General features: G+C 38.4%; 12 protein-coding genes across 18 annotated transcripts in view; 8 read left to right on the top strand and 4 right to left on the bottom strand.

Moving 5' to 3' along the window:
* LOC131352521 (hyaluronidase-3-like) overlaps positions 1 to 4,350 on the top strand; it is an 8,164-nt gene extending 3,814 nt beyond the window's left edge. For 2 of the 3 annotated variants that reach the window (XM_058388672.1, XM_058388671.1), the window contains exons 2-4: positions 1,860 to 2,770; positions 3,205 to 3,294; positions 4,001 to 4,350. In XM_058388672.1, coding sequence (XP_058244655.1) covers positions 1,871 to 2,770; positions 3,205 to 3,294; positions 4,001 to 4,258 — 1,248 coding nt within the window. In that variant the 5' untranslated portion in view covers positions 1,860 to 1,870 and the 3' untranslated portion in view covers positions 4,259 to 4,350. The other variant, XM_058388674.1, reaches the window with a different exon arrangement.
* A 66-nt stretch (positions 4,351 to 4,416) lies between these two features.
* Positions 4,417 to 7,737, bottom strand: si:dkey-20d21.12 (uncharacterized protein LOC556245 homolog). Its single transcript, XM_058388677.1, has 4 exons — positions 7,343 to 7,737; positions 6,313 to 6,450; positions 5,966 to 6,178; positions 4,417 to 5,513 (listed from the first exon to the last, which is right to left on the bottom strand). Exons 1-4 carry the CDS (start codon positions 7,353 to 7,355, stop codon positions 5,377 to 5,379), a joined length of 501 nt encoding a protein of 166 aa, XP_058244660.1. The 5' UTR covers positions 7,356 to 7,737; the 3' UTR covers positions 4,417 to 5,376.
* A 2,002-nt stretch (positions 7,738 to 9,739) lies between these two features.
* On the top strand, positions 9,740 to 15,765 carry amt (aminomethyltransferase). Its single transcript, XM_058388675.1, has 9 exons — positions 9,740 to 9,970; positions 11,210 to 11,377; positions 11,775 to 11,855; positions 12,019 to 12,150; positions 13,235 to 13,313; positions 13,431 to 13,576; positions 13,777 to 13,957; positions 14,283 to 14,438; positions 14,820 to 15,765. The coding sequence occupies exons 1-9, from the start codon at positions 9,848 to 9,850 to the stop codon at positions 14,996 to 14,998; spliced, it is 1,245 nt and encodes a 414-aa protein (XP_058244658.1). The 5' UTR covers positions 9,740 to 9,847; the 3' UTR covers positions 14,999 to 15,765.
* Positions 15,766 to 19,342: 3,577 nt separating this feature from the next.
* Positions 19,343 to 31,886, top strand: ifrd2 (interferon-related developmental regulator 2). 2 transcript variants are annotated; one of them, XM_058389174.1, is made up of 13 exons: positions 19,343 to 19,860; positions 21,987 to 22,049; positions 25,683 to 25,796; positions 26,065 to 26,146; positions 26,776 to 26,900; positions 27,041 to 27,198; positions 27,839 to 27,892; positions 27,994 to 28,172; positions 29,029 to 29,137; positions 29,294 to 29,428; positions 29,954 to 30,082; positions 30,177 to 30,269; positions 30,436 to 31,886. In XM_058389174.1, the coding sequence occupies exons 1-13, from the start codon at positions 19,815 to 19,817 to the stop codon at positions 30,514 to 30,516; spliced, it is 1,368 nt and encodes a 455-aa protein (XP_058245157.1). In that variant the 5' UTR covers positions 19,343 to 19,814; the 3' UTR covers positions 30,517 to 31,886. The 2 variants fall into 2 exon arrangements, with proteins under 2 accessions (XP_058245157.1, XP_058245158.1); XM_058389175.1 differs by lacking the exon at positions 21,987 to 22,049 and having other exon boundaries at positions 30,436 to 31,885.
* A 1,419-nt stretch (positions 31,887 to 33,305) lies between these two features.
* On the top strand, positions 33,306 to 39,159 carry dffb (DNA fragmentation factor, beta polypeptide (caspase-activated DNase)). Its single transcript, XM_058389176.1, has 7 exons — positions 33,306 to 33,486; positions 33,568 to 33,694; positions 34,078 to 34,263; positions 35,057 to 35,136; positions 35,640 to 35,813; positions 35,999 to 36,099; positions 38,305 to 39,159. Exons 1-7 carry the CDS (start codon positions 33,364 to 33,366, stop codon positions 38,495 to 38,497), a joined length of 984 nt encoding a protein of 327 aa, XP_058245159.1. The 5' UTR covers positions 33,306 to 33,363; the 3' UTR covers positions 38,498 to 39,159.
* Positions 39,160 to 39,299: 140 nt separating this feature from the next.
* On the bottom strand, positions 39,300 to 43,154 carry lg05h1orf174 (linkage group 05 C1orf174 homolog). The gene is made up of 2 exons (XM_058389177.1): positions 42,399 to 43,154; positions 39,300 to 41,324 (listed from the first exon to the last, which is right to left on the bottom strand). Exons 1-2 carry the CDS (start codon positions 42,726 to 42,728, stop codon positions 41,223 to 41,225), a joined length of 432 nt encoding a protein of 143 aa, XP_058245160.1. The 5' UTR covers positions 42,729 to 43,154; the 3' UTR covers positions 39,300 to 41,222.
* Positions 43,155 to 50,901: 7,747 nt separating this feature from the next.
* b3gnt7l (UDP-GlcNAc:betaGal beta-1,3-N-acetylglucosaminyltransferase 7, like) lies at positions 50,902 to 54,374 on the top strand. Its single transcript, XM_058390613.1, has one exon. The coding sequence runs from the start codon at positions 51,133 to 51,135 to the stop codon at positions 52,363 to 52,365; it is 1,233 nt and encodes a 410-aa protein (XP_058246596.1). The 5' UTR covers positions 50,902 to 51,132; the 3' UTR covers positions 52,366 to 54,374.
* Positions 54,136 to 86,025, bottom strand: cep104 (centrosomal protein 104). 2 transcript variants are annotated; one of them, XM_058390609.1, is made up of 22 exons: positions 85,924 to 86,025; positions 82,743 to 82,869; positions 80,392 to 80,559; positions 80,075 to 80,213; positions 79,436 to 79,498; positions 78,420 to 78,496; positions 78,093 to 78,264; positions 74,698 to 74,853; positions 73,693 to 73,908; positions 72,546 to 72,752; positions 72,028 to 72,195; positions 69,653 to 69,826; positions 68,395 to 68,571; positions 64,447 to 64,647; positions 64,052 to 64,144; positions 63,447 to 63,507; positions 63,299 to 63,371; positions 62,947 to 63,055; positions 59,700 to 59,838; positions 59,264 to 59,340; positions 56,190 to 56,283; positions 54,136 to 55,061 (listed from the first exon to the last, which is right to left on the bottom strand). In XM_058390609.1, the coding sequence occupies exons 2-22, from the start codon at positions 82,853 to 82,855 to the stop codon at positions 54,925 to 54,927; spliced, it is 2,814 nt and encodes a 937-aa protein (XP_058246592.1). In that variant the 5' UTR covers positions 82,856 to 82,869; positions 85,924 to 86,025; the 3' UTR covers positions 54,136 to 54,924. The 2 variants fall into 2 exon arrangements, with proteins under 2 accessions (XP_058246592.1, XP_058246593.1); XM_058390610.1 differs by having other exon boundaries at positions 82,743 to 82,911; positions 85,924 to 86,006.
* A 160-nt stretch (positions 86,026 to 86,185) lies between these two features.
* lrrc47 (leucine rich repeat containing 47) lies at positions 86,186 to 94,442 on the top strand. Its single transcript, XM_058390611.1, has 7 exons — positions 86,186 to 86,806; positions 87,885 to 88,355; positions 88,501 to 88,617; positions 89,490 to 89,605; positions 90,599 to 90,701; positions 91,127 to 91,216; positions 93,212 to 94,442. Exons 1-7 carry the CDS (start codon positions 86,231 to 86,233, stop codon positions 93,431 to 93,433), a joined length of 1,695 nt encoding a protein of 564 aa, XP_058246594.1. The 5' UTR covers positions 86,186 to 86,230; the 3' UTR covers positions 93,434 to 94,442.
* Positions 94,443 to 97,426: 2,984 nt separating this feature from the next.
* smim1 (small integral membrane protein 1) lies at positions 97,427 to 101,724 on the bottom strand. Of its 3 annotated transcripts, none has more exons than XM_058390615.1 (3): positions 101,559 to 101,724; positions 100,945 to 101,070; positions 97,427 to 97,600 (listed from the first exon to the last, which is right to left on the bottom strand). In XM_058390615.1, the coding sequence occupies exons 2-3, from the start codon at positions 101,034 to 101,036 to the stop codon at positions 97,477 to 97,479; spliced, it is 216 nt and encodes a 71-aa protein (XP_058246598.1). In that variant the 5' UTR covers positions 101,037 to 101,070; positions 101,559 to 101,724; the 3' UTR covers positions 97,427 to 97,476. The 3 variants fall into 3 exon arrangements, with proteins under 3 accessions (XP_058246598.1, XP_058246599.1, XP_058246597.1); XM_058390616.1 differs by lacking the exon at positions 101,559 to 101,724 and adding an exon at positions 101,182 to 101,253; XM_058390614.1 differs by lacking the exon at positions 101,559 to 101,724 and having other exon boundaries at positions 100,945 to 101,175.
* Positions 101,725 to 103,114: 1,390 nt separating this feature from the next.
* mad2l2 (mitotic arrest deficient 2 like 2) lies at positions 103,115 to 107,214 on the top strand. Its single transcript, XM_058389969.1, has 9 exons — positions 103,115 to 103,587; positions 103,668 to 103,786; positions 105,045 to 105,116; positions 105,362 to 105,462; positions 105,607 to 105,701; positions 105,928 to 106,001; positions 106,449 to 106,541; positions 106,649 to 106,723; positions 106,835 to 107,214. The coding sequence occupies exons 1-8, from the start codon at positions 103,548 to 103,550 to the stop codon at positions 106,700 to 106,702; spliced, it is 648 nt and encodes a 215-aa protein (XP_058245952.1). The 5' UTR covers positions 103,115 to 103,547; the 3' UTR covers positions 106,703 to 106,723; positions 106,835 to 107,214.
* LOC131353170 (tumor necrosis factor receptor superfamily member 14-like) lies at positions 106,879 to 114,596 on the top strand. Its single transcript, XM_058389968.1, has 6 exons — positions 106,879 to 107,017; positions 112,886 to 113,045; positions 113,550 to 113,675; positions 113,789 to 113,944; positions 114,145 to 114,232; positions 114,329 to 114,596. Exons 1-6 carry the CDS (start codon positions 106,955 to 106,957, stop codon positions 114,495 to 114,497), a joined length of 762 nt encoding a protein of 253 aa, XP_058245951.1. The 5' UTR covers positions 106,879 to 106,954; the 3' UTR covers positions 114,498 to 114,596.
* The last annotated feature ends 907 nt before the right edge of the window (positions 114,597 to 115,503 follow it).

Raw genomic sequence — 115,503 nt, forward strand, 5'->3', positions numbered from 1 at the left:
GAACAGACTCTGGAACAGACACCGTATACAGATTATCGAGGACTGCCTGTCTTCTGGATGCACAAGAACATCTGATGTAGAGACACATCACTCAGTCGCACATACACACACACACACACACACACACACACCTCAGAACCTGTACATCTTTACCTCACAGGCAAGGAATTTGGTTTAAGGACTCTTTTGTCTCAGGGTATTTCAACATAGATGGATCAGGATTGAAATTATCTCTGTGAAATGTGACTGAATGTGCCTTAATATATCATTTTGGGTTTTAAAAGATTTTATATAAACATGCCTAGTCATGTTGACTGACTACCAAATATCACTGACAAGACATTTAAAAGTGATAAATTATTGATATTGTAAAGTGTATGGAATAAAAGTGCAATACGTTATTTTTTTCTTCTGGTGTCCTTTTCTGAAGTAGTTTATTTATCACTAAGTACATTTGGCTGTTTTGTAGGCCACAGGAAATGCTGTCTGCTGAGGGTTGGATACATGTTCTTACTAGTTGCAGAGTCATCTTCAGAGTCTTATCATTATTTAATAGACCAGTGTTTCCCAAACCAGGCTTGTTGACAGCTTGCAGAGAGCAAACAGGTGGACTGTCTGGGATCCCTGAGAACCAGGCCTAAATTTACCGTGTCACTGTATCTTCTGTGTAAGTGTCATACAATTAATGACTCACTGGTTCCTGTCATTGCGGTATAGAATGTGTGAAGTCGTGTGGTCATAGCTTGTGTTAGCAATACAGCACTCACTCACGTTTAATGTCTGGTTGGTGCATAATTTTTCAATTCAAATTTCCAACTTCACTTTTCATTCTGGCTGATTACCCATTATTCCTTTTTCTACACTGAGATACACTCGGAGTACAGTAAAGGATTCCTCTCGCATATTTTTTTTTTTTTACGTGTGTGGTTTGGTCTTCTTCATCCGTGCAACATCTTCCGAGTTCTCTCTTCAACTTCTCACATATTTCCCCGAGTTGGATAACATTCTTTTGGTGACTTGACAAAGTTTTCCACAAGCAATTCAGAAAATGTGATTCATCAGACCAGACCACCTTCTTCCATTGCTCCATGATCCAGTTCTGATGCTCACAGATCCATTGTAGGTGGAGGACAAGGGTCAGCGTGGGCACACTGTGCGATCGGCAGCTACACAGCCCCATAAGCAGCAAACTGCAATGCACCATCTGTCCTGACACCTTTCTCTCATAGCCAGCACAAACTCTTTCAATAATGCAACAGTAGCTCTTCTGTAGGTTTGGACCAGACAGGCTAGTCTTCACACCTTATGCACATCAATGAACCTTGATGACCATGACACTGTCACCGGGACACCAGTTTTCTTTTGTTGTACCATTTTAGGTAGGTACTAAACACTGAGTTCAGGAAACACATCATAAGACCCTGACACATTCATCTAGCCATCATAATATCACAGTTGGTAAGATCCTTCCCTGCTCATCAGCTTTGAGATCTGACTGTTCACTTGCTATGTAATATACCCCACCCCACCCCTGGGCAGCTCTTATTGTAATGAGATAATCAGTGATATTCACATCCCCTAACTCTATTAGACTATGAGAGCACATGCTGAGAAATCCAAGCTAATTCGGATTAAACCAGGGACCCTGAAGCTGTGAGGCAGTAATACAACTTGCTGCACCAGTGTAACTGCATAGCTTTTTGTATTTATAATTAAAGATTTTGATTTTTGTCAGAATTGCTTTCCTTTGGGTTTCTAAACAGCTAAAATGATTGAAATGAATTTTCCTAAGCCAGGTTAGGTACTTGTGTTGAATGTTGTTAAATGAGATGTGTGATTGAGCTGTGTCTGTTCTACAGGAGGAGCCATCATGTTTTGTGGGTCCTCACTGCTGACCTTCACCCTGTTTTTCACTGGCATTGTTTCAGACAGTGGCTCCGTCGTCAGAAAACAGGGCTTTTCGGTGGTGTGGAACATGCCCACCGCAAAATGCCAGAATGCGTTTGGAGTTTCTCTGCCCCTGCACCAGTATGGTATCATACACAATGCCGAACAGATATTTAGAGGTGAAAGCATAAGTCTGTTTTACGAATCCCGACTTGGTTTGTATCCTTATATCAATCGCGAGGGCTTGAGTGTGAATGGTGGCATTCCTCAGAAGGGCAATCTTGACAGTCACCTTGCACTGTCAGACGGACAGATCCGTGCACTTCTGCAGAAGACTTTCAGCGGGTTGGCTGTGGTGGACTGGGAGAAGTGGCAACCTCAGTGGGTCCGCAACTACGGAACCCGAAAGGCCTACATTGATATGTCTAAGCACCTGGTAAGAGAGAAACACCCAGACATGTCTGAGAAGGAAGTAACATCACTGGCAAAGACTGAGTTTCAGAAAGCAGCACGGTCGTTTATGGAAGAAACTCTGAAACTCGGAATCAAGACTCGTCCAAAGGGATTGTGGGGGTTTTATGGATACCCTGGCTGCTATAATGACCAGAGGGCAAGAGAGAGTGGGTACACCGGGGAGTGCAAACCTAGAGCAGTGGCCCTGAATGACAAGCTGGCATTTTTATGGCAGCAGTCCACAGCACTCTATCCGAGTGTGTATGTGCACCGCAAACTAGCGGGACACCCGAACACACGGCTTATGGTAAGACACCGCGTACTCGAGGCATTTCGAGTGGCATCGCAACATAGACGTGGCTCTTCACAACTTCCTGTTCTACCGTATGCTAGAGTGGCTTTTACAAGAACTCTACAGTTCTTAAACCAGGTATACTCAAAAACACACACCATTTTTTACTAATTGATGCATTGCGGTCATTTCATTACATTTCAGACCTTAAAATGTACTTCCACTTGTGGTGAAAATTATTTAAAGTGAAAGTAGCTGTTTCGAAATGTAAAAATCTACACTTATAGCCCCTCACTTTAGTGTTGCCTTCAAATCGACCCGTGAAAACAAGCACAGAAAAGACAGGTTCAACAGTGTAGCTGAGTAGTAGTTGTATAACATATATCTCAGGAGGTGCTGGTAATGGATCATTCGTAATTTCATCACTAGCAGAAGTCATTTTTATCAGGAGCTAAGATTAGATTCATGTACCCAATGATGTTGCTCTGGATTGATTTTTAGCACCAAACTGCTGGCACTGTTTTTGTCCTGCTGCTGCAGATTATACTGTGTCTGTCTCTGTTTTATTATAGACTGATCTGGAGAACACACTTGGTGAGGTTGCATCTCTAGGTGCTGCTGGTGTAGTGCTATGGGGTGAAATGACGTTTGCCAAGTCCAAGGTCAGCATTTGGATGTGTTCTGTCATTGATAATAGATATTACAAATACACCGATCAGACATAACATTCTGACCACCTGCCTAATATTCTGTTGGTCCCCCTTTTGCTACCAAAACAGCCCTGACTTGGCATGCACTGTGTATTCTGACAGCTTTCTATAAGAACCAGCATTAACTTCTTCAGCAATTTGAGCAACAGTAGGACCACACGGGTCAGCTTTCGCTCCCCATGTGCATCAATGAGCCTTGGCCGCCCATGACCCTGTCGCCGGTTCACCACTGTTCCTTCCTTGGACCACTTTTGATAGATACTGACCACTACAGACCAAGAACACCCCACAAAATAGCTGCAGATTTGGAGATGCTTAGATCTAGTCGTCTAGCCATCACAATTTTGCCCTTTTCAAACTCGCTTAAATCCTTACTCTTGCCCATTTTCTAACACATCAACTTTGAGGACAAAATGTTGACTTGCTGCCTAATATATCCCACCCACTAACAGGTGCCATGATGAGGAGATAATCAGTGTTATTCACTTCACCTCTCACTGTTCATAATGTTATGCCTGATCGTTGTGTGTTCTTGTTTATAAAGTGTGTGTTTACATTTTACAGAAACTCAAACTAGGTGAATGTGTGGTATATTATACACTGCTACACAGATTTGATTTTGGTGTGATCATAACATCTTATTACTCTCACCCACTAGCAACAGTGTGTTCTACTCCGGGACTACATCCTCTCCGTCTTGGGTGTGTACGTGGACGCTCTGCGTCGGGGTGTAGCACATTGCAGCAAGATTGTGTGCAGTGCAAATGGTCGCTGCGTGAGACGCAATCCTCATTCCGGTCACATGATTACTCAGCTCGATACTATTGACCATGACCTTAGGTCTAACTTCAAATGTGTGTGCTTTAAAGGATGGATTGGAGAGCGGTGTGAGGAGAACATCATGGATGTGAAGTGAAGCCAGGGTTTACACCACTTCCTTTTTTAAAAGTTTTAATTTCTGAACTCGTTTCTGTATTCGTTTTTTACATATTGTAATAAACCAGTTACAGCACAGTCTTTTATCATTTTTTTTTATTATTATTATTGTTTATGCAAAAAACAATTTCTGACACAATTTTCAACACATGGTCCTTATGTCACTGTTTAAAAAATATGTACAGCTATTTAATAAGCAGTAATATTCATCAAATCTCTAAGATAGCATGTTGCTCAGGAGTCCAGTTTTATCTGTGCTTATTTTACTTGATCTTAAACAGTATTCATTCAGGAGAAGCTCCATCAGTTTGGTTGGTCTCATGATAACACACTGCTTTTGCCACTGGTACAGCTGATAAATATACTGACAACAAAGTCAGACATGTATCAGAATGGAAAGGTCAGTTGCAGAACTATTATAATTGATCTGGTCCTTTACCTCAGATGTCTTGTGAAACCCATCTGCTCAGTGTTTTATGCTGTATCTGCTCTTTTATAGACAATCAACGCTCATCAGAACAGAACTATACTGAGATTTTAAGGTATAGATTTGTATACATGATGGGTCAGTGTTTGGTTAGAGGAACATAAAGAACCACTGTTGTGCATCTTGTATCTTTAGGAACTAAATGTATCTATACAGTTCCTTTAACTGTGGAGAAATCATTTGATGTAATTTCCTGAACACATACTGAACTTTGTCCGTAACTCGTTCTGCGGACTCTGCTGTCACTCATCATTTATATACTAAAAACAGATCAGCAAATCCAGCATACATGATAAGAAGCTGTTCAAAAAACCCAATGAGTTCAAATCTAGCTTTAGTCTGTTTTACTGAATCTCACTTTGCAAGGTACCTGCTCCAACTAGTGCTTAGAAGATCTATCAAACTAGATTCTGACTGGTGATCTGTAACACACACATACACTCTGTTACCACTGTGTCCTTAAGATAGTCTTATAGTCAGTCACATCCTGTGAGGTGAGGCTGCTATTTTACACAACACACATTTGATATCCGATATTGATAGAAGGTTGATTGCGACATGCTTTTGGACTGATCTTTTTTTTAAGATATGTGTGTGATGTTAGTGCGTGGTCAGTGTCTGATCTTCAGTGCCGTCAGGTTTTTGCGCAGAGCCTGGAGCTCCTGAAAGATGATGGACATTTCTTCTGTTGTTTCTCGCCTTTGCGTCAGTGCCTCTGCTAGCCTGTGTAGAGTCCTGCTCTGCTGGACTAGAGGAGTAACACACACACACACAGATCAAGAAAGTAAAACAAGAATTATACAAGGAAACTTCAGAGGTAAAAATTTTAAAATCTATATCAGGCACATCGTTTGATTAAACCCTTACTTTTATTGCAGTTTTTTCAGTGTTTAGTCTAAACAGGTTATTTTGTGTAGCCTTTATTAACTGTTAATTAATCATAGATTAGTACACAATAACCGATACTGACTAAAAAAAAATACAATAAAAATGAAATATGACAAAGCAACGATGGACTAGAATATTATATGGGCACATTGTACATATATGTGAATATTTTGGGGGCAAATTGTGAATTTGTTTTATCCAAAATAGCACATTTTAACTGTTTGTTAGATAACAGAGTATGGTGAAATGGTATAAGTTGCAGTGTTGTCTGTAAGGGACTTTATATATCGTTATAAAATAAGATTCTCTCACCTAAGGAGCTAAAGATGAGAATGACGGTGAGGAGGATCACTATTAGAGCCACACATGTCAAAGAGTTGCGGCACTTTGAGGAAGTCCACATATCGATAAGTTGACTCAGATGGGATCCCCTCGTTTGATACCCTTTTTGATAGACAACTGGCCTGTCAATCATCTGAAGAGTCCCATTAATAGATGGAGGTTGTGGACGTGGAGGTCGGACACCTGACAGAGACAAAGTGCTTTTGATGGTTAAGGAAATAAACGAAACACAGCCAATAGCTAGTATTAGACTATGCGTGATATTCAGCTCAATCAGATTTGTTGTTCCTTATTCACATTTTGATGTCATCTGGTACCTTTGCTGTGTTGTTCAGGGTGTGTCCGGTGCAGGTCACTGATGGAGTCCACTGTGTGCAGTTCAATCTCGGTCATGTCTTTATCACTGATTTGTACAAATGCTGAAGGAGGAGTTGGAGGAGATCTGGCCAACACTCCTGCTCACAGAACAAACGTTTGTGTTGGCACATGGTTTGAAATGGAAAGATTGCTTTTAGACAGTCAGTGAGGGTCTTCAGTGGAACTTTAAATGCAATTTTCTTCATTTTCTTTATTTTTTTATATTTCATTTAAGGAAAGTCTGCAGTTTATAGAACTATATATAGTAGACAATGTCAGTAGGTCACTGTGTGAGGGGTTTTCCCAGACTATGACACACACACATATTAAACATTAGAACATTTCACCCTCATAACAGAGCACTATGCAGGGGTTGTCTTTCATATAAAAATATTTACATCATACATACTTTATATTCTTAGAAAGGAATGCTTTCTCAAGGGTTCCTTGCTTCATAACTCTGAACCACCAGAAAACATTTTTCCTTGGAGGAACATCCCTTGAGATTCTATTGATTTAATTTCTTCTTTCTAAAGCTATAATATTGTAGCATGTGATGACATGCCAAACTACTGTTATGACAAACTACTTCGGACACAATCGAAATCTAGACAGAGAGACAGATAAAAGAGGATATATTTCAGATCATGTAACCCACTTTAACAGTTTGAATATTATTAATTATACAAGAGCGTACAAAGTGATATTTGCGCTGTAACACATCTTGGAAATCAAAAACAGAAGAATTAGACCTTTAAGCTATAGTTTTTCATTACAATGTTAACGTCGGCGCACATTCAGTCTTAATAATCTGACATTTTAGGTGATTCTTTCAGCACAGATACTCTAGAGTCATCATCTTACCCAAGTAACAAACTTAGAGAGCCTCTTAAATTGTTATACTTGTAGAAGTAATTATTTCATAGACCTTTTTAGCTTTCCTCTGAACAACTTCTATGTTATTAAAAAATATTTCAAGTCAGATCTTACCTTCAGAGTGCATCCTTATCAAACACTGTAAAGAAAGATCCAGACCAGTTTCTTATCCCAAATCGAGCGTCTCATAAACCCACCAGTAAAATAAAAAATCTCACAACAAACTAAAATTCAGTTCCGGTATAGCTCTATTAAAACTTGTACCCAATGGTACAATTTTTTGACTTCTCAACAACAGGGAAACAGTATAGGTATATAGTGTCCAGTATGAAACAGCTTGCCTTGTTTGATGTCTTCCCCATATCACCAAAAAGAGTAGCCAGTGTGGGACAGTCCAGCATTCCTGCACCCGAAATAGCAGCAGTAAAGCAGCAGGGCATGTGGCATATATTAATAGATTTCTGAGCCAAAAGATAATACAGTCATAATAAACAAAATTAAACGACACTTAAAATGAAAAACCGTAAGGATCAAGGATACCTGATGTGTTTTGTAATGTAAGACTGAGTCTTGTGCATACAAACACAAATAAAAATCCAACTCACTTGTTTAATATCCATCAACTAAGAAAAATGATTATTTTGTATTTGGCTTGACCTAGTGCTGATTTAATTAAAAAATCTTCCACAATTTCTGTCGAATCTTAAGCTGATGTGGTTTGTTATAGATAGATATCTGACGTTATGTACATGTCACTGAGTGTATGTGAGAGGTTTTTTATGTCTATCTAGCATCTCATATTACAGGATTTCACTTTGCATGTGCGTAAATGTGAAGCAATGGAGGGCTGATAAACTAAAATTAAAAAAGGAAAACCTGAATAAATTGTGAGCATTGGCAATAAAAAGCCTCATTGGTTTAGTGACTCAAACCTTCACAAGAAACATTTAAGCTTCAGTTGAATTTGTTTGGCATTGATTGTTAAATATTAGTGCATTTATTCAACCTTCAGTCCCGAAACATAATTTGCACATCGCATTAGCTACTCTGCATAAAAACATAAAACCTTAAAACAACTTTTGGTGAACTTTACTATACGAATGTTATGGTAACATTAGCTTGTGATGACATAAATAACATGAACTGAAAGCAACTGTTGGCAAATATTTCCTGTCAGTTACCATATAACAACAACAACAACAACAAGAGAACCTTGTGTTTCTCAGAAAGTTTCTGGAACACTGCTGACTTTGTAGAACATAAAATATAATGTTCCCAGAATTTTCTGAGATGATTCCCAACATAAATGTTTTTACAGGCGGTGGTGGCTCAAGTAGTTAAGGCGCTGGATCGTTGACTGCAAGATCAGAGGTTCAAGCCCCTGCACTGGCAAGTTGCCACTGTTGGGCCCTTGAGCAAGGCCCTTAACCCTCTCTGCTCCAGGGGTGCTGTATCATTTCTGACCCCAACCTCCAAGGATGGGATATGTGAAGAAAGAATTTCACTGTAATGTATATGTGACAAATAAAAGCTATTTATTTTAGAGGAGCTGAATCTTAATGTTAGAGAAATGTGTTTGTAGTTTTCAATACTATTACAGCAAAAATAAAATGTAAAAATCTCTTAATTTCTCTGTCTTCTTGTTTATAGCCCACAGTAAACCTCTAAAACTCTAAAATGGCACATTTTGTGAGACCTTATTTACTATTTGCTGTCTCACTAGTGACTAGTTGATGAGTTTGTTTGTTTTTGAGCCAGTGATGAAGGTGTGCAACTCAGAGTGCAGCTAATAATTAATAAGTTATATGATAAACTGTAGTGCGACTCGGATGAACTCGGTTGACACAAGGTGATGTAAAAATGTTTATTGTCCAGCAGAGGACAGCATAGAGTTGAGTGTCAAATGCTTTGAATCATCTTATGCTTCACGTATTACTGTACTAAAAGCTACACTGTGTACGTCACTAGAATAAACACTATTTTGCTCATTTCATATGTAAATATTGCCAAAATTACAGCACAGCCGTTGTCTTTAACTTATCTCTCTCTCTCTCTCTCTCTGTATATATATATATGTATATATATATATGTATATATATATACAGAGAGAGAGAAAGATATATATATATATATATATATATATATATATATATATATATATATATATATATATATATATATATTGTTGGGAACTAAGCTGTATTAAAATACATTATGAGAGCTCAAGGAACAGAAGAGAAGCAAACAAACAAAAGGCAGAATGCAAATACGACGTGCTGACGTCATTAATAATATGCTAATCACTACATGGCGTCATTCAATTATTATTCAAGCAGATTTAAGTTTATTTCCAACCCTGGCCTTTAATGACTTTCTGGGACCACTATCTAATTGGTTAGTTTTTATTTTTTCCTGTTGGGCGACACCGTAAGAGGGCGATAAATTCATAGTGTGAGACTCGAGAAGGTTAATGAATAGAAGTGTGAGGTAAATTAGGAAAACTACACATCCCAGGATTCCCCACATTGAACGCTCCCTGTTTTTCTCTCTCCAGCAGCCTGAGTTCACAGGAGCGCGTGCTGGGACGTCGTCTGCATTTGTCAGTTCTCAGGACACGCAATGCTGGCTCGAGGGCTCGTGAGCGGCCGGGCTGGGCTCCGGGGTCGAGTTTCGGTTGGATTCCTTCAAACTACGGTACTCGGTGTGAGGACAGGACAACAGGAGAGACACGGGGCAACTGATGTAAGTTATGGGATTGAGGTTAAGGGAATCCGCAAAGTTTTCTGAAAGCGTGCAAGAAACAAGATCATCACTACTCAGTTTGTCTCGCGACTAACGCAGTTAGAAGAAAGCCAATAAATAATTAGTGCAATACCCAAGTTAATAGCAAAACTATTAATTACGTTCGTGCCTTGATGACAACAACCGAGACATTCCCATAGCGACTCCGTTTCGCATTAGCACTGTCCATAGGAAAAGCTATTCAGTGTGGTTGCTGTGCATTGACCGTTCATGCGCGAGGAACGCGGCATCTGTGTCTCGGTCTGCGCGAGCTACTGCACCGTGAAGAGCACGAGAGAAAAAAACAGACATGAGAATATTTCTGACAGAAGGATCATTAACATTAGCTCATTAACAAAGAGCTGAAAAAATATTTTAAGACATGTTAATCACCTGTTATCTATTCACATTGTGTTGCTTCATGTGAATTAGTGCAAAAAGCATCCATTGCTCCAAACCTTATTTGCTGAACCAGTTTTTCTTAAACTTCCAGTGTAAACACACAAGGCAGTTATGTACACTCAGATACCTGCATGATAATAAAATACATGCATTGTCTCTGATGCAGATATGTGCTTATTATTCATAATCAGGGTGAGACAGAGATATATAGGACGGATTTCATTTGCAGTTTTTTAATGTTAAAACGTCTAAAGGTCTGATTCGTATCATGCAGAGTGGTGTTTGGGTAAAAGTTGTTAACATTATACTAAATTCCCACTTTTCGAGTCAAAAAGATCTGCAATGCATCCTGTAAAGAGTTTCAAAGGGCTTGTGAGATTGAGGTGACTGTATGCGGGCTGATAAATCAGTTTCAGGGCCCAAAGGTCAGTTTTCAGTTCTTAGAGTACACATTCTGTGTTACAACAGCTGTGTGTGTGTGTGTGTGTGTTGCATTAGTGATGAACTTAATGAATTACTTATTGCTCCATAAACACTAAGTGGAAAACCACCAATAAAATGGTTCAAGGGATAAAAAAAAAACGTCCTTTTACATTTTCCTTGTTTCCGTTCTTTAGTTACTTTCGAATAATAATACATAGATTGCATATAAACTGCAAAGAAATAGATAGGAAGGAATATACACATACACACATGTTCAGTACGTGAGATTTTGCTATACCTCTGCAATATTTAAACCATGCATGTATAAAGAACTGCTAGAAAATGGCTGTCCTCTCTCTGGTCCTGTCTGTACAGGTGGCTCTGAAGCAAACCCCTCTCTATGAATTCCACAAAGCTCATGGGGGAAAAATGGTGGAGTTTGCGGGATGGAGCATGCCTGTCCAGTACACAGACAGCCACATCAACTCGCACCTCCACACACGCCAACACTGCTCCATCTTCGATGTCAGCCACATGCTACAGGTCTGTGTAGATTGTGTTCATGCTAACATATATAGTTTGCCTACATTTTCAGTCAGTGTCCCAAAAGATGCACAGTGACAATAGAACAGTGGAAATTGGCCGTCAGCAGGCATGTACGCATTAGTTGTCTGACCTATGACCTTTCCAGTTTTTTGTTTATTCTAGTGTTTCCGTCTGTGCAGCTGTGACAATGTCGGCATGTCTTCATCTTCATGTATCATTAATCCACACTGATCCACAAAGATCTGTTTTCAAATTTTCACTTAGTTAGTGTGGACAAGTGTATGGATCAGCCACACAAATTTTAACAATGTGAAAATGTCTAACTCTGTATTTGCATTCATTATAATTAGCTTTAAAGCATTCTTTAAGTTTGCTTGTGTCTTATTGCCTCTAGACCAAAGTCCATGGGAAAGATCGAATAAAGTTCATGGAGTCGTTGATTGTTGGAGACGTCGTAGAGCTGAAGGACAACCAGGTGATCACACAACTGCATACCTACACACCATTTCATTTCATTTAATTATTCCCTATCCTGAGGTAGGTATAATTATAATTACACAACCTGTTAGTTCAGTTTATGTGAATAAGAAGAAACTGTGCAATTGCTTCAGGCACCGGTGTCTGATCTGTGTTTCTAGGGCACGCTGTCTCTCTTCACCAACGATAAAGGGGGCATCATGGATGACCTGATAGTGACTAAGACAGATCAGGGTTATCTGTATGTGGTGTCCAATGCTGGCTGTGCAGACAAAGACTCTGCTCATATGGAGGTAAGTGGCAGGGAGAAAGACAAGAAGTGAAAAGGACACCGTTGGGTAAAACGTCCTCTAGACATGAGTTACTTTCAAGTGGATATAGTTTTATTGTTGATTGTTTGTTACCTGATTTTACCTCAGAGGAAAAACTGTATAAAATGTATTATGTTACAAAAAAAAGTATATTTAATCATATGCTTGCAGTTAAAGACTTTTTTCCCAGTAATTGTTTGTTTTGGGGTGGCATGTACAAATTGCATTTACTTTTTATATTATAGGTTGTACATCTTGGTAGAATTCTGTTTTTCTACTTTGTACATGTACAGAGGATATAGTTGTACACTGATCAGGCATAACATTATGACCACCATCCTAATCTTGTGTTGGTCCCCATTTTTGCTGCCAAACCAGCTCTGACCCAATGAGGCATGGACTCCCTGAATGTGTGCTGTGGTATCTGGCACCAAGATGTTAGCAGCAGATCTTTTAAGTCTTGCAAGTTGCGTGGTGGGGCCTCCATGGGCCTTTCAACTTACAGGATTTAAAGGACTTACTGGACTTAAAGGATACTTTTAATAGATACTGACCACTGCAGACTGGGAACACCCCACAAGAGCTGCAGTTTTGGAGATCCTCTGATCCAGTCGTCTAGCCATTACAGTTTGGCCCTGGCTCAAACCTTTACGCTTGCCCATTTTTCCTGCTTCTAACACATCAACTTTGAGGACAAAATGTTCACTTGCTGCCTAATATATCCCACCCACTAACAGGTGCCATGATGAGGAGATAATCAGTGTGTCATTTACTGTGGTTACTCATAATGTTATGCCTCATTGGTGTATAGTGTATATTTTTCCATGCATATATTGTGTTAATCATCCTCTGGCTCCAATCACAGGACCTGTACTGACAGGAAGTCTTTGAAAGTGTACTGTCATGTTGAATTGTACTTCATGTTGATGAAGTTATTAAAAAACACAAAAATGCTGCTGTATATACTTGTTATACCAGCACTAGAGCTGGAGGGCTCATGGTTAGCTTTACTGATTTTTAATACTTTTTCCTGCTCATTTCCTTTTTGCTGCTGTTTTTATTTTAGGCCAAACTGAAGGAGTTTAAAGCTGCAGGACATGCTGTCGATTTAGAGTATATGGAAGAGAGTTTGATTGCTGTACAGGGTAAGACAGCAGTCACAAGGAATATATTTTGCATGTGTATTGCTGTGTACACCTCACATGAGCAAGCATTTATATGCATTTTTGGTCGTCTTTCTCTACATGTATTTGTGTTTGTAGGTCCGTCGACAGCACGGGTGCTGCAGGATGGTGTGTGTGATGACCTCAAGAAGCTGACCTTTATGACCAGTGTTTTGACCCCAGTGTTTGGCATTCAGGGCTGTAGGATCACTCGCTGTGGATACACTGGGGAGGATGGGGTTGAGGTGTGTTATGAAAAAATAAGAATAAAAACTGCAAGGAACAATGTAGCCTGATATGAAACCACCCTTAATGTTGTAGGATTTTGAAAAGTGGACATGTCACACATTTTAATAATTAACATTAGTGTTGTTCTGAAGACAGAATTATATATACATTTTTCTTATGTATACATTTTATTTCATTAAAAGTGTGTCTCTTTCAGATATCCGTTCCATGTCGGAGTGTCGTAGAGTTGGTGGAGAGACTGCTGGTTAATAGTGAGGTGAAACTGGCTGGCCTTGGTGCAAGAGACAGCCTTAGACTGGAAGCAGGACTCTGTCTCTATGGCAACGACATTGATGAGACTACGACACCTGTGGAAGCAAGTCTCGTATGGACTATAGGTGTGTCTTCATATCGCATACTGTCTTTCTGAATGCAGTGAGTGACAGCGAGTGTGTGGATATTTGCACTCTTTCTAATTTATAAATATACTGATTAAAGCTTAATGTTTTAAGTGTAATAAATGTAACCAAGGCGGTCAGAATCAGGTGTGTATACGCACTGAGTGGTGTTTTCAAAGCACATACAAGGGAAAGGATATTATGTCCTATTATGTGATATTTTTGTCCTTGACCATGGAAACCATAATTTAAAAGGGATCATTTCTTTCATGGATTAAATTGACACGTACTGGGAGACTTATCACTCTGCTGCATACGGTTGTAGGTAAGCGTCGTCGGCAGGCGAGGGATTTCCCTGGAGCTGATGTCATTGTTCCACAGATCAAAGCGAAGACCCAGAGGAAAAGAGTGGGACTTATGTCCAGCGGCCCACCGGTCAGACAGCACACTCCCATCCTCAGCCCTGATGGCAAAGTTATAGGTAATGCGAACACATAGATGTCTGATAATTATGGGAGCTATTTATTTCAATACAGTTCTGGATCTATAACATCTATTGTTTTGGTTTTGAGGTTGCTGTTTAAATGCTTTTAATCACAGGAAACGGACTAATCAATATTTTTCAGTTGATGGAAGTACATAGCTGGTGCTAATCATATTATTTGCTAGAGTTCTGTATGAACTATTTCTAATTATTTTAGCTGATGAATATAACCATGATGTATAAGAATACATTAATATAGGCACCTTCACTTAGTCAAGTTATAGTTTGAGGAATTATTCATTCTCTTCAAAGACATATCTCTAAATCTTTTTTTTTTTTCTTCAATAATTTGTCTCATCACACTGTCTTTTTCTTAAGGTGAGGTCACCAGTGGATGCCCGTCTCCGTGCCTGAAGCAAAATGTTGCGATGGGTTATGTGGAGACAAGCTTCAGTAAAATAGGAACGCCTATTCAGGTGGAGGTGAGGAAGAAGATGATACCAGCAGTGATCAGCAAGATGCCATTTGTCCCTACAAGCTATTACACTGGACAGTAAAGTAACCACAGACTGATCAAATCATTTATTTTTCAAAATAAATCTTCTTGAAAAGAAAAGTCTGTCAGTGAAATATTTCTGACAGTTTATAGCACTTGGATTGACTGCTGCTAGATTAAAAGAGTGAAATTAATTTACTAATGAAGAGTGAGATTTATCTTTTCTATATTTTTTATTTTAATAGCAAATACAGTATTGTGTCTGGAATATGGCACGTATGTATATTCTAAAGCTAACAAACCCAAATGTCCTTTTTTTTTTTTTTTTTTTACTATGCTATAAATTGTTTCTATACTATAATCAGCGGTTATCTAGAGATCAAACACCTAATATTTTTTGCTTGTTGAATAATACTGACCAAACTGTAGGCTACTCCTTTTGCAAGAATATGAATCCTGTAGCTGTGTGCCTTTATTTGTGTAATTGTAACACATGCCTGCCCTCCGTGGTGGTAATTATTATGGATTATAATTTTAACCCTGCCAACTGGCAAGTTTTGAGTATTAGTATTGAATTGCATTGTGTTTATTTCTGTATATTTGACCTTTTCACATTTCCTTTACACTCTGTTATTCCAAACTATGAAACCAAACAAGGAGGCCAACATTCCAATGAAAAATGTTTGTACCTTTTTTTTTTTCATTCTTTAAAATGTGTAATAGTTCTTAGAGAACATAAGATTGAAATGTAAAAATATCTAAGTCTAAAAAGATTTGTAAAAAGATTTTGTATTTCACATTATTAATAAACTGACAAAGTGATGTTTATATGGTGCTTATGTTATATGAAATGATCCTGCTTGGACACAGGCCAGGAATTGGTCACTCCTGGTCGGGTCACCAGGATGAGGGGGTCTGAACTTGAAAGACCCGAAACCCCTAATGACCCCTGGTACTGTCAGTGATGATGTTTCCAAGTGCATCAGTAGATGTACCTGAACTGAATCATGGTTTAAATACTCCATTGCTAATTTCACTTACCAAGACAAGGATTCAAATATATCTAATTGTGGTTGTGGCATTTAAATTTTAGAAGACGTATCAGATATCATAAATCAGGTTCTGATGGTTTGTCATCTTAAAATGTGCTGATAACAAAAAATTTCAGATTTGCTGCCAAATCTCAGGGCACCCAGAGATTCCAGTCAGTGAAGCAGTCTTAGTTGATTGGCTACGCTGATGCCAGACAAACTGTTTCGATTCAGAAGATTATTCTATAAGAGCAGGAAAGAAGATTGATGGCAGAGAAGACAGCACATGGGTTAAATGAGGCCAATTGTGAGCTTAAAGTCTCCTTCAGGGGTTATGAGTTCAGGGGACAGGTGGTGGAAGATCATAAATTTAGTGTTGTGTAGGAGGAGCTTGTATAAGAGCTTGTGGCAAGAAGAGCTGCCTGCTAATAAGTGCCACCTAATCTTTAACAAAAAAAAAAAAAAACTGGCAAAGGCTCTGGCAGCCTGAAACGTGGGTGGTGGAGATGGAGGAGGGTGTTGCTTCTGAAGAAACATTTGTGTACCTGCCGCTTTAACTACTTTAAGCAATAAGAACTGCACAGGAGGATCGGAAGAATCAGTATAAAGGTACACTTTTGGGGAAAAGGGTTCTCTTTAAAGATTCATTTCTCAGGGTTCATTGGATATTTAAGGGCCATTAGCTTCCAGAGGTCTATCATCTCAAATGAGAAATGGACTTATAAGTAGGTTATGTGTAAGGAAAAAAGTTCATCTGAAGGGATTTTTTTTATGAGTGACAGGGATTCAGAGCTTAAGGATAAAGCCCAGTGCCTTTAGGATAAGTGGATTGTCAAGTCATGTAGATTTTTATTATCTATTGCAAATCCTGTATACCTACATAGATAGAGTAACAGGAAGAGAGCATGAAGGACTACATAAGGGGTTAGGGTGTATAATGAATCCAGAGGATAAGACAATAAGAAAAATATATATCACTCTAATGAATCTACTGGGCAGTTATCTCTACACAGGACACAGTAACAGCAACAAAGTGATGATTATTCAGTTGGTTGAATATTACATAAATAGCTGAAAAAGTGTGCAAAATTTTGAGCCTGTACCAAAAAAAAGCAGATTGTAAAGTGTCATAACAGCAATGATTAAATGTCGCTAATGAATACAGTCTCCTCTTTGTTCGACCCTGAGCTTGGGCCTACTTTCTGTATGGAGTTTCATGTTCTTCCAGTGTTTGTATATACACTATATTGCCAAAAGTATTCGCTCACCCATCCAAATAATCAGAATCAGGTGTTCCAATCACTTCCATGGTCACAGGTGTATAAAATCAAGCACCTAGGCATGCAGACTGTTTTTACAAACATTTGTGAAAGAATGGGTCGCTCTCAGGAGCTCAGTGAATTCCAGCGTGGAACTGTGATAGGATGCCACCTGTGCAACAAATCCAGTCATGAAATTTCCTCGCTCCTAAATATTCCACAGTCAACTGTCAGCTGTATTATAAGAACGTGGAAGTGTTTGGGAACGACAGCAACTCAGCCACGAAGTGGTAGGCCACGTAAACTGACGGAGGGGGGTTAGCGGATGCTGAGGCGCATAGTGCGAAGAGGTCACCAACTTTCTGCAGAGTCAATCGCTACAGACCTCCAAACTTCATGTGGCCTTCAGATTAGCTCAAGAACAGTGCGCAGAGAGCTTCATGGAATGGGTTTCCATGACCGAGCAGCTGCATCCAAGCCATACATCACCAAGTGCAATGCAAAGCATCGGATGCAGTGGTGTAAAGCACGCTGCCACTGGATTCTAGAGCAGTGGAGATGCGTTCTCTGGAGTGACGAATCGCGCTTCTCCATCTGGCAATCTGATGGACGAGTCTGGGTTTGGCGGTTGCCAGGAGAACGGTACTTGTCTGACTGCATTGTGCCAAGTGTAAAGTTTGGTGGAGGGGGGATTATGGTGTGGGGTTGTTTTTCAGGAGCTGGGCTTGGCCCTGAATGCTTCAGCATACCAAGACATTTAGGACAATTCCATGCTCCCAACTTTGTGGGAACAGTTTGGAGCTGGCCCCTTCCTCTTCCAACATGACTGTGCACCAGTGCACAAAGCAAGGTCCATAAAGACATGGATGACAGAGTCTGGTGTGGATGAACTTGACTGGCCTGACCTCAACCCAATAGAACACCTTTGGGATGAATTAGAGCAGAGACTGAGAGCCAGGCCTTCTCGTCCAACATCAGTGTGTGACCTCACAAATGCACTTCTGGAAGAATGGTCAAAAATTCCCATAAACAGACTCCACAAGACTAAACCTTGTGGACAGCCTTCCCAGAAGAGTTGAAGCTGTTATAGCTGCAAAGGGTGGACCGACGTCATATTGAACCCTATGGATTAGGAATGGGATGTCACTTAAGTTCATATGCGAGTCAAGGCAGGTGAGTGAATACTTTTTGGAATTTTTTATTTTTTTTTCCCATGTTATCTGATCTGCGACAGGCTCTGGATCCACCATAAACCGAATCAGGATAAAGAGTTTACACTCTGAATGAATGAAACTGCTTTAGTTGGATTGAAACACAGCAGTATGTGAGGTTCCTCAGCAAACTGTCCAAGCTGACCTGGTGGGCAATTAACAAGGAGCACGTGGGCTTTCATAGGATCAGTGACATGCATGCTATTCAGAAAGAATGCTATTGCTTAAAAAACAACAATTTGTTTTTCTTTTAAACCTGTCCTCCCACTTCATCCGGTTTAGCAGGGTATGTGTATACACATATACAATGAGACATTATTTTGAGCCTGTAGGGGGAGTACACCCTATGATTTCACAGGCAGAAACACGTTTAGGGACATAAAACCTGTATTGGAAAAATCAGTTGTTTCAGCAGACTTTAAATGGGCTTGTGTGTGAATGTGATTTAAGATATAAATTACTCTAATGTGTTGTTAATTCCCATTTAGAATACCCTTATAGTGACTTTCTAGCAGTTACACTATATTCCATAATGACAGTAAAGCCCCTCTTGTGCTTGTGTGTTTTACTTAGTACTGCGTCTATTTTAATGTATTAAGAGTTTTTGTTGGTTGAAATAAAGTATATATCTGCTTTCCTAAGAACCATTTATGAAATCCTGGCGTAAATACTCTTATTTGCTTAACTGACACTTGTTATAATCCATCTGGAGTTTTTCTCCGAAGTACTTTGCAGGCTACGTCATTACCCAAACATTTCTGAACAGCTGGTAGCCGCACAGGATTCTGGGAAATGTATTGCCTTGTAGCGTCAGGGTGTTATTTCTAGCACACGTAAAGAATGGGGCTTAAACACTACACTACCCATAAGCCATCGCGCGGTGTATTGTGAAGAGGCGGCGCGTGCCGGGTCTCTGGGCCGTTACCGGGGAAAAGATGGTGGAAGCTGTGGCGGCAACGTGCACAAAACTCCGTCCAAAACATTTCGGAAAATATTTACCATCTCAGCCTGGCATAGGATATCGGTTACCGGGGGACAAACACAGATAATACACGCTAAAGAAAAGATAAATCCGGCGTTTGTGTGACGGGGAATGCTACACACACGCATATACACACAGATTAGTGGTGTGAAAACGTGGGTGATGAAGTCACGACCAAGTTGTGAAATTAACCAGAACTAGTTCTAGTGAATCTATTCGCTAGTATTCGACTGTTCTGTGGTGGAAGTGTCGACAGGCAGGTCAAGATAGATTTTATTGGAGCTGACTCGCGCTGTGTGTGTGTGTGTGTGAGCGCCGTATGGTTGTAGTTGTGTGTGTGTGTGTGTGAGGAACAGCTAAAGCAGAATTAGCTTGTGTTGGATCAGCTGACAGCATGCCACGGAGCAGAAAAGGGAAACGTGGGGCCGCTTCAAGTAAAGGTGAGTTTTCCTACTGCAAATAAAGGGTACACTTACAGATAGAGCTATAGGCATTAAGGACTTGGGGTGTTTGTTTGTAAAATAAATTAATTCGCTAATAAATTAAAAGTCGCGCCAAACCATCTAGCTAGGTAGAGTTCACAGTAAGTTCAAATAGTTAGCTGTCATCTTTGCCTTCGTAAAATGTTAGTATTAGTAGGTGTAGTAGTAGTATAATCCTACTGTTTAGTTTATTACTACAATAGTAAATAAAAAAATAATATTCATAATAATTACTAGTAGTAGTTCTAGTAGTATAGAAGTGAAAGGCATGTCTTTCAGTTGCACCTAAATGTTTATGTTCATCTAATTGATCCGTCTAGCTATTTAAACAGTTATTGAAATCGTCAATGGTTCAAGTTGTCCTTAATGTTTGGCTTTTTCCAAAAATAATCATGATAATATACTATTGTACTATTATTAATAATTGTTGTTGGTGGTCTTATTAAATAAGATCAGTGCTAGCAACGACTTTATGGAATATTAATTAGTACTAATATTAATAAGAAGACACATCTCTCTCTCTCTCTCTCTCTCTCTCTCTCTCTCTCTCTATCTATCTATCTATCTATCTATCTATCTATCTATCTATCTATCTATCTATCTATCTATCTATATATATATATATATATATATATATATATATATATATATATATAGCACTTGCCATTTGAAGTTCAAAATGGAGACAGTTTTAATAGTAACTTTTCATTCATTTGCAGCAGCTGATCATTAACAGTTATGTTTATTAGTTTATTCCGTTATTCAAATGTACACAAATGAATCTCTTCACGTTGACTCTCTGTTAATATAAACGAATTATGCATATAATGAATCGTACACATCTTTGTAGAATAAGTGTATCAAAATGAACTTGTCTGCTTTGTACATTGTAAGAAGAAATGACTGTTCATGTGTTACACCGGATACAGTTATGCACGTGCGCGTTGTGTTTATGCACTTCTTGATGAATCATACACCGATCAGGCATAACATTATGAGCACTGACAGGTGAAGTGAATAACACTGATTATCTCCTCATCATGACACCTGTTAGTGGGTGGGATATATTAGGCCGCAAGTGAACATTTTGTCCTCAAAGTTGATGTGTTAGAAGCAGGAAAAATGGGCAAGCGTAAGGATTTGAGCGAGTTTGATGAAGGGCCAAATTGTGATGGCTAGATGACTGGATCAGAGCATCTCCAAAACTGCAGCTCTTGTGGAGTGTTCCCGGTCTGCAGTGGTCAGTATCTATCAAAATTGGTCCAAGGAAGGAACAGTGGTGAACCGGCGACAGGGTCATAGACGGACAAGGCTCATTGATGCACGTTGGGAGCAAATGCTGGCCCGTGTGATCCGATCCACTACGAGCTACTGTTGCTCAAATTGCTGAAGTTAATGCTGGTTCTGATAGAAAGGTGTCAGAATACACAGTGCATCACAGTTTGTTGTGTTTTGGCAGCAAAAGGGGGGACCAACGCAATATTAGGCAGGTGGTCATAATGTTATGCCTGATCGGTGTATCTTATCATAATCTTATGATAAGATGTGAAGTTATGTTCACTTTCTTGTGATATTGTTTCCTCTATTAAGACATGTGGAAATAATTCTAGGTGATCAGGACAGCATGTCAAGCAAAAGAAAAGTCTAAGTGTTTAAATCATGGGTGCACACTCGAACTCCTCAAAGTTTCAAGTTTCAGGTTTATTTTTTGTATGTACAGATGTCAGTGACAGTTTGTACAATGAAATGCTTAGTACAATGATGGTCTTAGGCAAATGACAGCAATAAGTTAAAAAAAAATAAAACACTTATAAATAGTAATATTATATACAGTATATGGATGTGTGCTTATCTATTTACATATGATATATTGAGGTGGTTAATGAAAGGTGTGCAAGTATCAACTGTGCAGTCCCAGATTGTTAACTGATAGTGTACAAGTAGGTGCTAAAGTATTGATGATCGTGTGGTCTCAGTATAGTATGTTAAGTATAGAGACTTTGAGGCATTTGGTTATAAAATAGAACCTTCATCATGTAGCTTTGCCATATGAATGTTTCCTTTTTCTCATTGCCTTGAAATAGGCTCGCTTCGACAGGAAGTACTTCTCTTGCAACTTTCAGCCAAGACAGCAGTGTCACGTCCAGGTAGCGTCCATGTGACCTCCAGGGTTTTGCTTTAATCAAGAATGTGCCCTTGCATTTCATTCATTGTTACTGTCTGTAATGCTGTGAGGAATGGCAGACATTAATGCACTCTAATATTTCACATTTCTCATTCAACCCATCTACATCTGTCTTCCTATGTCCAGGCAGAAATATTAGCCTATTAGTCCTGTAGCAAAGGATCTATTTATTATCTAATCACATCTAGAAGTTATTGTGTTTTCAGCAGCGCAGATATGAGTGAGTTTCCCTCAACTGTCTGTCTTACGAAAAGAAACCTTCAGAACAGAGCAGTTCAGGATGGACTGAATAGAGGACTTTGAATCTCATGATTAAATTACATTCTTTTCTATAATTTGTTGCCAGCTGTCATTACGGAGAAGTCTTAAAAGTCTTTAGATGAGTTAAATGAACTGACTCAGGTGTGCTAGATGAGACAGTTGTCCTGGACATACTCTGTGCATGGCCTGTGCCATTATGTCACTTTTCCAGTCATGTTCCTGTCATCCCATTTGCATGACACTAACCTCACTGGAGCTTTCTACCTCAGTACGTAAACCTATGATGTGACTCAGACTTCATAGCTCTGTACGTCCAATCTGCTTTATCTGTTTGTACTGCAATTTGTGCACTGAGTGCTATTTAATCCTGTCTAAAGATGATTGATTCTTTTCAGTCTGTCTAAATGACCTCCTGTCAGTACTGCTGAATACTTAAATATGATTGATCAGCTTTCTATAACAATACAGCAGTTCTCTCTCAGATGGTAATTCAGGCTACAGCGCAGATCACAGGTCAATTCGTGTTTAAGTACGTTTTCTTTACTATAGTAACAAAATAAACAGTGGCATTTTTCTTGAGAAGGGGGTAATTAACATTTTATGGAAGGAGTTCCTAGTATCAGAGCTGTGTAATGGTCAGATGTAAAGGTGAAATGTTTTCCAACACAGGGAAGTCTTCAAGATGGACGGTTTCATGGTTTCTCAGTAATATAAGTGGTTGGTTGTTGTATAAGAAAAATAAAACACTCCAGGACGTGATGTAACACTAATAGGACGACGTCACAGCACCGCATCACTGATTATTTTCCAACAACTGCAAACGGTCACGTTTTAGGCAATACTTATAGGACAATTAAAATTTTGCCGGTGTTTTTAAGATTTGACTCGTCTGTTGAGTTAAATCAAAGATTAACACACATTTTTCTTTTGTACAATCACAGTCCAAAGTGCAGTGACATTATTAAACAGTTTTGTGTGGTGTTTCAGTCAGGGAACTGAACTTTGCCCCGTATCGGATTTCTGCTGAGGGCTGAAGAGGAATCTGCATTTGTCCCGTCACATACACGTGCTGGACATCGTGCAATCACTGGTTAATATTCATGCCAAATACAGCCAGTGGTGTTAGCTAATGCAGTGCAGACCAAGAAAAAAACCCCTCACATACTTTTGTACTGTTTCAGAATATTTTTAAGTAACTCCTGTGTTTATAATGTGCTTTCCTCCCAGATGAACCTCTCGTATACAGTCACGCACAAGGTTTTTTTTAACATGTTAATCTTCTGAAACATTTAGACAATAAATACAAGGTTGTGCGTGATTTGAAACGCTCATTCTGATGACAGGCAGTTTTAAAGAGAAGCTAACAGCTGGTCTGCATATGTGTGACTCCAAGCTGCTTCACATATGCGTCCGCAGGATAGTTGGCCGTAAATCACTACTGTTGTGAATGGCCGACATGGAAACCGTCCAGCCATACTTCAGTCCTGACCGTTGCTGTAATGCCTTTAACTTTTAATTCTCAAGATGAACAAAAGTTATGTGGAATAGGGGTTTGAGATCTCACATATATCACAGATCACAAAATATAGACTTACTACAAACCTCCAGCATGACCATCATATTAGACTTAACAGTGAGTTTGATTCTATGTTTATTTAATATCTACAAATGCATTATTTAAGATTGAAAAGGTGCTAAAAATATGAAAATCTGTTTTTAAATAGTTTGTAATCGTTATTTAAAACGAAAACAAAAATGCTGATGATATCCAGTGTATCAGGGCAATTTATCACAACATCGACAATGAAATATTGTATCGCTCGACCCTACAGCCAAGTACAGAACAGTTGATGTATATAAGCTGATTCAGTGCAGCAGTTCCAGGAAGGGGTTAAGCGACGGTGTGTTGATGAGGTAGTGATGAATGAATGAATGAATGAATGAATGGAGTGGATGGATTGTTAGACGGAGAGGTTGTGTGAATGTTTCTGCTTGTTCAGGACTTTCTGATGTTTACAGGATTAAAAAGAGGACTCATTGTGCCAGTGTCTGTTATTGGCTGCTGTGCCAAAGGTCAGCAGGTTCGCACAAGGTCATGACTGAATTACAAACCTAGAAATGCAAACATAGTCCCATATTTATTGGGTCTATGAACACAGATTTGCCCTCAGAGTCATATGACCGAATTTGTGAAGAAGCAGAGGAGATTTGATCTTGCACGATGACTCGGATTACGCGGCGTAGAAACAAGCTCCCACATACTCCCTTATTTACATGTCATGTGCATACACTACTAGTCAAAAGTTTGGACACACCTTTTAATTCAGTGTTTTTTGTTTAGGGATTTATTTTCTACATTCTAGAACAATACTGGAGATTATAAAACTATGAAATAACACACATGGACTTAAGTAATCCATATGTAACAACAACAAAAAAGTCAGTTGTTATTTTAAGACACGAAGGTCAGGTGTTCTGGAATAGTTCTTGCAAGAACAGTATTGTCAAGTGCATTTGCAAAACCCATCAAGCACCATGATGAAACTGGCTCACATGAAGACCATCCCAGTAAAGCAAGACCAAAACTGACCTCTGCTGCAGAGGAGAAGATCATTTAGAGTTACCAGCCTCAGAAATCACCAATTAACAGCACCTCAGATTAGAGCCGTTATGACGGCTTTACAGAACATCAGTAGCAGACATATCTCAATATCAACTGTTCAAAGGACATTATTGTGTATTTCAGCCGCCTTCAGCATTGTTTTACAATGTAGAAAGAAATAAACATCAAGAAAGACCATGGAATTAGAAGATGTGTCCAAACTTTTGACTGGTAGTGTACAACACACCCCGATGTACATAAAACTCACTAATTAATGCAGGTTTGGTGAACAACAGAAAAAAAGTCGTATTGAGTTCAGTCATATAGATACAGCAAAGGTGATGATCATGACTCAGGAAATTATTGCTGGAATTTTTCTGCACTCATTTTATAAGGAAATTTGACTGTACACATGAGCCACGAGTGGATTTCTTAAATTCACTGTAACATTTTGTTGGTTTGAATTATAGTTAAGATTAAATAGGACAGAAAGCAATAGGTTGAGCTGATTACCTGCAGTGCACATGTTGTGTACATTGTGTGTGGCTGTGCATGTGGACACAACAAATCCATGCTCATGTTTGTCATGCATACGCTCTGTCTGCTTCTCCCTCGTCTCTTGTTCCTCGTCTCTTATGTCATCTCTTGTTCATTTTTCCCTTTGTACCCCATTTAACCCCACTTTTATTCTTGGAAGTCTATTAGTCATGTTTTTCGTCTTCATTCACTCAGGAAAGAATGGAGGAAAAGGAGGATCCGGTGCCAGTGATGATGAGTTGGCATCTGAGGTGCTCAGTCATTACAGCAGTGCCAGTGAGAGTGCCTCAGTGTTGGATGAAGGAGCAGGTGCACACACACACACACACATGCTTCTCTGCTCCAACACGACTGTTTCATTTTAGAAAGGTTGATGACAAGCTAAGCTTTTGAGCCGGGTGTATTAGAGCAGAGAAACTGTGCAGTATTGCAGGATCACAGCTCTGCAGGAGTAGTCTGAAGTCTATATTTAAGCCCATAAACATAAGTAATTACCATAATACCCTAGTGCTCAGCATTATGCTGAAATAATGTTGATATATCGCGAAATCACAGATCCTTGTGTTGTGCTGAACAGGCGAGGTGGTGGATGAACAGACCGCTCAGGAGGAAACAGAAGACAAACTAAAGCAGTGTATCGACAACCTGATGGACAAGAGGTGACCCATATATTTACACAAAGTCTTACAAACGGAGTAACGCATAATTACCAGCTCAGTTGTGAAACTAAAAAGGCTTTTTGAAAGAAGGAAACAAGAATGTGGTCTGAAAGTTTTATTATTTAGATCATGCTTGATTCTAGACAACTGCAATGTACTTTCATCTCCATTCATTCTGAAATATTCATATGCCATGGCATCACCATAAATAAGAATGGCTTTGACTTATTTGATTGACCATCAAAAACCATGTTCCTCTGTTAGTCTTTTTGTGTTCCTCTTGTGTTGGGTTTACTAGTGAGTGTTTTTTCTGTCCCAGAATGCCTTGTTTAAAGTGTTAAATTGCTGGTCTCATGCGAGTGTTCTAAATTATATGTAAAAATAGTGCACCATCAGCTGTTACTTTATATAGAGGAGCAATGGTGTGCAGACATAGCTTCTCTATCCCTTGTGCTGTACGTTAACTTTAGCCAGTGGCTGGTCATAAAGTTCTGGAAATGCGTCTTTTGTGACATAGATAAACTGTTATTTGTTCGCTTTCAAACACCTGCTTCATTCTTGACCCACATATACTCTGGTGCAGCTGCAACTGACCACAGTAAAATCTCTCACCCTCTTCTCTCTCTCAGTGTGAAGACACGGCTAGCAGCGCTGGAGAGCTTGCGATTAGCCTTCTCCTCCCGAGTGCTGTATGACTTCCTGCTAGAAAGACGCCTCACCATCGGCGACTGCCTGGAACGTAGCCTGAAGAAAGGTAGGCACTAGGATCATGTTAGATTAAGAGAGATGGGGATTAAGTATGTGAAGAATACATTTAGGTTTGACAACCTTTCTCTTTCTTTCTTTTTCTCTCTCTCTCTCTCTCTCTCTCTCTCTTTGTCTGCGTGTCTGTAGGTGGAGGAGAGGAGCAGGCAGCAGCAGCCACGCTATGTGCACTCCTCTGTATTCAGCTGGGAGGTGGATTTGAAGGCGAGGAGGGCTTCAAGATGTTTCGCCCCATCCTTAGCTCCATCCTGACGGACAGCTGTGCCAGCCTATCCGCTCGTCAGAGTGTGAGTTTAGTCAGAGGCACACATTTCGCTGTTTGAGTACTATTCAAATTCATTTACCTTTTATATATTTGACATTTAGATTATCCTTTTAGCCAAGCAGACAATTTTCTTATTGGGGTCACTTTTATTCTGGATTCCAGCTATCATTTTCTTGAGCATATAGTGATGTACATGCTTTCTAGAATGCATAAATACATAATTACTTTATTTAGTATCATAAAAATCCAGATAGTAACTGTGGAGTCCTTTAGTAATAATATAGAGGTCATAAAAATGCTTTGGCAAACATCCCAGCTCAACTTGTACAGCTGATAAAGGTCTGTGTTTTTCTCAAAACATCTTGTATCTCTGAAAATTCGAGTGGATTTGGATGCAGTTTGATTCCTTTTTCAGTATTACAATGTGATAAACAGTTCAGTTCAGTAACATACATAAATAACACATACACACAGACCCACACACAGACAGAGGGTATTCAAATTCATTTTTCCAGCCCTAGTGTGTGTAGTTTATGTCCTTTAATTGACTTCCTATTACAAGGTCTTACATTAAAGCATATAAGACAGTAATTGTGTCTAAGTGACAGTAAGGATTGTGCTCAGATTTATCCTTATATTCTTCATTCTCTCTTTTTCTTTAGTGTGCCCGAGCACTGGGGATGTGCTGTTACGTGTCCGCGTCAGACAACGCTGAAGTAAATGGCGTCATCTTCACACCACTGAAAATTATACATATGTTAAATAATCTATATGAGTTGTGGAGCATTTGTTAACTTATTTAATTCTCATCTTTTAGGATTTGTTGAAGTGTATGGGGCATTTGGAGAGTGTGTTTGTAAGTGCATATCCACTGGGTGATGGTAGTTTACCCACAGTTAAAGCTGGAATGCCGGCTCTCCACAGCGCTGCCCTTCAGGCCTGGGCTCTGCTCAGTACTCTGTGTCCTGCTTCCCACATCAGAAACATCGTCAGGCAGTAAGTCTCTCACACACTGATGCATCAACAACAGTCTAATAAACATATTTATTTTTCGTTATTTGAGTTAACTAATATGACCTGTATATTTTATGAGCTGCATATCATTTGCATGTTTCACAAAATTAGAAGAATGTGAAAGATATTTTTATTATGGATGTAACTGAATCCAAGTACATTATTCAGATTGAACAGATCATATATTTTAAACAAATACAGATTTGTATGTACACTTTTCTTTTCTTTTTACAGAAAGCTTTAATGGACAAAAGTGTTACTGTCTTACGCAGCTTAAACGTGCAGAGTATAAATCTCGTGGGTAGGGTTGCCAGGTGTTGGCTGTGCACACCATTCTGATATATCTTACTATAGTTGTATACAGCCCACACTTCATTGTTTCTGATTTTCGTTGTTCTTAAAGACCTGTTCTCTCCCTGAATATAAAATGGTAATTATAATGAACTGCAAATTAAAAGGATCCCAAGAATACATATTTTATTACATAAAATAAATGAAATGTGGAACAGTGTGAGTAAGAGAAGTAAGTAGAACGATGCAAAGTGATGATATATGTACGGTCGACATGTAAAGTGTCTCGTGTTCTTTAGCCTGGTTGTCTGATTAATAATTAGACATAATTATTTACACTTAAAATGGCATGACGATGATAATCAAGAGGTGTTGTGCCACAAACTGGTCTGACAGCCATTTAAAAAAAATATATATATATAGTTTCTTAATGTTTTAATAGAGGTCCATTATAATCACTTTCCAAGTTGGCTCTTGGTCTTCATTTTGTTTGATTTATTTTATACACAAAAACTGAATAACTTTCTCTTTCTCTCTGTTTTCTCAGTCATTTGCCTCAGCTGCAGGCTTGTTTGGAGAGCAGTGAGGTGAACTTCAGGATCGCTGTAGGAGAGACCATCGCTCTGCTGTATGAATTGGCAAGAGAAGTTGATGAGGTGAGAGAGACAAACAATTCCACATTTACATAACCAGCATATGAACACGCATCATGTCATTGTGGACGTAATTTATAAAGAACTTTCTAAAGAAGCTGAAGTTGTATTTTGTTTGCAAGGTGTAATGATTGTTGCATGTTGTGTTCCGGTGCTTAGGAGTTTGAGTATGAGGAATGTGACGTGCTGTGTGAGAGTCTGAAGCGTTTGGCAACCGACGGAAATAAACATCGGGCCAAAAATGACCGGCGCAAACAGCGCTCCATCTTCCGCGAGGTGCTGCATTACATCGAGGTAAGACGAGACCCGACAACCTCCAGACTCACTCGTAGCTCTTTCTGGAGCAAATGCGTTTAGTGTGTTTAATGTGTTGCTGTATAACACATAATTAATTATAATTTCGACACTAGACGACATGTCTAGTCAAAACTACACAAAATTCAGGATAAACTAGGCCAAAAGTAACAACTTTGACAATGGCGACATCCCAGCCAGTGTGAAATAAATGACTGAAACCTGGGTAATTGCAAAGTCTGAGCTGCAAAGTAATTAATGTTTGTTTAATTTTCATTGCTTAGCAGTGAATAACAGCTGATGGTGATGGTGATTGAAGGATTTTTTCCCCTCATAATATATAATAAATAGCTTTAATTCACAATTGAAACGTTTCTATGTGTACTTATGTGTATTTGGAGATGGTGCTGTCTTAACATTTAACAGATATAATTTAGATACAAGAAAAGTCTTTAAAAGACTGAAATATATATTAATGGGTGAATTTTCTCAGTCATGTGTGTTTCTTGCTATGTTCTTAAACAGGGTGAGGATTTCTCTGAGGAGAAGGTCCGTTTTGGGGTCGAGGTGCTCTACCTTGACGGCTGGATGCGACGCCGGATTTATGATGCCTTTAAGGAGGTGCTGGAGTCTGGAGTGAGCCACCACCTGCAGGTGAGAAGTACACCAACATTTTAACTATGAACCCTTTAAAAACTAGAGTTAGAATGTGCGAGTGTTTTTAACTCGTGTGTATGTGTTTGTATAGGTTAACCCACTACTGAGAGATATTTTTGGACTCGGAGCTCCTCTCATTCTGGACTCTTCAGTCAAGGCCACCCGGATCTCCCGCACAGAAAGGGTAACCTTTCACCTTTACTGTAGCACAATGACTGATGATGGATTGTAACAGTGACAAAATGACTCATTTTATTTTGTGGTCCAAATTAAAAATAGGATTGACCTCTGGTGGGAAAATTGACTTATATACGGTCGTTTATATTCTGTAACTTTTGTACCCTCTACAGCACCTTTTCAATTCAGCTGCGTTTAAAGCCCGGACAAAACTACGGAACAAAGTGAGGGACAAACGAGCAGACGTGATGTGATGTCACTGCTGATGAAGATGACTTGATGCAGATAGAGGAACACTACACACCTCTTCTGAGCTCACTTGAAATGTTAAACAAATAGCAACTGCCAAACCAGGGACTTGACAATGCAAAGTGTGTGTGTGTGTGTGTGTGTGTGTGTGTGTGAGAAGAAGACAGTGTGTGTGTGAATGGTGTGCCTCAATTTTATTTAACATTATTGAATATAAATAATAGGAAGCCTAAAATTAACTGTGCAACACACGGCATTTTCTCTAAGCATTTAAGACACACACAGCATCATATTCCTACATCTTGAAGTGCAGTGATGGTTCAGGGACGGTCTCAGTAGATAGCCTGTGATGAGCAGGAAGCAGGAAACTGCTAAGGAAAATGCTATGTATTGCTTGTTTAAACAATTTAATATTGTACATTTATAACGACCTCTTGCAAAGCTGTATTGAGCGTTTCTGTTAAAAATGTATTTTACTTCCTAATTTATTGAGAATATTGGGAAAACAAGACTTAACATTCGAAACAAACATGCTGTGTATACACGGTGGGAAATGGCCAAGAAAGCGAAACCCTTTCTAGATTTTGTATGTATATTTTAAACACTGGCTGCAAATCTCTGATACTGAAAATTGAAAATTTCTATGTGCTAATAATTGTATGAAGGTTTCCTCACACTGCCAACAAATGATCTTTATCTTATCCCATTTCTGGTCATCGGTTTAGTGAGTAAACTGGCTGGTTATTTCAAAATCCAGCGAGTACTGGGAGAGAGGTTTAGATGCAGTGTTGAGTACCGTGTTCACGCTTGGAGAAACATTCCTCCTTTATTAGCATTGATGCATCAACAGACTGGGCAGGAGAGAGCCATTTTTCTGCTACAGCTGCTTACATCACCATCATGTATTACTGAATCTTTTACAGTTAGAAATAGGAGGCCAAAAATGTATTTTCTTAAGGATGAAGGGATAATTAGACATTTTTTTTCAATTAACAGTTTTATATTTTCCCTACAGTAGTTCAAATTGAAAGACAGAATTTTGAGAGTTTAGAAATAAGATACAAAAGCTTCTGCACCGAAAAGGTGAGCATAATCCAATAAATCATGACTTGACAGTCATTATATGTAATTATAAAATATGACTAAACTGGTATTTCACTAATATGTGTTTTTTAAAGCATATCTTCATGTGAACACAGCAAGTTACTAAGGAGGGGTTTTCTTTTTAAACTACAAATTTGTTGGTGTAAAGTAAAATAACATTTCTCAAATCAGTGTTTTTGTATTTATTATAATTCCAATATCTCACAGATAAACTTGCCTCATAATTTTACACACACAACAAAAAAACTCAAGGTTGTTCATTTGCCTTACAAAACTAAATAAAACTAATGCAAATAATAAAACATGACAAGGTGTGCTGTTATTGAAAAATAATCACCTGAAATTGTTTTATTCCTCTTATACCACAGCAATTTGTTTACTTCAAAAACATGCTGTGGAGGGTGCAAAAACCTGTAGTAGCTATAAACAGTTATTTCCTCATATCTCTTTCTCACAACACAATGTGACAAAAAAAACCTTACAAAGAAACCTGGAAGTGCAAACTCCTTTGTCCTGGAGACTTTAAGACTTTACAGTTTTATAAAACTTACAAAAGGCACTGCCATTGAAGTCTACTTCCATACATATTAAATAAACAAAGTTAGAACTAGCGTCAGCAAACCACTGATTGTTTTTTCTTTAAAAATAACAGCACATTTTAGAGGTATGAGCTTGAGAATGAAAATTACTCAACAGCAAATATACAGTATACTATCTAGCTCTCCAGTGTGTGTGTGTGTATATATATATAGCTCTACAGTATATATAATTCTATATAAAAGTATTTCTCTATTTTATGGTTTCATGTTTAATTTTAGAACACCCAAACCACATACCAGTCCAGCAGGTCAAGAGGAAACAGCAGGCCTGGAAACCACACATAAATGTTCAGATGTTTTAGATACACTATATTGCCAAAAGTTTTGGAACACCCCTACAAATAATTAAATGCAGGTGTTGTTTTTCAGGGGTTGGGCTTAGCCCCTTATTTCCAGTGAAAGGAACTCCTTTGGGATGAATTAAGAGTGGAGACTGCGAGCCAGGTCTTCTCGTCCAACATCAGTTCCTGACCTCACAAATGCTCTTCTAGAGGAATGGTCAAAAATTCCCATAAATTCCCATAAACACACTCCTAAACCTTGTGGAAAACCTTCCCAGAAGAGTTGAAGCCGTTATAGCTGCAAAGGACGGGCCAACTTCATATTACATTCATCTGTAAAGGCAAAAGTCCCAGTTTTGCCCTGACTCGCAATCTCCGCTCTAATTCATCCAAAAGGTGTTCTATCAGGTTGAGGTCAGGACTCTGTGCAGGCCAGTCAAGTTCCTCCACACCAAACTCACTCATCCATGTCTTTATGGACCTTGCTTTGTGCACTGGTGTGCCGTCATGTTGGAACAGGAAGGGGAACTGTTGCCACAAAGTTGGGAGCATTAAAATTGTCCAAAATGTCTTGGTATGCTGAAGCATTAAGAGTTCCTTTCACTGGAAGTCCAACCCCTGATAAACAACACCTGAATTCAATGATTTGGAGCGGTGTCCCAAAACTTTTGGCAATATAGTGTATAACTTGAGAAATAACGGGGAAAAGCGCCGGAAGTTGCAGAGCGGCGGAAATTTTCAAATAGAGAAAGCCCGCCCTCCTGCTCTGACACGCCCCCAGTCAGAAACCGGCTTAACGACTCATCTCAGGAAGCCACGCCCATCGCACGTTTGATTCTTCAGCGGCTTCCGTGTCAAAAAAAAAAACATGCCGCAAAAACTAACAAAGCTCAAACCGGTAAAAGTGAGGCGTGCTGGAGAGGCGAAAAAAGTCGGTGTGGCGGCGTTTACCCTGAAAGAGCTGATCAAGAAAGCATGCAGTTTACTTCAGGTTAAAAAAAACCCCAACACTTTTCAATGTCTTCCATGTGCCTGTGAGCAGCTGAGTTTCAATTCTACGTTTGTTTTCTAGATGCCTGCGTCCAGAGTACAGTGTTGTCTGTATGAAGACGGGACGGTCGTGACGGAGGATTATTTTCTACATCTTCCCGATAACACTGAGTTAGTTCTACTTCCGGATGGACAGAGCTGGAACGGAAGTGAGTTAATTGCGCACGCGCCGAATCACTCATTACAAATATTGAACCTGGACCGAAGTATTCCCTGTCTATCCATTATAACACACTTTCCCAAGCCTGGTCGTGGAGAGCCCCGTACTATGTAGTACTTTCCCAGCTCCTGAGTCAACTAATGAGCAGCAGGGATTTTCCCAGGCCATGGTTGGGACATTATATGGTGCAGAATTTAGGGATCATTGCTGAGAACTTGGACCTGTAATACACATGAAAGTTGTAGAGAATAAGATGTACTGTTACAAGACACGGGGAATTTTAATGATCTAGCCCTAGGCTGATGTCAGATCAAATGAAAACGTACAATCATATATAAATATTAATGTTTGTTCTTATTGCTTGCACTTCAGTGGTATATGACCTCAGCCAAATCCTTGGGCTGGACAGACACTCAGATGAGCTGATCAATGCGGCTCGACAGCTATTGTCCGATGAGCATTCAGCTAGAAGGAGAAAAATCCTCAGTGAACTCCTGTGCAATCTGAAAGATAATGCAGAGCTGGAGAACAGGGAAGAAGATGAGTCCTGGTTTGAAGGTAACAAAACAGAGGCTTCAACTATTGCATTGCCACTGTCTAATCTGTTTTTCTTTTTATACTTTTATTTCATCTTCTTTCTTGATCCATAATTGAATTTGTGAATCAAAAAACATATATTTTTTGCTTGCACATGGTTCATCTACTTTGAAGGAGGTGGACACCTTCAACCTATTTCATAGCACTAAAATTCCTTTTATATTTTTTGAAAAACAGAACAATAAGATAAAAACAGGGCAGCATGGTGACAGTGGTTAGCACTGTTGCCTCACAGCAAGAAGGTCCTGGGTTCGAACAGGCAGGGGCCTTTCTGTGTGGAGTTTGCATGTGCTTGTGTGGGTTTACTCTGGGTATTCTGGTTTCCTCCCAGATTCCAAAAACATGTACATTAGGTTGATTGGTAATTCTAAATTGCCCATAGGAGTGAGTGTGAGTGTGTTTGGTTGTCTGTCTATATGTGTTGCCCTGTGATGGACTGGCGACCTGTCCAGGGTGTACCCCTGCCTTTTGCCCAATGTGTGCTGGGATAGGCTCCAGCAGATCCCTGTGACCCTAATTAGGAATAAAGCAGGTATAGAAAATGGATGGAAGGAAGATAAAACAATAAAATGCATGAATTGCTACTTGTTTTTTTCCTTGGGCAATGTCACATCAGCATAAATAGATAAACAAGGCAGCAAAACAAGGATTTTTTTTAATTAAAACGAGTTTCAGCACAAGTAAATGTTACACACATCTTCAATTGAACAGTTGCTGGAAAGTAAAATATTGACTTGTTTCTAACTTTGTCTAGGGATTGACACAAGATTTAAGACCAAGTCATCGTACATGAAGCACAGCTGTGAGCAAAGAATACGGTCCTACTTGAAAGAGGTAGAAGTGCTGCACTGGTTTAACTTGCCTTCTTGTTTTATATAATTTCTGGCATATTCTTTTCTATCCATTGCATAATGTCATACCAAACTGCTGTTTAATTCCTACTGCTGATCGGTCAGAAGGTGTTGATTAATTTTCTGTAGCAGCACTGAATCACAGGATTTGTTCCTTTAATATTTTACTGTTTCTGAGCAGCTAATTCACAGGGACTTGTATAATGGACACACCACAAAAATGGTTCATATGGTCTGTTTTCTAGTCTTACGATGAAGGTATTTTTTGGTTAAGGAAGCATTTAGAGATAAAAAAAAAATGATAAAGAGAAGCTGTTTATGGAACTAAACCTATAAATAATAAAGTACACTAGACCTTTAAATAATATAATACCAAACCTGTGGTGGTATAAAAGGAATAATATAGGAAAATAATTAACTCTGGTAGGGTTAGGGTTAGGGTTACCTAACCCTAGGGTTGCCTGATTTGAGTGTATTTCTCTCCAGGTGGACAGCTATGCTCACACTATTAAGAACGCTAAGCAGAAAGGTGAATATCAGAAGGTGGCAGCTAGCATGGCAGAAAAGCTGAAATCCATGCACTATCATGGCAGTTACTTTGACAGGACAGAGAAGGATCTCCATCGACTATGCACTAAAGAGGGCTGGTTCTCCTGCCAGGTACCAGCACCTCTACAGTACACAATGAATAAACTAAAACTAAAAACCTGAACATGCAACTATATGCTGGCTTTTAGTTAAACAGAATTCAGATACAATATTCCATCATACAGAATTGTTACTTTCTAAAAGATCTGCATGTGTCACTGTACACTTTTTATTTTATTCTTGTGGTGTGTTATCAGGGTGCCTTTGATCTGGACAAATGTGAATCTCTCCACTCGATAAACCCGTATGGGAACCGTGAGAGTAGAATCCTTTTCAGCACCTGGAATCTGGACCACAGGTGAGAAGGAATATAACTTTATAACTGCTGTATGTTATAGAGCAAAAGAAATTTCATAAGCTATGGTACTGCCACAGTTCAGGGCTCTTCTCTTCATTACTCTTTTCTAAATCATTATTTATTCTCCAGGTTATTAGGTTGAGGGACCCTCTGTCTGTCTGTCTGTCTGTCTGTCTAACTAGCTATCTAGCTATCTATCGGGAAAAAATTATTTGATCCCCTGCTGATTTTGTATGTTTGCCCACTGACAAAGAAATGATCAGTCTGTAATTTTAATGGTAGGTTTATCTGAACAGTGAGAGACAGAATAACAACAAAAAAATCCAGAAAAACACATTTCAAAAAGTTATACATTGATTTGCATTTTATTGAGTGAAATAAGTATTTGACCCCTTTGCAAAACATGACTTAGTTTTTGGTGGCAAACCCTTGTTGGCAATCACAGACGTCAGACATTTCTTGTAGTTGGCCACCAGGTTTGCACACATCTCACATCTCAAGGAATTTGGGCCCACTCCTCTTTGCAGATCCTCTCCAAGTCATTAAGGTTTTGTGGCTGACCCTTCAGCTCCCTCCACAGATTTTCTATGGGATTAAGGTCTGGAGACTGGCTAGGCCACTACAGGACCCTAATGTGCTTCTTTTTGAACCACTCCTTTGTTGCCTTGGCTGTGTGTTTTGGGTCATTTTCAGGCTGGAATATCCATCCACGACCCATTTTCAATGCCCTGGCTGAGGGAAGGAGGTTCTCACTCAAGATTTGATGGTACATGGCTCCGTCCATCGTCCCTTTGATGCGGTGCAGTTGTCCTGTCCCCTTGGCAGAAAAACACCCCCAAAGCATAATGTTTCCACCTCCATGTTTGACGGTGAGGATGGTCTTCTTGGAGTCATAGGCAGCATTCCTCCTTCTCCAAACACGGCGAGTTGAGTTGATGCCAAAGAGCTGGATTTTGGTCTCATTTAACCACAACACTTTCACCCAGTTCTCCTCTGAATCATTCAGATGTTCACTGGCAAACTTCAGATGAGCCTGTACATGTGCTTTCTTTAGCAGGGGGACCTTGCGGGCGCTACTGGATTTCAGTCTTTCACGGCGTAGTGTGTTACCAATTGTTTTCTTGGTGACTATGGTCCCAGCTGCCTTGAGATCATTGACAAAATCCTCCAGTGTAATTCTGGGCTGATTCCTTGCCGTTCTCATGATCATTGAAACTCCATGAGGTGAGATCTTGCATGGAGCCCCAGACCGAGGAAGATTGACAGTCCTTTTGTGTTTCTTCCATTTGGGAATAATCGCACCAACTGTTGTCACCTTCTCACCAAGCTGCTTGGCGATGGTCTTGTAGCTCATTCCAGCCTTGTGTAGGTCTACAATCTTGTCCCTGACATCCATGGACAGCTCTTTGGTCTTGGCCATGATGGAGAGTTTGGAATCTGATTGATTGCTTCCTTCTGTGGACAGGTGTCTTTCATACAGTTAAGGAGCTGAGATTAAGAGCACTCCCCGAGAGTGCTCCTACTGTAATCTCAGCTCTTTACCTGTATAAAAGACACCTGGGAGCCAGAAATCTTTCTGACTGATAGGGGATCAAATACTTATTTCACTCATTAAAATGCAAATCAATGTAGAACTTTTCTGAAATGCGTTTTTCTGGATTTTGTTGTTGTTATTCTGCCTCTCACTGTTCAACTACACCTACCATTAAAATTACAGATTGATGATTTCTTTGTCAGTGGGCAAACGTACAAAATCAGCAGGGGATCAAATCATTTTTTCCCTCACTGTATCGATCGATCTATCTATCTATCTATCTGTCTGTCTGTCTGTCTGTCTGTCTGTCTGTCTGTCTGTCTCTCTCTTTCTCTCTCTCTGTCTCTCTATCTCTTTTGTCTGCCTGTTTGTCTCTTTATTTTGTCTATCTGTCTGTCTTTTTTTATTATACTTTTAAGCCACTGAACACCAGAAAATATTACGTACATTGAAACTATTTCTTTTACACACACTGCAAAAGAAATTTCTCTATCAATCTATCTGTCTATCTGTCTGTCTGTCTGTCTCACTCTCTCTGTCTCTCTATTTTATCTGTCTGTCTGTCTGTCTTTTATATTATACTAAGTCACTGAATACCAAAAATATCACTTACATTGAAACTTTCTTTTACCCACACTGCAAAAGAAATTTCTAACACGCCTCTTTTTCAGGATCGAGAAGAAGAGAACCATCATACCCACTCTTGTCAGTGCACTTCAAGGTAAAAAGAGCAGTGATATAAACCTGGACTATTTTTACAAGCTGCTATTCACAACAGAAAATCTCAAGTTGGTTCACATCGTCTGTCACAAGAAAAGTGCTCATGACTTAACATGTGATTCCCGCCAAGTATACAGACGGTAAAAGGGAAGTGAAGTGGTTACTAATTACATCACGACTAAAGTCGTCTGCGATTTTTTTTTTTTTTTTTTTTTTTTTTAGTGGAACAAAATAATCTTTTTTTAATGCTTTTCCTGTAGTTTTTGAAGTGTGATTTATATTTGTCCAGTTTATCTTTTTAAAAAATATACTTGATTTATCACACAAGTATGAACACTTTTTAGGTTCAGTTTTAAAATGCCAAATTATGGAATTCTTTTTCTGGTTGTAATATTTTTTATTGAATTTTCAATATGCATATACAAAACATTTAACAAACCCCCAGCCCTTACCAACAAAACCCTAGAGCAGCGCTCATGCTGTCCATTAAATCCGATAAGAATTACAGATTTTGTTTAAAAAAAAAAAATCAGATAATAAATAAATAAAATAAAATTAATTAATTTAAAAAAGGGGGAATGGAATTCTTTTTATAACATCATGACTGAGAGCAATGTTTGCCTATTTAACAATGTTTCTGCCTTATGTGTGAAAGTTTCTTTAAAAAATGGTTTGGAAAAATTTTGTTTACTTATTTTATTATATGAAATTCATATTTGCTAAATTAGTTGTATTTTTTTTTTATTGACATTATATATATTTTTATTAAACCAAATCATTTGGTTCGGTTTTAAATGTCACTTCAAAGTAGAAAATATTCAACACTGCCGAATTTTGTTAAAAATATTCAAGTTTTGCTTAAATGTTGTGAATAGTGTCTATTTCCAGAAGCAGTATAAGTTTGAGACAGAATAACAGCTTCATTCATTTATGACACACACACCCATTTCATAAGCCACAACAATTCCATTTAATTTCATGCTGTTCTCAAATCAATAAACATTTACCGTGTCTGGACGGAGTATTGTATTTTGTGTGAAATGGTGTAATACAGACTGTTCTTAACATTAAATATTAACATTTGTGTAAACAGCATTTGATAACAAAATTATAAGGTAAGGTTTTGTCTTTTTAATACAAAAATAGAGTAGTCATTGTAAACCAAGACGGATAAGAATTTACCTAATAATTTATACAGTGAGTATAAAATTTTACAAGTCACATGTTTGTATATAAAGTTAGTGCAAATATTTCATACAACCGAACTACATATATATATATATATACATACATATTATATATATTATAATATATATATATAATATATATATATATATATATAATCTCTTGGCAATTTCAGATTTACAATTTAATTCAAACATTTACTTGATTACATATAAATATATACACAAATATATAATTAAGCATGTAAATGAGCAAAAAAAAAGGATATTACACAGGAGAAAACTAGTATTTAACAAACGGCAATATGCAATATTTGTCTTTACTAAAAAGTTAACACAATGACTGAGGCACTTAACTGACATTACATGACGATCATGTAAAACCATCCTCCTGTCCTTGTTAAGTTTGTCTCATCACCTCTCAGTCTGTCTACACAAAGACTGCGGCGACCAATAACGTTCCTCACTTACGTGCTTCATAATGGTATGCAAAGCTATTTTATGTACAGCTATGCTAATGAATTACATATACCAAAACTTTATGGTTGTAGCTTAAATGCATCTTTCTTGATAAGGGTTATTTGAGTTATGGCCACGTTTACACCCACACACGATGAAACTAGCCTTGTGTATGATATTTATTCATTCAAATATTCAGTAAGTGCCTTTTTCTGGAAAGGATCTGGAGCTTATCCCAGGAACACTGGGACGAAGCAGAAGTACATCTTAGACAGGACACCAGTCCATTACTGTGCAACATGCGTGCGCACACACACATTTCCACTCAGGGGTAATTTAGAATAATCAATCCATGCCACAGAGTGTAACCTGAGCACAGGAAGTGTACATGTAGCGTACGTGTGTGTGTGTGTAGCCATGTTTCATCTTCAATATTTCACGTTTTTTTTTTTTTTTTTAAATTCAACTATATACAGATTAGCTACCTTCTGAAACTCTCTCTCTCTCTCTGCAGCACTTTTGTGCTTCTGTGCCACACAAGTTCAACTTTCAGAAAACTTCACCTTCAATCCAAACTACTCCTGTACTTTTTCCACAAGTATAAAGTATGTTAATTTACAAAGTAACAGTGCTACTCCGACTCATTTTACCAACACACTGCATTAAATCAAAATTACATTTTGTTCTTTATATAAAAAGAAGCCCAAGGCATTGTTTCATGCTTTGCTAATGTATTTTTTAATCTACTCTTTATCAAGGCCTCAGGTCATTGTTTTTTTCTTTTTCTTTTGTAGCTGCAACACTGAAAAAATTAAGAAGAAAAGCTGGTTTAATACTCAAAAACATTCTTCACTGTGATTACAACTGTTATGACTGTAATCCCTGAAATGACACTGACTGATAGCAATCTGTTGTGCTCGTTGAAAACTGAGCTTGGATGGAAAAAAAAACAAAAAAACAAAAAACAGGCAGATGTCGTATAGAAATAGTAAAAACCTTCTTAAAGTTTTTTCTTCTCTTAAGTTACATTAAATTAGTTAAAACTCTGCCCATAACACAGAGGTGCTTACAAAAAAAAACAAACTATACTTTACAACTCCAAAACTACATAAACCTACACAAGTGTTCTGGAAAGTTATTTCTGCCATCGAGATGAATGGACATTGTAAATTTTCAATAAACGTACAACGGAGGTGTCCAAGTTTTGAACTCAGCCCGTGCGAATGCTATGTCTGCTCCTCGTCACTGTCCTCTTTGGCGTAGTAATGGCGCCTCCTGTACTCTCGTCTGGTCATTCCCTCTGTGCCAGCAGATCTGCGGGAAATATCCTGTGATAAAAATGATATGAGGAAAAATAGGACGTTTATCACTCTTCTTATCATATTTATCAAGCTTTTTTTTTTAATAATTGTTCTTGGGCTATGGTTGCTTTTTTTGTGTTAAAAAAATTAAAAATAAATAAAAAAGAAACCATAGCCCAGGATTTGGGCACTATTATTATTATTATTATTATTATTATTATTATATTATATTATTATAACATCCGAGAGGGGAGCCCCATATGCTACTGAAGTAAACGTCACAAAAAAAAAACATGTAATCAGTGCAATTTCCTAAATAAATGTGGTGTGTTAATCTGAAGGATTTAGGATTATTGGATCTGAGGATGAGAACAAAAATCTTTGGTAAAAAAAAAAAAAAAAAGGTCAGCTTCCTGTCTTTTCTGTAATTCTTGCATACACCAATGTTCCTAAGTGTACCATAGATAGATAGATAGATAGATAGATAGATAGATAGATAGATAGATAGATAGATAAAATAGAGCTGCGTGCTGCTGCTATGGTCTGACAGTATTGGAATAAAGTAATGGTCATGGTGGGTTAATGGTCAGCAAATTTAGGGGTTCAATTCCCTCCTCTGCCCTGTAAGCTTGGAGTTTGGATGTTCTCACAATGCTTTGAGGGACTCAGAGTACACTGGTTCCATAGTCCAAAGTTATGTGTTTTTGGATGCCTGGCATCTCTAAATTGTCAGTAGTTTGTGTGACTCTGACATCAGATGGGTTGATGTCCCCAGCCTTGACCACAGCCAAGGCGCATGGTACCTAGCTGTTTAAGACTGGTCGATTATGAAGTGAGAAAATCTTGTAGTTTTGGATCAGTGTGCATATACACAACAAGGAGATGCGCAGAGCGTCATTTTATGATGTTTTTAATCCAGAGCAGATCGAAGACTTAATACACGACACCATTATAAATGGGAAGAGTAAAAGTAGGGGTCTGCTTTTCGTAAAAACAAAACGTCAAGGCAACTAATAATTATAAGCCAAGGTCAAATGAATAAAACCGGTACGTCACGTGCCGAATGAAAAATCGGACACGTTGGAAAGCGGTAGCGTTTACCTGAACTGCATCCAGGTTTCCGAAGAACTGCTCTACTGGGAAAATGTGGTTGCTGTCCTCGTCGAAAATAAGGCCGGGGTCTGCCCTGTCGGCGGATCCGCAACACTCCGCGTCCTCCATCTTCTCCGGGTTTGCGCGCGCCGACGCGCTCGCTTTCCCCGCGCTGTTTTCTTTCCCTCTCCGCTCTTTGCGGCCACCGCGGTCCGTGCAGCTCACGAGCCTGGCCTGGGTCCTGTCCATCTCGGTGACACTGCCGCTCGCTTTCTCCGCTCTGTGGCCGGATGAAGGTCTCTTCGGCAGCCGTTTCCTCTCGCCGCTGTCGCCGGCCATCTGCTGCTGCAGTGTGTTCAACACGGCTGTAATATTCAGTCTCCCTCCGATAAGTTTAACTGGCGCGACGATGTCTTCTTCTTCTTCTTCTTCAGCCACTGCCGCTGCTCGATAAAGAATTATCAGAAAGGTTTGAGGAGTGTTTACATGGTGGTAACTCGTATCAGTGTCCGCGCTGCTCGAGCGGAAAGACTGCGGAGGGGGGAAAGAGGAGGAGGAGGGCTGCTCGGCTTTGACTCTAACCTAGCATGAACTTTTCACATCGAGACAGTTTAAAGAGACAGTACACTATTTTCTCAGTGTTGCCAACTAAGAGACTTCGTCGCTTGATTTGGCGACTCTATTTAACCCGTTTTAGAGAATGTAACTGAACTCGATACAGCTCTTTAACTCGCATCACAGCCTCTCATATAGTAGTCATGTGTCGTTCGCCAACGAGCCGGCACTAAGAGTCGATTCCTTTTTTCTTTTTTTTTAGCAAACGAGAAGAGCCGAATCTTCAACCGTTGCAAATCCATGCAGGCAGGGGCGGAACTTTATTTTGATGGACATACCCTGCGACCAATCACATGCGAAAGAAGGAAGGCGGGGCAGACGCTCCGAAGACAGCGAGTGTAGTGCTATAGAGCGACAGGGAGAGGCGGGGGAGTATGGAATAGGTTTAAATTACGCACGAGTAAATTAAAATTACACACAAATGTTTTGAATCACGTACGATTATTTTTGACAGTGATTTTATTCCATAAGGGAGCCGGATTTAAATGCAAGCGCGTCGAAAAGAAAGTGAAGAACTGAGCGAAAACCGAAAATGAAGCAGCATTTGTTTGCATTTTAATGATATCGGAGACTGCAAACCTGTATTTTTAAACGAAAAAATAAAGCATAAATATAAGGCTTTTATGAAAACAATGAATAAAAATTTGCTTGCCAACACACAAACCATTCATAATTGATAAATTAGTATAAAATAAAAGGCTCCGAATGATACTAGATGAAGAGCCATTTGGGAGCCGTAAGAGTCGGTTCTTCTAAAGGAGCCGAGTCAAAAGAGCCGAATCTTTGAAAAGAGCCGGACCTCCCAAAACTATCATATAGCAGGTTCACTCAATTCACCGTCAGTGTGTCATGACTGACTGAGTTACGCTTGCGACCAATCGCTGAATACCACACGGTTCTTAAACACCCAATCACTGATCGCCAATGTCACCCAACAGCCAATCAGTGATACCACCGTTTGTCCCGCCCTGGCACTTATTCGTTCTTCTTAAACTCTCTGTTTTGGAGATGCTGTATTTACAAGTAATAAAAGCGAGTAAACGTTTTCCAATTCCAATCCTAATATTATTTTCCCTTATTATAAAATTCTGTATTCACTCTGTTTTCACTACAAGTGAAAATCTTCCTCTTCGTGAACTTTAATTTGTAATTTGATATGCCAGTGATAATCATGAATAATTTATATGCAAATTACTCTGTGCCCTCATCTAACTAATTCTACCGACCTTTTGAGGTCTAGGTTCTTTTATCAGTCGTGCTGGAACAGGTGTCTGTATTTGGCTGCATCTAGCACTAAACTCTTGAGTTTCCCAGGCCATCATGGTGAAAAGCATAATGCCGGCACCTCATGCTTCACAGTGCTGGCTTTCCATAACATGCTGCACTTGTGCCAAGACCTTCTTCTCACCTCTATCCTTCATAAAACCCAACATTTGTGAAATGTCTGCTCTACGGGTTCCTTATACAGCATCTCCCATCTGAGCTGTGGATATTTTCTGCTCTTTGTTTATCTGACCAGCACCTTCTTACATATACGCTGACCGTCGGTGGATGGTATCCATAGGTTGAGTTTTGGCTATGACATGTTCTTTCCAGGGTTTGACATTTCAGTGATGTTTCATGACATGTACAAAGTTGCAGCAGAGAGAATGTACACATTATAAAACATAACCACAGGGGAGCTATATTGTATAATATAATGATATAATATAATTATATTTATTATATTTATTATATTTATTATATTTATTTAGGACAAATATTGCCTCATTTGCACAATTTCTACTATTCACACTTCTGGTAGACGCTAAACGATATTTCATTGCTATGTACCTGTACTATGCAATGATAATAAAGTTATCTATCTATCTATCTATCTATCTATCTATCTATCTATCTATCTATCTATCTATCTATCTATCTATCTATCTATCTATCTATCTATCCACAATATTTTGCTCATCATGTCAGTCCATGGTAGCTTCAGAAACAAGGATAGATAGATCATAGATCGATAGATCAGACCAAATCATTGAATTCAGCGGTTGTTTTTCAGGGGTTGGGCTTAGTTCCAGTGAAAGGAACTCTTAATGCTTCAGCATACCAAGACATTTTGGACACTTTCATGCCCCCAACTTTGTGGGAACAGTTCCCCTTCCTGTTCCAACATGACTGCACACCAGTGCACAAAGCATGGTCCATAAAGACATGGATGAGTGAGTTTGGTGTGGAGGAACTTGACTGGCCTGCACAGAGTCCTGACCTCAACCCGATAGAATACCTTTGAGGTGAATTAGGGCGGAGACTGCGAGCTAGGCCAAAACTGGGACGTCTGCCTTTACATGCACATGAATGTAATATGGAATTGTTCATCCCTTTGCAGGTATAACAACTTCAAATCTTCTGGGAAGGCTTTCCACAAGGTTTAGGAGTGTGTTTATGGGAATCTTTGAGCATTCCTCTAGAAGTGCATCTGTGAGGTGAGGCACTTATGCTGGATGAGAAGGTCTGGCTTGCAGTCTCCCCTCTAATTCATCCCAAAGATGTTCTGTCTTTATGGACTGGTGCACAGTCATGTTGGAACAGGAAGGGGTCATCCCCAAACTGTTCCCACAAAGTTGGGAGCATAAAATTGTCCAAAATATGTTGGTATGCTGAAGCATTCTGAGTTCCTTTCACTGGAACGAGCCCAAACCCTGAAAAACAACACCTGAATTCAATTTGGAGGGGTGTCCTAAAAGATAGATAGATATAAAATACCAGAATTATTTTTGTTGTTGATTTTAGTTTCCAATAGAGGGCGCCAAAATACAAGTAAGACAAGATAATTGTAGTATATGGTTCGGAAGAGAATGTTTTGGGTGAGTCAAAAATAATAAGTAAAAACTCAAAAAGTACATTTGAATGCGTTTAAAAATGCTGAGTTTGGATAATTTTGTCTTTTTTTCTACAGCGGGTATATTTTTTAGCGCTGCTCATTGCTTCAGGCCTTTTACCCAAACAGCACAAAGCACAAATTAGACTGCTTTAGGAAACATTATATATATATATTTAATATATATTATATAATATTATATATGTAAATTATATATATATATATATATATATATATATATATATATATATATATATATATATAAAAACATTTTAATCTAGTATACCGGTGAGACAGGCAATACAAGTATTTTTACTAAGCTACCGACCAGAAAATTGATTTGGAGCTGATTAACGACCCCTACCGGCTGCCTAAGGTATTACAGAAAACATTTGACGTGTGAGACGTATTCTCACATTGATTTCATATACACTATGTGGTCTACGGGCTCTTACATTCCAGAAGAGTTTTAACAAATCCTTGTCAAATTACACTACCATTTTATCTCCAATGATAGACAAGTGGCCACTTTCAGCACGAGAGAGGACTCCAGCTCACAGATGACTTTATCAGAACGTTTGGGCAATATATTTGAAAGGTTTGCTTAGATTATAATATCACAAAGTTTATTCATGCAATGTTCTAAACTGTGATTATTGCATATATTTTCCCATGCTCATTAACTACCTTGAGATCTAAGCTGGGGACATGGAGCTGGAAACAGAACATGATAATGAATACTCTTATAGAGAAATAATTTATGCCAGGGTAGTGTGAATGTTTAAAAAAAAAAAACAGCATGTTTTTTTATTCCTCTTATACAAAAGACATTTGCCAGAGATTTAAGTTTTTTTAAATTAATTAAAATATTCTGGGTCATTTCATTTATAGTTATATTTGATGATATAGATTGTCTGTGACACAATTTCCAATTATTCAGATTCAAGCATTTACATTTCCTATTTAACTGAATATTAAAATTCAATCGAAATTTGATTTGCATCAAGTTCTAGACAACATCTTTTTGTACTTTGTTCATTGCTCAATCATCACGATTCATGCTATTGATCTCATTTGGATTAAAAGGGAAACGCATACTTAAATAAAATACAATACTACCACTACTACTACTTATAATAATAATAATAATAATAATAATAATAATAATAATAATAATAATAATAATAATAATAATAATATCACAATCAGAGAAATGTATCTAAACATACAATATGCTCTGATGAAACCATGGTTTCTTGTCAGTAACTGATATATTTTAAACACACACACACACTCTCTCTCTCTCTCCAGAATATGAATAATTACAATTTACAAAATTACAACCAAGCAGAACCCGCATCTGATTCTATAGAATGTTTACCCATTAAACAGGTGGAACCAGGAGTAATTCCTGCTTGATTGGAATGAAAACCTGCAATCACACAGACTGGACACCCCTGTTTAACTAGTCTAATCAGTTGCACATGCATCCATTAAATGAAATAGCTTAGTGGCCTAGTGGCTTAGGTGTTGGACTACTAATCAGAAGGTTATGAGCTCAAATCCCAGGCCCACCAAGCTGCCACTGTTGGGCCCTTGAGTAAGGCCCTTAACCCCCACTTGCTCAGTTGTATAAAAATGAAATTTAAAAAAATGTATGTTGCTCTGAATAAGGTCATCTGTAAAATGTAAATGGATGAATATAATTCTGCTCATGCAAGGATTACTTTGTGCTTTGTTGCATAAAAATGAGCTGGTTACTATGACAACTTTAGACAAACTTTCTTTCTTTTTTTGTGTGGACTAACTGCAAAGGTTGTGTGATCTGTGAAACCCTGGACACGTAAACATCTTTGTGTTTTTTGTTCATTGTTCAAGTATGCTTAAATAGACATCATCAACAACAACAACAACAACACTACTACTACTAATAATAATGATAATACTAATCATGCATTTTCTCCCAATCAGTAAATTATATCTAAACATAAAACTGTAGTTTCTTTTCAGCAACCGGGAGATACTTTACACACACACACAATTCTACAGAATATAAAGAATCTATCTACTTTTCTGAAAAGAGTCAGTGCGTGACTCAGCATATGTCAGTGCCGGTGAGTTTTCACTGCATCCAGACAGAAGACATAACTGTTTTTACTGAATGGCAAGATCAACTGATTAAACAGGTTGGATCAGGAATCCTGTTTGATTCTGTCCAACTTGTCTCTATCTTATGGATGTCAAACAGCATGCTTTGTTGCATAAAAGCTTAAAGAGCTAGTTATTTTGAGATCTTTAGACAAAATATCTTTGCAGCCAGAACTTCTGTCAGTGCTGCTGCTATGGAAAATTAATAGAAAACACATTTGTTTATCAGTTTCTGAACTTCAACAGTGCTAATAGTGGTATAATACAAAATGATCGTTCTAGCTGTTTTGCTGCATAATAACATTATACTAAGCAATAAACACTTCAGAAAGGATGTAAATCAAAATAAAACTTTATTTAAAAGGGTACAGTCAACAAATAGACAAGCAAATTATGTCAAGTAACAAGCCAGAAAAACAAATTTCAGGTACAAAATAACTCCAAAAAAAGGCAATAAAAAATTAAATGACATAACTGAAGCCACCCCTCAACAGCATGACTAACCTTACTCTCCCTTACTGAGAATTACATGAAACATTACAGATTTTAATATTTAACATTATTATATTAAGAAATTACATCAAAAATATACAACATTTTGGGGAAAAAAAAAAAAAACTTTGAGAGATGGATCCTCTTTTCTATCATAACTTCTAAAACAAATGATACATTTTTTAAAAATACTATTTATAATTATATATATATATAACTACTTATAATTTTATAAGCAACCTAGTGCAGACAAGACAGAAGACACAATGTGCGTGTTTGATAGTGTGCGTATATGATAGTGTGTGTGTGTATGATAGTGTGTGTATGTATGATAGTGTGTGTGTGTATGATAGTGTGTGTGTGTATGATAGTGTGCGTGTATGGTAATGTGTCTGCAGTCTGGCAAAACACACTTAAAAGTTAAATTAGGTGTGGTTTTATGAATTGTCATGTGCCTTACATGAGCCAATATCTGACAGGGGAACATTTTTGCTGCCAATTATTCCCAAATGGAAGAAACACAAAAGGACTGTCAATCTTCCTCGGTCTGGGGCTCCATGCAAGATCTCACCTCATGGAATTTCAATGATCATGAGAACGGCAAAGAATCAGCCCAGAATTACACTGGAGGATTTTGTCAATGATCTCAAGGCAGCTGGGACCATAGTCACCAAGAAAACAATTAGTAACACTACGCCGTGAAAGACTGAAATCCAGTAGCGCCCGCAAGGTCCCCCTGCTAAAGAAAGCACATGTACAGGCTCATCTGAAGTTTGCCAGTGAATATCTGAATGATTCAGAGGAGAACTGGGTGAAAGTGTTGTGGTCAAATGAGACCAAAATCCAGCTCTTTGGCATCAACTCAACTCGCCGTGTTTGGAGAAGGAGGAATGCTGCCTATGACTCCAAGAAGACCATCCTCACCGTCAAACATGGAGGTGGAAACATTATGCTTTGGGGGTGTTTTTCTGCTAAGGGGACAGGACAACCGCACCGCATCAAAGGGACGATGGATGGAGCCATGTACCATCAAATCTTGAGTGAGAACCTCCTTCCCTCAGCCAGGGCGTTGAAAATGGGTCGTGGATGCAAAGAGGAGTGGGCCCAAATTCCTTGAGATGTGAGATGTGTGCAAACCTGGTGGCCAACTACAAGAAATGTCTGACGTCTGTGATTACCAACAAGGGTTTGCCACCAAGTACTAAGTCATGTTTTGCAAAGGGGTCAAACACTTATTTCACTCAATAAAATGCAAATCAATGTAGAAGTTTTCTGAAATGTGTTTTTCTGGATTTTTTTTTTTTGTTGTTATTCTGTCTCTCACTGTTCAGATAAACCTACCATTAAAATTACAGACTGATCATTTCTTTGTCAGTGGGCAAACGTACAAAATCAGCAGGGGATCAAATCATTCACTGTAAATGCACAGCATTGTACTCACACTCCAGTACGAAACTGTATTACATAAAAACAGTAGATTACTGTTTAAAATCACCAGTAAATGCAAAATATTGCCCAGAATGCATTGTTTCCTGTAGTAGATTGCTGTTTTAAGGGAAAACAGTAGATTACTGCCAGATTTGGCAGTTTTTTAAAAGCAGTGTACACTACCGCTCAAAAGTTTGGGATCACTCAAAAAGTTTTCTAAGGAAACACACACGAAATTAGTCTGAATAGAAAATATAGCAGAAGAACAGGACATGCTGACATGTCAGAGTTAGAAATAATGATTTTGTCTAAACCATTTTACTTCCCAGAACAAGCCCCCAAAACACGTAATAAATACGGCCTGTTACCTAAATGAAACGGCCCTCAATGTGAAGAGAAATTCTTAAAGCGGGGATAGAGACCAAGCTTAAAAATGTCGCTCAAAACCCCCCCTCAAAAAAAACAAAAACCCTGTACCGGAATGCAGATGTGCTTGTTGGCCATCTAGTCTTGACGTATAGATCCTGCTTTGTTAACAAAGTGTCAATCACTCAAGCTACACCACATTCCAACAAAGTAGTAAATCCTGCCTTGTCCTGCCTTAGAAAATTCTGCAGAACTGTTTAAATGGATAAATCCTCTCTTTTGGCCACATAAAATTGTGCACGAACCCGAATGTGCCAGTGTGTGGCAGGAGCTACCTTACAACACTCACCTTCCAGTTACATTTCTTTAGCTGTTTGAACAGATTTTTATCTACTTAAAAAACTATATTTTCTCGGTGTTTTTTCTTTTGAAGTCTCAGAAACACCCAGGCTTTAAACTTTACACAGTTGTGTGTGATCTCAGGAAAGGGTGTCACAGGTAGGTGTTAGGATAGCACAGCGTGCGCGCGCGCGTGTGTGTGTGGGGGTCGGTGGGTGGGGTTGTAGGGATGAGTGACTGTACAAGACAACCCTTATGTGTTGCAGGTTTACCAGCCCACAGCGTGGAGCTGAGGAATTAGAAGACAAATAAGAAGCGCAAATGGATAACCCCTCAATCCAGCTGCTAAACTAATCATCTTTACCAACATGCCGCCAAACGGGACATCGGTTTGTTTCTACCAAGAAAACAACCCTAAACTTCAATATCAGTGGTATGCTTTACTAAATTCTTCTTGAGGATTTTTCGCCTTTAATCTGCATGCGTCTCGCAATCAAGTGCGCCTCCGAAATGGAGCATTTATTCCGGCGCAGCAGAGTCCTAAAGACCTTGTTGAGTTTGAGCTTAGTGTTGGCCACTTTTCTGATGATCCAAAAGTTCAAAGTGGTGGATTTCCGAATGAAGGAGGTGCGTATGGACATGAAAAACAGCTTGCGGGGTACTCTGCAGTGGAAGACTAAAGACAATGTCGCCAGAAATATCGCGGCACCGGTCAGGGAAAGCGCACCGGCTACGTGGAACATCAGCGCTATTAACTGCACCGCGGACTCAGTCGTGCTCAGTCAGAGCTGGTTTCAGAATTTGGACCCCAGGTTCCACCGGTTCGTCCTGCACAGACACTGTAGGTATTTCCCCATGATCATGAATCACCCTGAGAAGTGTGCTGGGGACGTGGATCTGCTAATCGTGGTGAAGTCGGTTATAGAGCAGCACGACCGCCGCCAGGCTGTGCGTCTCACCTGGGGCAAAGAGCACACCATCAATGGCAAAAGAATTAAAACCCTGTTCCTGCTGGGCACCCCTGCACCTGAAAAGGACGCCAGAAACTTACAGAAACTAATCGAATACGAGGACAGAATATATGGAGATATACTGCAATGGAATTTCATGGATACCTTTTTTAACCTCACACTGAAGGAGATCAATTTTCTGAGATGGTTCAATATCTACTGCAAAAACGTGCGCTTCATTTTTAAAGGGGACGATGATGTGTTTGTCAACCCAACTAACCTGGTGGATCTAATAGACTTTCGTATAAAGGAGGACATGGTGCAAAACCTTTTTGCTGGTGACACCATTTCGAAAGCAGTGCCTATTAGAAATCAAAAAAGTAAGTACTTTATACCTAAAGAGTTGTATGATAAGCCATATCCACCCTATGCAGGTGGTGGAGGGTTTGTCATGTCCTCTCATCTGGCACGCAGACTTTTTACTGTGTCCGAGAAAATGGCGCTTTTCCCCATTGATGATGTCTTCTTGGGCATGTGCCTTCAGGAGTTAAAAGTGGCGCCAGAAAAGCACCCAGGCTTTAAAACATTCGGGATCGTGAAGCACAAGGCGAGCCTGATGAACAGCGAGCCATGTTTCTACCGCCACCTCATTGTGGTGCACAAAATGAGCCCAGAGGAACTAATGAGGATGTGGGACACGGTGCATGATGAGAAGCTCACCTGCACCAGAAAGAGCGTGGACTTAACTCTAGAGGTTGAGTGATCTGTGAATGCTTTGGACACTAATCTTTGTGTTCTTTGTTCATTGTTCAGTCATCGTTACTCATGCTTTCTCATTGGGATCAAAAAGGGTAATTGTTGGGAAGTAGGGGAATGAATGGTTGAAAAAACAAACAAACAAACAAATTTTTAAAAAATGCATATCATTTGCACATTCATACGTTAAACTGTGGATGAATATAATTCCTGTCATGCATAAAGTTTATATTACAACAGAAAATCCAAAGAAATGCTCTAAACCTTTCATTTGGAATTTTTGTGTGGATGTCTAACAAGAATTATGCGAAGGTGAATAAAAAGCCAGCTAGCTACTTTTCTAGAGAAAAAAAAAAAAAGAGAGAGAGAGAAAACCTAAAAGCCACTTTGTTTCTCTGAGCTGAGCCATTTTTTCATTTTACGAGGTTCAAGGACAACTGAAGACGAGAAGAATATAGCATTCTTTGAATTGTTACGCAGATATGTTTATGTATTTTATTTTCAGGACAATTGCTCAAATTATAGAGACTGACTAGTACACACACACAAAAAAAAAAACCAAAGCTTTGCATTTAAACAGTAAAATAGCAACATAATCGCATGGCATACTCCTTGCAAGCCAAATGTAGAAATATGGTTGTTATGCATTCATAAATGATCTCTGTAAGTCTTTCACCAGCCTGATTTGACTCTATGATGGGACATTTTGCAATTGTAAGGGTCAATTGATTTTCATATGAATAGCCTTTATTTAACTATCCCACATTTAAACAGGGTGGTTCTGAGTATGGTGTAAAAAAAGGATGACATGGCTTTCATTGTGTTTAAAGACAATGACTTCAGTGGAATAGCATGCTTTTATTTATCCAAACACACAGCTCTTCAGAAACACAACAGTGGAAAATATTTCCATTAGCATACATAGATTCATGGTCTCCATTGGGTTCAAGACATTTAAAGGGACCAATTAGTTATTTATACTCTATATAGTCAAGTTAAGAAACTCATTAAAGCATGTGAAGGCTGTTTCACGTAGTTTTTCCTGCTATAAACGGTCTGCTACAGTGAATTTATGGAAAGATGTGTAATGTGTTTACAACATATTCTACTGTACTACTATATTTTTTCCTTGATTATAGGCAACACTATTGCCTTGATTGCAAACTATCAACAAATGGAGTTTACTAAAAAGTATTTTTTATTCCATCAAGAACACTTCAGCTCAGCAAAATGATTTCATGTAAAGTTTATTTTTTACATTTTTAGATCTGGCCACCATACTTGCGCTCACATGTACAGATTTATTTGTAATACGTGATATTTATAGAGTTTTATGATACTTAATTTAATAAATACATTTTCGACCTCTTTTTTCCCGGAAATGTTACAAATACAAATACTGCATTTATATAGAAATACACAAACAAATCCACAAAATAGCAAATATGTATCAGTAATTTATTAAATATCAATGATTTCATTGTTTATTGTTTGAAAATAAGGGACAAGTTTGTGAATAAAATGATGGTAAAACTGGCAAAACTGTCATTAATACAGAAGTTGGACACTTGAAATACTGTTTAATGTTGGTATAACATTCATGACCATTTCCATCACATCATGTGTGGATCTTGCTTCAGAAAAACAGCACTGAAAAGTCAAGTCATAATAGAAAATGCTGATATGTATGGCTCATTTTAATAAGAAAAAGGCCTTGTTTTTGCGGACACTGCTTTGGTTAATATCTGTTCATGTAGGGGTTCTATTATATTTTATATATTTGGGGGGGGGGGAAACTATCAGTACTGTTGATTTTAAGTTACAGAGATGGGATTTAATCTCAATTGCTTTAAAATCTATGATAAAGAAGATAAAGACAAAAATAATTGTCTATTTCCACATCATGCACACTACCTGTTAAACCTGTAATATACATGATGTGAAAAGTCTTAAATCTGAAGACATTTTTTAAGTCCTGGAATAAATAAATAAATAAATAAATAATAATAAAAAAAATCGTCTCAGTCTCAGGCTTTTATATTGTTCTAATTCAACATTAAGTCCCAGATAAATGATTTGTTCCTGTTAAGGGATATGAATTGAATTCAAACCCGACACATTTACACCGTGTCATGCAAACACTGAGGCTGTGATGCAGCATGCGCTGATGACATTACAGCAGTGTTTTGCCAGCATCAAGGTGTTTTTGTTGCGCTAACCCCCCCCCCCTTTCAACCTAGACACAGTGTAAAAACCACTCAAAATTATACAAGTGCTTCATTTAAAAATCATTGTGTACACATCCTTACACATATCCATACACAATTACACTAAAATTGAGAAAACAAGCAAACAAACCAACCACAAAACAAAAAAACATTAAATCGGATAACGAAATCTAGCTGATAAAAACTTATTTTTTCTCTTTTTAGACAAAACTATTCCTATGTTGCATTCCACTGTAGTGCTTATGGATACGATTAGGAGAAAACTATGTGCTGTGCTCCTGTACTCGCGTCCAATTGTGTTTAGTAAAGATTAAAAGTTCATTGGAAGTTACTCTGGTTTAGAGCTTTACTTTACTGGTCCTACTGGGGCGTGGTGCTGGTGCAGGGATGCGAGTGCTGCTCTTTCCACCTCCTTTGCCTTTCCCAACAGAATCCACTGCGGTGACCTTTAATGCTGCTGCACCGAATGTCTTCCCTGATTGTGGCACAATTAGAAAAGTTAAATTTAATAGATAAAAAAAAAAGCAACCTTTACTTGACACAGACATACACCCCCTCCCCCTGCCCTAAAAAAGCTAAAACTTTCGGTTGTTACCTCATATTGGCTGTTGGTAGTATTGGGGGCATTTAGCTGTGAAGTGGTATTTGTGAGCGCATTAAAATGAAACCCTGACTCTAACCTGAGCTCAGGATCGAAACTGAGTCTCTGGTTTTTGTGAGGTGGCAGCATTACTCACATTGCTGTCATGATGCACATGCTAATTTAATGTTATAGTAATTGCTTCCAGTCAGGGGCAACATCCTCACGAGACTTTGTACCATAATTGGATCGTGTTTATATTATGTGAATTGATCTCACTCACTCTACATCGTAGTAAGAACGTAGTTTACATCAAAGTTAGTATAAGCCATGAAATATGATGAAATATCATGTTATGATCTGAACTTTACTTAAAATATTATCTTAAATCTGACTATCCACATATTCCCTGTATTTCAGTATGCACGGGGCTATTATCTGTGTGTACAGGGGTGGTATTTGTGGGAGTGGGTACAGTTGGTTGCAGGTGTTTGAGGTTGTGGAGGTTTACTTATGAGACCTAGGGGTATATTTGTTGGTGTGGGGGTAATAGGCTATGTTGGGGCATTTGTGGGAGTAAATTTCTGGTTAAATTTGCTGAATGTTAAAAAACGTCATTTCACACTGAAATTCATCCACAGCAAATTAATATTTTACAAGCATTCATCAGTGCCATCTAGTTAAGGTACTATGTTGTATATAATTTAAATCCACAATTCCTGCCTTTCATGACTATATAACTAGACCTTGTTCAGTCAGGACTCTGGGGTGGGTGGAGCGGGTTGGGGGAGGAGAATCCGTATCTTAGTTCATTTCTGACCTGTTGCTTTGCTCAGTATTACCCAGATTCATATTGTTTTGTAGATATTAGTATGAGTTTGTTACACAAATGAAATTGCAAAGTTGTTTTGAAGAATTATAGCAGAGTTCTTTTCAGCCTGGTCTATTTGAGGGGTATGTGGTGGGATAGTGTCGGGAAGTTGGAGTGCTTACTGCAGGCCAAGAGTGGGATGAATGGCTCACCTTGTGTGTGTGTCTTTGCTCGCTGTAGTGCCACTGTCCTGCGTGCGTTCTGCTTACAACCGGCACTGCTGTCCATGAGGTGAAACTTCCAGCCCTAAACACACAGCTCAGTGTTACCCTGCTGCTTGGACCATTAAGTCACAGATGAATACAGGAGACACCTGTGAATGCAAACTAATATTTTGCATAATATTTTTTCATCATCACCAACAGTATTTTGGTAGTAGTATATACTACTACTACTACTACTACTACTACTATATATGTATATAGTGTTGCAAACTGCAACTGAAATGGACTTAGCTGAGAGGATATCTCAGGAGTCCACAATATTGAAACGTGTTTTTATATATAAAAAGATGTGTTTGCATAAGTATCCCCCCCTCTACCGGTTCTGTTTCAACCGGTTGCCAAGAAGTCTCATGAGTAGTTGAATAACGTTCTCCTGTGTACTATTAAAGTGTCATGTGATCTCAATAAAAGCCCAAACTGTTCCTAAAAGGCTGCAAATTTTGTTAAAGAACATACCTGAACAAAAAGCACCATCAAGATTAAGATGCTATCACAAGTCAGGGACAGATTTCTGGTAAAACTAGTTATAAAGAACATCCCTGTTAGAAGGCAGAAATAAGGCCAGTGTTGGTTGGAAAAATGCAAATTTCAGCTCCTGGTACAAAACTCCAGAATACCATTCCCACAGTGATGTTGATAATGATGGAATGTTGAGAATTAAAGCAACTTTCCCAGAACTTTGTCCCTTACTTCTTATGTTATAGGTTGTCAGTTCACTTCTAAAACACAGGCAGTGGTGTATTTATACTGTATATATATTTCATAAACAGGCGTGTTTACAGTATACTGTATTCCTTGAAGATGCGTATTTATACTGTAAGTATTCCATGAACAGGTGTATTTATACTGAGATCATGTGACACTTTTACTGCACACAGGTGAATTAGTCATGCATTATTAAATACTCTGTCATTATGAACTAATTATGTGATTAGGGGTTTCTCAGCAGGGTGAAAAATTAAGTAATAAATCATTATATTTTTTTTAAATCTAAGATCGTAGGCTATTTCCTGTAATTCATGCAAATCTAGCTCACTTAACACCCAGGATGCAAAAGATTTTTCCACACAAAATGTAGTGTTATTTTCAGAGTTGCAGTGGAATATAGGAAAGTTTCTATTGAAAGCTATTCTTCAGAGCTTTGCTTGAAAGAGTAAGGATTCTAGGTCTCACAGCTTCCCATGTAGCTGGTTTTCCTGGACTCTATTCACGGCCCCATGCAATCATCAACCCCTTCCCCCTCAACTCCATGACCGACTGTAACATCAACACACTTCTGTACTACAGCAAATACTGCAAGCACAGCATTGCCTATATATAAAAACATTAGGTTGTTGTACTAAGCAGATCTGCCAGCGCTGAAATTTAAAGGTGTAATAAAACTGGCTTGAGTCTGAAAAGTGAGCCTGTGTTATACGTAGTAAACACGCTCCAATAAAAATAAAGCAACATGTGTGAGCTGGGTAAACCCCTGTTCATTAAAATCCTTACTGTTTTATATTTCATCCCATAACAGTTGCATTCCCTATGATGAGATAACCATTGTAATCTTTAATATTTCTCTCAGACATTCAGCATAATTTACTCATTGAGAAGTAAAGCAGGTATGCAGGTTATGCAGGTTTCTTGGCAATGTTTGTTATCAAAACCACTCAAAATTCTAGCTGATTTGTTTGTTATCCAAACAACTAAACAAATGTAATATTTCAGGCTAATAGTGATTTTGGAAATAGATGAGAAGACTCAACTTAGCTGGAAATGGTGGCAATTTGAGTGTTCCTGCTAATATAAAGGAAGAAACGGTACTTTTTCAAATATAGAATATAGATACAATGACATGTGTATGACTGGATAAGGACTTATGTAAATTCCACCAGCGGTTTCCTTGTTCAGGAATTTAATTTTTAAATACATTTGACTGGTTAATTTGTGTGATATTTTATGTGAAGAATGTTTTTGAGAAAGCAAGTGACGTACTATGAGCAATAACAATTAAACGCAAATAACACTGACAACCAAATAACACGACATGGAAACCTCGTTCTAAAATATAAGCCATTTTAAGTTATTGTGTAATTTGTAAATGTGAATCGGAGGCACTTCGGCTCTTTATCAGCTCATTAACTCTTTAGCATTAGAGGCATTTACTGTACATATTTTAGGCAATGTATTTGAACAATTCGTTGCGATATCTCTGTGTAGGTGGTTTGAGTAAAATGTAAATTAAAACAACAATATGAATCAATTTGTTTCCCGTTTATGATATGCTAGAGCTGGGTTTATTATTGCGATGTGATGAGGACTACACAACACTGTTCAAAGTTTTAGCATAAAATGAGCTTTTTAATGGGAAGGGAATTTCAAGAAAAGAAACTCAAAAGTGCATAGAAATTATATTCAGGGCAATTTTGAAAAAGTTCAGGCTATCCCTCATATCTGAACCTCAGCTGAATAGAAATAGGGACTTGAACAGGTTAAGATATCCAAATGTCATCACAACCTCACATTCATGCTTCTGAACAGCAGAATTTTGTGCTCATATGATGTTACACATTATTTTAGCTTCTGTGTCCAACCCAGGCACACCTGTTTATGCCTGACAGAGACAGTGTCTCCATTAACCAAAGCCTTCTCAAGACCTGTAATTAGAGACATCAGATACGAGAGAGAAAAGGGAACAGATGGTAGATGCCCGTTTGCCCAAAATGTTTACATTTGAACATACGCAAATAATAATCAAGCGATTCGCTGATTATTCCTGACCCGTGTAACATTCCTGCTGTAAATATTACTCTTTTATAGACCTTTATGGATTGTGTATTTCATATATTTTTTATGTCACTTTGGATAAAAGCATGTGGTAAATGAATAAATACAAATGTAGAATGTAAAAAGGGTTTGAGTCATCTGTGACATTTAAAGATGACAATTGAAACTGAGCAGACTGATAAGTGTGAATGTGTGGGTGTAGATCAACAGCATTAAACTTGCATGTGCCTCACCTCCTCTCCTGGTGAGAAGTTCTCATGGCACAAAGGACAGTGGTTATAGTTTCCACTGGCCACAGTATCTGGAAGAGCTGGTCAGAAAAAAAACACACACACCACACACACACAAGGAGGTAGTTCTCAGTCTTAACAAAAATCACACAGCATCAAACTTTCTACCGCACAAACGCACATTTATTGATATATGACATTCCAAAAACCAAAATGTATTAATTCATGAATAATCTTTTAAAGACATCCTAAAATAGACCTGCTGTACTTTCAAACATTCTCAGCTTGTTTGAAATCATTATTAGTCATCTGCAAACTGGCTAGCCACGTTGCTCCAAGTGTAAAAAAACGCCCAGCTGTATGTGTGGCTGTATTTGTCTGAGCTACTTATAGCTGACAGCAGTGACATGTGAAATGTGATAACATGGGAAGTACTCACGATTGCAGGCTGTAGTCTGAGCATGTTCAATCAGCTTATTTCTCAAGATGGCCTCAGAGCAGTGAGGGCACTGGGTAAAATCTGCTTTGTGTTCACACTCGAAGAGCAGGTGCTCTGTTAGGCTTGCAATCTCTACTACCTAATACACACACACACACACACACAAATTTACTTTAGTGTTATTTTAAGTCTACCAAGCAATCTTCAGATAAAAATAAAAAAATGATATAACAATAACAAAGCAGTGTACTAAGAGAAAGAAAAGTATGTAAGATATTTGGGAAAGTTCAACCAGTTAACATTCCATTGTGGTGGAATGCGGTTAGAGCAAACAAAATGACAGACGACCTTTCTTATGTCAGCTGACGAAATAAAAAACCACGGAAACATGAGTGTGGGAAACAAAGGTCTACAACCTAACTTACTCACTTCTACGTGCTCTGTAGCATGAGCTCTAGAGGAAATGTCGGGTGTATTAATTTTCTTGTCTAATTATTTCGTGAGTACCCGATGCTTATATAATCCTCATCTTGAAAACTGATGCACTCCATGTGACTTTGCTTAACTCCAACATCCTCACCTAGAATACAAGTCACATGTCACATAAGCAGCAATGACGGACTGTCCTACAGAGAGGGGATCCAAAACGTATCAGCATGCTGTTTGACAACAACCTCACCCTCAACACAAAGAACACCAAACGGCACATTGTGGACTTCCAGAAACATAAAAGTTGCAGAGACTGAAGTAGTAGTCTACCTCATTAAAATTTCTGGATGTACACATATCTGTGGATTTCTCCTGGCACCAAAATTCTTCAGTTTTGGTTAAGAAGGCACAACAGTATCTTTACTTTGTGCAGAGACTGAAGAAAGTTCCCGAGATTTTAACAAGCTCCTATTAGCGCACAACTGAGAGCACCCTGACCAACTTCATCACAGTGTGGTATGGCAGCTTGATTGTGTATGAAAGCCCTGAAGGGACATGGTGCTGAAAACACATCAATAGTGCTCAACGACCAGCCATTATACATCATAACCATAACAGATGACTACATACAGCATACGTCATCATCAGGGATTCCCATCCCAATCACACAATGCACAAACCTCCTTCTTTCCAGGAGGAGATAAAGGAACATTCATACCAGAACCAGCAGTTTCAGGGCCTGCCTCTTTCCCACACCCATTACCCTGCTGACCTCTACACTATAACGATAGATGTTTTGCTGCCTGTAATCATCCTGCAGCTCTGAACTTATCTTTATGTTTGTTTTTATTATCTGAATGTATATTGTATATTATTCATGGTAATCTGGGTACTGTTGTATATACACTGTATATATCTCTTACATATATTTATGACAAATATTCTGAGAAATTATATATATTTTTATAACTATTAGAGTTATATTTTATTACTGTCTGTCCATCTATTTGGACTGGAAGATGTGGTTAATTACTAACAACTATTTATGTAACGGTTCCTTTTGAATCGGTCATGTCAGCAATTTTTCCTATTTGTTCAGCTAGCACCCGAGGAGTGTGAATGCTAACACATGTCACAGCATGCCAATCGTTGCAGACTGGCTAGTATCACTCTAATTGACAGGGGTGAAAAAATGCCTTTCTTCCACCCAACAAAAGGGGACAATTATGCTCTCTTGGGCTTCAAGCTATGGGCTACTAAGTCCAGAAGATTGTCCACAGGAGCCTCTTTAAGTGCATAATATTTTGGCGTGACGAGTAATTCTAGTGAAAGTCACAAAAGGAACAGCACTGACTGGACTAAAAATGTGTTATCTATGTGTAGCACCTGCATTAGAAAACACTTACTCAGTAACTAACAAAATTTCGAACGCTTCTAGAAAGGTTCTTTGATCATTTCTTTGAAAGCCTTGAAGGGTTTATGGAGAATCCTACAACAGAAAGGTTTCAAAATGTTTTTATTTTTTGAAAGAGTATTTATCCTAGAAAACCTTAATCATACACTCATATGAAAAAAACAACAACCCTCTTCTCTTGACCGCCTGCCTCCAAAGCCACTTAAGGCAAACAATTGCTTCATCCCCAGAGTTGAACCAAGTCAGCTTTGACTACTGAACCTACTGTATCTTGTATTAGTATGAGCATTATTACACTTCCAGTGCTCATGTGGCTTTAGAATATTTGCTGCTTTGCTGTCGCATAGTTTGCAAAAAAGGAAAAAGTGTTAAACAAAAATGTTTAGTCTACTGAGACTGTTTTTTGTTTAGGCTGTCGGGTAAGACACCATTGCCAATCACTATGTAAGCCGACGGAACCAGTTCTGTTATTTGATCAGATAGAATGGCAGATTCCTCAGAACATCTTCATTCCTCTCGCACTCCTATACTCCTCTATACTAGAGCTACATTCCTCTAGCACTGCTCAATTGGTCCCACCATCTCTCAGGGTACAATGTAGGTATGCATTACGACTGTTCTCTGTTATGAGACCTAAATGGTGGAATGTAAAGTTTCCTTCAATTTCTGAAGAGCTGAGTCACTGGCTTCTTCAAATGATGGGTGAAGACCTACCTCTTCCTGATATACTTAAACTAGCACTTTTTTTCTTGCTTGTCTGAGTGCTATAGTACCTCCCAACAGAGTATTCAAGTATTCATTCACAGAGCACTTATGTACATCGCTCTGGATAAGGGAGTCTGCAAAATATCATAAATGTAAACGTAAGTAAATGTAAAACTAGTTTTATAGCACCAAACTTTATTTCTGTCAATCTTTGCTCCATTTTCCATTTAACTTTCTTGCTGCCTCTTGTTGCATCGGTTTGAAGGCAGAAACGGATTGTCCAGTTTCATTCATTCAGGCGTCTTTAGTAAAGCTTTCCCATCTCTGGTTGCAAGTTTAGCATCAAAGGCTCCTAAAGCATTTTCTTTTTCATTATAAAACCATGCGTTGTTCCAGAGCAAGTCAAAATCATGCACCATGCCCAACTCTTACCATGAATTCATATACTAGTCTATTTGCACTTTTGTTTGTAGTAGATTTGCATGGTTTGCTTTTTGCTCTGAATTTAAAAGTAAGCTACAAAAAGCATTCCACTATATTGTTCTACTCCACGTTACTGCATTACTCTAATTCAGCAAATTAAGTTAAAAAAAAATACAAAAATGTGTAATCTCTATGATACCAAACCCCTTATTGAGTATGACAGGTCAAGTTATCCCATTGTGTGGATGTGAAGGGGTGTGAATCTCTCTGATATACCTGTCTGCACTGGAGGCATCGGCACAGCATTGGACAGTGTTTCCAGTAGTGCAGGTCCAAACCCTCTTCTGTAAAAGACTTATCTCTCTCCCCACAAAATATACAAAGACTGCAAAACAAACCACTATTAGAACACATACTACAAAATATATGAAATATATCAGGGGGAAACTAAACTCTATTAAAAGTTTAATACTCAGTTTATTTTATTTTATTTCTATTAAAATCAAATAGAGAGAGAGAGAGAATTAGACCTGCAGGGTACATACCAGTTGGTTTTAACATAATTATCATCATACTGTTCACAGTAAACACTGGAACACAGGAATAACACAGTCTAACAGGAACTTACTTGTCTAGGTAGTTTGGTATGGACTGGCCCACTTTTCCATCAGTACAGGTGGAATGCGTTCCCTTTTTAACACCTATACAGACAGGTAGACATTAAGACCCTCTTAAATCTGCACACACATCAGGACACGTAATAACATAATACGCACCTGCTTTATGTGCCTTCTCCATTTTTCTCTCTGGGGATTTGTTCTTTTCCTTCCCCTTTTCCTTCATAAACAATAAGAGTTGCTTTCATTAAAAAATTGATGGTGCTATGTAGAAATGTTTAGTTTAGGGTATCTAAAGCACTTACTGACATGTTTTTTAAGAGGGAGGACGATACTCACACAGTAACCTGTATTAACCAGAGCTAGGGATCAAACTGGGGACCAACTGGGGATTGAGCTGATAATGCTATCTGCTGAACCAATGAGGTATATCAAGAATATACTCGTTTTTTCACATATTTTCACTTAAAGAAAGTGAAAAAATGTGAAAGCATAGCATATAGGTGCAATGTTCAAGAAATGGGTTTTAACAGACTTAGAAAATAGAACAAGGGATCAAAAGCATTTATCTGTGGATTGTTTGCCATGGAATACATACATAAATTCTAAGCCTTCCAAGAATGTTAATCAAACAGTAAAATCTACCAAGAGTCCCAAAACACAGTAAGTAACAATGCTCTCCTCATCATATCCCTGTTTCTGAGAGGAAATATCATGCACTAATCTCCAAGGACAATGACTGCATGCATGGCTAATGAACCTACACTAAGCTCCTTCAGAACAGCCAGTTGATCCTGGAGGCTCTTGATTTCTTGCTCCTCTTTCTCTCCCTCTTTCTGCAGCCTTCCTTTCTTCACCTTAAACGACAGACAGATAAAAGACAGACAGAGATGAAATAATCATGCTTGGACTGGTTATACTGCACTAACCTGAGGCAAACTCTCCAGCCTGGCATGGACATCATGACACCCAATAAAGCATTCTACACAAAGAGTGTGTCTTGATGTCCATTACTGAGTCTCTTCGGAATCTTTACACACTGATTTACACTTCAGGAGCAAAACTAACATCTTTTCCATTACTACATGGTCTGTCCTTTTGTTATTGTAATAGTAACACTGGCCGTGAATGACAGCAGTTACGGCTGACTGACTTTTACCTGCGTTTGCGGAATTCTGCCGTCTATCTTTGCGAAAGAGTCAAAGAGGTGTTTGTAGAGGATGTTTTTACGAGTGCTAGGATCATCCGGTGGAAGGTAGCGGAGTATGGAACGGCCGTGGAGATGGTACATCATCTGGACGATCCGTACCGCGAGCTCACGCACGGGCGCTGCACAGTGCTCCAGTACTCCTGCTAGAAACTAAACCCACACAAACATATTTGATTCATAATCACTGAAGACACCTAAAGTATGGTGAAAAAGTCTTCCCTATCCGATATATATTTTTTGTCTAGTAGTGGGTGTGTCAGTAGAAAAGAGCAAAGTTTCCAGATATCCTTTTTCAGATTTTGCTGAGAAATCTCTTCCCATGTCGTTTAAGATAACAACACATTAAAAGAACATGATTGGTGCCGTCTGGTTCCTGCAGTAGACACACCATAGCAAGTTTTCCAAGATATTTGGAACAACTTTTCCTTATAAACGATCAGCACACCCAAGAGAACTGATGCAGTATTAAAAGTAAAGAAGGGTCACACCAAATAACTAGATTCAGTTTTTACGGTTTCCTTCTGTTTACCACAGAGCTGTTACATTCTTGAATCTGATTGGTCAGAAGGTGTTGAATAATTTTCAATAACAATAGCTCTGATGACAGTTCCAGGTGTAATTCATATCACATTATATTACATTCATATCACATTTCTATAGTAACAAATCTGTGTAATATGACAAACTATAAAAAAATAAAACAAATAAACAAACAAACAAAATAATAGTGAGGGAACAATGCTCTACAGTGGTAATATAACTGTACAGTGGCTATATAACTGTATATAACTATAACTGTAATTGGGCTGTATCATAATAGGACTAAATTGCTCCAGGATGTGCATTATTTTGTATTGTTTATTATTTTCCTATGACTGCACACCGCATGTCCAATTATATACAGGTGAATTCACTTCAATTGTTATCTCATGTGATTATTACTAGAAAACAATAACTACGCTTGATAAGACATGTAAACACTGTAGACCTGCATAAGTCACCCACTTTTGAACATTCGATTTTTTCTTCCAAAGTTCCTACTCAGTATTCTCTTTCTCTTTGTCTCCTGTTCCCAGACTCAACTTTCTATTTCTCCATACACTGATGCTATTCATGAGGACCGTATCTCTCTTCCCCTCATTTTAATTACAGGAAACCTAATCGCGTTTCGGCTCAACGCAACAGCTCATCTCCCAGGAAACCAATGGCAGCAGGGAGGTATTTATCAACGCTGACCCTTTTGGTAACCCAAAGCTACCCCTTTACTAATACGCTCTATTTAGAAGGACGAGATTAAATGGATAAATAAATAAATCCACAAATACTTCAGTGAAAGTAATATCACATGTCACTTACAGAACCCTTCATATTATTATTATTATTATTATTATTATTATTATTATTATTATTAGGAGTAGTAGTATTGGTATTATTTTAACACAGAGAATAGGTTTGAAATACGCCAGCCATATCTCAAGTGTCATCATGGGAACGTTCTTTTATTACACATTTTATAAAAGAAGTGAGGTGTAACAAAAATCCCTAACTATATTTTTCTACAAAACAAAGCTAAACAAAGCCGAACTAAACTAAACACCAACCAAAGTTAATATGCCTTTTCAGACCTGACCTGATTACAGTCAAGTGTGAAAATTCAACAGCTATTCTTTTTACAGAACCTGAAGTTTACCCTTCAAACAATTCCTGTCGGCACGCAGGTGCTTGAGAAAATGCACAAAGGAGCTCAAACAGTGGACAAGCATCAACTAGGGCTGTGAAGACAGACAAAATGAAGTGGAAGGAGGGAGTGAAAAAGAGTGATAGAGGAAAACAGAAACAGATAGAGGAAAACAGAAAAGCGAAGGAGGGCTAGAGAAGGAAAACCAGCACAGGAAAAAATACAGAAAGAAAAGTGCCCAGTGCCAATGCTTGCAGGGTTTACACATAGATTCAATCTGCTGAAGGATTGCGTCTTATCGTGTTAGAGGCCAGCAGTGACTGCCTTATCCTCGTAACTCACGGCTATGAGCCTAGCGCTGGGACACCAGCACCACCCACTCTGTTATACAAAAGCTCTTCTGTTTCAAGCTCATTCCTTAGCAAAAAGCATTTCACTGATTGATATGAAGGAGAGAATGCTGAAAAACACACTCACATTCACTATCCCCTTTCTTGCATGCTTTGGCCAGTAATTTAGAAAATTATGCCATATTTTATTGAAAGGCCTACAAACTCATTATATAAGCATATAAGACAGAGATCACAATAGATAACTATCACAATATCACTCCCTTTAAAACAAACAGGAAACCACAAACTCTGTGAGGGAAACACCTTCTGCTAGACTCTTCACTAAACTCACCAAAATATATATATATATATAACTGTCAGTATACAGCACTGCTGGCAGAGAAAATGACCAATCAGAATTGATAATGGAACAGAAGAAATATACTCTAAGAAATATACTTAGAGATGTTTGGTTAAGTGATTCAAGTTGCTTTTATTAACAAAAATATTTGTTTGCGTAAATCTTTATAAACATGATGAAGTGGAAAGGGATAGGTAGCTGGTTTCAAACCAACAAATGGAAGCAATGATGAAGCTCAACTGGTCGAGCTTACGTATCTTATTTGTGTGTCCTGAATGATTTGGGCTGTTCCCTATTAATATGGTGGAACTGTACCCTTTTAATGCGGTTTTATATACCGAAATTTAATAGGAGTCGCTTGGAAACACTTAAACATACAGTTAACTGGTAAGATTTAAGAAGGTTGGGAGTTGGCCATAAACTGAGGTCATCCCTACAGTCAAAGGGTAGGTAAGATTTGTAGTCATTAGATGGGTGTAACACAACTTCCCATCCAAGTTTAATTCTTGTATGGGTGACATCCAGCTGCAGCATTCTGAGCAAGGATTCAGTTTGGGCATCAAGCCTTGGTTGAATAAAAAGTGTGAAAAATTGAAACTTTAAGAATGAAATGCAGGAATATAATTATACTCACTGTTTCTTTTCATGTGGATACAGCTTTCATACAGCTACACTTCTAACACACTAACACTAATCATTGTCAATTCTCACTGGTAAGAAGCTCTGACTGTTGGTCCTGTTGCAAACCACAGGTTTATATTAATGAGCCTGTTCTAATACATGATCAATATTATAGAAACAACAGATGCTCAACAAAAACAGGTTTGAAACTTATTATCAGGTTTTCTGTGTGGACATTATAGTTTTACCTCCTTGTAACTATAAGAAATTAAGCTGTTGTTTTTATTCTTCCACCACAGGAAGTCTTTATGTTCTTTGTTGAACATTTCAGGAAGCTGCCTTGTTGTCTACAGCCGTTAAACTGTAAGTGATAACTGGAACTAATTTGTTTCATGGCCAATATACAACCTATACTAAAAAGTATAAATTTCCATTGTTTAATAAGTAAAAAACACATGTAATTGTTGCCACATTGCTGTGGGATTAGATAAACAAAACACTTTGGCATGTGCTGTTAAAATAAGAATATAATCAACTTCAGGGTGGTAACAGTCCTAGGTCTTGTCACACTGCACTTCCATTGTCTATTTGTGTGTTTTGCCTGATTGAGTGAAAAGTTACTGTTCAGTCAAGTGTTGTTGACACTGCTAAAAAAAAGCTAATGTTAGGTAGAAGTAAAATAAATGTTTTAACATAAAATCTGTCATTTCTAAATTTGGTCTGAACAATGGTTTTGATGATGAGGTAAAATTTCAATGAAGAATTTAAAGTGAGCAGTGGTGCAAGTGTGCTAAAACAGTGATGCAGGAATAAAGGACAGTGTTGGAGAGTTATTTAGGATATGGTCCAAGTGAGGGTGAGATCACTTCTTCATTTGGATGAAAAAAAGTAAGCGAGGTCTTTACCAACATGACGTTGTCAAGAGTAAAGCCGGAGTCGTTGGTGCCAAGTTGTTCCAGAAGCTTTTCCAGCAGTTCGAGTCTGCTGAGAGCGAGACGTGCAGGCGTACTGCTCTTTATGGGCTTCACCAGCTCAGTGGGGACAAGCTGGAGAGCACGAACCTCCTTATATACAGCCATCTCCTGCAGAGTAAAAGTGCACACCTATATATTAAAACCTTCTTCTCAAACAGATTCTTAAAACACAAATATACATTCAATACAGAAAATGAGTTCAGTAGAAAATACAAGATGCAAGGCCCATTACGTTTTTTTTCTATTGCACATGGTTTTATGCCCATTTATTTAACAGCTGTCTATGTAAATTGATGCAAGCTTAGAGATCATTAGAGGGGTTGATGCCAGCACAAATCTGACAAAGGGCTCCTTTCATACACTGGATTTGCATTGGCTGGTTTAATTAGTAAGTTTCTGTGACAGGCCAGAGAGCAGTATGATCTAAGAGCTACTCCTACATTCAGACAGGATGTGTGTCAGTCTGGTGACTACTGCCTAACACACTCTCACAGCCAAGGGGGAGAAACAAGAACATAATCTAGCTGGAGTTTTCTTACCGAGAGACTCTCAATAAGCATATACACATTACTGTAAGCTATAATACACACATCGATAATAATATATCAATAAATACATATACTACACTCATACATTTACACCAGAATGCAACCATTTATCAATGTTGCGCACACACACACACACACACACACACACACAAACACCAACCCATGTGTGTCAATATTGGCATTCCTACAGGACTTTGTACAACCTCTCTGTGACAACATAACAGTACTGAATCTACCGTAATGTTTGACAAGATGGATAAAAAACAGAGCAAGTAATCTTACATTTACTTATTTATACTGGTATTTAAAGGCATGCGTTCCAAACTGTTTATCACGCCTAACTGCAGATTTGGTTATTCAAATGCTGAAAAACCTCAAACTGTGATACTTGGAAACTGCGATCTAAACATCCTCATCCATCATTATGTGTGTGTATGTGTGTGTGTGTCTGGGTGCAGAATATACCTATTGTCCTGACAGTACACTCGCTTACATGCATGCATTTATTTATATATTTATTAATAAAGATATCTCATATTTGATATCTCTCATAAGTGTGAGATTAGGCTAAAAAACAAAAAAGCCAGATATTCCTCATCTTCACTAAGGTTGGCCGTTCAGATTATGTGTATAAAGTTTACCTGAATAAAAGCGATGGCCAGTGTGCGGAGTCTCACTGTGGACTCGCCGGTCCGAGAGAGAAGACATGGCCAGATGTGCTCTACACAGTAACTAATCTCAGATCTTCCCAGCTGGTGAGAGGATGCAAACTCCTTCAGAATCATCCTCAGCAGCTTTATTGATGCCTGGAATACCTGCACAAGACAAGAACCAATGCATGGAGCTGTAGAGCCATATACAAGCTTCATGTACACTACAGTCATTACAAATATTTCTCTCATACAAAAGAAATAAAGTATTTAATCATCTACTATTTATAAATATTTCAAAACAAAACAGTCACCATCTTTAATATTCAATTCTGCTGGTTATGGCCAGCCTGCTCTAATTATAAGACTTGGAGATTTTTATGATAAAGAGACAGAACCTTTTTTTCTACCCATAGAAGTACTACTGAATATCATGGAATATAATGTGTTGCTTTTCTTTTGTACTGTGCCAGTCTGTTACTGTACAAAACTGTATTGAAACATATGAAATATTTTGTCAGCACATCATATCAGTCAGATTTAACTCAGAAGATCTCTCAGTATTTCTTAATAAAAATAAAACAGATCTAGCAAGTTGTTTAGTTGGTGAGCTGCAAATAAGCTCAATAGTTCCACAGTTCTGGAGCAGTACATCAAATATCCAAATTACTAGACAAACCTTTAGGTCATAGCACCTGCACTGCTAAGCTAGGGAGCAAGCAAATATTTGTCATGAACAAAATTACGCTTGTTTTGCAATAAAACACTGCAAAACTCATGTACTGCAGTTACCTCAACTGTGTTTACCTGTGATGGCGTATGATGCAAGAACAACAGCAGTCACAAACAAGCTTGTAAACTACTGGGATGGCAGTTTGCATATTCATAAAGCTGGGACTGACTTAAATCTGATTGGTCAGAATTAGCAGAAATTCTGCTCCAAGGCAAGTTACAGGTTTCTATTAATAAGGACATCTATGGTGCATGTTCCACATAGAAAGAAGTAAGAACAGAAAATTTTGTAAGGAGATAGACGTCTGCAGAATCTGTGCTTTGTATCAGTCAGAGAGTATTTTAGATCAAAGGGCTTTATCATTTTTCGGTATTTTAGTTATTTTTATATATAGATTAAAAATTGATTTAAAAAAAAATACGTTACTCTCTACTCTACTTTTTTTTGTAATTTAATGCTAGAATATTCTTGTGTTATAAGTGGAATGAAAAACTTGCGAATGTGCTGTTGTAATGTGCTAGCAATCAGGTCAGCAAGAATAGTAGGAGTAATGCAGAACTCCACTGTGTAAACAGAGGGTGTCCCACTGGGTAATGGACATCCTCTCCAAGGCCGACAACTGGACCGGACACCAACCCCCTACCATGCTGTCCCACAGGGAAAGTCTCCTCCTCTTGGGCATTAGTTAGCCATTAACAAAAGACAGTTAATTATATGCTTTTAGATTTTAAACATTAGGAATTTGTTACTTAGTGACATGCTTCTCCAGGAAGTTACCTAGTAACCTGGGCAGCAGCTGGGCATTCCTAGTGGCACGAGATGGTTAAATATCAAATGGTATTTATATCAAATACAACATCACATGGTCATTGTTGTTCACAGAACCACAGTTACATAGGGAACTACACTCAAATAATGTTTTGTAAGACTGAATTGTCATGTAATGTTTGATAATGCTCTCTCAACGTCAGTCCCTGAAGGTAGAAACAATGAGACATAACCTGATTCATCAACCCATGATAACCTCTATATTCACAAATGAATAAAGAGATCAGCAGGGATTTGACAATGGGTTTTTGCATTCATTCAATTCAATTCACTCAACAGTGCAACATCAATGGTATATGAAAACCTATTCTTAAATCCCATTAGTGGTTACCAGTATCTATAAATATTGTTTTATTACTCTTATCTTAGACCAACATTCATCATATCCAATAATGGAAACCCACTGTATTGTTATTCTTATATTCTCCTGCTATAATACACCTCGTGTGTGTTGTGGCTAGGAAAATGAACTGGACTGAGCTTCCCCACCGCATAATTGACAATAAAAGAAATGACATGCTAGATTTGTTATTATTTTTAACATATCATGGAACGTCTCAAAAGATGTTTTAACATTGCTTTTAAAATAGTTAGCCATAACTTTTAACTATAGGAACTGAACTTTTAGCAAACCTGAACTAAAACTAAAAAAAAAAGGGGAAAAAATGATCAGGTCATGTTCTCTATGTATTTCATGAAAAAAATACACTTTAAACTGGTAATACTGCCACTCACAGAAAACTGTCCGATGAAATAAAGTACAATGAAATAAACAGGACAACAGATACACTGAGGCCAGACTCACGGATGACACTTTATCTGTAAGTGCTTTCTTGCAGAGGAACACTGCTGCTCTCATCATGTTCATCAGATCAGCTTTAGGGGCTCCTGGTGAAACCTCTGCTAGTTTCTTATACACTGCTAGTAAAGAACCTTCCCTATAGGACCATGTTTTTGAGTAAGCTCCAGCCACCTGAGGGAGAAAAATGGCAGCATCAACAATATAGTCCAGTTCTGGATGAGCTGAAGCCAGCAATGAGGAAGTAAATGGCAATTTGGTAGTAAAACTGAAAATAAGAAATAGTGCTATATTTTAATGTCCACCTGCTTTGAGTCAATAGTTTATGTGCATTTATTATGATAAATGCATATATTATGATTTTGTAATATAAAACTTATACATTTATAGTTTGTATACAGAAAAACAACAGAATGCTCTCGAAAAAGCTTCTCATCATAGAAAATCTTTTTTATTACAATAAATGCTATATTTTACTGTTTTTAATTTCACTGTAAGACATTTTATAAGCCAAGTTTGCTCACCAGACTATCTCCATAGACCTCTATGGGCAAAGCAGCTTCTCTCTGGGCTTTCTCCGACAATGGCTCTGGTTCTCCAGTGACTCCAGGACTGCATGGGCTACCTGAGTCCAGTGGAGCAAGCGTTTGTTCGGCTTGAGGTTGCGTCTGATTGTCGGATTTCTTCCTCAAGGCTGGTAAAGGCCTCTCATCATATGGCAAGGAGCTGACCTTAAACACATATACATGTACACAGTCGTTGTTGTTACTGACAGTTTTTAGCGTTTTGAGAAGTATGACCTTGCTATACCACAGCGCTCCTAAATTCTCAAACCTGATTCTTAAACAGGAACTCTGCAAGTTTCACAGGTTTATATGAATGTGTTTCTTCGTGACGTGTTGTACTTCTAGATATATATAGTATATTAATAAATATATTTATAATGCTTACGAAATTGCAGTTTTCTAAGAGGAATAAAACACTTTGGGATGTGATATTCGAAAATGATCAACATTGGCTGGTGACATTAAGCCTCATCACACCATCCTGTTCTTGTTTATCTTCCTATAACAGCACATCCCATTGTCTTTCCTTTTAATAATTTCATTTTATTCATTCTAACCTTCTTATCATTTGATTTCCTAATGAACAAAAACTGGCTGTGACTAATGGGAACAGTAGTCAGGTCAGGTCAGCTTTTCATGTTGTGAATTGATATTATAAAAAGGTGGAGCTAGGTGCAGACGGTAGGAGCGACTTTTAGTTCAGGTGCACTCTAACAGATGGAAGAAGCCTCTGTCATCCACACACCATGTGTATGGCACAGACAGCTTGTAATATGAGACTGAGGAGGGCGACACAAAAGAAAGCACTGAGACAAAAAGATAATAGGCATGAATCTTACGATATACTTAGATCTAAGCACAAACACTAATATATTTTAATATCAATTTTATGTCTATCCCTAATCTACTGTATACTCTCCAGGAACAGGCAGAGAAAACATGTAAACTAGATTAGAACAGGAAGTAAACCATCCAATGAAGTTAATCATCTCTGGTGCAGTGTACTTTGTCTAACATATATTAGACAGTGTATTTTGTAAAGTTTAGTGTGTAAAGTAAGTGTATAAAGTCTAAAAAGTGAATGTGTACTTATTCTGAGACTCACGTCAATCTTTGGAAGGCGAGGTGGTGGTGTGTGTGGTTTTGTTGCACTTGTGCGTTCAGGGCTTGTTGGTTTTGGTGTCATTTGCATGTCCTCCAATAAAAACCTTTCCTGGTTCCTCTTCTTTGTTGTTTCCGAGAGAGGCATGGAATGTTGGCGTGGACGAACACTCTCAGAGGGAAAGCTACAGTCAGACGCAGTTTCTGTCATTCTCTGGATCTGTAATGAAAGTAAATCTCAGCTATTAACCTCCATTAACATCACATAATAAAATAAATGAACCATGCTGTTAATTGCTATGTAGAATTAAACATACATGCATAGACATCTTTGTGTAATGTCCTGGCTCCTTTAATGTATAAAATAAGAATTCTTTCAAAGAACTTTCTTTCTTTTTTTTTTTTTTTTTAAAGCTGCTTATCGTAAAATATTATGCACTTCTTAATTTCTGTATATTGTCTTATTGGCTTAAATATGTATTTGAATACCACACAGATATGCCAAACATTTTTACGGCATGTTATTACCCCTTTATAGCTCAATTTAATGCAAACCAAGTTTTTAATAGCAGCTATAAAAATGAAATAATTTCTTCAATGAGGAGTGCAAAATCTGTGGTACTGAATTACAGTAGCGCAATATTTTTACATGATTCAGCCATTTGCATATGATATGTATCACAAAATGTGTGTCTGCCATAAAAACATTAATGCTACATTTTTGTAACCTGTTTATTATGTTTGTTGAATACCAACAAACAAATATTAACATCCAATCTGTTACTGTCAATAACTATGATGTTGTCCTATGTTATAAAACTTTTGTTACTCTTGGAAAAGTGAACTGTGTCTTAATTTATTATGAAAGGAATATCATACTGCTTTATTTCCCAATTGTTGTGGCTGCATAAATAGTGGAAAGAGATGGATGGGATTAAACAAATATAGATGATTGTGTCCACAAAGGGAAAATGATGTTTGGATGGATTGGCTCTGTAGTAAGTCTTACCTGGCCCATATCGAGGAGGTCATGTAGCTCCAGTTGCTGGTAGACTCTGAGTCTGTAGGCCTCCATCTGCTCTTTCTTCTGCTTGGCTGTGTCATAATCCTCCCTCTCTATGGCACTGTGTTTCTCCACATCATACCTGCCCAAACACTCCCCTACCTATATCAGAAAAATCATAGATATGTGAAGATACACACATACACCTACTACATACAATACCATTGAAAAATGTAAGCGCATCCACACACTCTCTTTTTTCACATTTTTATATCAATAAATTAAAGCATCAAAGGCATGAAATAACACATGAAATTGTGTGATGACAAAAATGAATTAAAAATATTGTATAATCTTATAGAGAATGTTGATACTATCTTTATACACTCTTCTTTCAAGTACATTTAAGTTTTGGATATAAATAAGATAAGATAAATAACAAACCACATTTGCTATTTATATTTGTCTTACACACAAAATTTGTATGGGAATGTGTATGATTAAATGGACAATGGAAGACACTGTCTATATCAAAATGTACCAAAACTTGTTCTTTATTTCCTGTTCGTTTTATGAATAAAAGATAACCGTGCTTCAATTCCTGCCAGCAGAGATTTAGACTGATGATATCCTTAGTCTGTGACCTAGTGAACCAGTGTTTTTCATGTATTATGTAGTCACGGATAGAGACTTTAAAGCACTTTTGTACGTCACTCCGGGATAAAGGCGTCTGCCGAATGCTGTAAATGTGCCACAACATGGTGTGTGCTTTCCCAAACAAGGGACTCACAGCACAATCCAGCTAATTTAAATTAAGCTCATAACATACATGTGTGACATAACACACTCCTAGGAGAATGCTAAGCACACAGGTTTGTCCTGTGACCATGTAGATAACAAAGAAGATACACAACTACAGAGCTTGATCATGTTACAATGTCTTCTAACTCTCTCTCTCTCTCTTTGTGTATATACACTATATTGCCAAAAGTATTCGCTCACCCATCCAAATAATCAGAATCAGGTGTTCCAATCACTTCCATGGCCACAGGTGTATAAAATCAAGCACCTAGGCATGCAGACTGTTTTTACAGACATTTGTGAAAGAATGGGTCGCTCTCAGGAGCTCAGTGAATTCCAGCGTGGAACTGTGATAGGATGCCACCTGTGCAACAAATCCAGTCGTGAAATTTCCACGCTCCTAAATATTCCACAGTCAACTGTCAGCTGTATTATAAGAACGTGGAAGTGTTTGGGAACGACAGCAACTCAGCCACGAAGTGGTAGGCCACGTAAACTGACGGAGCGGGGTCAGCGGATGCTGAGGCGCATAGTGCGAAGAGGTCGCCAACTTTCTGCAGAGTCAATCGCTACAGACCTCCAAACTTCATGTGGCCTTCAGATTAGCTCAAGAACAGTGTGCAGAGAGCTTCATGGAATGGGTTTCCATGGCCGAGCAGCTGCATCCAAGCCATACATCACCAAGTGCAATGCAAAGCGTCGGATGCAGTGGTGTAAAGCACGCCGCCACTGGACTCTAGAGCAGTGGAGACGCGTTCTCTGGAGTGACGAATCGCGCTTCTCCATCGGGCAATCTGATGGACGAGTCTGGGTTTGGCGGTTGCCAGGAGAACGGTACTTGTCTGACTGCATTGTGCCAAGTGTAAAGTTTGGTGGAGGGGGGATTATGGTGTGGGGTTGTTTTTCAGGAGCTGGGCTTGGCCCCTTACTTCCAGTGAAAGGAACTCTGAATGCTTCAGCATACCAAGACATTTTGGACAATTCCATGCTCCCAACTTTGTGGGAACAGTTTGGAGCTGGCCCCTTCCTCTTCCAACATGACTGTGCACCAGTGCACAAAGCAAGGTCCATAAAGACATGGATGACAGAGTCTGGTGTGGAGGAACTTGACTGGCCTGCACAGAGTCCTGACCTCAACCCCATAGAACACCTTTGGGATGAATTAGAGCGGAGACTGAGAGCCAGGCCTTCTCGTCCAACATCAGTGTGTGACCTCACAAATGCGCTTCTGGAAGAATGGTCAAAAATTCCCATAAACACACTCCTAAACCTTGTGGACAGCCTTCCCAGAAGAGTTGAAGCTGTTATAGCTGCAAAGGGTGGACCGACGTCGTATTGAACCCTATGGATTAGGAATGGGATGTCACTTAAGTTCATATGCGAGTCAAGGCAGGTGAGCAAATACTTTTGGCAATATAGTGTATATATATATTATATATATATATATATATATATATATATATACATACATACATACACATATATAATATTTTTATTGTTTTCCAATAAAACACATGAAATTAGTCTGATTACAAAATATTGCAAAAGAACAGGACATGCTGACATGTTAGAGTTTAGAGTTAGAAATAATGATTTTGATGGAAATGATGAACGTTTTCTTCAAACTTTGCCTTCATAACAAAAAAACACCTTTTATAGCAATTACAGCCTGGGCATTCTAGCTGTCAATTTGTCAAGATAATCCACAAGATGGCTTGGCTGATGGAGTCTTCCTCCGTAGCTGAAATCAAGCTGAAATATGCAAGTGATCCCAAACTTTTGAGTGGAGAAACTGATTATTTTGCAGTGGTTTCTTTTTTTTCCCCCCAGAGCTGTATATTTGTTTGTTCCTTGAGGTCTTCAGAAACAATTTCAAGAATCATTTACATAACAGAAGTAAAATTCCTGGAATGTTGCAAGTCATGCAATCTTCTGCCCTAGCCTTAATTTGACTAAATCAGATAAGCATGTTCTTTGTGTTAAGCGAAGTATTAAAAGGCAAAGCAGGCAGACCTATTACCGTTAAAATTCCATAGGACCTAGTATTTTAAAAGACTGTTGCATAAGCACCTGTTCAGTTGTGTTTGTTGAACATGAGAAAAAGAAAGCTGCACAACTACTGATCTTAGGAGAAAAAAAACCCAGAATGCACCATGCTACAAGCGCAAATGTGAAAAACGTGCTACAAGTGCATGTGTCATTTTTTTTTTTAAGACAGATGAACTAATAGAAATAGAAAGTTTCCCAGTAAAGAAAGAAGAAACATATTACAAAAGTGGCAACAAACATGCCACTGGTATGCAAATACATGTAAAAAGAAAGTTTTGTGAAGCATCACTGGTGAAGTACAGTCTAGCCATGTCTATTACTGTGATCTGTGTCCAAAATCAAAGGAAGCAAGTCCCTCATAAACAAGACAAATTAAAATTCAGAATTAAAAATCAGACAAAACTGAAAACAGCAGGCACCACTGTTTTGACATGGTTCCTACAGAGATGTGAGCAACTTCAGAAATGACTAGTTGAGGAGATGATTGTGAGATGGGACTATAATAAGCATGAGAAGTTTAAATTATTTCATTATGGTTCAGGGGAAATTACCTTCTGTAGATCTGCTATGGCCTGTTTGAGCTTTTTCGCCAGATGGTATCTCTCTAATCGGACCATTTCTTGTTTCTTATTGTCCAGGAGGCGAATGATATGGGCAACCTCAGGATCCTGATACATATCAAACGCTAAGTCATCCAATGGCGAGACAGACTCATGTGTATACCTGCAGACACAGAAATGGTCTTTAAGAGCTTTAACAGAAAAGCAGATGTTTTTTTCTTCTTTCATTTCTCTCAAAATAAACCCATCATGTTCAACACAAAAGATCCATTTTAGCCAGAGTGGGAAAAAAGTACACAAATACAACAGAACCTTTACCCTAAATAAGAGCCATCCAGCGAGGAGCTGTGCTGTGTGCTACTAATGTACTGATCAATCAGCTGATCTCTGCTTGGCTGAAGGAAAACAAGGGCAAAGTAATAAACATGGGTACAAATAACGTTCCTGCAGTCAGAAAAAAAACACAGTCTTGAAAATAGACATTACGTAGTTGTTTAAAGATCTTATGAATGTTAACCTGAACATATCTAATTGGTAACTCAATAGCAATATAATCCATATAAAAGTATGTGCAAGATATTTTAACTGTTCATCTGGCATTAATATATATTTAGATAAAAATCTTGCTTCTTTTATAAAGGAGTATTATCTACATACATGAAAGGTTATACCCATGTTCTATGTATTTTACTATTACTAATACTATTTTACTATTACTATGTGCTTACTAATACTATGTATTTTTATCTCAGGAATTTCTTTGCCCTTTGTTGCCTTGTATTTCAATTTCAAGTTCATGCCACTATTATTGTTTGAATGCCTGGCGCCTTTCTGACCCAACATTAACAAATATAGATATTATTACTGACCGAAAATATAAGAAACTGACCCTCTGGCAGATATCTCTAAATATAGAGATTACCAGAACACAGAGGAGATTTTTAGGGAAGCAAAACCAGAATATGTGAGAAAAACAGAGAGCAAACTGAGAGTGAAAGAACTCATCGATGTCCATTCAATGTGGTTTAATTTCAAGTCAGCTTGGGTCAGATTTCCGACTGTAATAAAATCATCCTATAAATTTACTCAGAATAATTCCAGAGTCTTGTAGAAGCTAAGGCACTTAGCGAAGCTGTATTGGTGTCACATGGTGGGCCAGCATCTTACCAAGACTCAAGATGGCAGTTTTTTTTCCTTTAAGTTATCACTTGTCTGGATATCACATACATAATATACCTATCTGTCTGGAGGTTTCGGAATTCTGATTATAAGCTTAAACAGTCTGCACCACCTGGTGGCACTAAGGTGTATTTCATGCTTTTAAATTCACTTACTATTGGGGTGCTATCACTGCAGTCCACCGGGTCGCCTAATATATTTATAGCCACCAATGCGACCTGGAATTAGAGGGGGAGAAAATAAATCCTGAGAGATTATAATAGTAGTATTTTTAATTAAACAGGAAATAAGCAGATGGTTTGAGTCACGAGAGAATTTGGGATCCGTTCAAATCTGAATGGACTTCCACATGTCCATATTAGCTGCGGTCATACAGATACTGTAACATTGGTAATAGCAATCTACAGTCTTTTTTGAGTATTACACTGGATCACAGAGTACAGATGACTGTGTTTTTCTAAATTACTGTATTGCATTGATCGAAAAAAACAAAAAAAATGAATATGGGTTGATATTTATGTTTTTTAAAAGAAGATTTAAAACATACAGAGACTGGAACGTATATAGCACAATCACAATACATCTTTTTTTTTAAATCCATAAACCATACTTGCATGCTGGATAAATTCATCCAGAAGTTGGATGAAGAGCCATTACATATATGACATTACAAATATCATCAGCAAACTGCTTACAATCTCTTGCCAAATCTCTAGATTCTAACCTGTGCTCTTCAGCTTTAAAAACAAAGGCTTACAGTATAACGGAACATAGTTTCTAGGGATAACGGATACCTGGTTGTAGATGTTGTGCTGATTGACATGGTTTTTGTGAAAGGTAAGCTTCAGATATGTCCCAACGGCATCTACATGAACTGACTTCAATTCTCGTGCTCTGAAACCCGTCTTTTCATTAGAGGACAGTGACACGTACCTGCATAATACAGGGGATTAAGCAGTGCATCAGGTCACTCATTTACAAGTTTTACTACTTCCTCAAAACATGAGTCTTTACATTACATTTCTATTTCAAAATGTTCACAATAACTCTTTTTATTTGTCCAGTGTAAGTCTGAGTATGAAGCAAGCAGCAGTGCGTTACTGGAACTAACCCAAGTCTGCGGAACTGCTGAAGGCGATTGGGAGAAACTGGTTCTCTGTCCCCAATGTGGAACTCCACCTTGGCAGAGATCAGGTACTGATGAGCCAGCAGCTGTAGCTTCCTGATGCGACATCGCTCCACCATCTGTAGTGTGATCTCCTGTGGGAAAGGACAGAACCTACACACAGCAACAGCAAACCCATTAAGATTAATGAGCACTGTCAGGAACACTGTAAGACATCTCAAGATGGTTAGAAACTAAAGCTCACCTGCTGTAAACCCAACTTGAAGGTAACCTTTGTTTCATGTTTAATTTTTTGAAAACTTGAGTTCAAATATCCAAAACTTGTCATGACAATCAGTGTTTAAGAGAAGAGACGAGATAAGTTCACATAATTTAATGGGGCTATCACATTTTACACTGAAAATAATCAGGGCTGAATAACAGACGTTTATTTAACATTTCACACACTTTTCATGCTTCTATAGTCTCATTATCTTTCACTGCTTTCTTATTTGCAAATATTTGTGAAAATTTGGAACTCCAATGAGCTTTTTGGAGTTATACACTATATTGCCAAAAGTATTCGCTCACCTGCCTTGACTCGCATATGAACTTAAGATATGACATCCCATTCCTAATCCATAGGGTTCAATATGACGTCGGTCCACCCTTTGCAGCTATAACAGCTTCGACTCTTCTGGGAAGGCTGTCCACAAGGTTTAGGAGTGTGTTTATGGGAATTTCTGACCATTCTTCCAGAAGCGCATTTGTGAGGTCACACACTGATGTTGGACGAGAAGGCCTGGCTCTCAGTCTCCGCTCTAATTCATCCCAAAGGTGTTCTATCGGGTTGAGGTCAGGACTCTGTGCAGGCCAGTCAAGTTCATCCACACCAGACTCTGTCATCCATGTCTTTATGGACCTTGCTTTGTGCACTGGTGCACAGTCATGTTGGAAGAGGAAGGGGCCAGCTCCAAACTGTTCCCACAAAGTTGGGAGCATGGAATTGTCCAAAATGTCTTGGTATGCTGAAGCATTCAGAGTTCCTTTCACTGGAACTAAGGGGCCAAGCCCAGCTCCTGAAAAACAACCCCACACCATAATCCCCCCTCCACCAAACTTTACACTTGGCACAATGCAGTCAGACAAGTACCGTTCTCCTGGCAACCGCCAAACCCAGACTCGTCCATCAGATTGCCAGATGGAGAAGCGCGATTCGTCACTCCAGAGAACGTGTCTCCACTGCTCTAGAGTCCAGTGGCGGCGTGCTTTACACCACTGCATCCGACGCTTTGCATTGCACTTGGTGATGTATGGCTTGGATGCAGCTGCTCGGCCATGGAAACCCATTCCATGAAGCTCTCTGCGCACTGTTCTTGAGCTAATCTGAAGGCCACATGAAGTTTGGAGGTCTGTAGCGATTGACTCTGCAGAAAGTTGGCGACCTCTTCGCACTATGCGCCTCAGCATCCGCTGACCCCGCTCCGTCAGTTTACGTGGCCTACCACTTCGTGGCTGAGTTGCTGTCGTTCCCAAACACTTCCACGTTCTTATAATACAGCTGACAGTTGACTGTGGAATATTTAGGAGCGAGGAAATTTCACGACTGGATTTGTTGCACAGGTGGTATCCTATCACAGTTCCACGCTGGAATTCACTGAGCTCCTGAGAGCGACCCATTCTTTCACAAATGTTTGTAAAAACAGTCTGCATGCCTAGGTGCTTGATTTTATACACCTGTGGCCATGGAAGTGATTGGAACACCTGATTCTGATTATTTGGATGGGTGAGCGAATACTTTTGGCAATATAGTGTATGTCCACAGGACTGAAAAGAGCTACCAGAACCTCACGATAAAAGATTTTTGTCTATAGGTTGCAGAAAAGGTCTGTGGCTGGTCACTTCCTCTACCTCTCTTCCTCTGTTAAAGTAGGCAGCCCTTGGCTATATTTATTGGGAAAACCTTCTAGGATGAAATTTTTGTGTTGAAAAAATAGCTAAAAAAGTCACAATTTCAAATACATACTAGCTCGTGTTTTAGATCACAAGGCCTAAAATTAGAGCTGGGCATTGTGACCTGCATGTAATGACATGTTACATTATCTTTAGGTCTATTGGGTGTTGCTGCTTTTTTATAACTGGACTCTAGAACTATTTTACAGTTCCTTATCATACTTAACATACTACTTTGTGCTTACTTTGTGTTTATTAGAATAATCAGTTACTGCATAAAAACCTTTAAACAAACACCTGTCTGTAGGAGCTTTATCCTATCCCTGCTTGCCATACCTAATTTCACTGACATTTAATTCTGTCATACAGATAATCACATTGCTCTTTCCCACAGCAATATTTACCTGGCAGATCTCCAGCCATTGACAGTAGGGGCATGAACCATCAACTCTCTGGCACTGTAATTCTCCTCATGACCAGACCAGCTGATCACAGTAAACCCTATCTTACGTGGCATCGTGCTCCTCTGTGCTGTTAACAGACAGGTAGATCCAGGTGATGATGGGGATGAAGCTGTGGAACTTCCAACAGTTTTAGCCTTGAAGATTTTATTTTCTAAAGACTAAACAATCTTCCAAAAAAAACAAACAAACAACAACAAAAAAAACAAAAAACAAAAAAACCCCACCACCAATAGTGGTATGTAATATTAATTTAAAGTCTTCAGGTTAAAGGTTAAATTTTAATATTTTTTTCTTTCAGAATAATAACGTTAATAATGACCCTGTTTTCATGGATGGGCCAAACAGGAAGCTGCCCCAGGTCCACGTCAAGTACAGATGGCTTTATCTGTCCACTGACATACAGAATAAAACTGCTTTGAATGGGCCTGTGTGATCGCACAATGATGGTGAAATATGGAGGCTTATGCATCGTTTGCACTTCATCAGATGCAGTTGATAAACAAAGTCTGCACTCGTCCATTTGAGTCATGATATGTAAAAATGAATCCAAGATAAAATCATATCAGATCTTTGATCCATGCTTGTGCAACAACCTGCTGTATACGTCATAGTCTGGGCTATGGGGACAGGTGGCTAGACAGAAGCCCTTTCTTCTCAGCCCACCTAAATTTAGCCAAACACTCACGACTGCATGATGAGACATGATGTGCATTCAAAAAGAACACGCAAAGCACACCATACGCACAATGTACCATTTTTCTACAGGCATCATGCTATAGGGCTACTTCACTTTAGCTAAGACTGTGGCTCTAATGAGGATAGAGGTAATCTCTCAATCTTTAAAATTTCCTCTTCTAGCAGAATAATAGCCCAGTGCACAAATTCAGAAGAACGGCTTCAGGAGAAAATCATCAACATTTTGAAATAACCCAGTCAGAACAAAGGTCTAAATAGTCACAAAAACCTGTAAAATGACTTGAAAAGGGCTGAGCAGAGGCTAATCATTTAATAAATCTGAATTATCTTTGCAAGGAAGAGAATAATAAAATTGTGAAATCAAGATGTGCTAAGTTGGCTCTTAACCAAAAAGACTGTGTGTTGAATTGCAAGCAAAAGGTTACAAGCAAAACCCATCCCAGGGCAAAACCACGCACACTCACACACCCATGCACACACTATAGACATTATTGTGACGCCAATCTGCCTACAGCACTGAGGGAAGGAAACCAGAGTACCCAGAGGAAACCCCTGTGGACAAATTCTGTCCACACAGGATAGTTATGGGAATCGAACCCCAAATCCTGGAAGTGTGAGGCAAACATGCTAACCACTAAGCCTACATAAAGTTATTGCTTGTACACTGATCAGGCATAACATTATGACCACCTGCCTAATATTGTGTTGGTCCCACATTTGCTGCCAAAACAGCCCTGACCCGTCGAGGCATGGACTTCAATAGATCCCTGAAGGTATGCTGTGTTATCTGGCACCATGATGTTAGCAGCAAATCCTTTAATTCCTGTAAGTTGCAAGGTGGGACCTCCATGGACTTGTTGGTCAGGCACATCCAACAGATTGGATTGAGAGCTGGGGAATTTGGAGGCCAAGTCAACACCCTAAACTTTTTGTGCTCATCAAACCATTCCTGAACCATTTTTACTTTGTGGCACTGCACATTATCCTGCTGAAAGAGGCCACAGCCATCAGAGAATGCCGTTTCCATGAAAGTGTATACATGGTCTGCAACAATGCTTAGGTAGGTGGTACGTGTCAGAATAACATCCACATGGATGGCAGGACCCATGGTTTCCCAGCAGAACATCGCCCAAAGCATTACACTGCCTCTGCCGACTTGCCTTCTTCCCATAGTGCATCCTGGTACCATGTGTTCCCCAGGTAAGCGACGGACACGCACCCGGCCATCCACATGATGTAAAAGAAAATGAGATTCATCAGACTAGGCCACATTCTTCCATTGCTCCATGGTCCAGTTCTGATGTTCACATGCCCATTGTTGGCACTTTCAGTTGTGCACAGTGGTCAGCATGGGCACCCAGACTGTTCTGCAGCTATGCAACCCCATATGCAAAAACTGTGATGCACTCTGTATTCTGACACCTTGCTATCAGAACCAACATTAACTTCTTCAGCAATGTGATCAAAAGTAGCTTGTCTGATGGATCAGACCACACAATCCAGCCTTCGCTCCCGACGTGCATCAATGAGCCTTGGCCGCCCATGACCCTGCCGTCGGTTCACCACTGTTCTTTCCTTTTCACTTTTGATAGATACTGACCACTGCTGCTCTGATCCAGTCGTTTAGACATCACAATTTGTCCCTTCGTCAAACTCGCTCAAATCCTAACGCTTGCCCATTTTTCCTGCTTCTAACACATCAACTTTGAGGACAAAATGTTCACTTGCTGCCTAACATATCCCACCAACTAACGTGCCATGATGAAGAGATAATCAATGTTATTCTCTTCAGCACTTATAATGTTATGCCTGATCGGTGTATGTTTATCCGGTTATGTATTAGGTCTAGGATAAGTAAAGACTAAGGCCTAATGACGCTTTAAATTCATAAGTCTTGAAATATACCTTTATAAAAGGAGATATTATAAAGTTAAATACCTGGATAATAAATATAGGAGGTTAGTAGCGAGGTCAGTGCATGAATTAAAAAGTCTTGTGAACAACACCGAGACAGATGTCATGGCAGTGTGTAGTGTCCATCCCTGACCTCTGTGTGTCGCGTACAGACTGCACTAACCCGGAGGCTGCAGTGTTGTGATTTGTTAAGACATTGTTAGTCTTAGCAACGAGCTGTAACAAAACGGCACAGCAACCCCAAGCCTAGCCTTTTAGTTTTGTCTAAAATATATTACTGCATTGTGTTACATTCACACATTTATCAAATCACACCTATATGGTGGCTGGATAAGTCGTTTTAAGCGAACACAGCTGACTTAAACCCTAATGATAAACAAACCAGCAACTAGTGTCAGTGCTAAGAAGCTTTTAAATGAACGGCGGACACCTTACAAAAACCTAAATGAAAATATAGCTTTCATTATATAATCCGAGGAAGACAAAAAAAAGCGGTTTTAAATATATTTACCCAAATACAATGACAACTTGTTAGTTCCATGTCATCCCCAAAACCACTATTTGACAACTGTAAGCTTTGCGCATGCGCATTCTGTGTCTCCTCTGGCATATGTATTTTTTTTCTGGCCTAGTCTTACATCTTTATGTTTTATATATATTTACATATATTAATATTTATTGGTGAAGATAACATTTTATGGGTGTTCTGTAGGTGTTACTACTTTACAACAATAAAGTTTTAAATAAATCGTAAATCCACCCCAACTCCCCCGGAAAGAATTGTCTTAGTCTTTCCGGTGTGGCGTTTGTTTGGCACTATGGCGGCAGAGAATTTGGCTGTTTGGACAGAAATCGAAAAGGCTGAAAAAGAAAACAGACGAGAGTTGGTTCTTCACGGCGCTGCAGTCGATGAGAAAATAAAGACAAGCGGCGGGATCCACCTGAGGCTTTATACCCTGAACCTTCTCAACTACCTAGAAATCAGTCAGTGTCCGAGTCTGCGCGAGCTCCATGAAAACATTAGAAACCTGTCTCACCTGCAGAGCCTCATCCTCTGCAGGAACAAGATCTCAGCAGTGCCTAAAAGTATCGGAGAGCTGAAATCGCTGAAAGTCCTGGACTTGTCAGTGAACGAGCTGCAGGCTTTACCAGAGGAGATCTGTTCACTCAGCGAGCTGACCACGCTGAATGTGAGCTGTAACAGCATCGCGGCGCTTCCGGACGGGTTAAGCCGCTGCACCAAGCTGTCCAGCATCAACGTGGGGAAGAACGCGCTGGTTTGTCTTCCTGAAGACCTGTGCTCCTCCAAACTGGAGCTGCTTAATACCGTCATCGCGTCTGAAAACAGCATCGAGCAATTAAGCACTGACATCCACAACCTACTGGCGCTTAAGGTCTGCTTCTCCACAATATTCACTTAAATTCTAGCGTCTTTAATTATACTCATGATAATTCACTAAAATAACAAACAATTATAGAGCAGCTTTAAAGAACTCTGGATGTAGACTTAGATACCCTTTGAGTAAATCAGAGGTTACTCAATAACAGTTCTTTCTTTCTTTCTTTCTTTCTTTCTTTCTTTCTTTCTTTCTTTCTTATTCATTCATTCATTCATTCTGTTTATTCATTTATTCAGTCACATGTTTTCTTGGATCTTTCTTTCTTTCTTTCTTATAAATTTGTTCTGTTTATTCATTTATTCAGTCAGTCACATGTTTTCTTGGATCAACCTTCTTTCTTTTCTTACTTTATTTCCTTTATCTTTCTTTCTTTCTTTCTTTCTTTCTTTCTTTCTTTCTTTCAATTTATTCATTTATTCAGACAATCAATCAGTCACGTGTTTACTTGGATCAACCTTTGTTTCTTTTCATGAAATAATTTGTGGACTTGAAATAAAGTGGACTTTCCTTTTTTTTAATTTATTCATTCTTTCATTTATTCCCTCCTTTTTCCTTTTCTTCTTTCCTTATGTCACTGCCTTCTCTCTCTCTCTCTCTCTCTCTCTCCCCTCACTCACTCAATTTATTCAATCAGCCAGTCACGTGTTTATTGGATGAACCTTCTTTTTCATTTATTTTGTCTTTCATTCATTCCTTACTGTTTCCTTTCTTCTTTCCTTATGTCACTGCCTTCTTTCTTTCTTTCTTTCTTTCTTTCTTTCTTTCTTTCTTTCTTTTTCTTTCTTTCTTTCTTTCTTTCTTTCTTTCTTTCTTTCTTTCTTTCTTTCGTTTTTTCTGATATATATGCCAGACTGCTGTTTGCACCTGTGTGTATGTATATATATATATATATATATATATATATATATATATATATATATATATATATATATATATATATATATATATATATATGTGTGTGTATTGTTTTGATACCCCACTCCAGTCCAGAGAAAATGTTTTAATGTTTAATTTAGTCTTATAATAATGAGCCTGATACACTTACAGTACTTTAACCAATTTCTTTTTTAAGGTGTTGGACCTTTCCAACAACAAGCTCAGCGAAATCCCATTTGAGCTGGCTGACTGCCCCAAGCTGAAGGACATCAACTTCAAAGGCAACAAGCTGAAGGACAAGCGGCTGGAGAAGATGGTGAATGGCTGCCAGACTAAGTCGGTGCTGGACTACCTGAGAGTCGGGGGTCGAGGGAAAGGAAAGGGCAAGCAGCTCGATGCAGATGGTGCTGAGCAGAGTGACAGGAATCGTAATGTCTCTAAAAAGAAGAATGCTGCTAAACAGAGGGATAAAAAGGGGGAAGAGGATGCAATGGATGAGTTGAAAAAAATGGTTGTTAAAATCCTTCATATATCTGATTCCCCCTCTGCCATGACGGTGAAAGTCTCCACTCAGGTGAAGGACGTGCGGCCGTATATCGTGTGCTGCATCGTTAAAGGCATGAATCTGAAACCAGGAAATGCACTCAAGAGATTCTTGGCAGCTCAGGTAATGAAATATTGCAAAGATAACCAACATGGCTCAGCCTCAATATGGTTAAATGAAAGAAGTGTTTGCTGACATTATTTGTTTTGCACTGATGTCTCAGCTTTGTTTTTATCTTTAAAACAAAAACCTCTTTTGTTCTCTTTAGACCAAACTTCATGATGACATTTGTGGCAAAAGGACAACAGCTACTATTGCAACTCATGACCTGAGCTCACTGAAAGGCCCTCTACAGTATGATGCCAGACCTCCTGATGTTCTGAGGGTATGAATGGAGAAAGATTTTGATTTCGGAGTGACATGTTAAACATCTCCACCACCTTAAACATCAGAATATGAATTTAGGGAATTTTAAATGTAGTAGTAGTAGTTATCCCACCAGTCCGGTTCCAGAAATGTATAGAATTGATCCCACAGCATACTGTAGCTTGTCTTATGGTTTGTCCCAACCCAACACCTTACTTAAGACACTAGTGCTATGAAGGGTCATTTCCCCTACCTACCTTTACATTTTGTACCTGAATCTATGAAACAGACCTTTGCCCCTGAGTTACAATCCAATCACAATCACCACACACTGCATACATGAGAGCCAGCTGGGAAGATGCATGTATATTTTATGCAATCTGCTATGTAAAGCTTTTTTTTATGAATGGTGTGGGGTCTAGTTTCTTATCCACAAGTTCATTAGTGTTGTGGTTTGGGGCTTTAATAATACATGAACTGTGCTTTCGAAATGGTCACTTTTGTTTGAGTGGAACATCTTTTCATCAACCCTTTTTGTGACGCGCATCAATAGTAAAGGCTCTGTTGTACTTCTTTATACTGCACAGTGTAGAGCATTTTAATACCACAATAGAATAGCACTCTTTTACCCTCTGTGTTGAGTGATACTCAGCATTTTAAATGCATAGCCTTACATTTAAGTTGGAGTGATCTAAAAGACCTGGGCATGTGCCACAACTGCTACTTCTACAACACACGCTCCTGCAAAGCACAATCCTACTACTGTATAATGATTTTCCACACAACACCTTTTTGCTTGTCATTGTTCTCTAAAATTTTGTTCTCTCTCTCTCTCTCTCTCTCTCTCTCTCTCTCTCTCTCTCTCTCTGTATATGTATATTGGGAATGTAGATAGTTCCTCTGGGTCGTAAGGAGATGAAGGCCGGTGACCTGCTAAAGATGCTCCAGCAAGAAGCAGATGAACAAAGGAAACAGAAAAAGAGGCAGAATGTGTCAGGCCTTCACAAGTGAGTTACTAAATACCCAAGTGTGCATCCAAATTTGTGTTATGTGGATGCATTCAATCCAGTACATACTGCTCTCCTGTTTATACTGTACGTTTGCCATGGTGGCAACTTTTTAGTGACATCATAATAACCACATAAAAACCACAATATTTTCTACACTTAAAAACAGCTGACATGCTGCCTTCAACCATTTCTGATTCTGACAGCATTTCCATGCCAGTCCCTTTGCCTTACAGCATGGAACAGTGTCCATTGGTTTAATCCTGCAGAATCTTGGCAGAAGCAACAGAGCATCCGGGTATTTCTTACCTACTGGTTTATGAATGCTGAAAATTCAGACACACTACACCTGTCATGCTGCTTTTCGCCTACAATATATTCGGGTAGTAGGATATACAAACACAGCTAATGTGTCTTTTGTATATGACTGATTCAGCAGATACAATATTGAATCTTTTTCTTTGCCAAAATGAATCCAAGTTGCGGTGAATTTTAAAACTCATCTCCTGTTCACCACGTAACAGGTTTTAGTCCTTTGACGTCATAGGCTAAGTTTTATGTCGTAATTTTATGATTTAGTTTCCATTTGTAGAAATTCAAAGAAAACAATTTTTAATTAAATGTTGAATTTCTAAATATTTTGGCACTTGACTTTGTGTTGTTTGTTTATAAATTGAAACGTAATCGAATGATATATATATCACGTATGTAACAAGCGTTGAAATTGCACAGAAACATGGGCAAAGAGGGCTAAAGTTAGTAGGGCAAAATTATTTTTATGTTTTAAGGTCCAGACAGAAGAATGAAGGTAACATCTAACAATGTTAAGTATTATTTAGCTGTTTTGGACTTTTGGATAACCAAAATATTTCTCATTTTTCAGCAGATTGTGTAGATTTCCAAGGCCGCTCTAGCTTTTGATTGAAGGTGACGTGATTTGTACTTAATTCATACATTTGGAGTCAAAGAGTTGATTCTCATTCGCTCTCTCAGGTACCTTCAACTGTTGGACGGGAAAGATCATTACCCTTGCCTGGTTGATACTGATGGTCATGTGATCTCATTCCCTCCAATCACAAACAGTGAGAGGACAAAGGTAAGCTGCTGTAATTCTGTAATTACAGCTAGGATATTGCAGGGCATATGAGCAAACCGCAGTTATATAATGCTATTGTGTTGAAGTGTGTTGTAAAAAAGTCTTAATTACAAGTGTTACCGGTATAGATTACTTATCTTTTTAATGACTTCCTAAATCGATGTCTTTATGTTCCTTTCACACAACAAATGATTTATGCTTCAGTATAGATTCCAACACTAACTGCAGTCTTGTTTAATCTTAATGAATATTTTTGCACAGTCACACCATTACTGTGTAATTCATTTACCTTGTATGAGTTCATATAAGAAAGCAGTGATCTAGCTAAAATGTCATGCACTGTACATTATACAGCCTCAGTCACAAGAACAGGCTTTTCTTTCCCAATAATTTACCTCTTCTCCTCTTATTTTCTTTCTGTCTAGATAAAAAAGACCACACGTGAGCTTTTCCTAGAGGTCACAAGCTCTACAAGTTTACAAACCTGTAAGGACGTCATGGACGTGCTCATTATAGTAAGAATCACATAGAATCACATAAAGTTTGCATTTGTGAGCATTGATGTATAATGATGCTACAGGATGCACCACTTAGGACTGTAGTTTATGCAACATGGTGAACTTTAGATTTTTTGTTTTGTATCCTGTATATATTTTGTTCAAACAGTACTGACGTGCAGTAGGTAGTGATTGCTTAATATTTTCTAAGGTCACATGTTTTATTCGGATCCAACTAGCCTAGCCTTTTCACCTAAATTTATGTATTTTACCTTTATTTCATCAGGAAAATTCTATTAATGATCTTCATGGGATGGATACATGGCCAAGCAGCTGCATATATTTGCAGGATTGCATATGAAATTGTTTTTATATTTTATACTGGGTCTTTTAAACAATAATTTTGAAAAGTGTAAAAGTTTGCATCCCCATGGCGTCTCAGTGGGGGAAAAACAAAACTGATTTGCCAATCATATTCATAATTTGGGGATTGGCAGAAATTCTGCGGCAATTCAAAACATAAGAAAAACTATTTTCAAAAATGTTTTGCCACCAAGGTGACATTGCTTATAGCCTACACATAGACTAATTTTCAGCAGAGCTATTTTACATACATGTAAGTATTTTACCCCCAAGAAAAATCCCAGTGATGATCTTTATTGCGAATACACATGACCAAGCTGCTGCATATTTGTAGTTCTGACCATATTTGGACTTAGAAACATGAAATTGTTTTTATGTCATTTTTATACAGTTCATAAAATTCTTTTTAATTTATTTTTATAGTGTTTGGGGCACATTGGGGCTGACCTAATAGTGTGTAATCCTGCATGTTTTTCATGATAATTGTTAAGAACATTTGTGTGTTTCAAGATAAGAGCCTGGATTATAATGTCCTGACATTAAAAAAGCTGGTTTATTTCCCATTTCTATGGATAATAACATTGGCTGGCATGTGTCATTACAGTGACATCTTTCAGGTAATTAGTCATAATGGATCAGTTTATGGCTCTTTTCACAGCCAAGCCTTAAGTTCTTATATTCTAGTGGAAGCAGTGAGCTCATAGCAGCAACACGTTCAGGCACATACACAGGAAGTCAGTCATACACACATCTATAAACACACAAACAAGGTAACCATGTCTGGGGATCATACTATATGGTTCAAAGGGTGTGGTCACATGTACAGGTGCACACTTGCCAGATGTGGTTCAGTATTTATTTGTTCAGTCTTATTTTTTTTTCTCTTTTGCAAAATTAGACAAAACCTTTCTGAAGCATAATCTGATGATTTGTATAAGGGTATATTCTCATACTGTTTCTTGACTTCGAAACCTGATGTCCTGGTCATCTTGTTCTTTCTTTTAATACTTTCTTTTAAGTGAAAAGTGTTTGTCTGAAAGGGAGGAACTCAGTATTTGGCCTGAGTAGTGGCTGTGAGATTTCTACTCTGATAGAAACAGAACCGTTCGTCTGACATTGATGCATTAGCTCATTCCTACTGAATATTTAACATCCGGCAAAATGTGATCTCGACTTTCTGAATAATGAACGTTTCACTGTATAGTCTAGCAGATAGATAGATAGATAGATAGATAGATAGATAGATAGATAGATAGATAGATAGATAGATAGATAGATGTTACAAATATACATCCATACAAGCGCTTACAAAACAAAAATACAGTGAAGTCCACAGGATTTATTTCATTGTGTTCTTCTATGTAACAGAAATAAGCCTTTGGAAATGTAGACCCTTTTTTGTGCAATATATCTAATGCAAAAATGTACATGGCTTATATGAAAATAAGGGGAAAAGATCTGTTTATTTCTTTTGTCTTTGCCTACATATCCATTATGTTGCCTGAATAATTAATTCCCGAATGGATCAGTAATTTATAATTGAGTTAATAAAGATTCTGTGACTTTTGTGGCACTCAGTAATTTCTGGTTTCCATCAAACCGGTTCAAGACATCTCCTTTTTCTAACTCTGCTTTCTCTTTGTCTTTAAGAAAATGGCGGAGCTGAATAAGTTTACCTCTGACAATAGAGAGGATCCCTGTTCAGATGACGAGGCGGACTCCGCCTCTAACCCAGCGACAGACGGCTTGGCCTCAGCTGAGCTGAGCGTGGTGCAGGTGAAGGTGGTGGATGAGGAGGGTAATCTGAAGGTCTTGTACCCATCCAAAACTGACCTGACCTCTGACGTCAGGCATCTGACCATCATCCGGTAACCAGCTTCAACAGACAACCCGTGAAAGCTGTGTTAAACTAGTAGCTGTGTGTAAAAGACCAGCATCCATAGGTATACTGTAAACTTTCATACTCAGTTTTTAAACAGTAGTTATTGTCCGGTGCAAAAGTTTGTATTCACATGGTTTCTGGGTGGATGCTCAGTTTTATAATTTGTTGATCAGTAACATAATTCCAATGGCGCATATTCTGCAAAAAAAACAATAGTACAAAAACAAAAAGAAAAATGAATATTTTCACCATGAGAACAGTTCATTGGCACGGTATTGCTGGCTCACAGCTTCAGCTTCCCGTATTTGATCCGGTGCTCAGGTTACTGGCTGTGGGTAGAGTGTCTGAGCATGTTCTCTTCTCTAGTTTTCACCCACCTCTCAAAAACATACATGTCTGTGGATTGGCTAAAAGAAACAGAACGTGTGCTCTGTGATGGACTGATGTCCCTCACCAGTGTTACTGGGACCCACTACAATCCCAGAGCAACAAAAAGAGCTAACTGAAAGTGTGTGAGTTTTGCCCTGAGCCTCCCTGTCTCTAGATATGATCTAAATGACACGTGACATGGTTAAAACAGATGTCTAAAAGAATGTGTAGGGGGTCAAATGTTAATAGAGAATCTAAAAAAATGTTACTAGAGGATCTAAAAGCTAATCGAGTTAATAGATAATATCTGTAACAGGTCCTAATTATTTCTAAGAATCTATGAAACCCAACAGACTAAATAGCTCCCTTAAATCTTTACCTTTTTTTAAAATTCATAATTTTGGTAACTTTTGCACTTGACTGTAATTATTAGTAAAGTTTTCTGTTAAAAACTGTACAATATCTTTCAGTTTTTTACTCATTTGTACTTAATTTCATTTTCTTTTTTTAAACAGTTTATTCATTGCCATTCAATCTGGCCATTACAAATAGAATAAAGCAACAGCTACTAGTATGAGGAAAAAATATTCAACTAAGCACTTATCACTAAATAAATAAACTTCAAATCTATTGCTGTTTGTTTCCTGGTTTTTCTTTTATGGTTTTAACTTTTTCTGAATGCAAGCATATTAAACAGAATCACAGGTCACTTTTCAGGTGAGTATAGAGATTGTCTTTACATAATTCCTGTTACAAAAACCTCACTAAGCCACACAGAGACTGAAAGGCTAGTTAACAACCTTCTAATTATTTTCCTTCTTTATAAAATTACACATCAAAATCTTTGTTTAAATGAGAGGAGGATCACTGAGGATCACGGCTCAGGTTTGGTTGGTGATTCATGGCTCACTGTGAAAGCACCGGATAAGGTTACAGATCAAATGACTGGCAGCGGACTAGATACATGAAGCTGATAGGGCAAGAGATTATAAAACGTGAGAAGGGAGCTCCAGACAAGACTTTGGCTCGCATCATGCCACGCAACACATGAAACAACCTGACTATCTAAAGATATACATTATATTTATAAACAAGCTATGAGGACCATTCAAGCAGCTAATCATCTAATAAGGAAGCAAGCCTGGGACAGAAAGACAAGATGGACTTGGAACGGACCTGATGAAGATCTAGAAGTCCAGGCGGGTCGTTTTAAACAGCTTGACTCTGCGAAGGAAGGCAGCCACTCTGCATACCGGTTTGCACCTGTAACATTGAATGGTTCTTCTCAAATACAGGAGAAACAAAGCAGCAAAGCTCAAGATTTCATCCTGAAACCTCGACAGGTCGTGTTGCAAAACACACAGGAAGATGAAACTAAAGAAGACGATGTGAACGCGCTCGTCACAAGCAACTCGCTTCCTCCGATATGTGGTTTGAGAGTAGGTACGGTACGTGGAGCAAAAAGTTGCATATCGAGTCAGCATGCTTTAGAAACGGGAAAGAAAGCGGGCGTATCATCTAACGGTGCGAGAAGCGTCAGGACATTAATATGTAGGCAAAAGGAGCGAGCTCAGTTAACCAGCACAGTGGACATGATCTGCAGAAGTCTGGCTCCGTTCAGGGTGACTGAGTGCACTCAGGATTCACAGAGTCCTCTTCTACGGCGAGAGGAGAAGAAGAGGGCATGGATGAAACCTTCAGCTATGACACCTACCCCTTCCAGGGGGCATCTAGGTTTGGATAAGAAGAACCTGAGCTCTAATGACAGTGGAGTGATAACAAAAAGGATTAAGGACTCAGTGAGCGCGTGCGACACCAAACGACACTCACAGCATCTCTCGGACTCGGCCATTGAGACGGAATCTCATAGCTCGCACATGAAGAGAGAAGAGGAGAGGAACCAAGGGATGGAGGATGAAGAGGAGGTGTATTATACCACTAAGATGATTGCGGAATGGATAAGCAGAGTAAATGCAAGTCTCTTCTCCCCATTCAAGGATGAGTTGGATAAAACACATCTCAAGGAGGAAGATGTGGACACTATTAAAATTATCTATGGTCAAGACTAAAGGCAGCTTTGGTATTAGCTTCGCAGTAACAAAAGGTATCAGATCTCAGTCTTCACTGAAGGACCTTTCAGTGCAGGACAGACAACGCCACTAGGCTTTTTCTTCAACCGTCTAAATTTTGGTGAACCTGTGCACTGGAGTCTCAGATTATTATTCTTGGTTGACTGGATTGAAGCCTATTGTGGTCTTGTAGTCCATCCACCTCATTGTTTTCTGTTACGCAATCTGAGATGCCTTGATGCTTTTCTGCTAATCACAGGTGTAAAGAGTGGATATTTGAGTTACTGTAGACTTCTCATTACACTGAAATAGTCTGGTCATTTTGCTCTTACCTCTGTCTTATCGACATGGCTGTTTTCCTTCTGCAGAGCCACCGCTCAGTGGATGCCTCTTTGTTTTTGTTTTTCACACCATTCTGTGTAAACTCTAGAGACTGCTGTGCATGAAAATCTCAGGCGATCAGCAGTTTCTAAAATACTAGGCACCAGCAGCCATGCCACGGTTAGTCACCAAGATCACATTTATCTTCAGTTTGAAGTTTGATGTGGACATTAGCTGAGTCTTAAATCTATATGGTTTTCATTGAGCTTTTGCCACATCATTAAATGAGCATGTCTACAGATATTCCTAATAAAGTGCTTGATGAGCATGTTGTCATTTATAATACTGCACTCATACATGTACATTCATGTAGTGAGCAGTATTTTCATGAACGAAATGTTATTTAAAGCATTTTATTTTAATAATAAATGAAGTTAAAAAAAGGCTTTTTAAACGAGAAAATGTTTATTTAATAATGATGGAAGGAGGAGTCAATGTCAGAGCTGTTTAAAGGTCAAATAAAGCTCTAAAGCTGTTATGCCATGTAGAAATTCCTTCTCAGTAATGTGACAAACTACTCTTCTTTCTCAGTTACTTTAAAATAGATGAAGGAAAAAAGAGGCAGGTAAGGAAATCACTGCAATAATAGCAGACAAACTTATTTCTTGCACAACATTAAAATATAACTATAAACAGGTCTATTATGTAACAAGTCTAATCTCATATATAAACTATAACAAATCTATGATGTTTAGTAATAAAATTGAATCCATTTGCAAGGTATAAACAAGATAAAATACCCCAGAATGTGCTTTTATAGGAGAATAATTAACTCCAGTGACATAATGCTTGCTCTGTTTTACGTCACTGAGTCACTGATTATCTCAGTATAACTGCATGCTGATTCCTGTTTACTTTCTTACTTTCTCACTCATTTAACATATATGAGCTTTTATTAAGGTGGATTATTCTCTATTCTTCTTAAGTCTAAGGAAAATTTATGTAAGAAACTGGTCAATCTGTGTGAAATGTTTTAATAGCATTTAAAATGGACATAAAGCGTACATTGTACAAATTCCAGTGGAGCAAAATAAAACCACACGTGATAAAAGCATTCTCTTTAACATGTTCATAACACTGGTAAAAAGTGGAACTTCAAGTAAAATTTGTTTCATACACTGTGAACGAATGAACGCATAAATGACTTGACAGTGAATCAGTTAATTTATTCATCGTACGCTGCAGGCCACAACAGCGAAATGTCTTGGACAGTGTCAGCATTTATGGACGTAGTATCCAGTGACGTAGCCGAGAATGTACATGGAAGCCATTACAGCCAGCGAGCCTGCCACTCTCACAACCACACCCAGCTGTCCAGTGCACAGTTTATTATAGATCCTAAACCATATGACACACAATCAACAAGAACGGGTCAAACACATGCATGACACTAGACATTACACATATAATATTTATGACTTGATCATGTTTTATAGTAACAATTAGATTATACATCATAACTGTCTGATTAGTCTCTGTAATCTATCTACCAGTTGGTTTCTGCATGTTAAATAAATATATAATATATATGTATTTTAAAAATAGACAATAAATAATATATCTAAAATAAATAAGATACACTATATTGCCAAACGTTTTGGGACACCGCTCCAAATCATTGAATTCAGGTGTTGTTTTTCAGGGGTTGGGCTTGGCCCCTTAGTTCCAGTAAAAGTAACTCTTAATGATTTGTCGGAACAGTTTGGGGATGACCCCTTCCTGTTCCAACATGACTGTGCACCAGTGCCCAAAGCAAGGTCCAAAAAGACCATAAAGAGTTTGGTGTGGAGGAACTTGACTGGCCTGCACAGAGTCCTGACCTCAACCCGATAGAACACCTTTGGGATGAATTAGAGTGGAGACTGGAGATGTTTGCCTTTACATGCACATGAATGTAATATGGAGTTGTTCCACCCTTTGCAGCTATAACAGCTCCAACACTTCCGGGAAGGCTTTCCACAAGGTTTAGGAGTGTGTTTATGGGAATTTTTGAGCATTTTTGAGAAGCGCATTTGTGAGGTCACACACTGATGTTGGACGAGAAGGCCTGGCTCACGGTCTACGCTCTAATTCATCCCAAAGGTATTCTATCGGGTTGAGGTCAAGATTCTGTGCAGGCCAGTCAAGTTCCTCCACACCAAACTGGTTCATCCATGTCTTTATGGATCTTTATGGACCTGAATTCAGTGATTTGGAGGGGTGTCCAAAAACGTTTGGCAATATAGTGTATATCATAAATAATATACAATGCATTAAAATATATTAAAATTCTTCTTAAATAACTGTTCTGTTGATGTATAGCCAGCTCCAAAATTATTGACACTTTAAATATGTGGTAAAAATGTATAGACTGATGCCTTTGTGGTTAATTAGATTAATCTCCCTACAACTTTCACTGAGGTAAATTGTATACATATGTGTGTGTTCAGATAATGGTTTATTATCAGCACTTCTAGAAATTCTTATGAATGAAACGAAACTGAAGCATGTGTCCATTTATATTTTTCTAAATTCTCCTGAGGGTTTACGAATTCTCAAGCAGTCATCCATGACCTCCTACATCACTGGGGTGACACAAAAGCCATTTCCTTAGTCACTCATCAACAGTGGGAGGATTAGAGAATACATAAATAAACTCAGATTTGGCATTTTTAGCTTCGTAAAGCAGCAGGCTAATAATTAACAAGTTTAAAACAACAGGAACTATATTACAGGTGCATGGAAGAAGACATAAGTGCACTCTGCTCTGTCCCATAGTGAGGAGGGTTACTAGAATTCTTTGAAAGGTGTGCCAGATGAAAGGCTTTCTTTGCAACAAAGCAGAGGCATAAGCACCTGGAGTTCACAAGATGCTACTGGAACTTTGAAACTGGTTATGTATTCCATGGTTCATTGAAAAAAAAAAAGCTTAACGTGGGTTTGGCCTAAAAAGAAAAAGCACAAAAGACTTAATCCTGCTGTTATGTATGGTGGAGGATTTGTGATGTTGTGAGGCTCTTTTTCATCTAAATATCCCAGGAACTCTGTTCGGATAAGTGGAATTAGCAGGATGATTAATTCATAATGCCATGCATCCTGCCAATATGTTAAAACTGGGTCATGGCTATATCTTCCAGCATAACAAAAATGATTCAATCACCACAGAATTAAGTTTTTAATCTGAAGTGGAGAGTCCTCAAAGGAGAATCTAGGACCCTGAAAGATCTGGAGAGATTCTGTATTGATGAGTGTCAGACTGCTTGCTCTGTATTTTTCAATCTCATCAAGCATTATTGGAAAAGACAGGCTGCAAGATTGGCCAAGACAGGCTGCAAGTCTTGCCATTAAGAGTGACATATGGGTTTGGGAAAATATAGATTTTTTAAGTTTTTCCTTTTGAATTAAATGGCTCACATTTTCTGTGTGGATTTGATCTAATTACCACAAAGACATTTTTATAATCCTTACTCATCTTTGCCAAGAAAGCAAATAATTTAATAGCTGACTGTACGTTGTTTGTTTTTTTTTATCTTGCTGACTCCTACACCCAACTATGAAGCAACAGATCCAGGCTGTTTGGGCTCTTATTCATCTTTCAGAGCTCAGGGGCTTTTTCGCTGGCATTTTTCCTCCTTGAAGTCAGCTGTCTTTGAAATTCAATGCAAAATGAAACTTGATTGTGGAAAATATAGTTGAGGAGCCAAAAAGTGCTCATTTTAAGGTCATTTCATATCAAATGTTGGACCAAACCAATCTGGAGAAATTTCAGCCCGAGATATTTTGGGCTAATAGATAGAATGCCGCTGTCACAGGCATCTCCACAAGACTTTATAATGTTTACCTCAAAGGGACAAGCAACTAACAGCTTGTGCCACATTTATCATGGAATGAATTTCCTGTTTACATAATTGCACTTTTTCGACCACATAGCACACAGTTACAGAAAGGAAAGGATTTATAATCACACTATTTGGTATCACCCAAATGAGGATGGGTTCCCTTTAAATTCTGGTTCCTCTCAAAGTTTCTTCCTAACATCCTGCCAGGGAGTTTTTCCTTTCCTCCATCGCCTCTGACTTGCTCATTCGGGATAAACTGACAAATTTATAAACTGAAAATTTATATCCTGAATTTAAATATGTCTGAAAAGCTAAAAGTGCTGTACAACTGAACTGAATTCATGGGAAGGGGAGATTAAAGTAAAAGCTGCTAAATGAACAGCTTGACAAGATGAAATAAGTGACTTAATTGTAAATAGATAATATGTTTGAGCTCTGAAACATTGTGCTATCCAGATTTCTTCGGTTGTCCGTCTGCGGTAATCCTTAGACATTTTACACAAAGACGTTTCATACAGAAGTGTTTCATTTTCAGAAAGGGTTCAAAGTACAATTCTTCACAAACCCTTAAAGATATATTTCTGTACATCCAAATTCATAGCTCATAGTTTAATATTTACCTAAAATGAATCCAACTTGAATTGTAACTTCATTGTAAATTCATTAAAAAAAAATTTCAGGATCAGTAAAACATAACACAACAACCTGGCAACATTAAGCCATTAAACCATGGCTTCTTTAAAAGGCTAGCTTGATCTAGCTTGTAATGACCTGCTTATATCATCCATAAAGTGTTACTGAATATGTGCTGTAGATTTTCATATATAAGGTTAAGCAATAGATGATGAATAAATAAATACTCACCCGTTCAGACTCGTCTGAGAAGCAGCTACGTTCATGTTAATGTTGTCCTCATTCCATCGGTTGTACTGTACAGTAGCTTCACCGGACTCCATCTCCTACCCACCTTTTGTGAGTGTGTAGAGACAACTGCAAAACAAACACACCATATAATGTCTGTTCATATTACTTTAACATAACATGCTTCCTGGTGTGGTGTTGCCTTCAACAATTGCGCATTGTGAATGAAGTTAAACACACTTATTGAGCAAGTCAAGACAGTCCCTCTGTCACTGGCTGAAGTCCAGGATTCAAGTAACTATTCAGCATGTTAGATCATGACTTACCTTATTTGTTGCATCTAGAATTATATATATATATATATATATATATATATATATATATATATATATATATATATATATATATATATATTGCAGCTTGCTTTTGTAAGATTTTCTTCCTTTAGGTCTCCAAAAATACACCAGCACTTATTAATTGTTAACTATAGGTGACCTTCAACTCAAGCAAACACAAATAACTGTTTCACAAACCTCATTGATGCATTGATTCAGCAGTTTGAGTAGTAAATATGTCAGAACCAACTAGTGTCTTATCTAAGTATGAGTTGTACTTACGGGAGTTCAGCGCACACAGCGTGGAAGATTTGCTCCTCACTTTCTGTCTTTATACCTTCTCTAAAAAGCAGCAGGTCTGGGAGTTCATTAAGTTAAACCTTTACTCACTGCCTGTCGTAAAGCGCACAGAGCCTCTGTGATTTCTGCTGCTCACTGATAATCAGGCCAAGATTCATGCTGTGCAATGTAAAGTATTTGCTGAGGCAGAGCTTTTAAAAGTGGCAGTTGGCTAAGCTACTGTGTCTTGGGGCATCTTGATAATATAATGAGGAGCTGTTCAAATCTAAGTGCAGTGTTTGCACCAGAGATATAATCCAGTTCTCCGTCTGTAGCTTAGTATTTATCGTAGCTTAGTAATTATTGCCTGTATTGTGTTGCCAGATAATAGGAACACTTACGTTGTATATACATATATCTTATATATTACAATATATCTTAGACCACAATTACAAAATGTTACAGGAGATCATTCATAACATTTGCAATAACGTACATAAGCTCATACAGGTGATCACACTGCCCTACTACAACTATTAACACTTTTTTCTAGACTCACAAGGTTCTTCATATTTATTATCTACTCCCTGTTTGCACATGTGCACTGTAATGTAAACATGGATCTAAACATGGTTAAATCCACGAATGTGTTTCATATCTGCACTGCTACTTTTAATTTAACTTAGTGTATTCTATATTCAAGGTTTCTCTTCATTCTACTTAGTTTTATATTATAAACATATATAATTTTACATTTTATAGTTTTGTTTGTGTTGTATCTTGTAACTGTATAAGCTGCTGTAACACAAGAATTTCCCTCAAGGGAACAACAAAGTAATTAACATACAATATATAATGGGATCAATAAAGTAATCTATCTATCTGTCTATCCGTCTGTCTGTCTGTCTGTCTGTCTGTCTGTCTATCTATCTATCTATCTATCTATCTATCTATCTATCTATCTATCTATCTATCTATCTATCTATCTATCTATCTATCTATCTATCTATCTATTAGAAAGACACACCTGCAGCAGCACCATAATGCAGAAAATCCTCCAGATACAGGTTAAGAGCTTATGTTAATATGTACATCGAACATTAGAAAGTGTGAACTCAGTGTCTCTGACCGCAGTGTGGTGTCAGGGATGGTTTCAGAAACTGCTGATCTTCTGAGATGTTCACACAGAACAGTTTAAAGTGTTGAGGAAAAAAACACAATAACCTTTCCAGGGGCAGCAGGTCTGCGATTGGAAATACCTTGTTAATGACAGAGGTCAGAGGAGAAAGACCAGACTGTTTTGAGCTGCCAGGAAACCTATTGTAACTTGCCTACTGTAACCATGCTGAGCTGAAAAGCATCTCAGAAAGCACATGTTGTCACCTTGTGGTAAATTGAGCTACAACGGCAAAATATAACAATAGTAAATGAATGGGTAACTGCTTTTTTCACGAAAACACTTCAAGGATTGTTCATTATTAATGAAGGATATCGTAAGCAGCATACTGTCTGTGACTTGTATGAACTCCAGGACACTAGGGGCGCTTTTCGGTGCTGCTGATGCCGCTGATGCCACGAAGAAATCCGGCGCGTCGGATAGTAAACATGAATTTCTGCTAGCTAGATTATCAACTGCGCAGATCCGAAGGATTTTCTTCTCACTTTGCTGGATGGTTTATACATGTTTAGTGTAATTGGTTTAAGGCATTTTTGTGAAATGAAGTGTTACTTTCGGTAATCTGCAGGATAGTGTCGCTTTAGTAGAATCGCACAGGGCATAATTTGATTTTATGCCCTTTTTTTATATGCCGTAAGCCAGCTAAGGTTTCCCTTATATACATATACATTTAACAGGAAGCACACTAACTAAAACGCTACTATGGATTTTAGCTGACAGTGATCATCTTCTTTAACTCAGCACCTGGGATCTGAAAGTCTTTGCCCCCCTCCCCCCCCCAACATCCCCCTCCCTCATTTTCCTAATACGTAACCATGGCAACTCTTACAAGACAGGACTTGAACTTTGGACAAGGTGATAATACAGAGATGCACTGGGTTTGTTTATTCTTAATAACACCTTCCTGCGTTGTCTGATGATAGATCTGTTTTCAGTGGTGGCTGACATCCTGTGTGAGTTTCTGGAAGTGGCCATTCACCTCATCCTGTATGTGAGAGAAGTTTATCCATCCGGAATATTCCAAAAGAGGAAGAAGTACAATGTACCTGTACAGGTAAGCGATACACCTAGTGATGCTGAAACACATCAGCATGTTTAGTGGATGTATTTAAGCAAACTTAAGCTGGGAAAGCTTAAGAAGAGATACTGACGATGACCTCTTTTCCTTTGATGCAGAGCTGATGCTTCAATTCAATTCACTTCAAGTCAGTTTTATTTGTATAGCGCTTTTAACACTGGACATTGTCTCAAAGCAGCTTTACAGAACATAAGGAACAAAAAACAGTGCAGAAGTGTTAGGTGTTAGACAAAATCATCCCTAGTGAGCAAGCCTGAGGTGAATGTGGCAAGGAAAAACTCGGTATGAGGTAGAAACCTTGAGAGGAACCACACTCAAAAGGGAACCTATCCGCATTTGGGTGACCCCGGACAGTGTGATTTATAAATGATTATAAACAGCGAAGAGTGTGATTATGTACAATGTCCTTTCTGCAGTCATGTACAGTCAGCTGGTCCATCTCTGGATTCCTCAGGATCCTCTCAGGGTCCTCTACAAACTCCTGCTGTAATCACAAAAACTGTCCTGTGCTCATCTCAGAGCTCATATTCAGAATATTGAACATCCTTTGTCCAGGCATAACATTATGCTTCAGCAATTTGAGCAGCAGTAGCTCATCTGTTGGATCGGATCACATGGGCCAGCCTTCGCTCCCCATATGCATCAGTGAGCCTTGGCCACCAATGACGCTGGTACACCACTGTTCATTCCTTGGACCACTTTTGATAGATACTGACCACTGCAGACCGGGAACACCCCACAAGAGCTGCAGTTTTGGAGACGATCTTATCCAGTTGTCTAGCCATCACAATTTGGCCCTTGTCAAACTCGCTTAAATCTTTACACTTGCCCATTTTTCCTGAATTCTAACACATCGACTTTAAGGACAAATTTTCACTTGCTGCCTAATATATCCCACCCGCTAAAAGGTACCATGATGAGGAGATAATCAGTGTTATTCACCTTGCCTGTCACTGGTCATAATGTTATGCCTGATGGGTATATATGTATCATAATGCCTAGACATGCATCAGTGCCTTATACTATTCATTCAGTTTATATTTGGCGAATCTGTCGTGTCAAGCAAAAGAAGCTATGGATGACTTATTAATTTATTTAGTTTATTAATTTAGTCTGTTTATTCTAAGCATATAGCTGCTTTCTTCTTTCATGGAACAAGATTGGGCTCTAAATACCTTAAAAACACCCTCACTATAAACGCCTACTATAATGAGCCTTTGTGTTTGACCTTCAGATGTCATGTCACCCCGAGCTGAATCAGTATATCCAGGACACACTGCAGTGTGTCAAACCACTTATTGAGAAGGTGAGATTAACATCAACAACATAAAAATCCTGCTCTAGTTCAAAGGAAATGTTCAACAAGCATCATCTTGTACTATGACTGACAAATGTACACATGTAATTTCCACAGCATGCAATCACTGAGATTCATTTTTCATTATTTTTCATTATTTTATTATATATAATTATACACAAGGCCTTGTAGAGCATGAATTATAGATTGTGATACATCTTAATGTAGTGCTTGATATTGAATTGTGAATGCAGAATGAGGCAGAGAAAGTGGTGGTGGTAATTATGGATAAAGAGCATCACCCAGTGGAAAGGTTCGTGTTTGAGATCTCCCAGCCTCCTTTGCTGTCTATTAGGTAAGGCTCAAGAGCATGCACTTCAGACAGTTTTTCTACAGAAAAAGAAAGATCACAAAACACACACACTCATGCACATACAAAGCTGAGCAACAAAGCTGAGTTTTTTATGTGTGTGTGTGGTTGCGTTTTTTTCCGTTGCAGCTCAGACACACTGCTGTCTCATGTGGAGCAACTGCTAAGAGCTGTGATCCTGAAAATCAGTGTGTGTGATGCTGTTTTAGAAAACAACCCTCCAGGTAAGAAGTCTCTTTCCATGCATTCCATACATTTGACCAACAAATGTTGCTGGGAGTTTGGGAAATTGGATTTAATGAAGTTTTTGAAAATAGTGTACAACAGTTATATCTCCTTCCTGTGTCTTTATGTAATTAATTATTAAAGTGCTAATGTGAAATAAAGTGTACTTATGTGACTTTTAGGTAATGGACAGTTCTGAATTTTCTGTCTTCCTCTTTATCACAGGATGTACATTTACTGTTCTGGTTTATACCAGAGAATCTGCCACAAGAAACATGGAGAAAGTTCAGGTGATCAAGGTCAGGATAAAGTTTTATTATTATTTTTATTATTATTATTAAACTCTGCTCCATGTTACTGTTGCCTACTCAGATTGAATGCAGATATCTACAACAGGACATCTTAGTTTCTTATTATTTTACACTAACACATGCTCTCTGGTCAAATAATTGAGTCACAAAAATGCCACCTGTGCCTTGAGATTAGAATTTGAGTGTCTTGAGACTTAAAAATAATGTATTAGACTTAGGTTTGGTGATTGTGCTGGCCAGTTCGAGTGTCATACACAAATCTCCACTATGCACCATACAGCTTTTCAGTGTATGAAGTTATTATTAATGCTTTGTTCAGTGAGCGTACATTCTTTTATTTCTAAACTACCTTATTTTACTTTTTTTTTTAATTGGTCACCTAGCATGTGTCCCTGTGTTATACATGAAGTAAAACAGGTCTGTGTGTGTATGCAGGACTTTCCCTGGATTGTTGCAGATGAGCAGGAAGTCCTCATGCAGGAGCCCAGACTCATTCCTCTGAAAACGATGACCTCAGACATAGTAAAGGTAATTTTCATAACCATACGCAACATAGTCACATTTCAAAGAGGCAGTAATCTTGATCGAAGTGTGGAAAAGCACAACATAATTATCCACTTTCTTACTTTCAACAGATGCAACTTTATGTGGAGGAACGTGCACACAAAGGACAGCAAAATGTAGCATGAAAAAAAAGACACTTATAAAAGGTTTTCTTTCTTTTTTATTCTGAGCATCAGTGGTTTGAAATACCAGTATTTTACAACGATAACATGTTAAACTACTGTTTATGTTTTTTTTGGCATTACTCTAAAAAACAGGCTTCCTGTTTTGCTTCCTGTGCAACTGACACCACATGTTCAGAGTTGTGGTTGGTTTACATATTGAATCTACGTTTCTCACGACCAGCTTGATATTGTTGGACTTGTGCAGTTTGCTGAATGCAAGGATTAGCGGGAAACATCAGTAACATCATGACAGGAAGTACTCTGTTTGACCAAAAAGTGAGTGAGTGAGTAATTTGAGCTGTTACATTCGCACTTTGTGGGGGGTAAATTGTAAAAAGTGTGTGTATGTATTTGTGCAGATGTGTCTTTGTTTTTCCCCACCGGTGTGCGTTTTTGTTTTGGCTTGAATTCTCACTTAAACTGAAAGATTCTCACATTTTACCAATGTCCTATTAAAATATTTTATAACTCTGTACCATCTGGTGTTTTTAAAGTGCCCACAATGTACACTATTGTGCAATTATTTACTTACTTACTTACTTGTTTACTTAGTACACTTAAAATGTTTGAATGGTTGTATTTATACAGAGTTGTTCATACATAGCATTATATTTAACATAAACTATAACATAACTATTTATAACATAAAATGAAGGCTTGCAACATAATGCAATTCATGCTAGGTAATTATTCTTACAAAATAAAATTACAAATCTAGAATTAATGGACAATATATATCTCACTAGTGTTCATACTAAATATTTATTAAAAGATGAAACATTAAAACAAATTAACTTACTGTTGCTGTTGAGTCTAATATTGTTGGCTGGAATTATATACACTCTGATTAGACATAACATTAAAACCACTTGCCTAATGTTGCATAGGTCCCCCTTGTACTTTAACCTGGTGAGGCATGGAAACCACAAGGTCTCTGGAGGTGTGCTGTAGCGTCTGCAAGCCCTGTAAGTTGTTAGATGGGATCTCCTTAGATTGGATTTATTTGTCCAGCACATCCCACAGAGGTTGTTTCAGATTGAGATCTGGTCTTAGAAGCCAGGTCAAGGCCTAAAATATTGTTGCAGTTTTCTGCTGACAGAGGTTTAGGGATTACCTTTGCCATGAAGTGGTGTACTTGGACTGCATCAATGTTCAGGGAGGCAGTGCATGTCAAAGTATGTGCCCTGTGTGCTCTATATGTACCTTCTTTACTTTCTATATGGAGAGAGAATGGTAAGCAAAGAAAGTGTCCTTTAAACCATTACCTTGTAAATTACATGAGACCTATTCTGCCTCCTAAATCTGATGGGTTAATAGGTGGTTAATTGGTGGCACATACTATTTCACAAAGCAGGTGTTCAAAATAACATGCAAAAAACCTAACCTAAAAAGATACAGAAAATGTCAAACCAAAAATATCAGACATGTTTGTTTCTGCATCTGCTTCTGATGTTTCACTTTTGTTTTGTGAAATAAGAGGTTGTAAAAAAGCTAGTGTGTGTAATTTTAATGGTAGGTGTATTTGAACAGTGAGAGGCAGAATAACAACAAAAAAATCCAGAAAAACGCATTTCAGAAAAGTTCTACATTGATTTGCATTTTAATGAGTGAAATAAGTATTTGATCCCCTTTCAGTCAGAAAGATTTCTGGCTCCCAGGTGTCTTTTATACAGGTAAAGAGCTGAGATTACAGTAGGAGCACTCTCGGGGAGTGCTCTTAATCTCAGCTCCTTAACTGTATGAAAGACACCTGTCCACAGAAGGAAGCAATCAATCAGATTCCAAACTCTCCATCATGGCCAAGACCAAAGAGCTGTCCATGGATGTCAGGGACAAGATTGTAGACCTACACAAGGCTGGAATGAGCTACAAGACCATCGCCAAGCAGCTTGGTGAGAAGGTGACAACAGTTGGTGTGATTATTCCCAAATGGAAGAAACACAAAAGGACTGTCAATCTTCCTCGGTCTGGGGCTCCATGCAAGATCTCACCTCATGGAGTTTCAATGATCATGAGAACGGCGAGGAATCAGCCCAGAATTACACTGGAGGATTTTGTCAATGATCTCAAGGCAGCTGGGACCATAGTCACCAAGAAAACAATTAGTAACACTACGCCGTGAAAGACTGAAATCCAGTAGCGCCCGCAAGGTCCCCCTGCTAAAGAAAGCACATGTACAGGCTCATCTGAAGTTTGCCAGTGAACATCTGAATGATTCAGAGGAGAACTGGGTGAAAGTGTTGTGGTCAAATGAGACCAAAATCCAGCTCTTTGGCATCAACTCAACTCGCCGTGTTTGGAGGAGGAGGAATGCTGCCTATGACTCTAAGAAGACCATCCTCATCGTCAAACATGGAGGTGGAAACATTATGCTTTGGGGGTGTTTTTCTGCTAAGGGGACAGGACAACTGCACCGCATCAAAGGGACGATGGACGGAGCCATGTACCATCAAATCTTGAGTGAGAACCTCCTTCCCTTAGCCAGGGCATTGAAAATGGGTCGTGGATGGATACTCCAGCCTGACAATGACCCAAAACACACGGCCAAGGCAACAAAGGAGTGGTTCAAAAAGAAGCACATTAAGGTCCTGTAGTGGCCTAGCCAGTCTCCAGACCTTAATCCCATAGAAAATCTGTGGAGGGAGCTGAAGGGTCAGCCACAAAACCTTAATGACTTGGAGAGGATCTGCAAAGAGGAGTGGGCCCAAATTCCTTGAGATGTGAGATGTGTGCAAACCTGGTGGCCAACTACAAGAAATGTCTGACGTCTGTGATTGCCAACAAGGGTTTGCCACCAAGTACTAAGTCATGTTTTGCAAAGGGGTCAAATACTTATTTCACTCAATAAAATGAAAATCAATGTATAACTTTTTTTGAAATGAATTTTTTTTGTTGTTATTCTGTCTCTCACTGTTCAGATAAACCTACCATTAAAATTACAGACTGATCATTTCTGTCAGTGGGCAAACATACAAAATCAGCAGGGGATCAAATAATTTTTCCCTCAATGTATATATAATATATATATATACACATACACATGTATATATGTATGTGTGTGTGTATATATATGTATACATGCTAAAGCAAAGTTCATTTCACTGGAACTAAGGGGCCAAGCCCAACCCCTGAAAAATAACACCTGATTTCAATGATTTGGAGGGGTGTCCCAAAACTTTTGGCAATATAGTGTATCTGCAGAATCACTCAGAGCTGGTCTCTCTGGTGTCTTCCTTAAATGGGTATGTAGTTGCTTGGGTGTTAATTTGGGACTTCTCTTTAATTTCAGATTTAACAGAAGTGGGATTTCTTCTGTGTATCAAATCCACATCAACATTGGAACAATCATTTCCCTTTTGAAAATGCCTGTGTAAATATGGACTTACAGTATACTAAAACCTTTTTACAAGACAGTTTACAAGACTCTGTAGTGAAAGGTAAAATCTTGTTCGATTAGACAAAACTAGCTGATAGAACTCCACATCGTTTAGAAAATTTAAATGATTCTAAGCCCTTTACACAGTCACCAAAGCACCATTGTGTCTTCGCATCATCCTTGACCTTTAACTACACCCATGTTCATGTTGCAACTTTTCCTTACACCTTTGGAAAGCTCAGGTGTGTAGGTGTATGTATGACATGTTTACAATAAGCAAACCCAGGCTGTTGTCGGGCCAAATTTTACACATACATACACTATATTGCCAAAAGTATTTGCTCACCTGCCTTGACTCGCATATGAACTTAAGATATGACATCCCATTCCTAATCCATAGGGTTCAATATGACGTCGGTCCACCCTTTGCAGCTATAACAGCTTCAACTCTTCTGGGAAGGCTGTCCACAAGGTTTAGGAGTGTGTTTATGGGAATTTTTGACCATTCTTCCAGAAGCGCATTTGTGAGGTCACACACTGATGTTGGACAAGAAGGCCTGGCTCTCAGTCTCCGCTCTAATTCATCCCAAAGGTGTTCTATCGGGTTGAGGTCAGGACTCTGTGCAGGCCAGTCAAGTTCATCCACACCAGACTCTGTCATCCATGTCTTTATGGACCTTGCTTTGGTCACTGGTGCACAGTCATGTTGGAAGAGGAAGGGGCCAGCTCCAAACTGTTCCCACAAAGTTGGGAGCATGGAATTGTCCAAAATGTCTTGGTATGCTGAAGCATTCAGAGTTCCTTTCACTGGAACTAAGGGGCCAAGCCCAGCTCCTGAAAAACAACCCCACACCATAAATCCCCCCTCCACCAAACTTTACACTTGGCACAATGCAGTCAGACAAGTACCGTTCTCCTGGCAACCGCCAAACCCAGACTCGTCCATCAGATTGCCAGATGGAGAAGCGCGATTCGTCACTCCAGAGAACGCGTCTCCACTGCTCTAGAGTCCAGTGGCGGCGTGCTTTACACCACTGCATCCGATGCTTTGCATTGCACTTGGTGATGTATGGCTTGGATGCAGCTGCTCGGCCATGGAAACCCATTCCATGAAGCTCTCTGCACACTGTTCTTGAGCTAATCTGAAGGCCACATGAAGTTTGGAGGTCTGTAGCGATTGACTCTGCAGAAAGTTGGCGACCTCTTCGCACTATGCGCCTCAGCATCCGCTGACCCCGCTCCGTCAGTTTACGTGGCCTACCACTTCGTGGCTGAGTTGCTGTCGTTCCCAAACACTTCCACGTTCTTATAATACAGCTGACAGTTGACTGTGGAATATTTAGGAGCGAGGAAATTTCACGACTGGATTTGTTGCACAGGTGGCATCCTATCACAGTTCCACGCTGGAAATCACTGAGCTCCTGAGAGCGACCCATTCTTTCACAAATGTTTGTAAAAACAGTCTGCATGCCTAGGTGCTTGATTTTATACACCTGTGGCCATGGAAGTGATTGGAACACCTGATTCTGATTAGTTGGATGGGTGAGCGAATACTTTTGGCAATATAGTGTATGTTCAGCAGATGGTAAGGACTGCTAATTTACCTCCAAAACCTTCAGCTTTAATCTATATAAGAGAATATATATTATTTGATGTTAAAGAGTTTATATGAACAATGATAAGCAGAAGTAAAAATATTGACATTTTTTTTTTGCTTTCTTTTCAGAAGAAATGTGAAACATTCCGGGAAATGGCTCTGAGCTATGTGTTAGGCTGCTTTAAAAAAAAACTCTGACATACTAAGACAGTGTAAAATATTGTTAAATGTTCTGTTTATTCCTTTTTTGAAACTTTTTGAAGCCTGCTGTTTTTATTTGTGGTTAGGGTTGAGGTTGTAGTTTGTGTTACTCTCTGCCAACTCTTCCAACAGTGTCTAGTTGATGCTTTCAAGCCTACAGAGTTCTTCCATCGCCATGCTGTAGCTTAACTGAAACTTGTGAACCTTCTCCTCCTCCATTGCATGCATATGCTATATCTTTTAATACAGATAAGGAAATACAGATGTAATGATCTTTGTGAACGTTGAAAATGAAATAAAGAAGTGTTAGAGAAAGTGACACCACAAATAAAACAAGAAAAGCAATTCAGGACATAGTTATAGCTATAATTTTGATCATTCTCTACTTGTGTGTTAAGCTTTGTTTGTAGAAATGACTTTTTCCATGGACAAAGCCATTAAACCTCACTTAAAGCAGGTATTTAGTATTTCAAGGAATATTTTGTCTGCATCACACAGTAAGCACCGAACTGATTAATTACAGTGTCATCTATGCTGAAATGATCATAAGTGTGATGAGAGCTCTTCCAGTCCACAAGGTGGCGCTAAATAAAAACTAGATTTTCAGACACAATCTGAACAAGACTTTAGTTCAAGTCTGGCGGGACAAAGGCACCTGAGTGAAAGTATGCTACAGTAGTATTACGCTAATCAGTTTTAAATGAGTTTAGTTTGTGGCTTCATTCATTCATTCATTCATTCATTCATTCATTGAAACTATTCAAATGTTAGACTTATTATTTGTAGTGTAGCGTTATAGCCTTATTGTTCCCACCAAGTTGCTCTAATATTTTTTTGTTTCTGTGATCTATAACATTTTCTCCACCCTCCTTTTTTTGTACTTCATGTTAATTGAGTTTATATTCATTGTTATTGATATAATATTTTATTCAGGTGTACTTGAGCACAGATGATGTTTTCTACCTTGCAGTACAAAAAAAGTCCTACATCTGGCATGCTCCACATCTGGCAAGTAAAAAGAATATATGCCATATATTCAGTAATACTAAATCTCAGTGGAATGTGCTGCACAACATGCAACACTGCAGAGTATGAAATTCATGGAGAATGCTGTCCAATGTGTGCTCCTGGTAGGTAACCTTATTTGTGTTATCTAATTATTAAATCCTATTTTTCTTATTTGACTGAGACTTGTACTTTGTTCGAGGCAACATTAAAAATATTTAAGCCTTACAGCGAGGGAAAATAAACATTCAGATTCAACATGTTTTTGTTATGCTTCCAGAATTGATACAAAAATATGAAGTAAAAAGTATGTATTCAATAGACAATTCAAAAGCAATTTGAAGCAATACACTTTCTACAAATAAATTGTTATTAAATTATACTAAAAATGATATTAAATATTAAACAAACAAACAAACAATGAAATAAATAATGACATATCAATTTACCTTTGGAAGATTAGGAGGAGTAGGAAGCACTGTTGTTTGAGGAAAATGTTATTCCTTCTTGAAAACACCATGTTCACTGTCCTTCAGCATTTGTAGAAAATCATTTACATGGATATAGTGACTACATTCAGTGGGATAATGTGCATGAGACAAGCTTGAAAATAAAATGTTATTGTCCAGGTGACCATGTGTTTAAACACTGCGACAGTCAATCAGGCACGCAGTGTAAAGTGTGCACTGGATCAACCTACACCGATGTCCCGAACGGACTGACCGCATGTCTCCCCTGTGCTGTGTGTGATGAAGGTGAAGACATATTCATTCCTGCCATTCCTGTAACTTAACACATGAAAACCTCTTCTAAAATAGCTAATCAATGATATTGAATATTTTCTGTAATGTGTATAATTTTCTTTCAGGTAATGGAGTACATGTAAAGCATAAGTGTTCATCCACTTCAGATGCACTCTGTGAGCCTTTGTCAGGATATTATTGTATAGAAACTCAGGATGAGAGCTGCAGAAAAGCCAGAGAGCACTCCACCTGCCTACCTGGACAATACATCTACCAGAACGGTGAGCATTTTAACTTTAATTCACAGTGATTATGTAATACACAGTAATTTCATGTGTGTTTTCATGGAAAACAAGGACATTTCCAGGTAAACACAAACTTTTGATTGGTAGAGTAACCTGGTAATTTTTAATTCAAATTCCTCTGTATTCAGTCAAACAGTTTTATGAAATTTATCCAGCAAATATATAATTCTATACAGGAACAGCTTTAATGGATACTGTATGTAAGGACTGCCCAGAGGAGACATATTCAGATGGTTCATTTATGCGCTGCAAACCACATACAAAGTGAGTATAAGACGATTGTCACCTTTCTGTATTGTGAAATGTATTTTTAAAAGCAAAATATAAAAATATCAATAATAATAATTCTCTCCTTTACAGATGTGAGTCTTTGGGGCAGATAACAATCACACAGGGAACACAGCAGAGTGATGCAGTGTGCAGCCATCAACCGTCTAATTGGGGCCTCATCATTGGGATTTTGGTGCCATCTCTACTGGTGGTGGTCATATTAAGTGTTTTACTTTGGAAGAAAAAGAAAAAAAATTAACATATTGTAATAATTATTTTAACGGTGAAAAAAAACATTTTGTACTCTGTATGTGTGTATATATGTATATACAAATATAAAAAAACTTTAACATGTCAACATTTTTCTTAGCAAATATATTTCTAAAGGTGCTACTGACATGACATTTTCACCAGATGTTGGTAACAACCCATGCAATTCAGACATGCAAAGAAGTCAAACCATAGATGTCCATAAATTAAGTTACGTGTAATAATGTGAAATGACACAGGGAAAAAGTATTAAACACATGAAAAAAGGGAAGTGCAAAAAGGCATGGAAAGCCAAGACACCAGCTGAAATCAACCAGTAATTAGAAAGCAATCCTGCCCCTTGTCAGTGCAATTTAATATCAACTAGTTCAATCCCAACTAGTGGTGGTAAAAACGATTCTTTTTAAAGACTCGGGTTTCGTCGAGTCACTCACTGAAATGAATCGAGTCAGTGATTCCTTTTGAGTCAATGAGTCAGTGATTCTTTAATAGCTCTCGTTTCCTGTGCAAACTCTAATCATGCTGGGAAATAGTGGTGGTGATTTTTTTTTCACCCTATAGTAATTGAATGGTGGAATTAATGCAGGTGATTATATGCTATAATAATTTATTGAGTATAGTTATGTACTGTTATGTTATGGCGTGTATGTAATAGTAATTGCAAGCTTTTAGAAAATCTATTTATATCTTTGACTATTGCATGATGAACGTTCACGTTTGCCCCAGGATGCAATGTGCGCTTGTTCCGCCACTGACAGGGACGATAAACATGTCCCTGTGTAAATTAAAAAGAATCAAGACTTACGATACCAGTGCAGGAAAAATTTATTTTAAAGTGCCACACAAACACACACACACACACACACATTAACAGAAAAATTAAAATAAAAAATGTGCAAATCAGTTGTTATCCAAAAATTAAATATGTTAAATGTAAAAGTATCCAAATGGATTAAAAATAAATATCTTAAATAAGGAATAAAACAACCAAACTG

Source organism: Hemibagrus wyckioides, linkage group LG05 (assembly GCF_019097595.1).
Source record: "Hemibagrus wyckioides isolate EC202008001 linkage group LG05, SWU_Hwy_1.0, whole genome shotgun sequence".
NCBI classification, from domain to species: Eukaryota; Metazoa; Chordata; class Actinopteri; order Siluriformes; family Bagridae; genus Hemibagrus; species Hemibagrus wyckioides.

What these genes read in the sequence shown, in the direction of transcription:
- si:dkey-20d21.12 (XM_058388677.1), bottom strand. An exon ending in CCCTGAACAACACAGCAAAG is followed by an intron (nt 6,179 to 6,312) that starts GTACCAGATGAC and finishes TGTCTCTGTCAG; the next exon opens with GTGTCCGACCTCCACGTCCA. An exon ending in TCTCATCTTTAGCTCCTTAG is followed by an intron (nt 5,514 to 5,965) that starts GTGAGAGAATCT and finishes TTACTCCTCTAG; the next exon opens with TCCAGCAGAGCAGGACTCTA.
- amt (XM_058388675.1), top strand. Translation starts at nt 9,848, where the DNA reads ATGCTGGCTCGAGGGCTCGTGAGCGGCCGGGCTGGGCTCCGGGGTCGA. An exon ending in ATGTCAGCCACATGCTACAG is followed by an intron (nt 11,378 to 11,774) that starts GTCTGTGTAGAT and finishes TATTGCCTCTAG; the next exon opens with ACCAAAGTCCATGGGAAAGA. An exon ending in AAGACTCTGCTCATATGGAG is followed by an intron (nt 12,151 to 13,234) that starts GTAAGTGGCAGG and finishes TTTTTATTTTAG; the next exon opens with GCCAAACTGAAGGAGTTTAA.
- ifrd2 (XM_058389174.1), top strand. Translation starts at nt 19,815, where the DNA reads ATGCCACGGAGCAGAAAAGGGAAACGTGGGGCCGCTTCAAGTAAAG. An exon ending in TGGGGCCGCTTCAAGTAAAG is followed by an intron (nt 19,861 to 21,986) that starts GTGAGTTTTCCT and finishes GCCTTGAAATAG; the next exon opens with GCTCGCTTCGACAGGAAGTA. An exon ending in CCGCGTCAGACAACGCTGAA is followed by an intron (nt 27,893 to 27,993) that starts GTAAATGGCGTC and finishes CTCATCTTTTAG; the next exon opens with GATTTGTTGAAGTGTATGGG.
- dffb (XM_058389176.1), top strand. Translation starts at nt 33,364, where the DNA reads ATGCCGCAAAAACTAACAAAGCTCAAACCGGTAAAAGTGAGGCGTGCT. An exon ending in TGGACAGAGCTGGAACGGAA is followed by an intron (nt 33,695 to 34,077) that starts GTGAGTTAATTG and finishes CTTGCACTTCAG; the next exon opens with TGGTATATGACCTCAGCCAA. An exon ending in ACCTGGAATCTGGACCACAG is followed by an intron (nt 36,100 to 38,304) that starts GTGAGAAGGAAT and finishes CCTCTTTTTCAG; the next exon opens with GATCGAGAAGAAGAGAACCA.
- lg05h1orf174 (XM_058389177.1), bottom strand. Translation starts at nt 42,728, where the DNA reads ATGGCCGGCGACAGCGGCGAGAGGAAACGGCTGCCGAAGAGACCTTCA. An exon ending in GAAACCTGGATGCAGTTCAG is followed by an intron (nt 41,325 to 42,398) that starts GTAAACGCTACC and finishes TTTTTATCACAG; the next exon opens with GATATTTCCCGCAGATCTGC.
- b3gnt7l (XM_058390613.1), top strand. Translation starts at nt 51,133, where the DNA reads ATGCGTCTCGCAATCAAGTGCGCCTCCGAAATGGAGCATTTATTCCGG.
- cep104 (XM_058390609.1), bottom strand. Translation starts at nt 82,855, where the DNA reads ATGCCACGTAAGATAGGGTTTACTGTGATCAGCTGGTCTGGTCATGAG. An exon ending in CTGGATGGCTCTTATTTAGG is followed by an intron (nt 78,265 to 78,419) that starts GTAAAGGTTCTG and finishes CTGTGTCTGCAG; the next exon opens with GTATACACATGAGTCTGTCT. An exon ending in GATGCCTCCAGTGCAGACAG is followed by an intron (nt 59,839 to 62,946) that starts GTATATCAGAGA and finishes TGTGTGTATTAG; the next exon opens with GTAGTAGAGATTGCAAGCCT.
- lrrc47 (XM_058390611.1), top strand. Translation starts at nt 86,231, where the DNA reads ATGGCGGCAGAGAATTTGGCTGTTTGGACAGAAATCGAAAAGGCTGAA. An exon ending in AGAGATTCTTGGCAGCTCAG is followed by an intron (nt 88,356 to 88,500) that starts GTAATGAAATAT and finishes TGTTCTCTTTAG; the next exon opens with ACCAAACTTCATGATGACAT. An exon ending in GACCTCCTGATGTTCTGAGG is followed by an intron (nt 88,618 to 89,489) that starts GTATGAATGGAG and finishes TTGGGAATGTAG; the next exon opens with ATAGTTCCTCTGGGTCGTAA.
- smim1 (XM_058390615.1), bottom strand. Translation starts at nt 101,036, where the DNA reads ATGGAGTCCGGTGAAGCTACTGTACAGTACAACCGATGGAATGAGGAC. An exon ending in TCTCAGACGAGTCTGAACGG is followed by an intron (nt 97,601 to 100,944) that starts GTGAGTATTTAT and finishes CATATGGTTTAG; the next exon opens with GATCTATAATAAACTGTGCA.
- mad2l2 (XM_058389969.1), top strand. Translation starts at nt 103,548, where the DNA reads ATGGCAACTCTTACAAGACAGGACTTGAACTTTGGACAAG. An exon ending in TCAAACCACTTATTGAGAAG is followed by an intron (nt 105,117 to 105,361) that starts GTGAGATTAACA and finishes TTGTGAATGCAG; the next exon opens with AATGAGGCAGAGAAAGTGGT. An exon ending in CCTCCTTTGCTGTCTATTAG is followed by an intron (nt 105,463 to 105,606) that starts GTAAGGCTCAAG and finishes TTTCCGTTGCAG; the next exon opens with CTCAGACACACTGCTGTCTC.
- LOC131353170 (XM_058389968.1), top strand. Translation starts at nt 106,955, where the DNA reads ATGCAAGGATTAGCGGGAAACATCAGTAACATCATGACAGGAAGTACT. An exon ending in GTACTCTGTTTGACCAAAAA is followed by an intron (nt 107,018 to 112,885) that starts GTGAGTGAGTGA and finishes TCTACCTTGCAG; the next exon opens with TACAAAAAAAGTCCTACATC. An exon ending in CTGTCCAATGTGTGCTCCTG is followed by an intron (nt 113,046 to 113,549) that starts GTAGGTAACCTT and finishes GTTATTGTCCAG; the next exon opens with GTGACCATGTGTTTAAACAC.